We start from the raw sequence: 144,179 nt of genomic DNA, 5'->3' as shown, positions 1-144,179 counted from the left end.
GTTGCCAGTCTGATGAAGACACCGGTACAGTTAAAATCAACATTCCTAATGAACTTGTTCAAAGAGATGTCGTATTCTTTTGAACATGATACCAACCAAATAGAATAAGCACTACTTTTCATGAACACATCCATCTATGTCACGTTTCAAAAATCTTAAAAGGTCTCAAGTATTATTGAACAACACTTTACAGGTGATACCCCAATACATAAGCATTCCAATTTCCAAGATATTACTATTTTGATTGTCCCTCGTACTTGACTACAACATATTATAAAGCGTAGTATTTTTACTGAGCTAACCATATTTGTCTAGCGATGGCGCTATTATCGAGTGAAAGAATTGTTAAAACATCATTCTCTTCATCTCTGAATTAATCAACCGCTTTGGAGTGTAAATGCATTCTGTTTTGAGTACATAAGTGTATATTCCAAAGTTCCTGTCCATTAGTGTTGAATAATATTTTTGGTTATTTAGTTTTAGAAATTAAACTGGCGTTGTAATATGCTACAATTATAAAAACACCGATGACGATTTAAATTGAGTGTGCAGAGTAGTGTTATTTCGATTCAGGTTTTTGATTTCAATTTGATTCAAATTCAATTCACTTGCCACTAACCTTATTTAGATTCAATTCCAATCCAATTCTCTCTCCCGATCTTTTATTGATTAGATTCAAATTCAATATTTTGTTTCAGATCATTTAGATTCAATTCCAATTTAATGCATCCAAATAAAATCTATTTTGATTCGATTCTCCCAGCATTTCAATTCAATTCAATTCAATTCAATTCAATTCAATTCAATTCAATTCAATTCAATTCAATTCAATTCAATTCGATTCAATCCAATTCCAATTAATTACTTATTTCTAATTGACAGTGGCGGTGGTAGCATTAAAATTTAGGGGGGGGGGCATATTTTGTTATGGTCTTATGGGGACATTTGTGCGTGAAGTGTGTGAAAAATATTCAATTCCAGATGGATTTAGCCTAAAATTAAGAAGTTGGCTACTTTACAATTTGTGCAATTTTACACTAATTTTGCAATTTTACACTATTTTGCCCAAATCCCGGTGTGTTTTTTTTCTGAATAAAAAGAGCACAGGGCAATAATTACATTAATATTTGTTCTATTACTAGGGATAATTGTCCTCCCTTAGAAAATTTAAAGGGGACTTGGCTTCTGCCGCATATTAATGTAAAAGATAATGCAGTGGAGACTGGAGGGTTGCATCTAAGGAGGACTACAGATCCATTCATTAACCAACTTTAAGGTTCTTTATCAGCATGGAAAAAAGGTTTATTGTATCAGTAACATTCCCTTTTAAGTCCAAAAGAAACTTGTTGCATGTTTACAACAAGATTCATTAAAATGCTAAAAAATATGAACAATATTTTTACATAATTATGTTAACTTTAATACCTTTCACTCAGCCCATGTGAACAATTAAGCGACAATTAATCAACCATTGTGATGTTGATAAACTTTGATTTTTTGTGGTTGAGACACATTTTTATTGTGTTCAAAGTAAAGATTATATAAGTTTAATTGTGTACAAAATCAAATATTGTTAATTTCAATCATGAAGAATGTTAATGAGCGACCCTGTAAAAATGTGACAGTTTTTTTTTGGAGCTTGGCAGTAACGGGGCAGATTTAATGACGTTTTCAAGTTGCAAGTTGCAACTATGAAGCTTACTGAAAATATTGATTCCAATACAATTCTTTCTCTTGCAGCCAGAATTTTAAATTGATTCCGATTCGATTCGAGTCTCTGTTTCTCAAAATCATTTTGATGCAACTCCAATTCAAGTTTTAGACACTCAAAGTTATTTTGATTCAATTCCAATTCAATTTGAATAAACTAAAATAATTTCAATTCAATTATAATTCAATGAATCGAAATGCAAAAAAATGACCAAAATCAATTTAAATTCAATGCACCAAAATAACACTAGTGCAGAGTGTGTATTTTTAGGGCCTAGTTATTTTATAATAATAATGATAATTAGATTAGATTATTATTTTTATTATTATTATTATTATTATTATTATTATTATTATTATTATTATTATTATTATTATTATTATTATTATTATTATTATTATTATTGATGTTGTCGAGGTTTTTCCGCCGTTCTTGTTTGCAACTTATACGTTTACTTAAAATAATTAAAATTATCTTCCGCAAACTTAGTAGAAGTTAAATAAGCTTATCAATTGCCTTTTAAATGTCCGCAAAATTTATTAATTAATTACCCAACCGTTCTGATAGACAATCAAACCCACATAACATCAAGTAACATAACAGACGCTTCATTAAACTTTTCTTCTGCTTGTACTCGCACATAACTGACGTTCAAGAACAAATCATATCCATTTACCCTTTGGTGAACGAAAACTTTAATCAAGCATGAAAAAGGGACAGCTCAAGGGAAATTAGAAATCATAATGAAAACAAACAAACTGTCGAGTTCCAATTGTTAACATAAAATAAGGAGCATTGAGAGGATAATTATAAGCAAAACATAAGTTTTACATATAAATAATAAACTGTAACAAATGAACAAAAACACTGTAATTCTGATGTTTTTGGACATTACGGACTATGCCAATCTCAATGGAATAGCTATTCACAGTTGGCGTTGGTTATATACATGTATTACTTTCCAGTGAAGTGAAGTGAAGTAAGGTTAACATCATGTGTTATATTTTTTTCAAACTCTTAACGTAAATTATTGACTAATAAAGATATGGCGATTTCAAAGCGCAGTAGATACATCGTTGAAAATGCACAGGATGTTAAAGACAGTCAAGTACAATGAACCTACGAAGGAACGTCTAATTATTATTATGATCCTTTTTGATTGTAACAAATCATTATAATAAAGTTACAGCCATGTGTTAAAAACTGACTTCATTTATACGCGATGTACACACATAGAGATTGTGGATTGAAATGCGTGTGAAACTTTTCGTATAAATAATGACCTTGCGATTTTACATTTTGGACACCAACGTCGTATAAAACACACGTGTTACGTAGACATATACGTAGCTGATTTTATGACATGTCGAAGTTCATGTAACGCGCTTAATTTTCAGTACGAAAAAGTTTCATTTTGAAAGTAAAGCCAGTCCTTAATGTAGTGGTCCTTAATCTACTAAAATATATGTTTTTGGGCAACTGTAATATTTTGGGAGCACAAAAATACAATTAAGTTTAAGCAGCATGTTAACGTTGGTTTTTCGTCAAAATCAAAAGCATGCTGTTTGAATTAGCCAGAGACTCGGCAACCAAGGCGCTAACCATTAATGTTTCAATCACTATGCCCGGGACTATGCCCTCTATCGACCAGATTTGATGTTAAAGTTTTGCTCCAGCCGCCTTGTTCTCCTTCGTGACAAATAAGCACAATCCAGTTTGGAACCGAGACTAGCAATATTTAACACCGTTTTCATACCACGTGACATGTGACATCGCAATCTCTAATTGAATAACAAACACGTATATTATGACTCAGAATTGATGTGAAGATCCACTCGCCAGTTATCTGATTACTAGAAATTAAACCAAATACATGGCCAATGGATCTTCCATCTGAGACGGGGAAAGACTCAACAGAAACAAACGGAGAGCAAAATATAACTTCACAAATGAACTTTAATTTCTCACCAACAAAGTGATCACAATAATATAATAGATGAGTGAAACATTCTTAGTTCATTCTCCGGCTATGGCTGGCTGACAACTGCCACGAATAATAGGCCGGGGTAATTGACGACACGAAACCGCGGAGCGATATATATTTAAATTAGCTATGGAAAGCAAATAGCGTCATAACACACGCCCTGCCTTTCTTGAATTGGCGCCTGACAATTCTAATTTAATAATATAACTTTAAAATAGCAATTTGAATTGATCAACCTATGATTTAAAAATATATATATCTTTCTAACACAAACTTCAACATCAGACATAACATTTCATCAAGTAACTGCATGACTAATAATTAACTGCATCTTTTTAATCTGAAACATGTAACTCCAAAACACGATTGGATAGGGAGAAAATTATTTTTAAAAACAACATCTTTTAAAACTCTGAAGCTCGTACAGCAGACAAGGAAAAGGGGAAAAGGGAATGACAAACTAACACAATTCTGAAAGACATCGACCAAGACCTTGCACAATCCCCAAACTGGGCATTTACAATGTCAAGTTCCATGTGTTTCAGAAAGTGCGAAGATCTTACTCTACACCTTAAACTACACCTTAAAATTAACCCTAGAGTTCATAATCTTGAATCGCTGAATCCATGGCCAGTAGATCCACCGCCGTCGACTTGAACCCATTCGCTGTACTTGACGCTGATCTTGACGTTGAACTTGACACTTGCGTGATGAACTCGACACTCAATTTGTCGGTGTGATTCAGATCATGTTTTCCATAAAATTTTAAACATGACGTAATAAAAATTGCTTTTTGCAATTAGACGATAACTGATGACGGATGTCAATATAAATAACAGCCGAATTAATTTCTTCATATAATTGCAGTTTTCAATGCACCAACATTGTGAAATAAGACGCAGTTCCTCCCGTAGATACAGTACTTGACGAAAACGACGAAACAATTCCACACGACGAAATTGCACTTAGACATTCAGATCTGAAGACAAATAGCTGGATTTTATTTGATTCAGAATATAACGGGCTTACATGAAAATCGTATGCAAAGTTCCTAGGAAAAGGTTTTAAAGTTGCGCACCATACTTTGCATAGAATGATGTCATGTATCAGGTCACAGTTAATAACCCGTATAATATTTCTTTATTTCTGAATCAAATCTTATTCTGGAACAACACAAATATTGTACTGACGAAAATTCACAATCATTTCAGAATCACACATATTGCATACCAACTGGAACAAAATTCTTCTGTGTCAAGTTCAAATCCAAATGCACCTATTGTTCAGATGATTGACCACGAAAATGACCGAAGAACTCCATAATCCATTCAGCACGACTCGGAATTCTCTGAAATATAAACTCAAGCAAAATACACAGTATAAGTATAACACATACATACTATCTAATTTAGCATATTTCTTAATTCCATAATCATAAGAATACCGTATACCATATACAATATAACATGATTTATACAGTATAACATCATAACATATCACACGCTGCCTTTCTTAAATTCTTCACAAATTTTGAAAAATTAACACAGCCAAAATTCCATAAACACGCAATTTTCAATTCAAAAATTCATAATTGAAATTACAATCTGCTTTATTTTCCACATAATTTGGAAAATGAATACATCCAAAATTCCATAAACACACAATTTTCAAAAATTCATAAATTACAATCTGCTCTATGCACAACATTAGTATTACAAAATTTAATTGCAACACATTCATCTGCTTTTGCCAGATATCTTCACAGGATTACTTTTCAAAAAGTCCAAAGCAGCTGGGTTTAAATTATCAGCAGGCTCCCAAGTATTTCTAGAACTTGGGAAATCACGCCACTTGATAAGATACTGAAGCTTGTTGTCCCTGTACCTACCACGTAAAATCTTCTCTACTTCATACTCACTACTTGTGGTAACAGGAGTCAAAGGTAGACCCGGTATAAAAGATATGCGCTTATCCAATTCCTGGGATGCCATAAGTGGGGCAAACGAGTCATCTGGACAATCAGCATCTACAACATCTTCTAGAGGATCCCTTTGCACAAAATCTTTGGGCATGACATGATTTTCTGGTCTGGCATATCGATCATAGGCAAACTTCATTCGATTAACATGCACTGGGGCTGACATCAACTTATTGTTTGTCAGATTTCGAACACGGAAATTCACGGGCCCCGTTTGCTCTACGAGTAAGTATGGTCCTGACCAAAATTTCATGAGCTTCTTTGACAAGCCTGGTTGAGTGGCTGGAATATATAACCAAATTGTATCACCCACCTGAAACTGTACATCACTTGCATGTTCATCATAACGGTCTTTCATGCTAGCTTGATTAAGTTCAAGATGTTGCTTAGATATTGCACGGAACACTTCTAATTGAGATACCAAATGATGGATATGTTCTCTCACTGTCTTCTCTGGGTATTCACTCTTAGCCATCAATGTCACATCCAGGGGTAGTCTTGCTTCCCTGCCATATAATAAAAAGAAAGGGCTAAATCCTACAGAATTGTCTGCTGGTGTAGACCTATATGCAAATTGAATGGCTGGAATATACTCATCCCAGTTTGTCTGATACTCATTAGCATAGTGTGACAAGGTATCTAAGATAACAGAGTTAAAACGTTCCTGAATAGCATTACACTGTGGATGATAACTACTTGTATTCAACTTTGATGTACGCATAATTCTACACACTTCAAGCACCAGTTTACTGAGGAAATTTGTACCTCGATCACTAAGCAAATATTGCGGACAACCATGTTGACATATAATATGATCAAAGAATGCTCTAGCTACAGTAGCTGCATCCATAGTCTTAATTGGAACTAAGATAGGCCATCTGGTACAGTGATCTGTAAAACACAATACATACCGATTACCATTGGTTGTAATAGGTAGAGGACCCAAGATATCCACACTTACACGTTCAAATGCACTGGGGACCTTCATGGTCATCATGGGAGCTCTAACTTTGTGTCTATGTGTTTCTCTCTGAGCACAAGATATACACGATCTTACCCAATTGTCAACATCTCTATACATACGTTTCCAGAAATATCTTTGGCGGATTTTGTGATATGTTCTCTGAAAACCAAAATGAGCTGCTAAAACATTATCATGACAGTTGTTAAGTATGATATCAATCATGGTTACAGGTACATAAAATTGCACAGTATTTCTTTCTGGCATATGACGTTTGGCGGGTGTGTGCCATATATGATACAAAATACCTTCATGGACATAGTATTGATCTGACTGCAATAAAATATCACGTGCTTGTCTTTGATTATCAGGCAATATGTCTTCATCCAAAAATCTTATCATGGGACCAGCAAAAGGATCAGCTAATTGAGCATCTTTGAAATGGTCCACATTAACATCAGTTGGTAAAGAAGGAACTTTTTGAATATCTACATACTTTTTGTCTCCATCCAGTCGTCTATTCCTCTGAAATCTAAGATTTCGAACAGTATTCACTTCTGGATCTGGCTTTGTCTCTGAAGCAGGAGAGTCATTGATGACATCATCAGTCATTGTCTCCAAGCCACATTCTGTCCAGTTTGAATCTGTTGCTGAGGAAGTAGGGGAGTCAACATGATATGAGTTACATGAGTTACAAGATTCTGACACTTGAGTTGGTATTCTACTTAGTGCATCTGCATTACCATTCTTACATCCTCTTTTATGGACTACTTCATAAGTATATGATTGTAACTTCAGTACCCATCTTGCGAGGCGACCTGTTGTACGCTTTTGACCAAACAACCATTTCAATGCACAGTGATCAGTCTGAATTATGAACTTTACAGTATGTTGAAGGTATGGGGAATATTTCTTAATCCCTTCAACCACAGCCAAAGCTTCAAGTTCAGTAGTTGTATACGTCTTTTCGGAATCATGCAAAGCTCTACCTCCATAACAAATTACCTTCTCTTCACCATCTTGTACCTGTGCTAAAATGAAACCAAGACCTCTTATACTGGCGTCAGTTTGCAACATAAATTGAGTACCATCAAAACGAGGGTAGGCAAGAATTGGAGGTTCTACTAGCTTTTGTTTCAGGATTTCAAACGCTTCTGCACACTCTTTTGACCAAATAAATTGAACATCTTTCCGAGTGAGATATGTTAAAGGTGCGGCTATTTTACTGTAATCTCTAATGTACTTCCTATAATAGCCTACAAAACCTAGAAATGATCTTACTTCCGATACCTTCGTTGGAACTGGATACTCTTGGACTACTTTGGTTTTCTCTGGATCAGTAGCTATCCCATCTTTACTTACAATGTGTCCTAAATAACGTACCTGTTCTTGAGCAAAAGTACACTTTTTAGGCTTGAGCTTCAAATTGGCTTCTCTCAACCTCTGAAATACTTGTCTCAAATGATCTACATGTTCATTAAAAGAATTGGAAAACACTATTACATCATCAAGATATATTAATACAAATTTCCAATTTAAACCTCTGAACACTTCTTGCATAACTCTTTGAAACGTGGCTGGAGAATTTGTACACCCCATTGGCATTACATTAAACTCATACAAACCATCTTGTGTAATGAAAGCACTCTTTTGTTTTGAGCTTTCTTCAAGTCCAATTTGGTAATAACCTGACGCTAAATCTAGCGTGGAAAAATAATTTGGTGTTCCTGCGCCTAAGCTATCTAATGCATCATCTATGTGAGGTAGAGGAAAATTATTCTTTTCCACAATTTGGTTACATAATCTCATATCACAACAGAATCTTAGTGTACCATCAGGTTTAGGAATCATTACAACAGGAAAACTCCAACTACTGGTGGATTCTCTGATTAAACCATCTTCTAACATCTGATTGACCTGTTTACGTATTTCAGCTTGCACATGAGGAGGTTGTCTATAAGGACGACATTTGATTGGCGGATGATTACCAGTTCTTATGACATGCTCAATTTTCGTATATCTTCCTCTAGGACTATCTTTGGTTTGAAAAACGTCTACATACTCAGATATAAGATCAGATAACATATCAGAATCGGTTTCAGTTAAATGAGAATCATTGAAATTGACCTGAGAAAGAACTTCACGTACCTTAGGATCTGGCGAATTCTGTGCCTTTACATGGACTGATGCTACAGGTACTTCATCTACTACAGAGTCATCTATATCGGTAAAATGAATGATTTCACTGTTATTTACAAGTGTAAATGTACCAAGTTTTGTTCTAGGATACAACACAATTGGTTCATTGCTAGTGTTTAACACAAGTAATTGAGTACTACAACTAGATTTGTTAGCAATAGGTTGAACACTTGATACTGTATTGGCAATCAATACTCCTAAAGCAGTGACTCTCCGTCCTCCCTGACATAATCCTATTGTGCCTTTTGGAAGATTATTTGATAACCTCGCACGCACCACTGATTGTGAATGAGGCGGAATTTCTTGCCTTTCAATTACACGTAAATTACTCCTCTTAAACAATCGCAATTTCTGTGTGTTAAAATCTAATCTGGCCTTATGCTGTTTTAGGAACCTCTTTCCCAGCATGATTTCCTGACTAAGATTTCGAGCAATATACATTGGCACGAGAAATTTTGAACCTTCAATAAACAACGGAACAACAACAAAACCACTGATTTGCAACACAGATTTGTTTGCGGTACGGGCTTTTGTTAATCGCGGTTTTGACACTACAATTTGGTGTGACAATTCCAAAGAATGCCAGTACTCATGATCGATTAGATTCATTGTACAACCAGTGTCAATTAAACAGTCAATGTTTTGGCTACCAATAGTGACAGAAATATAAACTTCTTCATCAAAATCTGTTTCAACGTTATCACTATCGCATTCAGACGCGGCAAAATTTGAATCAAATTTTCCATTGCGCGGAACTTGGGCTGAATTACACGGAGAATTACTGCTCTTGTTTACATTACAATCATTCGAAATAAATTTCTGTACAGTTTGTGCATGTTTTACCTGTTCATCAGTTGGATAACAACAGTTACTACGACCCCGATTATACACATCTTCCTTTTCAGGACACTGTCTGTAGCTATGACCTAGTGTATTACATCTGTAACATTTCATATTACGGTCATTAACCTCTCTACACGTATACGGACTCTGATCAATACAGCTATTACTGTTTACAGGTGCACGACATCGATCATTTACATTTTGTTCAATAGATTCAATGTACCTCTCATTGGACAATATCCTTTCATTGACCTCGCCAAAACAATTGTTTGTACGTCCTACGTTTTCGTGTACTACTTTCACTGTATTCACTATTGCCCTACTACTTGTATCCACTAATTTCACTATTTCATGACTGAGTCGGAGAAGATCATTATATTCTGTACTATGGATTACCTTCTCTGGCTGCTCTGAGTCAGCAATTGGTATGCCTCGGTGCATGCCTAGGGCAACTTGTATGCCTATAGGAGCCATAATCACATTTACTTTTCGCCATTAATATACATTGTATCAATACAAGAATATCACGCTGCAATATTATTCACAAAATGGCCGAAAACAGAAAACACGCAACAAAATTCTTCGCGCCATAATTCAACTTTGGCGGGAAATCACTAGAAGCGTATTTCACTTAATCTATCAAAAATATCACATAATATATATACAATGAATCAATCCAATATTGCTATAAATAATAATACCAAATTAACTTACCTGGGGGTTGGTTTTTCCCACCAGGGGCAGCTGACAGCCAGTCACAGCTTGCTTGGTACCGGAAAAGATCGGATTCTGCACCATTTATTATGACTCAGAATTGATGTGAAGATCCACTCGCCAGTTATCTGATTACTAGAAATTAAACCAAATACATGGCCAATGGATCTTCCATCTGAGACGGGGAAAGACTCAACAGAAACAAACGGAGAGCAAAATATAACTTCACAAATGAACTTTAATTTCTCACCAACAAAGTGATCACAATAATATAATAGATGAGTGAAACATTCTTAGTTCATTCTCCGGCTATGGCTGGCTGACAACTGCCACGAATAATAGGCCGGGGTAATTGACGACACGAAACCGCGGAGCGATATATATTTAAATTAGCTATGGAAAGCAAATAGCGTCATAACACGTATATACGTAACATTGAAACATTTCAAAAAGCTATAATACGCTTGCATTATCCTCACAACGACAATCTTCGATAGAAATGAATGGATAATTGAAAACATATTATTTCATTCAATAATAAATACCATCAAGGTTTTTTATGTCACTAACACACAAAAATCGAAAATCAATTATTTTACTCGATAAATAACTTTGTCAGAAATTCAAAAATCGCAACAGGGAATTTTAAATGAGGAAACTGACAAAAACAAACAAAACCGAAATGGTTCAAATGTTGTTTGATTATCTTTTCTCTCTTTAAAGAGACTAGTCAATCATATGAATACTTTAATGATTATTGTACACCAGTTGACAGCTATTGTAATCGAAATATACTCTTGTTCCATTGTAGATACTTTCATCCTTACTTAAATCTATATTATCACAAAACTATGATAATATCTTAATCTTAGCATAGTTTCTCAGTATCTTATGATACGCAGATAAATATCGTGCTCTTGGAGGGGCTTAATCCGAATGAGATGTCTTCCCTTGAGGAACTATGCTTCATTCATGAAGCGCGGTATAATATGTCAATGTCACGGCTGATATAGCGCAGTCAATCAGCGTTACGGGGATGTGACAGGTATTCATGCATTTCGTACAGTAAAACTATTTAACCTGCGGTAATTAAATGTATTGTATTTACCTCGTGAAAAAAGGGTAACTGAATTCCATTGTACTTATTCAACCTGTAGTTTTGCAATTAAGTAGATTTTCGTAAGCTCATGTCACGTTATTCTTTTTTCTTTATTCCTTAAGGAATCGGATAGCAACGTTTGAACAGTATTTTTGTAGGACCTGAGAGCACATCAATCATATCGAATTGAAATTCGTGATATTAAGGGGTACTACACTGTCAAATTTTGTGCCTATTTTTTCATTTTTCTCAAAAATTATAGCGTATTGGTGACAAGTAAGATATGTATATTATAGGGGCAAGGACTACAACTACTGCACTGGAAATTTTATTTCGGCACAGACAGCAGTTGTGGAGTTGCAGTCAAAAATGAGGGAAAACCAGTATTTTATCAATAAATCAATAACTACTTGCCTTGAGTTGCTGAATTTTCAAAGCAATAGTTGTAGTCCTTGCCACCATCGTCACCAATGCACAATAATTTTTGAGCAAAATACAAAAATAGGCACAAAATTGGCCAGGGGTGTTGTACTTCCTTAATACAAGTTTTATGGCAAATTATTAAAAATTAATATTTGTTTAAGGGTTGGGGTATGCACGTTTGGACAGTATTTATTTTGGGACATCAGAGCATTATCAGACATATCGAATTGCATTCTGAATACGAAGAATGTCATTCTGATATCAAATAATTTTGATTTTTGAAATTCGCAATTTAATACACATTTTATGGCAAATCATTAAAAATTGATATTTTTGATATTTTACAGTACTTGAAGTAAACTTTATAAATCTGATGATTTATACTTAAAGTGTATGTAGGTGGGATGAAAAGCCGACGATCAATTGAAAATTTTGACCTTTCGTATTGAAGATATGGATTTTTTCACCCCAAAAAATCCATATCTTCAATATGAAAGGTCAAAATTTTCAATTGACCGTCGGCTTTTCCTCCCTGCTACATACACTTTAAGAATATATCATTAGATTTATATAATTTACTTCGAGGACTGTTATATATCAAAATTTGAAAATATCAAATTTTTATAATTTGTCATAAAATTTGTATTATATTGTGATTTTCAAAAAATGAAAATTATTTGATATCAGAAAGACATGCTTCGTATTCAGAATGCAATTCGATAGGTCTGAGGTACTCTCATGTCCTACAAAAATACTGTCGAAACGCAATAAACGCTCATTTTAGATCCCTTAAGACTAATTGATAATTTCTTCGGAAATATACTGATTTGGAACGCCTAATTTCAATATGTTAATGAGAAAAATGTGAACTTCTACCTGAAACCAAAATCTGCAATTTAATGGGGGTAAAGTGGGGGAATGGGGCTGTCAATCAAGTTACCTTTAAAGTGTATGTAAAAAAACCGCAGTGATTTATTGTGCGCTACAAGCCTCAGCACAATTTACAGGTTGTCGCTGACCACTACGGCCTATTCCATAAACCATTTAACAACAACACAGGGACGCCAAGTGCTACTTCAAGAGCATCAAGTTCATGTCATTAGATTAACTTTGAGGAATGTTAAATTTAAAAATATCAATCTTTAATAATCTACCGAGCTCTTAAATAGAATTAAGAGGGTTGTGCGTGGTCTAATTGCAATTGCAAAATTATGTGCTTGCTTTGTCGTATAACAGTCGGTTGCATAACAACCGAGACCAATAAAACAATTCCACCGGTTTGAAGAAGATACAGAGTCGTCGAGTCAAAAGCTGAAGTAAGTGAGCAATTGAAGTTGTGTTTATATATAGATTTAAACTATACTAATAGTTTTAATAACGTTTTGCATAATACAATCTCCGGTTGCTATCAGTGTAGCATCATGTCGTGATCAAGAGTTAAATCTTTCTATATATGGATTACCAATACAGATGAACTTTCATGCTAATATTATTATTAGCACTGGTGAGTGCAGTTGAAAGTTTTAATCTTTTTACTTCTTGTTTACTACCTGCACGTATGAACTTACACAACTGTATTATTATTATTATTATTATTATTATTATTATTATTATTATTATTATTATTATTATTATTATTATTATTATTATTATTATTATTATTATTATTATTATTATTATTATTATTATTATTATTATTATTATTGACAGACATGTTGTTTCATAAACCAGACTTCAGCGAGTCGAAAGAAGAATACACTCTCCTTTTAGGAAGAGATGTGCAGTTTGTTGCAACTGAAATTTAATTGCTGGAATAGTAGCACTTTATTAACTATGTAAATCTACTGGCTCACATGGGTATCTCTTTTTAAACCACATTTACAACCAACACATTATAGAGAGAGCCTACAAACTTTATTCATGAAAGTTGCCAAGAGAGAGAATCTATCCCTTATATACCACAATGGTAACTGGCATTTCCCCAGCTAGCTATTAACAGCTTAGGAATTTTCCTATTGGTGCAAAATTAGATATGATTATATTTTTATTAATCAATTGGTAATTTTTGTGTGACAAAGCCAATAAATTTTTACTTACTTAATATTTCATCCATTTCGTCGAAGGCCTTCATCAGATCTGATCTACTTTCTCGGGAAAGTGTATGAGATGCTCACATCTGATGGAAGTCCTCCAACGAGATGAATCTATTCACTAGATTTGCTTTTTTGATCAACTTGATAGCTTGAGAGGGGATTCCCAAAGTGTCATTGGAAAGGGGGTTCCCCATATCTCATATCTTTCATGAAATAGCTATAAATTGAAAGCAAAGTTAAATAAACAAGTTAAACTCCTCAGGGCACATCACAATAAATGTTTACATATAAGGGTTGACATAATAAAATATGATTATGGGCTGGATACATCAGGTTTGGGAAAAGCACAACTTTATTTAGAAGTGTTGTAGGATAAGCATTAGTTAGTAAATTTCTAAATTACATAATCACATACCTGTCTGAAACAGGTTTATAACTGCCATAAATTTAAAAGACGTTTTATGACAATTTACAAGTAAGAATTCTGACATTTAACCCTTACTTAAAAGTGTCAATGTTCGTCCGATTAATTATGTACTATTAATAACCATATATTTTCAGATATTGATATATATATACGTTAAATGTTGCACTACCATCGCAATATACTGTTTATTTATTTGCAAACTATTATTCTAACTGAAATAGCGCCATCACCTGATTTCTCTTGCAATTCCAAAATTGAGCTGGAAAGTTCAATGTTTCATGTTCTATTAAGCCTCGGGTTCAATATTATTTTAGAAGGATTGCTCCTTCCCATTTGATCATAAATGAAGAAGCCATATAATGTCTGATTAAATCGTTTTCAATCAATCAATCGTTTGCTTGATACAAATATATCGGGATATCATTTTTGATGAATATCCGGTGATGGATTTTTTATCTTCTTAATAACACTGATTTTTAGTTTGTATTAAATGTGATCGATGTTATTTTTTGATATAACATTCTTGTCTTTAATCAGTGGAAATTAAAATGTATCAAATCCAAAAATATCATGTAAAGAGATGTTTTCAGTAGAGAAAAATGGAGGATGGCGCGCTTCTGTCTCTCTCTGCAAGATTTTTCTCTCGGTATGTGATCTTTCTCTGGCTTATAAAGGATTTTATGTTTTTTTCTTCAAGAAGTAAAGCACACCTAGGGTACCAGCTTTTAGTAAGAACCTGCTAATATTAAAGCCTTAATTTTATCAATCTTTCTTTCTTTCTGTCTTTCTGTCTTTCTTTCTTTCTTTCTTTCTTTCTTTCTTTCTTTCTTTTTTATGTATTTTCTTTCTTTCTTTCTTTCTTTCTTTCTTTCTTTCTTTCTGTCTTTCTTTCTTTCTTTCTTTCTTTCTTTTTTATGTTTTTTCTTTCTTTCTTTCTTCTTTCTTTCTTTCTTTCTTTCTTTCTGTCTTTCTGTCTTTCTTTCTTTCTTTCTTTCTTTCTTTCTTTCTTTCTTTCTTTCTTTCTTTCTTTCTTTCTTTTTATGTATTTTCTTTCTTTCTTTCTTTCTTTCTTTCTTTCTTTCTTTCTTTCTTTCTTTCTTTCTTTCTTTCTTTCTTTCTTTCTTTCTTTCTTTCTTTCTTTCTTTCTTTCTTTCTTTCTTTCTTTCTTTCTTTCTTTCTTTCTTTCTTTCTTTCTTTTTTATGTATTTTCTTTGCATGATATATTCTACTCTCTTTGGAGAGTTTTCTCTATGTTTGAAATTGTAATTTGAGAAAGCCTATACCTATGACCTATATTGATCCAAATCGACAAACTTGTTTAGGGATTAAATTAGCACCGTCTTATTTATTTAGTTTTAAACCATTACGCAAATTATATACAATATTAATATCATATTTTGATGTGTGATGTCAAGTATCTAATACTAATACTTCAGTTCTCGTGCTAAATTCTCAAGCACTTTTATTTAAATATTACATCGTAAGTATGCAATTGAAATGGCATCCTCCTTGGATTCTAAAACCAATTATGTTTCCTTTGTTTAGATGTAAGCTAGTACTTAATATTCTAAGTACGTTTACCGTAACTCGCAGGCTTTGTGACAATATTTGTTTTCCTTTTCCGAAGGCAGAAAAGTAATATAAAATAAATAGCGAAAATATGTCATAAATATTGTTGACATGAGTTTAAAAATACAAAATACTAATTTGAATATGATTTTAACCTCTTATACCAAAACCTCCAATGAATAGTAATACGTGTGTCTTGTTAAAATAAATAAAAGACGGACAAACAAGTTCGTTATTTCCATCACATTTTAATTACTTATTTGCTGTAACATTGGTCAAGCAACATTTGGTTACATTAAATACATTTTATGAGTTTCATACCATCAATTTGTCTATTGTATAGGACACACGTTGGGGCGGAAATATTATAAATACATTTAGAAGAGCATCGAATACATCTACTTTACACGATATGGAACCTTTGAGCAGAGAAAAACACTGTCGTTTACATGAAGTTCTGTGGAATTCTACGGAATTGTATGCCCATTGAGGACGCTATAACCACCATTTTCAGTAGCACACAGTCGGTTTAGGACACGCAACACTTGACGTATGAAGCTGATTACAAGGTTGACAGCTCGTTCAAAATAGACGGTTAGCCGTTACAAATTAAAAAACTACATACTTACGGTGGAGTACAACTTTGCCGCACCTCAACGGTTTTAAGGTCCATTCATACCACGCCGCAGTTGCGTTGCGATGCACCGCAATTGCAGCGTAGTATTTACGGACCTTTAGAATAACTCTTTTAGAATTGTTTGTGAAGATTAGGCTATGTCTTATTCCAATGGCGACGTCAAAAAAGGCGATATCGCATACGCCGCCACCGAGTAACATAAAGCAAATTTCTTTAAAATGTCACTTGGTTCTTTCATCTGAAATTTCACAGTATGTTGTATGAACATTTAGAAAGAAATAATCTGACCTGCTCTTCTGCGAAAATAAAATTTCTCATATCCAGTTACGAAATTCTTACTATAAATCTATAATCATGACATGATTAATCTAACCCTAAAACTTGAGGATAATCTGGAATTTTGCCAAATTAGTACTTATGCAGCCGGTCCTTGTGTGAGTGGTCGGATTTCGTCAGGTGTGTCTCTGACTTCATTGTTACGCTGCACAGCAAACATGATTCGACCTTTGCAGTACTTAAACCTGGTTAACAGGAAATTACTCCAGCAAAATCAATTGATAAAGTCTAGCCCATCCTCCACATTGAATGGTGGACTGCACTCATGCCCAAATATGGCACTTGCCAATCGATAAGCACCCACTTGAAATTCCCTGACTCGCTCCACTGACCAAAGTTATGGACAGATATGGGAATTGTGTTTGCTGTTATCTGTCATTTACATATCAGGGAGGTACAAACATTTGCAGATGCCCCACCTACTCAGTTTTTAGCTTACATGTAATGTATACATTATTCATGATTGACAGCAAGTACAAAAAATATCCGTCAAGTGGTTTACCTTTAATGTCCTTCGGAAGACAGTGGTCCACAAGTGAGTGATAGTCAGTAAAAGTTGTATTCGATTTACACAGGGAATTTTGCAGGGCATGCCGTGCCCTTCCTTACTAAAACACCAAAGTGCAAATATTTCCAAACATCTAAATTAGCCAAAAATTTAGGACATGTTACAAAACTATATTTTCTAGAATTTTATAGAGTACAAAAACATTGGCCGGTTATTTTTCACACAGTGACGTTAACTAGGCAAGGCCCTATACCCCTAAACATACACTGTTTGTAGATGTCACACGTCAATGGTGAGAGCACTGTGTATTGTGTATAAGAAAATAAACAGTAACTGCAGTATGAGCTGAAGTCAGAGACACACTCGACCACTCACATAAGTTTAGTTGGAAGAAGGGGCTATCGTGCACCTTCGGAAATCAACTTCTAATCGACGTCTCTAGATCAGAAAAAGCTATGTTAAAAAAATCAAAAAGTATCCCTGGGGTATACAGGGGCCAAACATCATACAGCAGGGTTGAAAGTTCAAAATTGCTCAGATTGTGTCAAACACCAAGCCAAAATATTGCTCTGGTCATATCGATTCAGAAAAAAGTATATTTTGATCTACAGACGTCGATTAGAAGTTGAGGGACCGACTCCAACAGTGCTTTGGAAACGCACAATAACGAAAATATATACATGAACAATATAGCATTATTTCGAACAAGTTTACATTATGTGGTATCTAATTTTATTCAGGTGCAGAAGATGAAAAGAGTAATTACCATATTACCACCTGCTTCAATAGTTGTTCTTTCTTCAACTAACTAATTTTCTATTGTTTAACATAATACAACTTAAATTGAGGAAAAATATGTATTCTTCCGCGCTTATGATACACCATTAGATATTCATATTTCTTTATTACCGGTGTATAGAACCAGTTCTGCTTTTGTTGGTAAATTTTTAAATAGTTTGAAACTAGCAATGAAACATAATTTGCAAATCGGTAGGTAATCTTGCAAGCTAATAAGAAAATTCATTCAGTTTCATGAAATGTAACTGCTCTTTGACGAAATGACTCATTGTCTATCGATACATCGTCAATAATGTACATATTCCAAGCTTCGAAGTATCATATCGTTATGAATTCGGCAGACGGCCGAATCCGGATTCGTCTTTTGGTAAATTCATTCTACGCATGCATTACTTTTGAATTTGAGAACAAGGGATCAATGCTGTACATGATAAAGGGCAGCATGTCAATTTTTTTAACGGAGATCAGATGATAAGTATTCAAAAGAGGGCGACATACAGGGTTAGCTAACGGTGACTCACAGTACGGTCAAAGACGATAACCGTTAAAAAATCGATATGCCGCCCTCTATAGGTAAAGCATTGATCCCTTGTTCTCTAATTCAAAAGTAATGCATGCCAAAAATGCCGAATTCATAACGATATGTATGTATCAATAACCAGCATACGATTCCCTGAAATACAGAACCTGAATTGAAGATATGAAACTGGCGTCATTGTAATTTGGTCTCGTGTTGATGTCAACTACCTGTGATATACGCTAAAACAACTTGCATCGAAATAATTGACAATTGCTAACCTATGACACTGTACTTTACAAATACAGGGTTCATTGTCGGAAACTATAAATTTTATGTTATTTTAGTGCCTGAATCAAACTTGACCGAATACCTGGCAGTTACAAGAGCACTTTGTGGAAACTATATTCCATAATTAATGTCAAGTCTGTACAAAGTATGTACAAAGGCTTACATCTTTCAAGACCATTGTGACCAGATGGGAATTTCTAGAATTATAACCCAGCAAACACAAAACGTTTTCGACATCATTCGCCAAAGGTTAGAAAATGTTGCCAGAAGACGTTTAAATGCCGCGTTTTTATAACATTCAAAAAATATTTTGATAACTTTTTTACATAATGTTTTTAAGTACAAAAAATGTTTGCAAAAATATTTTACAATAACATTTGGCAAACATTTGTGTAGTGTGTTTTTACACATAAAATTCATGACCTTTATATAACCCGACATTTAATGTTATCACAACGTTTTCATCACAACCAAAAACCAAAAAAAACCTGTTGAAAACGTTTTGTGCTTGCTGGCTGAGAAGCTAAATAGCGATATAGGCATGTGCTGCATTTTATAGTTATATCATTACTTATTTACATATCTTCATAATTATTGTTACATCAAAAATACATTACGTTGCGGAATCCTACTCCGGTCCACATGATGCCCATCCATCCACCGGATCGGAATTCGTGGAATATCACTCTTATTCTGGCTTTGTCTATTCCCAGCAGGAGCGTTATGATGTAAAAATGCTAGCAAATCATCATCATTTGACATTCATTGGTGGATGAAAATGGATCATGGAAGAGGAATAAGAAACATTTGTTGACTTCCTCCGCGTTTATGCATTTCTTATGTCTCTTGATAAAATCACGTCCATTTCAGACTGTTATCATGGTTCACGGGATGTCGTACCTCTTCTCTGTCATATATTTGTCATATTTGACACTTGTTGTTAGCCCTTGGCTATAAGATGCAACGTTTTCCCAACGCATCACACGTCTCAATTCTTGAAAAGAAGTTCTTCGTTTTCGAACTTAACATTTCACATTGTCAACAATTCACCCCACCATGTTCACGGGTTGCTCACGTCTTGAACCCTTACAAAGCTGGTCTTTTCCATTGCTCTATCTTGTTTATTTTGAAATGAAAAGAAACTCAACCTTTGGTTTCTTGATTTGCGCCAGCCTTTCGCCCAACGTTTTAGGTATAGGATGGGAAAGTTCATTAATTATAATTAGTTATAGTAGTAATATTACAATTAAAAAATACCTAAAAGCACAAGAGCTCGCATATTAATTGTGTGTTATTAATTTTCAGTGGAATGAAGCATTTTTCTTGCATTTTCGTGATTGTTAATGAGGGTTTTTTATTTAACATAACATACACTCGTAGAACATAATTTTCTATTATTTACAGCTACGGTTGGCCACTCTACTTTAGATTTCTAGCGGATATACATTTACATCATATGAACTCTTATGATAGAGCACAAACAATTAATCGCTGAAATAACAGTTAATATGTAGGTAAAGCGGGGTATTAAGTACCATGGGGTATTAAGTACCAATCAATAAACAAGTAATTATTATGCATATTAGGGAATCCTGACCATTATTTTAAATATGCCTTGCAAGAGTGGTTTATAATAGCTACTCATTAAAAATGATCAGTGCTTATGTAACACTCATGTTAGTTGCTCCTCGCAGTTTGACCCAAACATCATCTTGGCAGACATCTTCAAAGTACATGCTGAACTTTTTAGTATCTCGGACTAGATAAAGTACGTCATTTAACATACTTTTTTTCCACATGAGGTATAGATCAACAACTTTTGATAGTTTCATCTGATAGAGTACACATTGGCAAGCATATATCAAGATTTATTTGTCTCATTAAATGATTTGAAGAGAAAAAATGTCATGTTGAAAGTGGACTTCCGACTGATGTCACCACTTTTGGTAGACCTCTTAGTAAATTACAGATTATGGTGTGCTTGTTTGAAGATTGCACTAAGACCACAATTGTATAATGAATTACATTAATATTGCTTATTAGTATTGTAAAAATAGATAATTAACAGAAAATATACCCTATATGTACTTTTAAAGAAAATTGTGCAATTTTGTGATTTTTGCGATATCTGGTGGTCCCTAATGCCCCATACTACGTTTTCAGTGAAATATCAGTGATTTCCCATGTATGAATCGGTTGTCCAACAACAAATTTTAAAGTTTGTGCTTGTTTTATGTCATAATGGGTTTGTTGTAAGGTAAATTACCCAACTATGACATTTTAGGGTCAAATCATAGCCATATAATGAAGTTAGAAGTGGTCCTTAATGCCCCGTTTGTAGAATATGCTGCTGTACTCCAGAATAAGCAGCAGCTGAACAAGAAGTCAAAACCAACCAACAAAAATAACAAGAACCCTAAAACCAAGCCAGTAAAAGAAGACAAAGAAACAAAAGGTGGACAATGAAAATGATCCTGACAAAATATCTCCTAATTGTGGACTGGAGGCCGGGACTGGAGGACATGGTCATGTTGGTTGTGGTTGACTCCAGTGCATGTTTTGTAAACTTTTCTGGCATTTTGCATTTGGAGAAGTTGTGGGCTCGGAAGAGGACTGGAAAGGCCAGGACTGCATGTGTCAGTTGTTCCTCACATAAAATAAACACCACGCTGATATAAGACTTTGAAAAAGAAACTCTTCAGAACAATTAAAGGTCTCAAAATGGTCAACAAACATGACACTAGTTGGTGGTACCTAATGCCCCACCATCTGGGCAATAAGGACCACTTGACGTCACTGTAAATAAATGCATGGTGCTTGAAAATGAATGCATTTTTGGCAGATTTTTTTCCTGCTGTACATAGCTGAATAACAGGTCTGTCAATTGAAACCATTAAAAACAGAAACAAGTATTAAATAAATGTCAGGTGTGATGAAAACTAAAAATGGGGTTCCCTAATGCCCCACTTTACCCTACATGAATGCAAAGACCATACATACAATAAAAATGTATATCCCCCTCTCGAAATCTAGTGTATTGTGTATGTACTTGTTCAATGAGCATTTTGTGTCCATGGAGATAAAAAATTAGAGAAGGCCAGCAAGGGCGCTCTTAAAGTCTCATATAAGATATAAAAACAAAGTCCCAACAAAGCCCATTTTGTGAGCATAGCTACTACAAATATCAGGTTTGTTTGCTTTTTTGGTCAAAAAAGGTCCAAATTTGTGGAAGAAGGTCTATCTTTCACAACATCGAAAGTTCACTATTTCAAAATCAACACCCTAATAAATCCTGTATACGGTCCTGAAATATAGGCTTGAAATGCTACTTGAGCAAGTACAAATATGAGGGCTATTGCCAAAACAAAAAAATATCCTATACATTAGTAGTTATTTAACAAATAAGCGTACTTGAATAAGGTATTTGGTCAGTTAACATACTTAATATGGCTTTAACATGACGTGTCAGCAATATATTTCCGATATACACTGTATACATTTATATACATAAATTACACAAAATAATACATTGAACAGTAATCCTTTATCAAATATCTTATACAATTTACTAGTTCAAGAAGTAGAACCCTTTTAACTTTTATTAAACAGCTCTATCGCCATTTAAGGTTGATTTCTTTATGATATAATCGTCGTTTCGAGTTTCGTGATATGTCATGTTTGTGTCTTTAAAAGTTGTCATAATTTGTCAATATTATCGTCGTCATTGTCGTTATATGTTTTTTGTCAATATTAAAATCAAGCCAATCAATCAAGTCAATATCAAATCAAGCTAGTCTGATATCATTTTCTTCAGCAGTCGTTATATCATTGCTTGTCATTGTCTTTTAGTCACTACTGTTGTTATTTGCTAGTGTCATTGATGTGGCTATTTCTGCTGATGCTATATAGTGTAATTGCATTTTAATTGGTTATTAGTGATGTTGTTTCTGTTGTTCTTGTCAAGATGTTGGAGCCAGACAATCAATGTGCAACGTTCGAGTGAAATGGCGTACTCTTGTGAAGACCACAGCAGCGCTAAAGAGCGCCATCTGACACATAGAGAGAGATTGTTAATTTATAGCTGTTTGTATCGCACTAGACCCGGGCACTAAACTGCGGTAAATATATCAGACTTTGAAGGTTAAAAAAAGGGTTGTCACGGTTTGTAGGGGGGTGAAATGGTGGTCACCAATTTTTAGATTTGGCGCCCAATTTGGTCTTTTTTATTTTATTTCAGGTGCTATGAATGAAGATGGATCATTATATTAAATTAAAGCTTATAACAAGGACTTTCACATCGTGGTCACCAACTTTTGGATTTGGTGCCCAATTGGGCTCTTTTTTATTATATGTGCTATGAGTATATACTTATATCAATTAAAGCTTTTAGTTTTGGTATGTGAGCAGGGGAAGGGAAGGGAGCCACTGGCATAGATATTCGTGTTTGCCCAAACACAACTGTGTCATCTAGTGTTTTTACTGCTTTTGTTCTGTTCAATTGTTATTGTTGCTGGTGTTGTTGCTAAAGTTACTACATAAGTTAACAATCGGCTGGGCTCTCATCGATTACTCATAACTGTAGGTCTTAGTTTGGTTGGGTCGATATTGTCGTCTATAATGTCTGTGTCAAATGGTCGCAATAGGTATCCAAATTAACTGTCAAATCAATGTCGTGGTCAGAGTCTTTCTTTTGTCGTTTTGTCGAGGAAGTCGCCGTTCTATCGGGAAAATGTTGAGTGTTTTAGTCGAGAGTTATACAGAACGGAAAAGAACTAATATAACAGATACTACTGTATATCCTAAAACAGACAAAATTAAAACAAGCAGCCATTACATGTACCCGTTAGCTCGGATTTAAGACCGCATAAATTGGATGAGAATTAAAACGAACGGTGATCTAAGGCCCAAAGAAGTAACGAAATCAAAAGTTGCACGGAAAATACGGCGCTAATTCTGAATGTGCTAATCAATGGAAAGCAAGGCGCTAGTTCTCTTGCTTGAGAACGCGTTGTTTACAAATCAATGGGACATGCAATAGATTAAACTGCAACTTTTGAACTTACATCTTCATTATGGTTTTGGATCATCGTGTCTTTATTTATTGAACGATTTTGACGATAGAGGTGTTAAAGTCGAGCTAAAAGATGCAGCTAATAGCTGCTTCTTCTAATTATGACATACGTGTGTTTGTTAAGGATATACAGAGGCTAAAAGCAACTGGTAACTTAATTGGGTTTAGGTCTGTACTTTAGGGAATTGAGTCCTTGTTACATCATAACATGGTCACTCGATCAATGTGGTCCAGAGTTTTAAATGTGTACGAGCTCTTCACAGGTAATATGTCACATAATATTCACAAATACAAAAACAATATTTTTTATTATTTCGTGTTATATTATGCAACATCAGCAAACAGGATCAAGCGCATTCACGACGAAATAAATTTAAAAACTGACTTAGACCATTGTACTTTTTTGACATTTGTTTCAATATAATACACACTTATAGGAAATTCACATTACATTATATTTTTTAATTCCACGGCTGGATAACACACCTGGATAATACATTGTATTTACATCAACTGGTCAACGACTTATTTTCTTTCTTCTTCTTCTTCTTCTTCTTTTTTTCTTTTCTTTTCTTTCCTTTTTTTTTTTTTTTTTTTTTTTTTTTATTTTTTTATTACTTTTCCCCAACAATTTATAACAAAGTCTGTGAAAGTTCATGCTGTTCAGTATTATCGTGATTATGGTGATTGGTTTCACCACTTTTTGGAGTGGTTGTCCGGACTGGTTGATATTTCCTTTTATCGTGTGTTTTTGACCTTCGACATAAAATTGCATTAATTAGTTCTCGGCGATGCGTTGAACTCATGAAGAACACTACCCATGGGTTAACACATGAATTTCCAACACCCATGAAGAAATGGAATTGTTGAAATAAGAAGACCATATGGTAAATTCTTTCTAATTCAACTGGATCATTTAATGCAGTCTCAAAATTATTGAACTGAAACCATATATTGTAAGCGTAATATGGTAGCCAGAGCAAACCAAAAAGAACGGTAATGACAAGAACAATGATTGCAAGCCGACGACGAGCCATAAATTGGCGCGCACCTGGCTGGTTTTCGTGTTTGAAATTATTTTCGCTTTGAAGGAGTACCCGCGCCATATTGACATAAAAGCAGGATATAGCCGCAAGTGGAAGCACGTAGAGGGCAAGAAATTGTGACATTGTGTAAGCTTTAGCCACTGGTGTGAAGTGTGGTAAATAAACGCAGATCGGGTCACAGCCCGGTACCTGTGTATCTGCTAAAATCATAATTGGAGTAGAAAACATGACTGAAACCAGCCATATTACGCCCACAATGGCAAGAGTTTTGAGCATATTATGTTCAGACGAGCGCACTCTTGGTTTTGTAATTGCCTGGTGGCGTTCCAGCGACACAGCGAATAAGGACAGTACGCATACGCCTTGTGCTGCAACCTGCCCGGATTGACTTAACTTACACACAATTGCTCCAAATTGCCAACTTGGGTGAATATCATGTTCGATGTGAAATGGAGTTGATATCAATAGGTACAATAAATCCCCGACTGTTAGATTAACCACCATTATATTGGCAACTGTCCTCAGGTGTTTTGTTGAAACTACAACGAGTAGGAGACCGACATTACCCACAGTTCCAATGAACGTGAACACCCCAAGCAGTATGGTACTCCAGTATTCATAGTCACTTCGACTGTCGTCGCTGGTGACGTTTTCACAATTGGAAGTGTTGAGTGACATTCTTACTCAAGCATTATACACTTTTATCTACTTGTGTATGAATCTGTGAGAAAAACAAAAGAAAATCAAAAGGATATAATTATTATTATCTTGGTTTTGATTAAGCATTGCATTATAACATAAATTAACGGATTTAGTGAAAATGACCGCCGAGAGAAAATACACTTAAGTGACAACTTTTCTGCATGCAAGTACCAATACCCTTGCATGACCGTGATGTACACAGTGAACTGAGTATGGTAGAATTTTCCATCATACCTGTAGAGGAAATATAACATTGAACAAATAAAATAATGTTGATTGAATTAAATTACATCACTGGTATTTAATATCATTATTTTAATAATGAGCTTTGATCACAAAGAATCGTCATTGGTTGTCTTTTAAGTATAGTTATAGTGTCTAGGAGTTTCAAAAATCCCTTTAGCTTGGCCCCTTTCATCAAAATAATAGTTAATGAAATATTGAAAACCTGCACCCTTCATATGTAAATAATAAAAGATTATTGTGAGTTATGAAAGTGTAAAATTGTTATACAAAGACGCGTCTTTGACACAAACTAGTCACTATTGTATATTTTTATTATCTAAGAGTCAATGAACTATTCTTTGATCAAAGCTGATTTTTAAAGTTGCGGTAGTCCTTAACAAATTTACTGGATTCAAATATTTTAGAAAAAAGAGAAGCACTGTGAAATGTAGAAAGAACCTTTAAGCAACAATAATCGGATTAACCCCTTAAATATCGATAGACTCAATAATATGATCAAACCTAAAATGAGGCCAAGATTGACACTTTTCCTGATTAATCTAATGCAGTGAAAACAGATGACTTAAATTAACACACCTGTTTTCTGTTACATTTAACTCATTTTACAACAAAAGTACGTTACAGCTTTTTAAATCTACTCTTATCTTTAAACCATTGTTTTCCTGATGTTAAATGTGGAAACAAATTAGAGGTTAGAACATCGATCATTCCACAATGCTCCAGTAGCTTTTCAGTATCAAAATAGCCCTATAACATAATTTGCATACCTATTCCGGTAATCCTCTCCACCGGAAATAAGTACTTCAAAGTCGATGTGATTTATAACAAATCACATCGTGTCTTTTGTTTAAGTTACTGGCGTTTACATCTTGTTCTGCACCTCAGACGCTTGGTTTGTTTCAAGAAAAATATATGCCTATAGTGCGTAATACAATACAGGATACGCATGTCTGGTTTCTCAAATATTCATCAATGTACAACTATAAAAAAGCCATCAAAGTAATCTCTACATACTGTGGTTAATACTGTCATACAACCAAAATAACAAACAATATTATTACACACTTATATCCAATTGTACCGATTAAGGGTCATGTTTTGTTTTATGTTTGTAGTTACGTTTCATGTCGTTTGTAGTTTGCTATTTGCACGTTTTCTTCGACTCCAATGCCCTATTAAATCATGACCTTGCAAAAGTCACATTCCCCGTAGTCAATAATAACTAACTTATAGTAACCGGAAAATGGAGATCGCAAAACATATTTCAATTGGCAGTTTGGTGCTACAGGGAACTAAGTTAACAACACTGTCGAGCGTACTTTATGTTTTCGTAGGTTCTACTCCTACAGCAAACGTAAATATCAGAAAGTGGATATCGGACCAGCAAAATTATTTGTGCCACTTCAACCCTTACATATACCCTCTATTTTCATGCTTGTGTCACCAGAGGGCGGTATCGTCAATAGTTCAAAGATAACATTCCACTAATATTGTATCATAGTTACAACTTAATATTTTAACTTTAGAAGTCAGTCTTGGATCTGTATCAAGAAACCAGTTAAAACAAGAGTCGCTTATTTTTAGGGAAACGGATTATCTTGACATTGAGTTATGTACAGCGATCCATTTGTTAAAACATATGTAAGTAAAGTTGACTTGCCCTTACCGACCGATCCAAAAATCTGAAGGGTCGCTTTTTTTTTTTAAATGTCAGATTTTGATATTTTGGTTTATAATTTCAAAATATGTTTTATTTATGTTTAACTGCGAATAAACAAATATTGACTTGATTTCTGCGTTTGTGTTTCATATCAACCCTGTGGCTACATTGAAAATATCCTTTATTTTATATTTTGAAATGATATTAGTAATCACAAAAAAAAAAATCTGCAAGTGATGATCTGAATATCTACGGCGTTATAAAGAGTTGCATTATTACCCATTATGTTGTATTTTGCAGATATAAAAGAGAAAAGAAAAGAAAACATTTCTAAGAAAAATCAAATAATTGTAATAAGTTACTGAGCAGTGGTGAGTCCTCGCAGCAAACAAAATGTTGAATTAAAGACGAAGGCTACCAAATCTAATAAAGTACATTTCATACAACTACCTTAGCAAAAAAAGCATCAAGGTCAATGAAGGTACAGAGCTTGAAGGGGAACAAGACTTTCAGTACCTTGCAGACTGGATGAGAATTCAACAACAATATCGCAACACGCAAGGCAGTAGCATGGAGGGCATGCAGTACACTGTCATGTATATGGGGAATTGTGTTTTTTCAAAACTTTCATACACAAATGTTGGCGTACAGTAGCACCAATATTGATGATTTTCAAATTCAAAATGGCCGCCAAGAATTCAAAATGGCCACCGAAATCAATTTATTTCCTTCAATCATACAATGAGCCTATATCAAGCTGGTAAAATAGGAGATTGGACATGTGCCATGAATATTAAAATAATAACACACACAAATCCGATACTAAATGCACCCACCCCTTGTGCAAGTTGACCTATATACTGTTTATCACATTTAAATGATGACTTCATTTTGCATATTATAACATTTTAAAATGCCATAGAAAATGTTTCTTGGCCCATATGTGTATCCTTTAAACCAGAGCAGTTGGTGGTGCTAGTTTGGGCTGCAGGCTGTATCAATACATCCATAAGCCCATGGCAGCAGGGGAGGGGGTTCTTCAAATATTTTGAACGGAGATGTGCCACACAGATTTTCGGATGCTGACTTTTCTATACCTTCTTTTTTGCTGTTTCTGCAACCCATCAGGATACCAATTTTTCACAAAATGCACCCAAATTTGCCCTAATTTAAGGGCACTTTTTGTCCTGATGATGTGCCCATTTGGTTGCATTGGTCTCCACTGAAAACTCACCCATCGATATATCAATATTGCTAAAAAAATATACCGCCAAACCATGGCAACTTCCTGTACATGTACACCTTCAAACAGGAAAAAAAATTAGGGGTATTGAGAACTGCAGGGTAAAGGGTACCGAGTGATCCCACAAATGGGTTATGGGTCCTGGGGGATGGACTTATATAGGGTTTCTAGGGATGGAGTTAGGGATACCAGGGGTGGGATAAAGAGTACCGGAGACAACATTAGGTATATCAAGGATGGGGTTAGAAATACCAAGGACATGTTTAGGGGTGACCATGAAAGAAGTTAGGTGTACCAATAACAGGGTTCCACGAAGGTCCCAGGGACAACAGTTTATGGGTCCAGGTGAAGGGATTAGGGGTTCCAGGGATGTGATTAGGGGTATCGACAATGGGGCTTGGGGTATCAAGGAACAGGGTTAGGGATTCCGGAGACGAGGGTTAGGGGTTCCAGGAATGGGGAGAGCCCCATGGTCAGTGTTAGGGGATCTAGGGATATGGTAAGGGGACTGGGGATAGAGTTAAGTGCCTCAGGGTTTGGATAATGGGTACCAGGGACAGAGGATGGGACTAGTGGTACTGAGGACTGTGCAGGGTAAAGGGTACAACGGGTAATGGGTCCCGGTGATGAATTGGGTTAGGGTTTCAGGGATGACCAGTCATGGGTTCCAGGAATGGGGTTAGAGGACACGTGGTCATGTTTGAGGCCCCAGGGATAGGATGAGGTACTGGGGATTGAGTTAGGGTTCCCAGGGTTGGGGTACTGGGTACCATGCAGGAACGGGGTAAGGGGTAACGGGCATAAGGGGAACCGTATGTGGGGTTACAGGTGCCGAAGATCAAGATGGGATTAGGGGTCTGTCTAGTCTCGGGGACAGACTTTTTAGGTTTTAGGAATGGAGTTAAAGGTCCTGTAGTAGGTTTAAGGTTAGGATAGGGTTAGGGGTACTGGGGATGGAGTGGGTTTGGGGGTTCCAGGTTTGGCGTTAGGAGTCCCAGGGATGACATTAGGAGTAATGACGACTGTGCAAGGGTACTGGAGTAAGAGACGTACAGGGTACTAAGGATGTGGTTAGCAGTGGCGTAGGGTCATAGCGGCAGGGGGGGTGCCAAGGATGGGGTTATGGGCTAGCTGGCCCGAGTACATATCAGGTTATGGGCCACTGGGTCCATGGATGGGTCTAGGAGTCCCAGGGATGGGTAGGGGTACTGGCCAGGGATGGGGATAGATGTACCAAAAAATACACGGTTATGAGAACCGAAGAGGATATGGGTAGGAGCATTCGGGTACTAGTACGGGGATACATGTTATGGGGTAGGCCTACATGAACAGGTATCAGAGTACGATGTACATTTAGCAGGGTACATGGTTATGAGGTACCGAGTTAAGGGTATTGGGTACAGATTAGGATTACGGGTTAGGGTATGGGTATGCGCTGGCCCAGAGTACATCAAACTTGGCGGGAACATAATTATCATTATCATATCCTGAGGAGACGGATGAAGACATTTAAGGTGGAATAAGGTTACAGATCTTAAATTCGGGAACTATTTAATAACAAAATGTCATCGTAGAAAGTGAATTCATAATTATAGGTGAGCATTTGAATGTGGGTGTGGGGTGGTGTGGTGTGTATTTGCAGTGTATTATGGAGTTTGTGTATGTGTTGGTATATTAATTAATATGTTACTTGCTTAAACTTATATTTTACAAAGCTCATTATAATGTTTGGAGGAAATAAGTTGAATTTGGCGGCCATTTTGAATTTTTGGAGGCCATTTTGAATTTTTGGAGGCCATTTTGAATATCAAAGTCGTCGATGTTAGTGCATACGTCATAAGTAATATCCTAAGCTTAAAACAAATGCTACTGTACCAATAAATTCACAATAGGAAGGGTCAGTTTGAACAATATTGGGAATGTATTGCCGAAATGGGCGCCGTTTTGAAAAATAAGATGGCCACCAACTGCTGCATCTGGAATTTTGTAGACATGTAGGCCCCTATAAATATGTTACTTCGGACCTAAACAACATATTAGGATAGTTAGGATAGGTGGCACATTGTCATCAAAAAAAAAGGCCACGGATTTAGTTTGCCAAGGCAACTTTCCGCCCCCAAACACCCATCAAAAATGAAAAAAAATCCGCCCAAAAAACATCCAAAAATTTAAACATTTGAACACATTTCTTCAATATTTGAGGTAGTTCATATTAAAGTGTATTTAAAGTTTGGAATGATAATATAAAAGCCTTTAAATGCAATATATGACTTAAATAAGTTGATTTTTATTCCATAATATATGCCAAATACTGAAAATGCTCACCTATAATTATGAATTCACTTTCTACGATGACATTTTGTTATTAAATAGTTCCTGAATTTAAGATCTGTAACCTTATTCCACCTTAAATGTCTTCATCCGTCTCCTCAGGATATGATAATGATAATTATGTTCCCGCCAAGTTTGATGTACTCTGGGCCAGCGCATACCCATACCCTAACCCGTAATCCTAATCTGTACCCAATACCCTTAACTCGGTACCTCATAACCATGTACCCTGCTAAATGTACATCGTACTCTGATACCTGTTCATGTAGGCCTACCCCATAACATGTATCCCCGTACTAGTACCCGAATGCTCCTACCCATATCCTCTTCGGTTCTCATAACCGTGTATTTTTGGTACATCTATCCCCATCCCTGGCCAGTACCCCTACCCATCCCTGGGACTCCTAGACCCATCCATGGACCCAGTGGCCCATAACCTGATATGTACTCGGGCCAGCTAGCCCGTAACCCCATCCTTGGCACCCCCCCTGCCGCTATGACCCTACGCCACTGCTAACCACATCCTTAGTACCCTGTACGTCTCTTACTCCAGTACCCTTGCACAGTCGTCATTACTCCTAATGTCATCCCTGGGACCCCCAAAACCCACTCCATCCCCAGTACCCCTAACCCTATCCTAACCTTAAACCTACTACAGGACCTTTAACTCCATTCCTAAAACCTAAAAAGTCTGTCCCCGAGACTAGACAGACCCCTAATCCCATCTTGATCTTCGGCACCTGTAACCCCATATACGGTTCCCCTTATGCCCGTTACCCCTTATCCCGTTCCTGCATGGTACCCAGTACCCCAACCCTGGGAACCCTAACTCAATCCCCAGTACCTCATCCTATCCCTGGGGCCTCAAACATGACCACGTGTCCTCTAACCCCATTCCTGGAACCCATGACTGGTCATCCCTGAAACCCTAACCCAATTCATCACCGGGACCCATTACCCGTTGTACCCTTTACCCTGCACAGTCCTCAGTACCACTAGTCCCATCCTCTGTCCCTGGTACCCATTATCCAAACCCTGAGGCACTTAACTCTATCCCCAGTCCCCTTACCATATCCCTAGATCCCCTAACACTGACCATGGGGCTCTCCCCATTCCTGGAACCCCTAACCCTCGTCTCCGGAATCCCTAACCCTGTTCCTTGATACCCCAAGCCCCATTGTCGATACCCCTAATCACATCCCTGGAACCCCTAATCCCTTCACCTGGACCCATAAACTGTTGTCCCTGGGACCTTCGGGGAACCCTGTTATTGGTACACCTAACTTCTTTCATGGTCACCCCTAAACATGTCCTTGGTATTTCTAACCCCATCCTTGATATACCTAATGTTGTCTCCGGTACTCTTTATCCCACCCCTGGTATCCCTAACTCCATCACTAGAAACCCTATATAAGTCCATCCCCCAGGACCCATAACCCATTTGTGGGATCACTCGGTACCCTTTACCCTGCAGTTCTCAATACCCCTAATTTTTTTTCCTGTTTGAAGGTGTACATGTACAGGAAGTTGCCATGGTTTGGCGGTATATTTTTTTTTTAGCAATATTGATATATCGATGGGTGAGTTTTCAGTGGAGACCAATGCAACCAAATGGGCACATCATCAGGACAAAAAGTGCCCTTAAATTAGGGCAAATTTGGGTGCATTTTGTGAAAAAATTGGTATCCTAATGGGTTGCAGAAACAGCAAAAAGAAGGTATAGAAAAGTCAGCATCCGAAAATCTGTGTGGCACATCTCCGTTCAAAATATTTGAAGAACCCCCTCCCCTGCTGCCATGGGCTTATGGATGTATTGATACAGCCTGCAGCCCAAACTACTGCTCTGGTTTAAAGGATACACATATGGGCCAAGAAACATTTTCTATGGCATTTTAAAATGTTATAATATGCAAAATGAAGTCATCATTTAAATGTGATAAACAGTATATAGGTCAACTTGCACAAGGGGTGGGTGCATTTAGTATCGGATTTGTGTGTGTTATTATTTTAATATTCATGGCACATGTCCAATCTCCTATTTTACCAGCTTGATATAGGCTCATTGTATGATTGAAGGAAATAAATTGATTTCGGTGGCCATTTTGAATTCTTGGCGGCCATTTTGAATTTGAAAATCATCAATATTGGTGCTACTGTATGCCAACATGATAAAACTAATACAACAAGCCTAAAACAAATGCTACTGTGCCAATAAAACCATTGCTACTGGTGCCAATAAACCACATTGGGAAGGGGCAGTTTGAAAAATATTGGAAATATTTTGCAAAATGGGCACCAGTTTGAAAAACAAGATGGCCGCCCTCTGCTGCATCTGTATTTTTGTAAACATGTATATATGTTACCTGTGACCCACACAACATGCTAGGATAGGTGGCACATTGTCATTATTAAACGGCCACAGGTCTTATAAACTGGGTAGTAGGGCCTACGCTCGAGTTTTTGTATCAAAAAGTACATGCATTAGCTATAAGTGACGTAAGGCTACCATAGCAACAGATGAATACAATTGTTGACTATATCGCTCTGCACTGTACAAAGTTTATGTGGTACCTATGCATTGAACCATAGATGTCAAAGAACAGGGAAAGACCTGGACCGTAACTCTATAGAATATTCATATCATGCAGCATGCTGATCACTCGCACCTGTAAGATTAGTATTTTTGGAAAAGAGCGGTATTATATCCAATCTATGAATGCAGACATACACAGGTGATGAGTGCAACCTGCTTGTAATGCAGGGCGATAGAGTCAAAAATTGTATATATCTAATTACTATGGTAGTTAATCCAATTATGACGTCACTTCTACGGCGAATAGTGACAAACTTGTTATCTTTTCACATTTGAAAACACTCTATATATATACATTATAAATTGCACCCAAAAAACACCCAAAAACACCTACAATCACCCAATTTGATAAAAGTGTCTGTCCAAATTTCTTCTGGGATAACATTTGACTATTAATTTTTATTTAAAAAGTATTCAGCACACATTAGTTCATATTATACAGCAAATAAAATGGAAATTGGGCTGAAAACATATATTATGATAGTTGCCAAAAACCGCCAAAAAAACACCCAAGAACAGTTTAAAAAAATGACACCCATGATATTTTGATTCTACATAAAATTCTGCTTAAGAAAAACCTTGGTGGCAAGATTGTGTATGAAAAAATTGAAAGCAAAAAATAAATGACATTTCCCCATATACTAATAGCTCTGCCGCGTTACATCACTAGACTCCAAGACATAGAAAAGGAACCCTGGGAGATTTGCCATGACCTATGTTGATTTTCTCAGGCAAGATACTGGCCTTGAAGCTACAAGCCTTAGGACAGCAATGCTGGACAGAACGCTGTCTAAATCTATTATAATTCCATGATTCCACTCGTTTTAAGTAAGTGATTAGGGCCTAATTGAAAATTAAACAAGGATTAACACTTTTCTTAATTAATATACTCGAATGAAAACATATAATTTAAATCTCTTTTCTTTTACATTTCACTAATTTCACAACAAAATTACGTAACAGTATTCTTAATCCATCTCAATCTTTTCCTCATCGTGAATCGGATGTTAAATGAGGAAACAAATGAGATCGATTTAATGTTGTGAAGCTTAGAACATCAATCATTCCACAAAGTCTATTCGGTGTTTAAAGCTATAGCATTACATACTTATCCCGACGATCATCTGCACCGGAAAGAAGTACTTTAAATTCGATGTGATTTATAGCATATCACATGTCTTTACCTGAAGTTTCTCGCGTTGAACATTTTTCCGGGCCTCAGACGCTTGTTTTGTTTGTTTGTTATACACAGTGCGTAATGTATTAAGAGATGAAATTAATGGTTTCGTAAATATCCAGAAGTTTTCAACATCAATTTACCACTATAAATTATTAAAGTAATATACAAATACAAATAACAATAAATCATGAAATATTTATATCCAATTATACCAATTCTCGCTATTCGCAATAAGGGCGCCGCCAGCGGTTTGCGATGTAATATAACGGTATAACGGTATTACACGCAAATCGATAGAGAAAAATTAATTGTTCACATTTCAAATCACATTATTAAGTATTATTGAGTATCGATTCGTGTGTAACACCTTTATTTTGACAAACTAAAAAATATTGTCACGTGTTCCTATGTAATAGCATGGTAATATTCGTATTGCGCGGACTTGGATGTCGACCTTTTCCCATGATACATCACGATTACATCGCAAACCGCTGGCGGCGCCCTTACAAAAATGTATTGCGAATAGCGAGAATTGTTTTGCTTTCCAGTGTTTTATGTTTATCGCGTTACGTTTAATGTCATTGATAGTTTGCGAATAGCTATTCGCACATTTTCTGTGACTCCACGCCCCATAACCTTGCAAAAGTCATCTACCCTATAGTCCACTACTAAGTTATAGTAACCGGGAAAAGGAAGGTCGCAAAACACATTTCAACTGATAGCTTGGCGCTACAGAGAACCAAGTTAACAGTATTTGCTGTATTTTGGATGTTACGTTTTCTTATGTTATACTACCGTAGTAAACATAAATACGAGAGATCGCATATCATGGACGAGAAAAATCATGAATTCTCGGATTAGTTCCACTTAAGTCTTTATGTTGTATTTTCATGTTAGCTGTTCGTGTAACTTTAGGACGGAATCGTTAATAGTATTCCATCCTAATGGATCGATAACATTGCGGTACAACGTGATATTTTAACTTTAGAAACCAGTCTTGGATCTTTATCAACACGTTTATATTCAAAATACAATGTATGGATGTTACAGCCTGTCTAAAAAAATGTGCAAGTGAAAAGCGCCATCTTTGGCAATTGGATAATACTATTGTGACATGATGCTTACATCAACGTCAAGGGAGCAGTCCTAGCTTTCAAATACCGTTTGTTTCATTTTTTTAAGTTTCGGCAATCCAGAGATCTGCTTCACTAAACACAAATGTATGAAAACCCTTTTGTGCCGACTTTTGGAAAATTGTACAGAATTTTATATCCAAATACCACACCTATACAGTACAGTTAATAAAAGAACATTCATTTGTAGGATTCGAAATGATTATGTAACATTTGCCACCTTAAAATTGCAAACGTATACAAGTATATGATTTGCAATATTTCATTGACATGATTTTAATTTTACAACAAAGTGTGCAATATTTGTTTGTCTTTTAACATGTCTTGAGTGATAAAGAGAACAGTACTTACCATCATTGATATTTACAGCAGAGTGTGAAATATTTTTAAAATCTTTTAATGGGTTTTAAGTGGAAAAAGAGATCCATTATACCTGCATCATGATAAAACCGCAAAGCAATTTTATATTGTTGTGTAATCGATGCATTCTTTTGATTTGACGAAGAAACTGTTGATAAACTTGATACTATCATTATTTACATGTACATCCCTCTTCCCTAGTAAAGGTGGCACAATATTGTGATTTTACACTTTCGTCGTTAACTAAACATATCTCGGGATTGAAACAAGCAACTTGAACAGAATAAACAGCATTTAAAAGCTAAAACTGCGCCCTTGACGTTGAAGTAAACATCAGGTCACAACAGTATTTTCTAACTGCCAAAGAGGGCGCTTTTTACTTGCACAATATTTTGTAGACAGGCTGTATGGCTTCTTAAGAAAAAAAAGTAACTTTTGGTCCATTGGTTAAATTAATCGTTGAAGTTACTGTTGTTTCATCCTAACAAAATTATTATTAACATCATTATTATTATTATTATTATTATTATTATTATTATTATTATTATTATTATTATTATTATTATTATTATTATTATATTACAACGTGTAAAGTGTGACTAAAGCTTATATTCAGTCATCCACATATATAATGCATTTAAAGTGATTGTGACCTAGTTCGTGTGTAATCATGGTGCTCCTGTTGAACTGCAGATTAAGGTAATATTTTGGCACCTTGCTGCCCCAGCCAATTTGCAAATTGCTTGAGATTGAAAGTACTTTGCATTAGTAGGAGTCTTAAAGTTGCCAATATCATTATAAAATTATATTTATTTTCAAAAAGAGAAATTACTAGTTTAGTATATTGGATCATCGACATGATGAAACTTGACATTTAATCTGATAAAGAACAAGAGAGCGAAGGATGGACGGACTGAAACTGAAAGTTTGTTTAAAGCAAATCCTTTCTTGATTGCCAGTCTCTTTGAAATATCATCAGGAAATGAACGATTAGACTAATAAACGAAATGTGAGTGTTGCACTAATTATTAGCTGTTCACCTTCGTGTGTCTTTATCAATATGATATCTTCATCATCATCATCGTCGCCACTGTCACCACCAACAACAACACCAGCAACTCGTAACTTTGACTAGCCAGCAAGTCAATTGGATGAAATGTGCTGGGCAGGTATCAGACATACAAATGGCAACTGGCAAAAATTAAGTCAATTCCAGTTTTCAAATTACATTACATTACATTATATATCACATTTAAAAAAGGCGCAGAGATTTATAGTGCGCTACGCACAGGCACAACGATTAGACGTTGATCCACAAGCCTCATCACACTTTACAAGTTGTCGCTGACTACTACGGGCCCACATCATTCCATAAACCATTTAACCACAAATCAGGGACTTTGCTGCTACAAGAGCGCACATCCTAGACATTCCACAAACAACCATCGCAACCAGGATCAGCTCCCCAAGTTTCGTACGGGTTACAACTCACTTTTCCACAAGAGCATACTAGGCACCGCCAAGGTTCGAACCCGCAACCTCTCGCACCATAGTCAGACGCCTTAACGATTGAGCTAACTTGACTGCATTACATTGCATTACATTACATTACACATCACATTACATTACATTCATTACATTACATTACATTACATTACATTACATTACATTACATTACATTACATTACATTACATCACATTTATATCACATTACATTACATTCATTATATTTCGAACGTGTTTATTTTTTATTATTTGCGGGGCTCGTGCATAGAAAGCATTAACATCTTACTACTTGTGCATTGTTTTATGCAATTTCACTCTCAACAAGTGATACACAATTATCAACCTAAAGTCTGCACAAAAAGTAACTCAGCTGTTATAAATACGCCTATAGATTCAGAACTAATAATTGTGTTCACAATATTTCAACATTGCGAGAAGGATGATTTATTTACACGCATTTTGATATCCCATTCGTCAAATGTCGTTCAATATTAACAACACAGTAGTGCTTTTACAGAAAAATACCCGAATTTTAAAGTTGCAGTTTACAGCGATCAATGGTTATAATGCCAGCACTGTAAACACGTAAAGCCCGCCATTATCTTCGCGCTTACTTCAAATCAATACAAATAACTGCAACTTTTAAATTGGGGTACTTTTCTTTCAAAACACTGCTGTATTGTCAATATTGTAAAAAAATTGGACAAATGGGGTATCAAAACGTGCGTAACTAAATCATCCTTCTTTTTATGTTGAAATATTGTGAAAACAATTATTAGTTCTGAATCTATAGGCGTATTTATAACAGCTGAGTTACTTTTTGTGCAGACTTTATAATTGTATATTACATTACCTATTTCGCTAATCAACAAACAGCTCAAATAAGACCATAATGACCATAATATTGTACACTTATCTGTAAATTAAGGTTTTTATTCAAACCTCTTTACGCACTACTGCGTTTTTCCTTGTGCTCATAATACTGGATAGCGCACGTTATAAGAGTGACCTATATATTCACGACAAAATGGTGGATTAGATAAAGCCATAAAAATAATCTGAGAAAATATCACCATCGTCTAAAACACCTAAGGAAATGGTATTTTCAATCTCACAGTTATCAATAGTTGTCTCAAATATCGTTTTATTATTTAAAGAAATAAGAGTCGTTGAACACAACTCGGCAACGATTTAATTGTTAATAGTAATTGAAAAGCTCAGTAAACACGAGATGATATGAACATAAAAAAGCTCAGTAAACACGAGATGATATGGACATAAAAACAAAACACCCTTTGTCCTCCTTTTTTGGTTTATACAGATATGGCCCTATAGTTAGGATTAAGACACTGTATGTGTCTTAATTCAGTAAAATCAGTCCTGTAGGCTACCTTTAAAATTACTTTGGCTGTAAGCATCGCAGAGATAAGCCAGTAATTCTGTAGGTGTGACTTCATGGTGCCCCATTTACGATACTTGAATTTCAAAACAAAATGTCTTTACCGCAAAACCTGCGATTTCCTTAACCAGTTAGAATACAAAACAGTATTATTTGATATAAACAGTTTAGCAACTTGTGAAGGGAGTGACGAATCAGGCAATTGCTATACAAACAAGTGAGATACAACATAAATACTACAAAACTACAGTAAATTGGAGATGTTGAGGAGAGATATGTCTTTGCACGATTGTTTGCGTCACCTTACACCAACATGTCCATGTCTGAAAAGTCAGCTTTTCTAAGGTGAAAAATGAGATTGACACCTTTGTCATGACAGTTGCTGCTCAACCGCCCTTTCCTAGTTCTGGGGCAGAATCACCAATACCGGCATGACGTTTACCTGGATTGTTCAAATTAAAATGTGTGCACATCCTTAATAAAAACTGCATTCACTCCATAAATTTGACAGAAAGCAAGGACAATTATTATATAAGTTCTAATTAATACAGATTTTTATTTTATTTTATGTAAACAAAGTCAAATCACGGAGTAAGCCCATAACACTAATAAATAAGTACAAATGGATCAGCAAGTGGCACTTATTATCTGGGCGTAAATCTGACGATCTTTAGAGAACAGGAATGGTTCCCTTAGAAGTAGTGGCGGTTATAGGGTAAAGTGTACTATGTGCTTTTGAATAATAGTATACTTTATTGTTGTTAATTTATTATAAAAATAAACATTAGTGTATGCTCATTATCATGATTATGAAATAAACGGGCCTATTTGAAAGCAGATAAGTTCAGCTAGCATACGCTCTTTTGTTATGTCTCTGTATGAGGTAAAAACACCTGTCTAAAAATTACTTTTTGTAAGGAAAAATCCTTTATCAATGATAAAGTTTTGTATATATATATTTACATGGTGTTCATTATGCTTCAGTCATTCCTAATAGGTCTGTCACACTACGACGGACTGGATCAACGTACATCACCGAATACAAAAATATTTTATTCGGTGAAAAAATCACCAGTCCGGCAGAAGATTCGGTGGGATTTTGGGTCCGATTCCCGTTCGTCTCTCCATGCGTTGTGACCGCTAATAATCCTGCAGGCGTCTTATATCCGATCGTTCAACGTCCGACAAATGACCGGATTTGGGAGTCCGATTCCCGTTCGTTTTTCTATGCGTTGTGGCCGCTAATAATCCTGCAGGCGTCTTATATTAGATCGTTCAACGTCCGACTAATGACCGGATTTGGGGGTCAACGTCCGACAAATTTCTGGATTTGGGGGTCCGATTCCCGTTCGTCTCTCTATGCGTTGTGGCCGCTAATAATCCTGCAGGCGTTTTATATTCAATCATTCAACGTCCGACAAATGACCGGCGAATCCGTGGCATGTGGCACCAACAGGGACGTCCACCCTATCAGAAAAGTGGGGGAGGAGAGGGTGTTTGAGAGGGTTTTTGACCCCTTAGAGGCAGTGACGTAGCAAGCACTTTTTCAGAGGGTGAACAAAGTGGGGAAAGACAACTTTTAAGGGGAAAACTTTGACGAAAATGGTCAAATATTGGCTAATAAGTACAAAAGGGCTACAAATCTGATATATCAGGGCAACCAGCGTCCGGGGGCAATAGAGGTGAGAAACCTTTGGACAATGAAGGCCCAATTGAAGCCATTTTGTCATTTTTTGGATCAATTTTAGCACTATTATTGGGTACTCTTTTAGTTTGAAACAGCCGCAAATTGGTGAAACGAAAGCGTAATTGAAGCCATTGAAAAGTTTTCACCATTATTGTATAATATAAACAATTGTTTTAAAAATAACACGTGGATGTCCATAGCAGAAGCAAAAAGGAAGACTTGTCCATTTTTCAAAATGAAGGTCCAATTGAAGCCATTTGCATGGGGACTGTAGGGCCTGTTTACATTATTAGGCCTAGGCATATTGTGTAAAAATTTAGTTTTAAAAATGGAAAATTTGGACAATTGTTTTTGGTGCATCATTTTTCACTATTATTGCCTTAAAAAAAAAACAAAGAAGGCCCGAACTGAATTTGCAAAATTTAAAATGTTACACTGATCCACTGACACTTAGATATAAGACTTCAGACTCGTAATTTCAGGTAAAGCATGCATGGATTGATATGTTAAAGTCAGTAATAGACCTAAGTCCGTCTTAAATACTGACTTTGATGACAAAATGTTACGGGCCCTACATATCGACGGACCGGCAGTAATTTTCACAGGCTTTTGGGCCAAGGAACCACATTTAAGCACTGCCTATAATAATCACAGGCCTATACTTAGGCTTACTATATACTATCCTGGGCCTACTCAATAACGTACAATTTAACCTTTTCCATGTTTTCTCTTCTTTTTCTTTCTTGTCAATCACTAAAACTGGTAGGAATTTGATATTGCGTCCTCTACCCTTCAGAAAGTGCCCCTCCCTCAATACTACTTACGTGCATAGGCCTACTAAATTACGTGCAATTTAACTTTTTCTCTTCTCTTCTCTCTTCAATTTTTCTCACTTTATTTTTTTTTCTCTCCTTTCCCCTTTTTTCTACTTGTCAGTCACTAAAGTACTGGGGGAAATAGGATATTGCATCACACACCCTTCAGAAAGTCCCCCCCCCCCCCATGATCGATGCACATGTTCGCCATAGGCCTACATCCGGTACAAGCGCCTGCGAAACCTTGCAAACACCTGCGGTATATAAACGAAAGAATAACGAACAAACCCAAGGTATATATACAGAACCGTACGAACACACATCGGACAACTTCCGAACATGTGTATTCGGCACACTCCGTTGCGAGTTTTGTGCATGCACAAAACTTGAAACGTATTGTCGACGGACTAAACAAACATCACCTAACACGAAACGCATTTGGCGGATAATAGCAGGACATATGAAGAACATAAAACGAACATTGACGAACGCTAACGGATTTGCTAAAATCGTCGGCTGTATTCCATAGTGGCGTATAGTGATTTTTGGTCATTTTTTTGAAAATTGGCACATATGTTTTTAATGATGTTCTCTTTCATTTTTTCTAAGTCTCATCAGTCATAATTAGCTAATTAATTAGTAATTAATTAATTAAATGTGGCGTATAGTTACAAAGTGAAATTTTTGTATTCGATAGTGGCGTATCGAGAATACGCCAATTTTTATACACATTTTATAATTATGAAATATCGGCAAAATGAAAAACATCGTATGTCATAGTGGCGTACGCGTATCGGACCTATACGCCACTATGGAATACGAACGACGAAAAGTAACGCCATAGGGATTACACGGCGACCGAGGTGGCGTACGGTTAACGTAAGGTTAGGGTATTGCGTTTTGTTCGTTTTCCATAGTGACGTATAGTTTCATTGTCAGTTTGCCAGCAATAGTATGTATTTATTTCTTTTGAAAAATATATAACAATAAAATCTATTTTGTTTACTACGGAAATTTCACATCATTTACAAAATACAATGAATGTCTGATTTACACAACTCGATTTTAAATTGGCATTTCTTCAAACCCGATTTTCTCGAAAAGTTGTTTATTCGCGGCGCCCCCACTATACGCCACTATGGAATACGGACGACGAAATACCATCCGTTTCTTATACGGAAGACCGATCCGGTGTAGTGTGACACTAACACGGTCTGGGTCAACGTACATCACCGAATGCAAAAATATGCTATCCGGTGGTGAAGGCCTCACAGAAACGTATTTGCAACGAACACGGGCCGAGTGCAACGAACAAAGAACGAACATGAACGAAAGGAGAGCGAACAAACTCCGGCAATATGCAGCACCATACGAACACACATCGGATAAATACCGAACATGTGTATTCGGTACACTTTGTTTCAAGTTTTGTGCATGCACAAAACTTGCCGACGAACCTAACGAACATCACCTAACACGAAACGCATTTGGCGGATGATAGCAGGATATAAAAAGAACATAAAACGATCATTGACGAACAACAACGGATTTACTAAAATACCATCCGTTTCTTGTACGGAAGACCTATTCGGTGTAGTGTGACAGACCTATAACGTAGGCAATTCAAAGTAGAATACAGTATCTTACAAACCAGGCTAAATGTTGATAAGATCGTTTTGATAAGATATCCATTAACTTAATCTGGAAAATGCGACGCATTTGTATTAAATTCAGTAAATTAATTCCTGTAGGCTGTCTTATAAATTGAAGAAATGTTAATATAAGCCAATAAGCATGTGTGATGGATGTTATCCCAAATATCATCTATAATATGGATTTACTGCGAAATGTTTTCGTACATACTTGTCTCTTAATATATTCCTGGTAAATTGAATTTCTATAACATTCACCAATTTCTGATGAAGAGCCACAACAGTCGACAAACTAAGATAGATTACGAGGAATGAGAAAGAGTGCAATGGGTCATGATCTCGAATGGGGTTGCAAACTCAAAAACATTGGTTGTCGGAACACTTCAGGTATAAAGATTAATAATAATTGTTAGGAAGTAGACAAGATAAAATAAAACGGAAGATAAGTAGGGGATATGATCTCTAAAACGCTATGTAGCTCTAGTCTTGTAAAAACCACACTTTATTTTTTATTTTTGTGGATGGAATAAATCCGGGTGTATGGCAGACGATCAAACTTTGAGTAAAGGGTTTGATTGCGTGAAAACTTGGTATTAAGGTTAGCAACTATTTGAAACTGTTGCTATTTGGTAGTTCACAACATCTTGCGAATGGTAGTGAGCTTCGGCAAAAATTGCATTGATCATTTCATAGCGTGAGTGTAGAAGATTTCAAATATCACAGATATACTTGTCCTGTGGTTCTTGAGTTATGTTGTAAAGAGGCTCAAATAATAACACTTTTGTAAAACGTACATAACTCATTAACAACAATAAATCAAGCAAGTTTTCAAAGTATATGAATTGTAGAATGAACTTTTGCAAATCATCAAAGTGTTATTGTTCAATAATATATTGATTTAGACAACGAAAATCGATTTTATTGGCTGCTTCGACCATCAGTACCTCGTCTACCCTTAAATTTATATTTTTAGCGACACATTAATTCCTTTCATATATAACAATAAAACAGTAAAGGATGTTTAGTATAGCACACCCAACCCTTAGGAGAACATTATTATTAGATATCTGAACTTGTATAATTTATTTAGACAATATAATGTGTAACTTCTTTTACAATTCTGTTGCTCTTCTTTTCGACTGTTCGCCTATCCTATTTCCCAAAAGAAATCAGATGTTACATATGGTAAATTTTGATGATACTAATGGTTTCTATCATATTTTACAAAATTATTGAAATCAAGCAAATCATTGTTATTTAAGTCTCATTACGATTAGAAACCTTGTACATTTGGGAGTATATCTAAGATGAAGAAGAAGACAAGCACCAAGAGAACATATAATGAACCGATGATGGTGCTATAATTTTAAATTGCAGCGTAAGTATTCCAAAACCAACCACAAACTTAGGCAACATCATGCAGATTCTATCGCGAGGGGTTTGACAATATTTCGGTGTCGTGTTCTGGTGATGCTTTAGTAGATGGGGAATAACCTTTGGAGAAAATTGTGAACTTCACACTTCCTTTTCGATTACAAGCATGATTAAGAAGAATATCAGGTGTAAACAAAATTATGTTAAGAACAAATTGTCATCGTTTTCGGATACAGGAAATTGACGCATTATTTCCCATTCCTACCCCAATGAAAGTCGCTTGGATTCTCGCGATTTAATGTGGCTTCAGCACTGTTAGTTTAAAATTTATTTTGGTCTTCAGATGGCACTAAGACTCCTGCATGACATAAATCCTTATGAAAAAGCAAGGGGACTATGAGTCCGCGGGACACATGTAAAAGGTATTTGATAACTGTTGTAATCGTCTAACTTTTAAATATGATCCTTTTGACAAGTTTTAAACGACGCTGCATAGCCATTAAAATTATATAGCTTACCTTTTTACCCAGGCACCAAAATGGGTTCTTTGTTACTCGTATGCACTAACAAAAGCCGTTTTTTTTTAATTGTCCGCCACGATGCTTAAAATATCAATTATCACGTATAGACTAATTAATGCTGAAAACGAGCACAGTGTAATGATAATCATACTAATGTCGTCTATCAACTAGAGACTAATATTACAAATTACTTGCTACTTGGAATATTTGGGTAGATTTAATATTGGTGGTGTTACGTCTTTTTGGACATAATGATAGTTTGTAAGGAATTACAATGTGTTTAAAGGATGTAAGACACATGTTACGTAAATAAGCATGGACAGTATTATCCCAACTTATAACAGTTGACTTATAACTCTTTTCAGTTTAGTGCCAAGAACATGAAGAAAGTGCCATTAAAAGTGAAGATTGACACTTATGGATTACGAAGAGCCAGGGATTGGAAATGTAATCCATTGCATTTTATTTTAAATGCAGTAATAATAATAAGTTTATCCATACACTGCGTAGCATAATGGTAAACTACGTATTATTTGATTAAAATTACAATTTATATTGTATTATAAATACATAACACAGAGCGCTAACAAAATAATCTTTACATTTAAGACACTTTGAAACAACAACGAAAGTATAAAACAATACTTGACAACCATTCCCTGGTGTATACATTGGAAAACTCAATAAAGATGAGATAATATGGAAATAAAAACCAAACACCCCCTGCCCTCCTTTTTAATGAATGTTTATGATACTGAGAAATGGCCTGTAGTTAGGAGTAAGACAACATTTATGTAGTAATGCGACACTATTTGTATTCTATATGCATGGCTCCTTTATTCCTAAATTACTTTTAATTTTATTGCATACGTATCGTCTGGATATCAATGTGCTGTTTTGAATTCGTGGTGACCCATATACGATGCTTGAATTAAACACATTAGTATGTTAAATATAACTTCAGAGGTTAAGAAAAGAGTGTTGAATCCAGCAATTGATTTAAGACAAAATAATAAATAAAGTATACCAAAACAAAGCTTCTAAATATCATTGTTAACATTAATGATGAAGTCTTCAGATCTGAAGATAAAACATATGAACATGAGTTAAATATTGGATTTGTAAAACATAATTTATCTCTAGTATGATATCTAACAATCCTGATGAACTTATTCAAGAAGCTTTACCGGAGTTAAGTAAGCTGGGTTTTATTCGGAGTCCTACTTTAGCATATATGTATCACTTGCTATTTCATTGTGTAGCAAAAATAGCAGTTTATGTCATTTGTTAGAGTTAAGTAGAGTTTCAAAATGTGTTATCATGTAGGAAACATCGCCCTTTTCAAGACTGAAGCGATCCCGTGATCTGATTGTAGGGCTGTTGTTACGAGGGCTATATACAGCGGGACATGGTGGCTGACAAAATTTGATCTCGCCATCTCTCGGTATCTCGACCGCAATGTCTCGTATCGGTTTGCTTAGGCGTGTTCGCAATATCCTTCCGCAACACACACTAAATTTGCTTTTTAAATCGCTTATTGTCCCTCATTTCAACTATTGTGACGTTGTATGAGAGATTTAATGCAAGACTTATCTATCCTAACTTGACAAACATCAAAAAACGTGGTAAGATAAATCTAGGTCTTCATACCGACGCTTTGATTCACACCCCTTGATGGCAAAAGGTTTTAAATGATCGCCGCTATATTCATTTGAATGTCATTGTTTTCAAAAGTCTAACATGCAGTCTTCCTTCCACTGATATAGTTTCCCCAGGCAAAATAAGAAAGATAAAAAATAAAATAAATGTCATTGGCTCTAACAGATAATGCAAAACCTGAAATCTGGAGTTAGAATTCGTCTTTTCTGAAAAATAAAAAATAAAATAAATGTCATTGGCTCTAACGGATAATGGAAAATCCGGAATCTGGCTTTAGAATTCGTCTTTTTCTGTAGTCTGGGACGTTACTGAGATTTTTTTCCAAAAATATTGTGATGGATTTAACCACTGACACACGCAAATTGAGATGCATATGTTGTCATCCAAACCAAAAGAGAAACATTGCAACCGCACGCTACATTTTTATAAACACCTCAGGATAAAAATATTATTCATTTCCATTGCATTTAACAATTATCTCTTAAATGGTCTTTCAATTGAATATAGTAGAGATCTATGAAAATAATATCGACACGCGTCAATTACCGAGTACCACAATCAATACAGATATATGAGAATATAAAAACAACACCCTTTGTCCTCCTTTTTTAATATTTAATGGTTTTGATATTTTATGTTTTTAGGATTTGGACCCAATTTGTGCTCCAATTTAGTATAATCATATCTAAAGGGGTTCTTTAAAAGCATTCCCGAAACAAGGCAATAAGTAGTTTGATTTAGTGATGCCAACCGTAGTATTTCCTTGACAAGTGTGAATACAAATATATATATATATCCTTAATAGGATAATTTCTAATGAGTGCTGAATATAGACGAAAAGTATAATGTTTTGGGAAAAAACAGGTTAAACGATTGGTAAAAATCAAAGGCATAGAAAATACGCGTGGAATAACTTTGTTTCGAGGAGAAAAGAAACTAGATAAAATATTCTAAGAAACGAATGGAAATTCATAATAATACTAATGTTGTCTTCATCTATTTTGTTTAAAGAATTATATGGAAACGTAAAAACAGCACCCTTCATATTTTTATGTTATTAATATGTTATGTTACAGGATTTTGACCCTATATGTACACAATGTTGGTGTAGTCATATCTAATGGGTTTCTTTAAAAAGAATCTTGTCAAGAAGCATTCTTTTGACAGGACAATAAATAGTTTTGATTTCTATTGATGCCAACCGTAATATTTACTTGACAAGTGTGAATACAAAAGAGGATATATAACATGATAAGGTTTGGCGTTGACAGTTTTAATTTATTAGTTTTTGTTATTTGAAAAGAAACAAGTTAAACGATGCGCAAAAATATAAAGAACCTCTTTAGAGCATAGAAAATATAGGCTAATACGCGTGGAATATTGTTTACTATTCTCCCCATGAGAAAAGAAACTAGACAAACTAGAAATGACTGAAAATCTAGGATGGGACTAATGTTTGCTTCATCTGATTTATTTTTTAAAGAATTAAAAACAAACAGCATTGTTTGACTTATATATCGATATGGAGACCTACTTTAGGGAGTACGCCTCGACGAAGCAGAAGATAAACACCATTAAGAAATCATTAATGAACAGTAAATGACAATTCTAAATGCAGTATGAGAGCTCTAAACCAACCGTAAACTTAGGTAAGAGCATGCAGACTCTACCTCCAGGGTTTTCGAAATAATGTGGTGTCATTGTCTGCTGATCCTTAGTGGATGGTGAATAACCTCATGAGGAAATTATCAACGTCAAATCTCTTGGAGAGTAATATCATCTTTGAGAAATATACGTCAAAAACAAAATTGCTTCGTTTTGGCGTTTTTCATAACTCTATTTATACGCTGTATAAAGAAATAGAGTGTATTTAAAATCTACTCCACTTATGGTCGCAATAATATTCGTCATTTTAATGCGCCTTCAGCATTGTGTAAAAGTTTTGTTCTTATCTTTCTTTTGACCTTCAGTTCATGACCATGGAGTATAATTCATTCTCAAATCTCGGAAACGTACTTAACTGCAGAAGTAAATTCCATGGGGCACATACTCAGTTATCCCCTGATATTGTATTAAAACTGCTTTTTTTCTGCTAATATACCTTTTCAATTTTCAGAGTTTAAATACTAAAATGGGTCCCTAGGGCCCCTATTACATCAACGGAAGTCGCGTTTTTGATTGTTGTTCATTGTCTGCCACGATGCTTGCAATATCAAGTATCAATCTAAGACTATCTAAAACTAGTGTACCAGTGACTTATAAAGTGGTATTACGCCATATTTTTATGTGATAAACCTGTATCATTTACCGAATCAAGGAAACATTTTGTAAATAGGTAATACCTGCATTTTTGAGCAGAATTATTAGCATGGGTATGAACTGGAAACTCAGGGTATCTTTTGCTTGCAGTGTCGGTGTTAAGTTTTCTCCTTGTCTTTCCTTTTTTGTAGAGTAGATTTGATTTTTTGCATAAATTTGTATGGCTGGAAGATCCTCTCACGATGCCCAGGACATGGTTTAAGAAAAACCAGGGTTTACCTTATCAACTGTAAGGAGTCGAACCCGTACCCGAATAAAACAACCTGCACCCTTTGCCCTCTCGTCCAGGACATAAAATTATCTTACCTGTCTTCATGAATGAATAATATTACTGTATTTTACATTAATCATTTATGCATTATTAATAAACACGAAATTGCGAGATTTACGTGACACGTGATACGGGAACGCCAACCGCATGCTACATTAGTCGAAAATCAGTTAGTATGCCCTCTAGAGGGTGAAATCTATTGTGAATTGGTCAATCGTGGAATTCCCGTAAAAAATTACGTTCCAAAATGATAAAAAAGGCATTACATAATGCAGACAAATGTTATGTTTGTCGTGTTATGAAGTTAATCAAAGTATCCAAATAGAACAAGTAGAGTCTGACTTGTAATAAAGTCCATTTTGGGGGTTACAATTTGACCTAGTATAGACAAGAAGACATTTGAATTCGAACGGGCAGATTGCCTGTTCATTTGTGTAAAGTGTTTTGCTTATGGATACTATTCAGCAAACACCAAAATGTTTTTAAAACATGATAATCCATGTGTTTTTGGTTTTAGGGAGCGATCGTTACTTATGACAGAGGGGGGAATGGGAAAATGTAGGGGGAACACGACATTTTTTTGGGGTCTTTAGTGGGGAACCTGAAATTTTTAGTTGAACCAGGAGGGGGGATTGTTAAATTTTAAATGGAGAAAATTGGGAAAATAAGGGGGAACGCGAAAATTTCGAGCAGACGCGAGGGGGGAACGCGAAATTTGTTGTCGATATTTTTTCCAAAACGCCCATTCCCCCCCCCCTGCCGATCGGTCCCTTAGTTTTAACCCTTTAATAACATATCAATGTCGATTTATATAAAAAGCAATTGATGGAATAAAACACTCAATGTGGTCCTTTATCAACAAGTAGGGATTGGGTCAAGGATACAAGTACTGGTGGAGGAAAGTGGGTTCGATGAGAGAAGACGATAATCTATTCTCATCTTCTCAATGGGTGCTTCCTCTATCTTTAGATATATTTGTCTCAGCATAGCGCCATCATGAGCTTATTGCAGTTGCGTTTAGATGTAGTCTCGGGTCAGACTGTTTGTGGCTATCACGAACATACTAGGATCGACGAGCGTTAGGACGGACACAAACTGGCTGTGCAGGAGACTAGTTTGGATGTGAACGCCATTATGGCGGCACAGTAGCCGTAAATACTTGATTACATTCGCTCATACAACATACAAACGCACCGGAAGTTTTTCACTAAAAGTTGAGAGAATCACACGTGCAAAGAATAACCTACACTCGATTCCATACAAATAGAGCATTATTTTCTTGGGTTTAAAATATTATTCTGTATTACCAAATGAAACCTCATCCTTTAATTTGAAATAACTGTCAATAAAAGTCCTATTTTTAACATTTCAAACAACACTTTTGCACGTTTTCTTACAATTGCAGTCAACCAATTTTAAATATCTTAATCTTACAACGGTACTTGTGTTTGCTCAATATTCGAGTGCATAAACTGATGTGTTTGTCTACTATGTAAATTAGACTTTTGTTATCAGTTAGTTCCAACCTAAGTGATCGGGATTGAGCGACGTTTTATTTGTTTTATATATCTTTTAATCCACCCAAATTAGTATTCTACTTCTGGAATAGAGAGTAGCTACTATCGTTTTTATTTTGGTAGACTAAATATCTGTGACAACGTGACGTCGAGGTCACTGTGTATCCGTAATAGACAAGACAATATGATACAAGATACATAAAATAGTTATGGTAAAGACACACTAATAAAGACATTTATGTACCCTACTATGGTAAACTTATCCATGTGTGGTGCCTTTAATGTGATTGAAAGTACTATCGTGATAAGCCACAGTGTCAGGATTGCGATCTCATTTTGTAAAACGTATTGATTTAGGATTTGGAAGTCTGATGCATTATTTCTAACCAATCAAAAGATGGAATTAACACCCAAAAATAGTCTAAACTGATCTATTTCTCACCTCAACAAATGAGAGTTTCACACTTCCCCGGGCAAATCTTAGCTTTGGGACTTGTTAATAGAATATTGAAAGAGGGAAATCAGAAAACAGGAGTGTATCGTTGCGTAGTTGTGTACGAGAAAAGCCCATTGTCTGTGTGTTATGTCAACCCCATTGATAATGAGAAACATTTTTGGTTGATAGACATTGTAGAGTAGAATTAAATGTGTGATCATACTATCGAGTTATTGCTAACGGTGATGCTGTTAGGAATTCTTATAAATAATATCTTTCTTCGATCAGAAAGATTTGAGATTTACAATATCTTTTTACGGATGTTCCTCTTCCCTTAGGATGTCTAGAAATTGATACCGTTGAATTTGAGAGTCTGATTAATTGTAATTGCCACTTTTTGTTTCTCAAACGCTTCCTTTCCGCCGCAGCACCGCTTCAACATTTTACTTGTAAGCTCAAATCGCTAATCAATCTATACGTAAGAACTTAGTTATATATATATATATATATATAATTTCACTATCTGCATCGGTGAGTTTTGATTTTTTTTTCTTAATGTTGAATTCCTGTTTTCAGCTCAGCTTGTTGTTTTATTGTAGATTTAGAACATTGTTATATCATTCTGTGACTCTATTGAAATGATATATCAATAATCAGATGAAAAAAATAGTTTCAATATCTTTGGAGGATATTTATTGAGATTTAATCTTAACTTACAGAGCGCTTGGAATCTATGGTAATATTTTTAATGCAATCTTTATTAGTATATTATTGTATATTCCCTTGTATCTATGTACTTGGACTATTTGGTCTGTAAATTCACATTATATAGCATTAAACATTAGGTACTCGTAGAATCAATTCTTACTTTACTAAGATTTTCATGTATACCCTAGTATGATTTGTTTTCCACTTAATCTGGGAAAAGAAAACTGAAACATAGTTGTGTTTCTATATTCTTAAGTACGATCTTATGAACTTGGTTAATATTTTTCATTTTTCACCTGATTTTTGGCATATTTGTAATACACATGTTTCAACCTATATCTAAATGGAATTGGCCAAATTTGTTGACTTTGAATGTCAACAGAGGAAAGTTCGACATAAAGTCATTTTTTATAATGACTTTATGTCATCCAATAGAAAGCGTTTAAATGTCGAGTTATATAAAGGGTATAAAAACGTTTTAATAACATTCCAAAAACATTCTTGAACACTTGATACAAAACATTCTAAACAGAATGTTATTTTAGGGTTGAAAAAATATTTTGCAAAAAATGTTTGCCCAAAATATTTTCAATAACGTTTTAAAAACGTTTTCATGACCTTTATATAACCCGACATTTTAATGGTATTAAAAGGTTTTGAAAAACAAACAAACATTTTAAGAACATTCCTGTGTTTGCTGGGTTCAAATATTTTAACATAATGTTATTTAACTATTGACAAAATATTTGGCAAAAATGTTTGCAAAACTAGTTTACAATAACATTTTTGAAAACACAAAAAATATTGTTGTAGTGAAAGTTTTCATAAAAAACGTTTTAAAACGTTATCATGACCTTTATATAACCCGACATTTTAATGTTATTAAAACGTTTTTACCTAAACCAAAAGCCAAAATATAACTTATTTAAAACGTTTTTAAAACGTTTTTGTGTTTGCTGGGTTGATCTTTAACTGATTCCAAGAAACGACATGAGAATCGAGAACCATCGACATCCGGCTAGCGACCCGTCAGGTCTGTGAAATCATCCCGGTAAGCGAAATAAAAGAAGTTCAAGGGGCGGAGGGGCGCGTTTAAAAAACGGGACAGCATAGTCGAAGGCCTTAGTAAAATTAATAAAAATATTTCATCACAAGCTTCGAGTGTTTAAAGCCAGCTTGTGGTTAAAAAAAAAGATCATATAGAACATAGGACTCCACCTTCCCATTGGCTGATTTATCCCTACGAAGGTAATCTACATAAATATAAAATTATGATTTATGAAAATTATTATACTTAGTTCTCTGGGTTAATAGGATGAACACATTTTAATCTTTCCCCAGAGTAGGCCAGTGCACATACACGTTGAAAAAAAACCAACAGTTCACCCGGCCGGATTCGAACTGGCGACCTTCGTATTACTAGCACGACGCTTTAACCAACTGAGCTAAAGAGGCACGTTGGAGAAGAGCGGAAGATATACATCTATAGGTATAGGTTCGAATGGTGTTCGTCACATTCCTAGCGGAAGGCATCAGAACTGCATATTTATAACAAATGCACGAAGTCACATAAGTATGAAAATTATTATACTTAGTTATCTGGGTTAATAGGATGAACAAATTTTAAATCTTTCCCCAGAGTTGGTCAGTGCACATAAACGTTGAACGTTTATGTGCACTGGCCTACTCTGGGGAAAGATTAAAATTTGTTCAAATTATGATTTAGTGTCTCATTTGAGAACAATGATGACCTCACTTTTCATAAAATAGCGAGTGTTTATGAAATACGCCTGTAACAAAATTGCAACACTTTTTTCATTGTTCTCTACATTTGAGACGAATGACAAAAATCTACACTACTGAAAGTCCCAATCATCTTTTTGTGCCTTTAACATTTTAAAACTGTAATATGTTATGTTTGGGTTTCAGTACATTTTCACGTGGTTCTCAATTTTCTCCTAGTTTAATATTTATTCTTAAAAATCGAAGACATAAGAAAATGAACTTCGAGTATCCTAAAGCTAGCACCAATCCAGATCTGCCTTAGTCTGTACATAGAAAGTTCAAGCTTTGCTTTCATTGCAAATATAACTCACTTGGAATTGCGCACCTCAAACTTATGACATTTCTTTACACAATATTGCTGTGAATACAATATTCATATCAAATGTCCAAAAAGAATTAAACTCGCTTCTTAAAAACGGCCTCGTTTACTCGCCTTTCATTTATTGATTAACGTTTTATAATCTTTAACAGTTAATCAATACTAGCATTAAGACTAATGTCTTCTTCTCCTTCTTCTTCATCATCTGTCTTTAAATAAATACATATGTCGACACTTAACTTTGAAAACCTTAACAACATGTTTTTACAGTTTCTTGGAAGTGTTGATCTAATTGGTACATCAGTTTGCAAGGACAAAGTATGAACTCAATGGCGGTCATCGGTGTTAAACCAATAACTGGAATAGTAAAGATTATTTTGGCCTACTTCGTTTACCTTCTCCATATCAAAAGAGCTCATGGCTGTAATTATTATATGAATCCATGAAACGTAGAATTTGTGTCTGGTAAATTTGGTTAATACAGATTAGCGCAAAAGCAATAGCCCAACAACAACGCCTTTGCATACTGTGTTAGATGTAAATTCCTCAATTTGAAAGATCTTGAACAGAGACACTGGACTGGAACTAGATCCACTTTGGGACAACCTTCTTAAACCCAAACACCACCAGGGGGACGAGGACAACACCTTTGACGTCATCCTTTCTTAGTGTGACGTCATCCAAGGTTGTCAAGCCATAAATCATCAGAGCCATGACATCCGGCTGAGGATGCAGTTGGTACTGTGAAAGCGGTCCCGGTAAGCAATCAAATTTGAAGTACTGTTGAATTCAAATATTCTTCTAATTTGACTATTTAGTTGATATAAGAACAGGACCCATATAAAGAAAATACCTGCTTAACTGTTTTCAAATAATTAGTAAATTTACAGATTGTCAAAAAAGGTTGTTTGTCAAAACTTTGAATTCGCCATTTTACATGATATTAGAAGCGTCCAACGTTTAAGATCTAAAATTCTTAAGAAAGCTAAATATGTAGAATTTAGAATTGAAAAAAAAAATACTGCCATAGCAATGCTATAATTCATCAGACCGGTAATCTTATTGAAACTGTAATATATAACCAAGAAAGGATTTAATAGTAGGCATGTCCACTAAACATTGAAGTACTTTTAAATTGATTCAGACCTAACTTATTGGCTGGGAATTGATGAAAGAAACATTTTGGCGTTTAAATAATCTTAATCGGACGTTTCATTCCAGAGATATGGCCTTTTGAGTGTTACGGTTTTATATAGGGCTGCTAGAACATGTTAAAAAGTTAAAGTCCAAAAAGGATTACTAACAGAAAGTGCAATTTTAAGGTACTTTTTCTTAATGTTGAACATTATATTTGCTTATAACAACATGAAAATAAGATCATCCTGAAAATTTAATCGATTTTGTTGACATACAACAAAAAAATATAAGACCTCAAAACCCATGGTTTGTTTGGTGAAACCGCAAGCATGATCATAGATGGCCGCCATGGAAAATATCTCCATAGAGGAGATGAACAATAAGTGCATTATTTCAAATGAATGGCGGTAGTCTTAAACGTTGTTCAATCTTTTACGGTCAGCACATTTTATCTTCAAAAATTATTATATTTCATCATGGCATAAGTTTGGTAATATTAATCACTACCAATTTTGAGAAATTTGCTCCAACTCAAAGGTTATCTTTAATACATTGAGCAATACACTGTGTGTGCATGCATAGATTTTAAATGGTGCATGGTAGCCATGATGGATAGCATATGAAATGGACATGGTAGTGAGAAGTGCATGATTTGAGATGGGCCGCGGTAGGCTTAAACATTCTTAAATTTCTTAACATCCTGTACATTTTGTCTTCAAAAATAGTTACATTTTATGACTATGTAAGTTTGCTTGTCTGATTCACTCCAAATTCGGAAATAATTGCGTTTGAACACCTCATGCACGGAATGGTGTCACTTCAACTTGTTGTAGTTCTCATCTCATTAAATTTTTCATTAAAAAAAGTTGATCTCTGCATGGAGGAAGGTCCTCTCTATTTACTGACCAATCAGGAAAAAGTTTGGTTAATGTTTTCCGGTGGAATCAGGAATTTCTTGAAACACCCTGATATAGGCCTACATTTGGATCAAAAACAAGTATGTACGCCATTTAACAGGCCTGGGATTTCTTGTATCGATCAGTTTCTCCATAGACAATACGTGTGTGAGTGCACGCACACAGTAAATGAAAAATCGTTCTAGTGGAAACTGTATGGACAGTGGGCATCCCTATTAATAGCATGAAGCCAGTGAGTAGTCATAAGGAATATTATGTTAACATGCAAATTACAGTATTTCCTACAAAATATTTCTGGGCACGGTTGCCAATGAATCTATACAGAAAATCATTAGAAATTAATGGTCCGATAGCCAACAGATCGCGCGTCAGAAAATAATGTTTTCGGTGGTATTGTATGAACTGACAAATATGAAAACTAAAGCTATCAGCATTTTGACTCAATACGAACAGGATCAACAATACAATTAAAGGGATGAATACCGTATCCTAACTTAAACGTACCTTAATGCCATAGAGTGTGTTGACACTACTGTCTCAATACACTACATGATGTGGTAGGATATTTACAATCTATACAGACATACGATCTGCGTCATGCATTCTTGAAGGAAATTAACTGGTTCTGATATCTATTGAAAATAAGCATTGAAATATCCGTTGATTTAAAATTCGATGTAAGCCTTAAAATTAGAACTTCTGGTCAAAATAATTACACGATGGGCACAGGTACTTTGGTTTCCAATGTTATTGCACAGGACTCTTAACATGATATATATATATGTATGTATATATTTCCACCAAAATGATTAGGACCATTTGCTGCTTTTGAGTGACCCTGACTGATTGAACTAAACATGGGAATGAAAAAAATGATAAAAATATACTGACTGCAATAATACGTAAAAATGAAGGTCATTGCTCATTACTTGAATGTAAAAAATGTGCGCATCCTGATAACTGTACAATAACTTGCTTAGGAACATTACATCTCGCCACATTCTCTAATTGTAGTTTGATTTAATCATAGATGCAATGAAAAATAACGTTTTATTTGCTTGTCGAATGAAAACTGACTGGGCAATTTCATTTTTTTACCAATGTGTTTCATTGCCAATGGACAAGTCCAATAGCAATGATGCATTGATTTTTTGATCACTTAATAGTCTTAGTTCCTTCAAGTCAGACCGAAGAAAATAACCTCCCACCACCCCCAAAATAATACTGAAATGTTGCGTTATACAAGCTGAATTAGTGACATAGTATATTCATTGTCGTACTCTGTATGAATTACAACGCAATGGTTCAGTCGCCCAGATCATAATAAATAATCTACGTTAAGTCATTTTAGCTTCAGGTAGTAGAATTCACTTATGTCCTATTGTAAAGCAGCGAAGTACTAAATCTGTATCCGGCGGTAACTTTTGATATCAAATTGTTGTGTCAAATGAAGTCAATGCTGCGTCAAGTGATCATGTTCATTATCATTGCCAATAATTTTTATGTATGCATTCGATTAACATAACAAATTAAGCCATATAATGCAAATTAGTCCAAAGCTACTTTTCACGTTGCAGTTCGGATATTTTAGTAAGCGTTTGTATAATTAATTTTTTCAATTTTTCATACCAAAGTTTAAGACTTGGACAGTATACGCTCACATGGGGCTACGACTTGTGCCATTTTCAACGTTGCGACCAAGCAACCGCGACATTATTACTTACATATTATTTATATAATACGTTATATAAACACCTCTCACAAATAAAGTCCCCACTCGCTTGACTGTTCTATCATAAAGGAGTAAAACATTTATCATTAACATGAACGCGTGGAGACGTATATTTTAGTTGCTATATGAAAGTAAAAAGAAATCTGAATGATATATAAATTAATAATCGAATGAAAATCATTTGGTTCAAAAAGTTGTAACGTGATCATGCAAAATACTCTCCAAATGAAAAGCAATAGGCAAGTCCAGTACTGCCCTCTCAGCCAATAGACACTTGCATTTCTCGAAAATAGCAGTGATGCATTAATTTCTTTGATCACTTTATACCACTAATTATCTATATATTACACAGTATCAATGAGAACATGGCTAATTTCTTATATTCAGAACTCTCACAGTTAAACGCCACAAATATCAGCTGAAACAAGATGATATAGATGCCAAATGAACAGGGCGAATATTTACTAAAAATCGATGCCATGCGGATGAAATTTGGTAATATTACAACAATTATGTCATATAATGAGAGAACTATACCATTTCGAAGCATCAAAAATAAAATTGTACGTTTTGGCCAATTTTAGTGATTCTAAAGCAGTCGATTCAGACACAAACAAATAGTTCCTCGTCGTATTGCCATGCATCGCGCGCCCAGGCCTATAATAAGAGTAAAAAGAATAAAGGAGGCGATCCTGTATATAAACAGTGATCGGAGTACCCATCTCTCTTTCATTCATCCATTCATTCATTCATTCATTCATTCATTCATTCATTCATTCATTCATTCATTCATTCATTCATTCATTCATTCATTTCCACAATTCACATAAAAATACAAAATACGCACTAAAATATCATTACATCAAAAATACCATCAAAGAATCATGGAGGATCTAGGAGATGGCCGAAAGGCCAGTAAGATCAGAGGTAGACATCCCCTTTAACAGAAAAGTTACCAAACAGAAAACACAACAGCAAAAAATTTAAATTTAAAACAACAAACAAACAAACAAGAAACAAGAAAACTACATGAATGCTCTTTCATTTGTGATTGGGCCAGACTCCTTCATGTAATGTTGCTATAGGGGGATCGCTACTCCTCATCCACAGCGAGTCTGTTACCTTACTCAAGGCCACAACACGATGGCGTCACCGGGGCTTGAACTCACAACCTTCCGATTATGAGTAGGAGCCCGTTCCACTCGGACACCGCGATCCCATGTAATAAGTGATGTATAACCTTAATTGTCTCAGTTCCTTCAAATCAGACTGAAGAAATGAAATCTTCCCACAACTCCCAAACAAATACTAAAATTTTGCGTTGTACAAGCTGAATCATTGACATAGTATTCGTTGTCTTACTCTGTATGAATCGCAACGCAATGGCTCAGTCATTCAGATCATAGTAAATAGTCTACATCAAGTCACTTTAGCTTCCGGTGGTTGGATTCACCCAGGTCATAAAAAATACTATTATGAATAAACGCTCCTATTTCAAGGCAATTAAGTTATATGTCTGTTTTTATCATTTCTGTGTCTGGCGGTAACTTTTGATATTAAATTGTCAGCACTTACTAAAACTAAGTAAGTCAAGGCTGCAATATTTTGTAATGGTTATATAAAATTGCAGTGTTTGAAGCTGTGTATTTCAAGGCAGCATCATTTATTAATTGTGATATTAAATTGTTATCAAGGCTACGAGAGACAAGATTAAATCTAGTCAACCAGATAAACATACCTTGGAGCAACCAACGTTGCGACCAGAACCACTGACCTTCAGCTGGGTCCACTTGTCGTCATCGGGAGTCAAGGTGTTTAACATCACAACCCAGCTGAAGGTCAGTGGATCACAATAGCTTGGTCATTCAGATCATAGTAAACAGTCTACGTCAAGTCACTTTAGCTTCCGGTGGCAGGATTCACTCAGGTCATAATAAATACTATTATGAATAAACGGTCCAATTTCGAGGCAATCAAGTTATATGTCTGTTTTTCAATGTTTTTGTCATTTCTGTGTCTGGCGGTAACTTTTGATATTAAATTGTCGTGTCTTCAACTAAATAAGTCAAGGCTGAAATATCTCGTAATGGTGATATTAAATTGTAGTGTTTGAAGCTGTTTATTTCATGGCAGCATCATATATGAATGAAAAGTCTTAAGAAAAGTATACCAAGGCTACATTATTCAGTAATAGTGACATTTAAGTTATTGTTGTGTTTTAAGCAAAGTATATTAATGTTGCATTATTTAGTAATGGTGATACTAAATTGCTGTGTCTGAAGCAAAGATTATACTATAGCAGCGATGTATAAAGGAAACTGGTAGTAAGCTAAACCTGCGCTAATTAAAATAATGGTTAATGTATGATTGGGCTATTCCAGAAAATAAATGCTCATCCCCATTTTCATGCTCATTTTCAGGAACAGCCCATTATGTTGGTTAGGATTAGGATTGCTACTCTGAGACAGGTACGTACATGTACATAAAAGTTTCGAAAACTTCTAAATCATGTCTAAGAAAACAATTAAAAACTACATTACAAACACTCTATATCTGTTTAACAAATATACGGCCTAAGCTTTTGTCCGATATTGATTTTGAACATGTGAGCTTTGGTATCGTGATTTCTGCATAATTTTAGCTGTCGAGTATGGAGAAACGAACGAAATTAATGAGAATATAAAACATATCGCTATTGATATGTAAATCGTTACATAAAGCATCGTAAAAAAATTGTGTTGAAGAGTTTATGTAAAATGAGATCAACTAGAAGATTGCTTTAGACAAATCGGGTAATTAAAAGTATCCAAAAGCTATCCATGAAATACTAACAATATTACGAAAACATAGCCACCGTGGTGTACGTCATCTATTTCGTCATCAATCATTTTTATTAAAGATAAAATGATTTTCAAGTGCCTTGGGTGGCATAAATTAAGCAAAGTCACATTAAAGATTACTATGCCAAACGATCATGTTCATTAAATTGCCAATAACTTTATTTATTCATTCGATTGATAAAGTCATATAATACAAATCAATCTACTTCTTCGCGTTGGATTTCGGGTATTTTAGTAAGCGTTTGTATTATTAATGTTTTCAATTTGTCATACCAAATAAAGGCCCGATTCGTTCGACTGGTCTATCATAAAGGAGCAAGAACATGAACGCACGGGAATATATTTTAGTAGCTATCTGATACGCATTAGTAAAAAATAAAACAAAATAAAAAAACAAAACAAATCTGAATGATAGATATGGAATTTTATTTGCTCAAAAAAGTTTAACCTCTATTATTAATACGTTTTAAATGGCTATTAATTATGCATAATGCTCTCCGAAATGTTAAGACCATGGCAAAAGCTGGTGAGACAACTTTGGCAGTGTAATTGTACATGGTGTAATCTTATTTGAATTTGCAATTTTTCAGATCGCATAACATCCAATTAAATTTTTTCAAAAGGTCAATGATTTGCTATGTATACATAACATTTTCAAATTCACAAACGCTGTTGGACTGCTTTTATATTAATCATACTCATATCCTTTATATAACACGATCTAAGGTTGATGTTTTGCCTGGCTTATTGGAACCTTCCATAAACAATCTGCCCTGCTTCGTAATTGTTAACGTTGTATATTCAAAATTTCAAGCTGCAAGATGTGGAATGTGTAGGTAAATTTACGTTCAAGAGATGCAAGGATTGTAAGATCCCGACAGCACGGATCCGCTTATTCAGAGAGCAATATGTTTACTAACATCATCCAACCTGATTTTCTTTTTGTCTTAATGACACCAACTCTTAGTTAATTTAATAGTAAGTACAATCTATATTCTATATATGATATCCTATCAAAAGAGATATATTTTGGTATTTATAGTATGGTACTTGCTCAAAGAGCCAAATAAGACGTTTCCCCTTATTCTATATCACCATTTGGAAAGTCCACGTAGATGCCAATCGAACCAAACGAGTAATGACATGATATAACCTAATGGAATCTAATAATTGTCAGCGGTATCGTGGGCGAAGTAGAAAGAAGAAAGCAGAAAGGTAAATCAAATGAAGACAATTAAGCAACGGTCAGACAGCAATACAAAAAGAATTGCTATCGGCCAGTAATGCGTATTCCAACTCCCAATTGGCCGCCAAAAGCTCAACCAATGTCTGATATTATGAATTATGCCCACGCGGGTAAGAAATAATGTTTTACTAAGTATATCAAATTCGTTTCAAAATTTGATTGTGATGTTTTATCATACAATTCGACGTAATATCTCGTTTCATTTTGGAATGTAAAAACTTATAGATAGAGTAATTTAATATCAAAAAGCACAACCTATATTTATTGGCAGTATTCCTATTTTTTCGATTATTTTCAGCAGATTTCTTTTTGACATGGGTGGGATGGGGCTGGGAAATAAATCTTTAAACATAGTAAAAAAAGCACCTTTTGGGGATATATTGAAGTCATACGGATAAAATGTGATGCAAAAGTGGAATAAATTTGCGCAAAGCGCGCCGCAATTTGCACTTTTGAGACTAAAATGGCCAAATATGAGGTTAATTTGGTCAGAAATACACATACATGCGTCAACATTGGGGGATGGGGATGAGTGTATGGACCATCCCCTTGGAAAATATTTGGGAGGTTTATCCCCTCATCCCCCGGGATCTACACCTATTATGGTTATTTTAAAAAATGGAAATTTTCTCAGCAACAAAAAAAAGTTAAAATATAAAAGATTATAAGAATTATATAATTCATACTGTTATTGATTTACCGTACGTTCCCGCATATGTCTTATTATTATTCTCTTGCATTCTGGATATTCAGAATCAACGAAAACTTTTAACATTACTTAAGATAAGTCAGGGAATTTAATATTTTTGTCTACTCCACTTACATTACATAACGGATTATATTACTGACTTGATAAACAAAATATTTTAGTGAGTTCGTACATTTCCAAAACCAACATAATTATAATTTGTATTGCTACTAACCTGATAGCGATTTTAAACCATCCCACAGAGTACCAACTTCTATCAATTCCTCACAATCCAAAAAATGTGTATGTCCACAAACAGCCGGTGGTAAACAGCAGCAGTCTTGGATGTTTTACGAATGCCTATCTCATAATACGCAGCAGTGTCGTGACTTGGGAATAGCAATATGTTTGTCTCTTAGCCTGCTTCTAAGATTAGTATGGGAGTCGCCTAGCCACGTGCATGGGCGTATATCGATAGAATTACTATGGATTGATGTTATACGCGAGGAATATATACATAAAATGAGAACAAAAAATACATCCGTGTTCATAACAAGTAGAAACAATAATGTTATAAAAGAGGACCAAACTGTTTAGAGGATACACTTTTTAATGGCAACAGAGGACAAAAAATAACACAACACGCGCTTCTTTCACGCTACTTCCTCCCTCGCAATACTAGAAAATATAAAGTCCCTATTTGAAGGGCGTATGGCGAACGTCCAAGGTACTACGTTGGTAAGCAAAAAATGGGGCGAGGTGTGCTTTAATATGCAGTTCCATTACTTTAAAGGACTTCCACATGGCACAAAGATTTCTTAAGTTTCGAGGGTATGCAGACGGGTCCGCGAAACATAAGTGGTAAAATAAACTCATAAAAAATCGTAAACGGGGTCCTATACACTACTACCCCCTCTAAAGATAACGTTATGGTCATAAAAACAAGTCAATAAACATGATGAAAATACAATATATTGAGTAATCCCCGTGGTAATGCCAGGGTAAACAATATGGAAAAATTGTGTTATTTTCATCAATTATTTGATTTTCAATTGAATAAAGTGTATAATAAAATGCAGTTGATTGTATGAGAACCGGATTGATCAATCGGTCAATCGAGGGTTATTCAAAAAGGTCTGCCTCCACCCTAATATCTCAGCTTCTGCAAATAAAAGCCCTTTTATTTCTGTCGTTATCATAATCTAAGGTATTATCTAGGTTGTAAGAATTGTTTTTATTTTATTTGTTTTAGGTGCAATAAATATGAAATAAGGATTTGGTGTCAATGAAATGGGAAAAGTTCGTACATATATCTACAGAGAAGACAAAGTTAATAGTAAAACAAATTGAAGTGACGTGACCAGATAAACAATTTGATCACTTCATATGGCTTAAATGATGAAGATACATATTGAACATTATATAAAATGTCAAAACAAAAATTGCTTAACTCCAACAAAAAATGCTGCTTTTTATCAAAGAAGTGCTTTTAATTCAAATAAAGTGAATGTGAATGACAGCATATATTCTTGCCAGTGCACATTTGGTATTTTATTATTATTATTTTATCAAGTTTAGTAAGCCCAATCGACCAGCAGCATGATATAATTGAAGACCGAATTAAAAAACACTATTCGTCTGACGGCAAAGGCTTGGAATTGGTTGCTGATATGGGCAGTACCAGTGCCGTCGGTTCATCTTAGGCCGTCGGTAGACGATAGGCCTTTGCTATAAAAATTGGGGGTTAACAATAGGCAATTTTGTGTGTACAAGTTGAAGAAACAAAGAACATGTCGCTGAAATACTTTAAATCTTGGATATGACGCTTCCTTTTTTGCAGTTAAAGTTAGCACATTGAAGGATATTGATATATAAAGGTAAAAAGACCGTACTGGCCACATTGACCCCATATGATATTTGACCCATATGACCTCTGTTTGATGAGCTTTGACCTCGGATTTGATTACTTAATTAACTAATGAATCAATGGATGAATGAATGAATGACTGACTGAACGACTGAACGAATGATCGAATGAAAGAATGAATAAATGAACGAATGAATGAATGAATGAATGAATGATTGATTGAATGAATGAATGAATGAATGAATGAATGAATGAATGAATGAATGAATGAATGAATGAATGAATGAATGAATGAATTAATTAATTGATTGATTTATTTAATCATTCAAATGGTTATGATAAATCAAGGTGCATTCAGGAAGGGAAATATTTTATTTATGTACTTGATGATTGACCTTATAATCCACTGTAACATAATGCATAGTAAAGGTGGCCAAGTTTGATCCCGTTGACCTAGTTGGAGCTAAATATCTCCTCACATTTTGAGATGATATCATCTTTAATGAATTGTACCATTTCTGATTACACCGCTTTTTGAGCCTGATTGTTTTTTACTGTTTCAACCAAATATAGTTTATAACACTCCTCGTACATTTCTTGATCTCCTGTATGAATTTGGCGACAATTGAATAAAAAATAACAGAGCCTTTTACACACAAACACGCACCCCCACAGCCCTACCTACACACCCCCCTCCACACACACCTACAACAATAGCTCAGGGAATTTATATAACAACTCATTTGCAATTGCGCACTAAATACAATATTCATATCAAATTAAAAAGGACCTCGTTTATTTTATTATAAGTGTAATAAAATCAAAAATGTTTATGAATTGCTTAAAGGTGAAGGATAAATCATTGAAATTTTTGTTTCATTTGATTGGATTTTTAAGTTTTTCCAGTATAAACATTGGCAACTGGAATTCCAGTCGTTTTCAGTAAGCAAACCTAGAAATCCAGACATTTCTTTGATTGAAAAGTCACTCCTATAAATCTATAGGGGTGTGCATTTATTTTCTGGAATAGCCCAATAGTATGGTACAAAAGATCAGAACGGCGGGTACTTGTTACACAGTATTACTAGTATGCAGAGAGAAGCAGAGACAAAATATCATATAAATGTTATTGTAATGATGTTTTTTTAATTAAAGAAAACCACACGTATTGGTAATGTGGTATTGAAGAAACGTGACAGCCAAGTGTTTACTGGAACGTAAACCAGCTGTAGTGTAATTGGTAGAGCTTTACAAAATTGCGTGTTTTCTTTCAAAAACACAACAATACAATGGAAACGTGATGTGCATATAATACAGGATCGTGACCAGGTTCAAAATTCCCGCATTTAGAGTCTTGTTCTGCACAAACTTCACACCAAACCACTTAATAAAAGCAGCATTACATTCCTGAACTAAATCCACTTACACCTAAGACAGGTCTAGACTGACAACATGTCTTCAAAACATATTTTGATTTAAGTCTTTATCTTGAAACATTTTTTATACTTGTATCGCGTTTTCATTTTCGTACCTTGTATTGGAATCTGAAGAATAATGCGAAATCTTATACATTGGTAATATCAGGAACCATGACAGTAGTCATAAGCCATATATGTCATAATGCAAATTATAGTAATTCCTATATAATATTCCTATTCTGGGCACGGTTGTCAATAAGCCCATGCAGAAAATCATTAAAAATTGATGGACCAATAGCCAATGGATTGCACGTCTTATAAAAATGTCTTCGATTGTAATGAATGAATTGACGAATTTGGAAACTAAAACTATCACTTAAGGGATAATTACTTTATCCCCACTTAAACGTTACTGGCAGTATGATTCAATACTACAAGGTGCTAACACTACTGTCTCAAAACACTATATGGTGTGGTAGGATATTAACAATCTATTAAGTACAGAAATATGATCTGCGTCAAGCATTCGTGAAGGAAATTAACTGGTTCTGATATCCATTAACAATAGGAATTGAAATATCCGTTGATTTAAAAACTAGATGTAAACCATAAAATTAGATCGTTTAGTTATGCAACTTACATGGTGGCCACGGGTACTTCGGTTCCAATGCATTAGATTATCAGCGTGCCATTTTGCTATTGTGTACTTTCACAGATAGGTCGATTAAAATTCAAAAATTCAATCATTTGCTGCTATAGCGTGTCTCTGACTGTGATTCAATCAGAATTGATTGCATACTTGCATGAAAAATCGTTGCCCGTTCTGGTAACTGCGCAATGAATTGCTTAGCAACATTGTATATTTCGATATTTCCTAATTATACAGGGTGTCCCCCAAAAAGAGAACCCTCATTGCGCCCTATTTTTCTCCTATTTTCGAAAAGTTGAACAAATATATTTCCCAATGTAAAGAAGCCTTTAATTGTTAGCTTTAATAAACAGAAACAAATATTTCAATTGCCTCACAACTTTTGGAGATATACTCTTTTTAAGAAATGTACCCGTTTTTCACTCTGTTCACGGAGGATTATTAGCTACTTCATAGCTTGAAAAGGTGTGCACGTACCATGCATACATAGCTTGCGACTGGCATATTCGATAACACGCACAGAGTATACGCAAGGCGAACGTTAAAATTGACCGCTTTATACGGTGGTCATGCGGTTCATGCATCGTGACTAAATTTCACCGCGAAAAAGTATCATTTTCAAAATAAAGTCATGATAATGCGTGGTATTTAATCTGCAGAAATACATACAAAAACGGCATGTTAGTCCTATTTTTAAATCAAAATCAGGCTGATTTATACGTGTTAATATAGTATAGAGACCGCTAGGAAACCTGCATAGGCGGCATGCTGTGACCAACTGTTGCAATTGGTCATAAGCATTCGGGGTCACAAGAGGGCCGAACACCATATCGTAGTTCAAAATCGTTGGTCGAATATGTACAACCTCATGTGATACATACATACGTACGTCATAAACGCACGTATGAACACAGGTAGGACGTACAGAACATCGCAATCTCTATATTGTTATCTAGAAATACAGTTTTATTTGCTGGTCGAAGAAAACGAAAAGCAGTTCCAAGTCATTGTTTTAAGCTTGAAAGCTTTTGTTTTCCAAAAGATCTGCAGTGCTGTCCGTTCGGCTAACAGACACTTGCGTTGTGTTGATAAAAGCTGCGACGTGTTGATTTGATTTGTTTGGTGAAATTTTGAGTTGTAGAAGTTTAAATATTTTTTAATTATCGCACTCTGTATGAATAGCAACGCAATGATCAATGTGAAATTGCAGTATCTCGAGGCTGCATTATATAGTACACCTTCTTGCACATTTCCGTCCTTGTAATATTAATTGCTACGCAACGCAACAAACATTAATGTTTTTTTTTCCCGTCGTGAATCTGAATATTAATCACAAACACATTCAGTAGAAGTGCCACTCTTTCTTCAGCAAATGTACTATAGCAGCGATAGAAGGAGTCCGGTTGTAAGCAACATCTGCCCTACTTAAAATATTGGTTATGGTAAAATTATGTTGGTAGAGTTGCTACTCTGAGACAGATACATCAAATCAAAAGTTTGACCTCAAAAAGCGTGAAAAACATGTTAAAGAAAGATTTAAAATTAAATTAAACATTCTAATTACACTACGCTGCAATAATTTCAAGAATCAACACCATAAACTTCCAACCACCATTGTTGACAAATTGAGCTTTAGTATCATGAAAATATACGATTTCTGCATAATGTCAGTTGTCGAATTGGACTTGGAGAAACGAAATAAACTCAACCCAGAAAGTATCGAAACAATTATAGATGGTCAGATATATCATTTGGTCGAGTTATGGGCACTTGAGTGGCTTCAAGTCCGATTTTGAAAGTTGCACTTACCTCCTATTCAGAGCCAAATGCGTTGCACTGTGACCAATAAATTATCATTGCTTTTCAGACAGTGATAGACAGTGATGGAGGGCACACCAAGTATTGGGATGTCAGCAGATCATGAGAGAAGTCAGAGATAAGTAAAGGGTAGCAAGTATTGAAGTTGGAAGTCGAAGGAGTAAAATAAAGTAAAGTTCATGGTTAAGTAAACGGCACATCGGTGTCCTTTCTTTTGATTGTGTGTGTGTGTGTGGGGGGGACGCATTTGGCTTGAATATGATCTATTTGCATCTTTCAAAATCCGACTTGAAGCCACTCAAGCGCCCATAATTCGACCAAATGATATCGTAGAGCAACAAAAGAGGTATCAAAATGCGCAGGAGAGAGCTGCACTTTATATACATTAAATAAGTTTTTGCTATATATTTCAGTTCCCGATATATCTGACCATCTATAATCGTTTCGATACTTTCTGGGTTGAGTTTCTACATGTCGGCGTGTACCCGATACGAGTAATAACACAACTGCGCCACACGCACATGTTTATTAATATTGCCAATAACTATTATTTATTTATTCGATTGACTTAACAAATTGATCCATATAATACAAATTAATCCATTATCTGTTTGTATTATTCATGTTTTCCATTTTTCATACCAAGACATGTTGAAGACACACTCTCACACGGAACCACGACTTGTGTAATCTTGAACATAACGACCAAGCAACCGCGTTATTATAACTTCCCCCCAAAAGTTTATATATTAGCATATAATATAATGACAGATCATACTTGAGTAAAAATAATAACATTGATATGAACGCTTGGAAACGTATATTTTAGTTACGCATTAGTTAAAAAATCAAAATCAAAGACAAATTATCAATTGAATTTATTGTTTATGATGTATACCGGTATTTGAAATTAGTATTAATCATGCATAATGCACTCAAATTGAAAAGACCGCGGTCAGAGCTGATTAGACACCTTTGGCCATGTAATTTTACACCGTGGCCGTGTAAATTGTTTTGAGTTTGTAGGTTTTCAGATCGTGTCATATCACATGTCTATATAAAATAAGAACGTCGAATAAAAATTTTGAAAAAGTCAATGACTTACTAACGCTGTTGGACTGCTTTTAACCTTGTTATGACACGGTCTAAGGTAAATGTTTTACCCGGCTGATTGGCACCTTCCGTAACCAATAGCCCACCACTACGTAAGTTTCAACAATAATTTAATAAACTTCACATAAATCATAATAAATGTTTGCATATTATGATCCAGCACATGCCAATGCACTAAAATTTGGTCTAAAATGCTAAATGGTTGTATGTTCTAAATTAAATGCAACACGCATTAATTTAAACATGGTATTCTTGTCGTGCCTGGCTTTTACTTTCCATCGGTATATTGATCTACTTGTTAAGCCAAGAAAGAAGTATGTCTCAGAACTTGAGAAGGTTGTTTCCAGAAAATAATATTCAAATATTGAAACTTCAAGATGTACAATTTGTACGAAAATTTAGATTCCATAGCTGCTAGGAATCCCCTGAGTATGTATCCACTTACGATTAGGGCATACTGTCATCATTCAATCTGATTTTGTTAAAACTTTATAACACCAACTAAATTCAACGATTTTTGTTTTTTGACATTTTAATTTTACTTCTGATCCTTTGTTGGCACAAGATATCCTATTCCAAGAGACATACTTTAGCTCGGATATGTTACTTGCTCAAAGAATATAGTGGGAAGTTTCCACGAGGAAAGTCCATGTACAATAATATCGAACTAAACTCCTTTAAGTAATATCATATTATAACCTCTTCAAAATCCAATAAATATCAGCAGTGTCGTGAGTGAAGTAGTATGAACAAAACCAAAAGGTAAATCATATGACGACAATTAAGTGACGGTCAGACGGCAGTACGAAAGGAATTGCTATCGGCCAGTAATGCGTATATTCCAACTCCCAATTGGCCGTCAAAAGCTCAACCATATTTCCATGCTGTTTGATATTATGCCCATTCGGTTAAGAAATAGGTTTTTAATAAGTATTTATTTACAATACAAATCGGCGTAATATCTCGTTTCATTTGGAATGTAACAACATAATATGAATGAGTAATTCAATACAAAAAACAGACCATGTTAATTGACAGTATTCTATTCTCTCCCGTTATTTTAATAGTGGGGTTTTTAGCACCAAACTTAAAACTTGCATAAATATGCATACTAAAATGTTTTACTCTGCTTGAGATTTGTCATATTTGGGGTTGCAAAGATTACTTCAAATTAAAGCGCTTGAAACATTTTTCAAATACCAAGAAAAATTCAAATATCGAAGATAAATACATTATACAGCCATAATTTTATTGATTTACCGTACATTACCGCATATGCCTTATTATTTTTTCTTTTCAGTAAGTTACATTCTTAGTATTGGGAATTTAACGAAAACTTTTAACACTTTTTCTCAAATAGGTCCGGACATTTATTATCTTCGCTATACTTACTTGACAAATATTTTATTGAGTTAGCACATTTATAAAGACAACATATAATTGTTTGTTGCTACTTACCTGTTGGCGATTTTACACTATTCCATAGAGTACAAATTTCGATCAAGTCCTCATAAAGTCAATCCAAAAATGTATGTCGAAAAACAGCCGGTGGTAAACAATCGCTAACAAAAACCTGCAGCAGTCGTTGATGTTTTACGAATAGTAATAATACGCAGCAGTGTCGTGACTAGGGACTAGCAATATGTTTGTCTCTTTCCATGCTTCTAAGATTAGCATGGGAGTCACCTAGCCACGTGCATGGGCGTATATCAATAGAATTATATGGAATGATGTTACACGAGGAATACATAAAATGCAAACATGCTCATAACAAGTAGTACGATTAATATGTCATAAAGGAGGACCTAGGTGCATAAGGGACCAACGTTCCAGTGGACTGAACTTAACATAAAAGCGCTTTTTACGCTACTTTAAACTGTCCCCTCGGAATACTAGAAAAAAGCCCCCTGTTTGAAGGGTGTTTGACGAACTACTTTTTGATTGGAATTCATACTATCAAATCCATTTTGGTGACATACCTGGTTACATTTTCAGCTTGCTTATTCTTCTTTCCTGAACTTGTTGCCGTTATTTTGGCTAGAAGCTGGTCGAAAATATATGGTACGAACTTGTTCCCTTCATCTCTGTTCATGGTATTTTGTCCTCATCGCCTGATCAAAATTGCCACTATAATATGTCCTTTGTGCCTTGGTCAGAGATGTGGGGAACTAATTCTTACCAAAAATTTACGACCAGCTTTTAGCGCCCCCAACAGCAGCAACTTCAGAAAAGAAGAAGAATTAAGGTGTCCAGTCTGATGAAGTGTTGCGTAGCAGCATGAAACTGTAACAAGTTATGTCACCAAAAATGGATTTGATAGTATGAGTTATCATAGTCATTGTTATTGACAATCCAGATAAACCTAATACAAAATCCACACTACTACGTTTAGTGAGCAATTTCTTGGGTGAGGATGCGCATAACAATACATCGACACAAAGATGACTTACGTTTCGAGGACGGGTCTTCTGAAAACATGACATCGTAAGGACGTTTTATGTAATTTATATTGGTGATTTTGCGAGACCCTGGCATGACATCATTAAGGCGCCTTTTCGGCATTTTTTTAGCTCCACGGAAATATTCGTATTGCATATTCGTGAGGCGTGTGTAAATGATATCGATCTTTTTTTCTGCCTCCGCAGGAGGTAGTTTGCTTTGAAATTGACACCTAAAATGCCGCACATTGCGCGGCATGTAGGCCGATTATACAAATTTATATTCTGACAAGTACTCTAATTTCCGCCCAATATTGAGAGCCCAATATATATCCTCCACCTCTCTGCGCCATACATAAATTCGCCTATCGCCATTTCCGAATGTTCAAAAAGGTAATCACGCTTCCTCAGCATGTGCAATAAATTAGCATTAAAATGAATCTTATTCTATAGGGATTCTAGAAACACATAGCACGTGGCGCCAATGGCGTGGGTCTATCAAGTTAATGACTTATGCATTAGAATATTTTCAAACTCATATGTTGTATAATTGAAGACCGAATTAAAAAAGACTAGCTTGCGTATGCCGTCCTGTAAACCAGACCAAAAATGCCATACTGCGCAGGTCAGCAACCAATCACGGCGCGCCTTTGTCATGACGTCAGACGCAAACTAACTTTTTAATTCGGTCTTTAATTATAGGTTGTAGCCTCAGCGCTCATCAGCAGCCACACCACCTCAATGCCTTCGGTGTGATCAGCAGCTTTATCGTTGAAGACAAGTTGGAAAACCGTTATGCTGTGGCAATGGGAATACACATCAAACAAGGTTTAATTTCATGATTACATGAAACCTGATTATTAATGCAAAAACTTTGGCTGGAGAAGTTGAAGCTGACGTTCATGGCGACACTTTGGATGTGATAATTTGACATCATGGATTGTTTTGTGCAAAATTGGAGGTATTTTTGTGCCGCGGCGAGTCAGCAGACCGACTGGCATGCATGCTAGGCTCGACTAGGCCACAATCATGACCCGATGCATTTGAACTGCAATGTATGGTATGATACGCCTAGCCGCGCCTATGGCCGGCTTCATTGGTGCCCGGGCATTGCTGTTCAAATACATGTACTAAAGTATTGCAATTTTATTGCGTTGATATAATTCGGAATAATTCGTTTTAAAGTATTTGCTTCCCCAATTCCCATGCGTGGTTGTGTTTTATGTTCTACTGAGTACTGTTGCAATATTTTTGCATGCATACCCATGACCGGTTCAAGACTTTGACTGAGAAATTTGCTTTTTGTTTGTTAAGATAAAAATAAAAAAATAAAATGCAAGAATCATCTTTCCCCACACAATACTTCTTACAAACAAGGTGTTGATATTGGCCCTTTCGATGCAAGACAAAGCACAAATGAAGTAAACAAAACAAAACAATGTTTTTGATTTTTTATTCAATTACACATACAAAAGAGTAATGGCCTATAAAAAGACCCCCCTAAATATAATAATATTAATATTATTTTAGTCCTGAATACAAAATATAATAAACAAGCATAAAAAAATCTGATACGAAAATGTGTTACTCTGAAACGTTACAATCGTAATTTTCGATGCAAGACAAAGCACAAATGAAGGAAACAAAACAAAACAATAATGTTTTTGATTTTTTATTCAATTACACATACAAAAGAGTAATGGCCTATAAAAAGACCCCCCTAAATATGATAATATTAATATTATTTTAGTCCTGAATACAAAATATAATAAACAAGCATAAAAAAAATCTGATACGAAAATTTGTTACTCTGAAACGTTACAATCGTAATTTTCAGTCAAGAAATCCACGAGAAATGACTCTTGATACAACTTAGGCATATATGCATTTAAAAAACAGAAACGGCTGCCTGCATCTGGAACTCTTCATATCTGAAAGTTTGGTTTGAAGGTCTTATTTCATACATCAGAATTATCTGCAAGATTGCAAGAGGCTTTAGGTGACCGTGGCCCTATTGGCTAATGCACAAATTTAGATTTTCTTTCTATTTAAATAATATGTTAAAGCTTATGCCCTGTAGATTACATTCGGTTCTTGAGATATGGCCTGTCAAAATGGTGCGAACCCAAAACAAAAAATTGGCAACAACTTTCTTTTTATTTTCTATATTTTTGACAAGTCCAGTTGCCAGATGATTTTCTAATTACATGTATGAATAATGCAAAGTAAAGATTTCAGATACAATTAAAAGAGCTATAGTAGGCCTACTGAGGCATGATACATGGGTAGAACACACACTGTAGACCTACTACAGAATTACGGTTGCGTTTTGGCAAATTTCAATTTGCATAATTAATTTGGGCCACTTATTAGAAAAGTTGATTAGGGCCCTAATTAATTATGCAAATGGAAATTTGCATGGAAAAAGGCATTCATGGGTTTTATATCTTATTTTGCAGCCGATCTGAACATTCTACTTTGTACAATTCTTGCATATATAATTAGAAAATAAGGCCTACCTGACATCATTGCATAACAAAAATAAAAGAGATTTGTTGCCAACTTCTTGGTTTCGCGCCATTTTGACAGGCCATATATTTTGGTAACCGAATATCCGATTAAAATAAAATTTTCAGTCGTGTAATCAGGAGAGAATGGACTCACATATTTCAATCAGACAAAAATCTATATCCAATAGCGTTACCTTAAAGCTAGCATTATAAGTGTCTCCTTAACTAATACAAAAGGTGCCCACTGGTATCTTGGAGGCATTGTCTTTTTTAAAGACATTTCTTGTTTGTTGATAATAATAAATGAGGATGAAAAAAGCAAACCTGAGGTCCTGGGTTCGATTCCCAGGCGGGATCACTTTTTCTACATGTCTCCTTTTTTTATTTGCGAGGGTGAACCTGGTGAAAAAGTATGTTTATTAATTAATTCCCGTCGAGCATGCCACTGTTTTTCCATGTTATGAAAAAAGCAGATAAAAAATCAATGCATATCCTTGCTTTAGACATTTAAAGAAAATAATAAATTTAAAGAACGACAAAATTGTGTGTTATTTTCGTCCTTGCATTACATGTGATCGATGATTTGCTTTTAGAATATATTTGTGTGTAGGAAAATGTATTACTGTCTTGTGTATTCAATTAACTTTCAAACGCCAAATCACATCCCATGCACATAAGGCAATAGAAACAAATTAGTTCGATCTTTCGATCGACCATCGATGCTTGGTCGATCCTTATTTATGAAATCAATTAATTCATCATTATTAATTGTGATAGCATTTAAATATTTGCCTCAGTATATTGATATTGAAAAATGTAAATTTAGCATTAATTCTGATTAATTAACTGTTAGTTCATTAATAGCAAGCATCGAAGCAGCATAGACGTTCGATCCAACGATTTGTTTCTGGTGCCTAATATTAAAGATATCAGCAGTGTACTTCATTGCAAAGTGCTATAAAATATATATTCTCTTTTCTGAGAATTTTTCTACCCAATAATATACGAACACATGATAATTTTGACGTGCGCATTCAAGAGTTTCGTTTAGCAAACTTAATCACTATTTTTTTTGACTCGGGAAACAAATTTACACATTTGTTACACTTGGTTACTCAATAAACATAGATTTTACCATCATTTTGTTTGTAAAAATGTATCAGACACTCACCAATAACGACTAACAATAATTCTTTTGAAGCCGTCCGCACTTGGCGGCTTATTTACACATTTGAGCAAAAGAAAGAACTGCCGGAAGCGAATTCTTCAACGTTACTAAACAAATGCATTTAGAATTACAATAACAAATAGGGGCTGGGTAATCTTATTTGTGCAAATATGGATTATATGAAAATAATTCCAATAATGTCAATATGTGATCGTGAACATAACATTAAAGTTTTACATACTTTTTTTTATTTCACAGAAATATTTGAACAAAAATCGAATTGAGCTCTTTTGAGCAGTCAATTTCAAAGTGATAAATTGTTTTGCACTGTTCAAGAACCTTTAGCATGTGTCAGGTTTTGTTTATTAGAAAATAAATCTAATCGGACGCTGTAAAGCATTATAATACAATAAGAAAATCATTGGTCAAGCTGTAAATACAATATGGACTAGGATACAAGTAATTTAAATAACTTGTAGGCAAGATAATTAAAAAATTTTCTTGTTACATCAATCGGAAAAAAATATAAAAAAATTGATATAAGATATCAAAATTCACTGTTACAAATAAAATTCAATCATCCATTTAATTACAAAATTGAAATTTTAGAAAAAAATCAAAAGAAATAAAACGATTGAAAATATAGCTGCAAGCATTATTTTAATGTCCATTATATTTGGTTACAACTTCCTGCTCAGATATTGTATTGAGTTGAAAACAAGGTGTCGTAGATGTGTGAAATCAGACACCGACGACTTTTGCCTCTAAGATTGCAGGGTTTCTTTTAGCTGTTATCAACATATCTCTGTGCAATATTTGTGTATCGGGCAGAATTAGGTTGTATTGTATATTTGAAAGAAAAAAACTTCACATGTTATTTTATTTGATCTAAATAGAACATATCCCTGTTTTATAAACGTCTCTCTCGCTTTTTGCACATTATGAAACTTTTCATATGTTGTTTTCTAGGTCAAAAGTAGTTTCAAAATAGAGTATGCAACATCTCCTTTACACAATTTACAAGATTTACTGTTTGTTTGATATATTTATTGGTTTATGTAATATTTTCAATGTTATTAAGATAGGAATAATAATTTTAAAAAATAACGAATGGTAAATACTTGTTATTCTGTATTATGTCACGGTTATACATCAGCGTGCAAGTGTCTAAAATATATGAAGTGGTCCTTAAAGCCATATTATAACTTTCCCATAAGAAATTAATTGTATTTTGTTTTTGTATAAAATGTTACCTTTTATCAATCGCTATGTACGAGTACTGTGTTATGCGCATCGTGTACGCGTTCAACTAATATTTCGATCGTAATAATATACCGTCTTTTTCAAATCTCTGATTTTGACAAAACTACATCACCTCAAGTCTTGACTTTTGCAGGGTATTTTAGTTTACTAAAGTACATAACAATCGTGTAAAAACCCTAATTTTGAGGGCGTCCTCCTCAGCAAATGTTATAATATAGCTTTAATTTGACACATACGGACCACCGATGATCACATAAAGATATAATACTAAATCCGAGTCCATTGGTCAAAAGTGTTACATAACCACAATCGGCATCTTTTTTCATTCACTGTGCACAACCTTTGAAATGTAGGTGATAAACCAAAATAGTTTATATCGTTGACAAAAAGTCTGCTCTGTCTTCTGGTCAGGTTGGTTTAGTAACAGGTACAACCTCCCCATTGAATTGGCTGACATTCTGAATTGCTCTCAGCGAAGCAGTGACAAGTTTTAAATTGTATTTTGTCGCCATGTAACAGCTACTTAGGTTTGTCTGAAGCATATATTTATCATTTACGCGGACTTTTGTGTCATCAAATTCGAGACTCAATATCTGTATTGTTACTTTGGGGGCATTTACTTTCAAGGATATATTAAAATTAAAGAAAGACAAAATATGGGGTTTTTCCAATAGCATCCTCTTGAAATCATCGATTTACCCCAAAGTTTACGAACATTTTGTTGTCAACGGACACATATCACCCACACCCCCCCATACACAACTGACTAACGTCTTAGATGGTGTGGGGGTGTGTGGGTGTGTGTAACAGTTAGTTATCTGAGGATAACAATAATTTTCCAGTTATATGTTTATAGCCTATATCTTTCTACTATCGTTCTTTAATATCATTTTTGACGTTTTTCTTTTTCTTTTCTGTGGGGATTCTTGCTTGCCATTTGTCATTCGTTTCCGTTTCCAAATGTTTTGCTTTTTGCGGGGCTTTTTGTTCCTGCTTGAAGTATCTGTCAAGCTAAAAAGGCAGCAAAATAATTGCATTTCCCCTGCTTTTTACAACCCATGGGTAGATAACACAACAGGGACGATGCGTCAATACTAGTGTTATCCATTATAAGATTTGCATTAACTCTACAATTGTTGCAGACAGACGTGAAACCCAATTGGATCATGTTAAAATAATATTTTGACATCTGGTTTATCCTTTCCATCTTGTTTTTAATTTGGTCAATGGCATTAAACCAGAATAAGACAAATTTGATTTCAACTTGCTAGTTGATTGACATCTAAGAAAATGTTTCGTTCAACATGTTTGTTATATTTTTTAAAAATTAGTATTGTTTCTTTATTTTAGCCAGGAGCAGTTGTACAGCTTTGTATGTAGGTAATGCATAAAGGATCTCGCTATTTAAGCGTTAGTGCCTGACACTTTTAATAATCAAACTATTTCAAAACAAAATTTCTTCGTAACTTTATGTGTGTAGTTCTACTTGGTGTAAAATAATTACTCAGCAATCGTTCTAATCCAGATATATTCCAATCAATAATAATTGTCTGGCCAGTAGACGAAGTTGGAAACTGATCAACAAAATCACTGATAGAAAGGCATGCAGTACAGGTCAGCTGAAGGAAACACACAAAGTGAAAGGGTCACCAATTGGTACAACCACTTCAAAGGCCTTCTTAGAAGCCCTTCTGACATTGATGACGAGGAAGAAGAAATAACACCAATCTTAGACGAGCTTGATATTAAAGTGGGGGCCATTTGATAAAGAAGAATATGAAGCAGTTAAAGCATCTTTGGTTGAGGGAAAGAGCTGTGGGAGAGGAAAACACCCAGAAGTGCTAAAGATATGCGACCTAGATGGCATTGTGTTAGGGTTCTGCAATGACGCACTTCTCAAAGGAAAGAAACCTGATCAATGATCCATACTTAATATTGTTCATATCGCCAAAACAGGAGATCTTAGTTCAGGAAGCAACTATCGTGGTATCAGTCTGACCTCCATCGTAGCCAAAACCTACAACAGAATGATACTTAATAGAATCCAACCAATAAGTGTCAAGTATCTGAGAACAAATCAGAATGGATTTAGAGTTGGCAGTACGACTGTTGGGCACATCCTAGCACTACGTAGGCTGATTGAAGAGTTGAAGGCACACAACCTGCGATATTAACAGTCATCAACTACACGAAAGCTTTCAACACCATCCATAGAGGCAAGATCTTGAAGATACTCCATGCCTATAGTATTCCGGAACTCATTGTTGAAGCTATTGGCAAAATGTACAAAAACACAAAAGCCAAAGTTATATCACCAGATGGCGAGACAGAATTGTTTGAAATCTTAGCAGGAGTACTTCAAGGGGATACCCTTGCCCCAATTTTGTGGGTGATTGTCCTAAACTTTGCACTGAGAATAGCTATCGATGGAAATGAAGAGGAGCTAGGGTTACATCTGGAACAGAGGCGAAGCATGAGAGTTGGACCAGTGGTGGTGACAGACTTTGAATTTGCTGATGGCTTTGTACTTTGTCTGAGGAAATACATCAAGTGCAAGAACTACTTCATAGAGTTGAGCTGCTAAAGGGTCCTGAAGATGGATGGAAGTAAAACAAAGTATATGTCCTACAATAATAGGAAAGAAAGCGTCGCAACAAATGAGGGTGTATCTTATAAATTTATCAATAAAAAATTGAGATACTATGATGAAAGCATTATTTTCCATTAAAGCTTAAAAGAAAATCACATGAAAACAATTAGTACTCGCAAAACAAACACCATCGCACATGGAATTAAAAAAGGCTTTTGCTATTATAATAAGTAATAATTCATAAGTAAGTAATTAATCGACTGTCTAAGTTTCAAAAACAGAACTTGTTTCTGTATTTCGTTAAATGATTGACAGGGTGGTGTGAATTTGTGAAAGTAGTATTACAAATATCTCCCTCGTGTGTCTCAGTCTGTAAAAAGAGCCCTTGGCACTAATATCCATTGTGACGCAGGTATTGTTTAGACGATGCCATCAATTTGAAATAAATGCTTGTGGTAATAATAAAACAAAATGACGGAAATACTAGTTGATATTAGTTTAACAAAAATAGTGACTGGTTCAAAGGAGGTACCTCTTTGAAGCACATAGACGAGCAAAACATTAGAGAGTCTACAAACTCTCTTCATGAAATCTGCCATGATAAAACTATTGATTTTATCTTTTATACCAAAGTAGTAAAACTGGAAATTCCCCATTAATTCATGCTGCCACCTTCAACATATTACATCCATGGGGACTTTCTACGGTCCAAAAATGGATATGATTTTATTTGTTTTTCTGATCAAAGCAGGGTTCCCCCGTTAAAGTCTTTATACACAAACTCTTGAATGATTACTTGAAAAGGGGTTCAAAAATCTCATGAAATAGCTTCGAATTGTAGACAAAGATTAATACTCAATTTGATTTACTAAGGACACATCACAATACGGAAAACAAGTTTCCGTGTGGTATAAGTAGTTTTATTATATACTGTTACATTTTCAGTTAGTTCCCCCATTTGACTGTTTACAGTCGGGTTAAGACATGTAATCACAATAAGAATAATATTTTTTACAATTGCATAGCAAAGGTTTATGTCTCATGGTCGGCAATTCTTCTCAAGAATAAGCAGATTAAAATCCGTTTCGTATACGTTATTTATCTTTCGGTGTATTTTGGTTGAGTTAAAAGCAATTTGTTGGGTAATAAACTTCGGTTTATGGGCTCTTAACAGCTACACAGTTCGTGTATGGTATTTCTAACACATGTTAGTTGGCAAACCTGAAAACAAAATCAGTACGACACCCCTTAAAATGATATTAAATATTCTAGGGTGACTTTTACTAACATTTATTTACAACGCATTGTCCATAAATCCGTCATTTACGTCAAAACTCTAGCATATAAATTCTGGAAGAGTTATGGCGCGTTTTACGTTACGTCGTAAATGTTAGTGAAATACAACCTATTACCACGATCGCACTAATAAACAATGATAGTTCATGGTTAAATTTTAATGTCAAATATATCTCACGCTTTATATTGTACTTACAATAGAATGCTGCAAAGGTAATATTTATTTGGTTCCCGTTATAAGTTTGATAATATAGCATACGGTTCAATGTCATTTTGGCAAATTAGTTGTTATGCATTTTGATGTAAAATTTAATTGGCTTTGGCCGCAGACATTTTAGGTCCATGACGGTGGCGTTGGTCTTTTATTTTAATAGAATGTTTAGTGTTCATAGTTTTTTTTTTTCAACAATTTTGTTTTTTATTCCCTGTACCTAGTGTTTATAGTTAATCATGACATTAGTTTATAGTGCTATAGTGTTTTCTAATCAGAAAATTATAAAAACATTTCATAGCAGATTACCGTATTGCAAGTAATACACTATAGAGATAGAGCAGATCGAGATATTCAGGGACATATATAAATATTACTGATGAAGATAGAGATCCCTATAAGAGACACACTTCACATGGGAAACTGCTTTCTTTTTGTCTTTCTTTTTTTTTTTTAAAGAAAGATGCACTATAACTTTGTATTGTCAAATAGCATCTCGAAGCAAGTTTGGACCACGTTCTATCACATTAACATCATTCTGGGGTAGGTTCCAAGAGGAGATATTAACTATTTACTTGTCTTTTTCATAAAGTCCATATATTACGTTTTTCTTGGCGATATCTTAGCAGGTCATGTACGCATGCTCAATAAACTATGACATTTTAACCATGAGTTGTTGGTAAAACCGCACATAATTCAGTCTCTAAATTCTGATACTCTTCCCTTTCCTGGTATATATATCTGCAAGAATATTTTGCCGATGAATCAATATATTCAAATAAATAAGAAACAAAACAGATAAAAACGTGACAAGTTCTGAACGTTGCATAATCTTGCATATCCTTGTTTACATTTTATTTTGAATAAAACCCCAGAAAAATTACTCTAATTATCTTTTTAATCATACATAATTAGTACATTTGTTAACATTACAAATAAACATTACAAAAATAATTTGAATAAATTTGGACGGTTAATAAGAGAAGTGATCAATTCAGTAAACATTTTGGACAACTATATTTCAAACACAAACTTAACATGTGATATTCAATAAATAGTGTATGTTATTTTGATTAAGCTATGGAAAAGGGTAAAAGGTTTTATTGCTAACGATTCGTTTACGTCGAGTAGGTTCCCTCTATCACCATTTTTAAAGGTTTACACTTGATCGCGTTGCTTTACTACGTAACAAAATTTCCATGTTGTAAAAACCTACTCACTCAGAAAACGAAAACCATGTTACGATCTGTTTTTTGCTACATGCAACGCACACAAGCTCAAATTACTCTTGCAACATCCATTAAAGATATGTGATTTGTACTTGGCAGCGTTTGGAATGAAAGTAATTTTCGAGAAACCAGGTAAAATGGGCTTTTTAATTATCAATAAAGCTTTACTCTTTCCTCTTAAAATAGGTCACATTGACCTTTTACATGAAGAATTCAAGAACCTACCTTATCTTGTATTTGTTACTACGTCATTCGGCTTACTTGTCATTAAAGAAATTCAATCAGAAAAAATACATTCGCCATCTAGTATTTATTTTTCTCTTGGCTATAACATAATGCTTTCATCAACCAAAGGCGCCGAAAATCTATAAGTTGCATACTTGTTGATCGACGCAATCGTTAATTGAGAGCAGTTGACTCCTCTCCTTTCTGTTTGTTTTGGCTTTGTTCTAATAATAGCATTTATCAGTTTTCTATTTCATTCCATTTCTTTCTATCTCTCTTCAAGAAATTCCTTTTTTGCTTTGTGTTCTTTTCTATTGGTCTCCATTCGTGACATTGTTATCTCATTTTGTCTGTCGTTTCCGTTTCCACAAATTGTGGTAATATCTGTCAATTTTTTATGTAAAAAAATTAATTACATTTCCCCTAATTTTTCAAACCTTTTTTTACACAGCACAACAGCCTTGCTACGGCGCGTCTTTCTAATTGTATTATAAAGAATCGCATTAACTTCACAATTATTGTTGCAGACAGACGTTGAAAGAAATGTGATAATATTACAATAATATTTCAACGTCTGATTCATCCTACCATTTCCAGTTTTGTTTTTAATTTGGTAAATCCAGAAGAAGATCTAACAAATGTTATTCTAACTCGCTAGTTGATTGACATGTAAGAAAATGCTCCGCTGAAAATTGGATTTGGAGTATTGTTTCCCAAATGAGTATTGGTTTCTTTATTGTAGCCCAAAGCAGTTGTGCCGGTAATGCATCAATGATCTCTCTATTTAAGGGGCCAGGGCCTAGAGCTTCTAATATAAGGAAAATAGAAAGTAAAACTTCCTTTCTAACTTTTCGTATATATGTTTACTTCGTCATGTTCGTGTAGCAAGAATGCATTCCAATAATCCATGTAGTTTTGTAATCTGGTTATTCAATAATTGGCTGCCTAAAAATAATAACTATACTAATCAGTAATTGTCTCGCCAGAGCCCAATCAACAATTGTACCAATCAGTAATTTGAAGACCAGAACAAAATAAGCCCAATCGGCATTGGATGTTTGCAATGCATTGTGGGGTATTTTTTGCAGTTTTGGGACACTTTGCCCTTTGACCTATTGGGCTTACAAAATATAATCTAAAATGTTTTACAAGAATGAAAACAAACCCAAAAAATATTATTACTGAATAAATTAATTATTTAAATATTTTTAATTACAGCAATTTCCCCGATATGTCAAAGGTCAAAGTGTTCCAAAAACTGCTCTCAAAAGCAGGAAGTTATAATGGCGATTGGGCTTATACTGTCAAATAATAACATTCAATAACTGGCTGACCAGAACACAAGCAGTATAAAACATGGATTTAAGCAGCATGAATAATATTGTGGTGAAACATCATATATACAAGTAACAAACAATAAAGCACCCATGAATAGTTAACCAATCTCAATTGATAAGACAGTAGACTCCGGGGATTGTATGTGTGGTGATGCATGTTCGAGCCTCAGCAGTTCAAGTGCTTTAACAAACCAACCAACCAATCGAAAGTTCCTATATTTTAGCTTTTCAGAACCTTAAAGGAAGTGTCCGGCAATCACAACATTACGTCTCATATGTTAGAAAAATAATTATCAAGCACGAATCACGTGGTTTTATTTAAAACAAACTCATATTAACCATAAAAACGAAAAAACCAGCCATCTTTCGGACTCATTGCACCTGATGGGCGAGAGTGACAACCTTGAAATTGGTATTAAAAGATGCGCTGTGACAATCTGCATAATGTCAAATCAATATAAATTTCATAATTTGCTTAAAAATAGCCGTGATAACTTTATTTCGTTCAGTACCGTTTCGTTCCATTCCGTTCCGCTGAATACAATGAGCCGAATTTTAGTGATTAAAATCAGGTTTTAGATTTTTGACCAACTTCATACGAAATCCCAGTTTCTTATCTTACACAACCGATCATTTTTCAACTGTCTCGTCAACAGACCAAATCTTCAATTCCCTCGACTGAAAAAAGTGTGTCGTTACTGTATATTCTGCGTTTATTATTGTGACAACTCATAAAAGTCATATGCACATGATCAGTATGGTTCGACTATAATTAAAACCTTACTTATAAATATGCACGTGATCACCTCCGCGCTGCCATAAAAGCCTTGTAGACAGGGAGTGTGGAAGTAACCTTCGACACAGCATGTTATCTTCCTGTACATTTGAATGCGAAGGCGGTAAACGACACCAAATTTTGCAGCAAATTGTTCAATTTTGTTTAACTTTGTGATATTATTGTAAACGTTTCCGTTGATAAATATTTTTCCATCTGCGAATACTTTCAAAATGTTGTTTTTGATAACATATTACAAATTTGGAATCACCCATGTTTAACAAATTTGCTATTCAATTAATACTTAAATTTGATGATATTTATCTAAAGAGTTCATATCCTTTTCTGTGGCATGAGGATTTGGTTACGTGTTTTATATGCGACCAAACTTATATTTATAAATATAGTTGAAGGTAGCTGATGATTTCAAGTAATACAATAGAGATAGACAGAAATATTATTGATATCTCTAAGACACATTTATGAGAAGTTACACTTATGAAAGAGGCACTAAGAATTGGGTCAAGAAGGAAGTGAGACACTGGTCGTTTTCCGGTTCGTTCTGAAATAATCAATTGTTAACTTTTGCCAGCAGCCCAACGTCAAACCAAGTGTCATTTGTTTACACTGCAATAATATTATACTTTTACTACCATAGTACTGTGACCATTCTGCGCTATTGTCCCTTGCAATATATTTTACGAACTATAGTGCAGACAACATTTACAAAATCACAAGCCTGGGCATGTATATTTCTTGGGTCACTATGATTAATTTCAGAATAGATTTCAAACATATGGACCTAGTTTAGTTCGGTCACCCATTTTTGGGACCTGAGAACACATCAGACGCACCAAATTGGATCCTCATTATAGGAATATACAAGGAATGTCCTTCTGATATTAAATAATTTCTTGGAATTCGGGATATTATGCAAATTGTATGGTAAATTATAAAAATTTGATATTTTTTACATTAAAACAGTCCTCGAAGTAAAATTTATAAATCTACTAATATGTAAAAGTGTATGTAGCTGGGATGAAAACCCGATCATCATATGAAAATTTTGACCTTTTGTATTGAAGATAAATTATACATTTTAGGTCTTTTGAGAAACTTCATGTATATCTTCAATACGAAGGTATACACTATTTGCTACCTTATTTAGTCGAATGTAGACAATGATATTGACACGTACTTGGTGTCCACGTAATGACCCATGTGTAGTTGAACGACTTTTAATAAGGACAGTATGTCCGCGATGATACGTGCAATGGATGAACGGTATATGAAGCCATCCGAAGTTGGCTGGAATTAAAATAAATCACAGACATCTTCGATCGGTAGATACTCAGCTCGAAGAAGCAATGTTTCCATCTATAGTTCCGAGAGACCTGTTTGTTTGCTTCATTAATTTTTTTGTTTGGTTGATTCTTTTTCACCCAAATCACAGCGCAACAGCTTTAAGTAAGTTACTTACGTCATTGATGGAAAAAAATAATTTAACGGTTTCTTTCTCAGGGCATGCACTTTTCAATGTCACACGGTACCAATTAACAAGACGTTTTAGTAGTCTCCTCTGCCATCATGTTGATTCAACTCACGCGACCCACAACAACCGTGTGGCAATGGTATCCCAAAGAACTCCTTTGATTGGCTGTAAAGCCCGTTTTGAGAACACACAGGTCAAAGGTATAGATCCAAAAGACCCAATACATTCATAGCAAAACCCGTGGACTGGAGTACCTACCGAACTCGTGAATCGGAAACGGCGCTGGTACAAATGTGCAAGTGGAAAGCGGAAAGTGCTATATTTGGCAATTAGAAAATAGTGTTGTCACATGATGCTTGCAACAACGTCAAGGGAGCAGTCCTAGCTTTCAAATACCGTTTGTTTCATTCTTTTTGGTTTCGGCAATTCAGAGATCTGCTTCACTAAACACAAATGTATGGAAACTTTGTGCCACTTTTTGGAAAATTGAATAGAATGCTATATCCAAAAACCTGTACTATACAGTACAGTTAATAAAAGAACATTCATTTGTAGGATAAGAAAGATTATGTAACAATCGCCCAGTAAAATTTCGTTGCAATATTTCGTTGACATGAGTTTAATTTTACATCAGAGTGTGCAATATCTGATTGTCTTTTACATGTCTTAAGTGACAAAGATGACAGTATATACCATACTTATCATTTCACGAACTCTTGATAAACTTGATGCTATCATTGATTTACATGTACAGCGCTCTTCTCTAGTAAAAGTGGCACAATTGTGATTTTATCCCTTCGTTGTTAACTAAACATATCTCGAGATTTGAACAAAGCAAATAGAACAAACGGCATTTAAAAGCTAAAACTGCGTCCTTGACGTTAGTGTAAGCCTCATGTCACAACATTATTATTGCCAATGAGGGCGCTTTTCACTTGCACAATTTTTTGAGAGAGACTTTATACGTTAAAATTGGCATCGGTTTGTATGGAGAGCGAGTGAAATCAAACCTGCGGCGGAAGAGACTAGACGTTTGGACGACGTTTTGTGTAGAGCGTGAATATTTTTTTTATTAGAGAAACAATCAAACAAAACACAAACAAAAGCATAATATTCAATATAACACACAAAAACACCGAGTACATACAGTTCAGCTAGAAACTTATTTTTTAAAGTAACTTAGAATTTTAAGCTTCTATAAAGAACCATTGTTTCATCTGATAAACGTGACTTGGATTTAGTTACCAGTAATCAAATAGAACAAGAATGTGTAGAATGCACACCAATGCTCGTCTCATCACCTGTCACGAGTACTTTTTAGCAAAGAAACATGGGAATTCTATCAACAATGTACATGTACTCTATGAGAGAATGTGTTGTATGTTCTAAATGTTTTATTTATGCTGATCTTCCAATCAAGGCCCACGAGAGAGATTTGTAGGATTATTCAGGAAATGTTTACATTACGACACTTGCGTTTGTCTAATGCTTTATAAATGTCGATCTTAGTATCATGGCCTACGACAGATAATTGTAAGGTTATCGTAATAACGTTTACTTAACCCTTTTTTGATATTCAGTCTGTGGTGTCCTCCTAGAACAATTCATGTATCAAATATCCACAGCACGTCTCAAACACATTCCTCGTCTAACTCACACATTTGCATTTGCGCGTTGAATTCTTTCCGGCTTTAAACTAAGTTTCGTTGAATAACAAACCGTAATGTAATTCATTACGTTTTTTGTGCTAACATGTTTTGCTCTTGTCAAAGCCGTAGGTGATTTAAATACGCGTCTACAATGATATTGTTTTGGCTGGTTTGTGTATAGCAGGGCGTGGTAAAACTGTCGTCCCCTTTATGCATCTATGTGATAAAAGAGGAACATTTTCAGCGTAAATGTGAATAATTAGCATAATTAGCACTCCAATACGTTGGTACACGTGCAAGGCGAGTGCAAGTCCCGATGGAAACAGGACGTTTTACCATGGCACTGACATCCAGTTTTCCCCAGTACATGTTCACACCGGGCATTCATACTACATGTAATTAATCTTAATTAACACTAACGCTCATTATCAGTCTTGACAAGATACCGTAGCTAATGCTTTTTTTTTTTTTTTTTGGTATATCATGCAAATTTTCACACTTTTATGATTTATTTTTGCTTTATTTTAAACTAATTCTTCAGCGGGGAGGTGATCTCATATTTTTTTAAATATTTATCGTTTCATGATTGATCGTTAGGCTTTTTATTAATTTCGCCCCTTATGCATTTCCTTATTTTTTTTCTTTAAGTTTATACTATTATAGCGCCATCTATAGTTGGTATATTTTTGCAGGCGAACTGGTATTGGGGTGAAACGTCTCGAATTCAACCCGATTTCATTCTCTGACTACCTCCCCGTATATTGAAATTTCAATAAAGTGGTAGCCACCAACAGGCTGTTTGGTTAAAATTTCTTCGGAAATGCATCGATTTGAAGCGTCAAATTACAGAATGGTAATGAGAAAAATATGATCCAGTTTGCAAAAACTCATCAACGATGAGAAAAATGGGGTTGATAATGCTGTTGATCGGGTTGCAGACATTTAATATGTCATTAGGTCAAATTTGTTACACAATACAATATGCGTTAAGAAATTTCCTCCTTTCTTATCCTCCACAATAGTCCACATCATCATCATCACACCACCACCACCACCACCACCACCACCACCCAGCACCACATATCAAATATTCAAATTCATCTTCGGCAAAATCGTATTAATCTTGTGTTCTCTATAATTTTAGAGTAAGATCCTTTAATTGATATTTAATGGCATCATCCGTAGTGACTGTATGATTTACAACCAGAAGGAATCATCATCATCATCATCATCTAGTCACCATCATCAACATCTACACCACCCCATAGCACAACAACTACCAACCACCACGACTACCACCAACACCAACACCACCAATAACAATAAGTTCAAAACTTCTTCTGCAAAATCGTATTCGCCTTATACTTATTCTCTATTTTTAATAAGATTTTGACTTTTGAAAGAATTAATCATACCATAATGAATGTATCATTTCCAACCAGTACGAATATCTTAGATCAACACCGTGAAATAGCATTTGTTTTCCAGACATGGGATTTCCATTGCCAGAAGCATTTTAGTACATTATCAGGAAGAAGCAAATTGTTTACATCTTGCAAATAATATTTGCCGGTAAAATCCAAGGTCTCTTCAATTCTCATACATTTTCACAAATTAAAATGCCATATGGTCTTGTTAAGTTGTTTTTGTTATTTGTGTGTGTGAGCATGCCGAGGTGTGGGTGGGGTGCTGGTATATTGTGTCGTGCATGTTCTAAGAAAAAATGTCTATCATTAATTGAATCCACCACAACACTGTAAAGTTGACAGTATTGGACAGCAAATAGACAGACAAATACTTTCCCAGCAAACACAAAACGTTTTCGACATCATTCACAAAAGGTTATAAAAGGTTGTCAGAAAACGTTTAAATGTCGGGTTATATAAAGGGTACATTAATAGTATAAAACGTTTTCATAACCTTAAAAAACATTTTGTGATAATCTACTGCTCAGTAAACAAAAATGTTGTACAGAAAACGTTTAAATGTCGGGTTATATAAAGGGTATAAAAAACGTTTTAATAACATTCCAAAAACATTCTTGAAAACTTGATACAAAACATTCTAAACAGAATGTTATTTTGGGGTTGAAAAAATATTTTAATATATTTTAAAAACGTTTTCATGACCTTTATATAACCCGACATTTAAATGTTATTAAAAGATTTTGAAGAAAAAACATTTTAAGAACATTTCTGTGTTTGCTGGGTTCAAATACACGGGCGACCTCATTCAATAAGTATTGACACAATATTTGGCAAAAATATTTGCAAAGGTTATTTACAATAACATTTTTTGAAAACATTTAAAAATATTGTTGTCGTGTGTTTTCATACAAAACGTTTTAAAACGTTATTATGACCTTTATATAACCCGACATTTTAATGTTATTAAAACGTTTTTACCTAAACCAAAAGCCAAAATATAACTTATTTAAAACGTTTTTAAAACGTTTTTGTGTTTGCTGGGTTGTTTATAGAACTTGATTTGAAATGAAAAGTTTACCTGAAGGCTAAACTATAAAATGCTCAACATTAAGGGTACACAAGATATTGTTGGTCGAAGTAGCCAAAAATCGATTTTCATTGTTTAATTCAATATATTATTGAACAATAACGCTTTGAAAAATTGCTTGATTTATTGTTGTTAATGAGTTAAGTACGTTATACAAAAGTGTTGTTGTTTCAGCCCTCTTTACAACATAACTCAAGAACTACAGGACCTACAAAAGTATATCTGTGATATTTGAATTCTTCTACACACCCGCTTTGAAATGATCAATGCAATTTTTGCCAAAACTCACTACCATTCACAAGATGCTGTGAACTGCAAAATTGCAACAGTTTAAAATAGTTGCTAACCTTAAAGTCATTTAACCCTAGAACTACTAAGGGGTGAAGGGTGGGGTACCGTCATTAAAAAAAACCCGTGCGTGCTTACGCCCAAATGACCTTAGCTAATCTTAGATCCATCCTTTGCGCTCATTTTAGTGACAACATTTTACACCAGCATCTTACCCAGGGGTTAGACCGGTTATCAAAACTGACCAATAGAGGGGGAGGGGGTGGGGGTTGGTGAGGCCCACCATTGTTTTCATTTCATTCATGTATTGAATTTTTACTTGTTAGTAGTCATTTCCTTCATATCAATTTGTAAGCGCTCTTTTAGCAAAGTCATAGTTCATTGAATTTACAACCGTATGGCAAAACAGGCGAAAATAGTAACTTTTGCACAATTGTGGAAAGAAAATTGGCCATTGCTCATTCTAATGACGTTTAGTATATGGACAACTATGAGTGTGCTTTTTCATTTAATGATATACAATTTGAAAAATATGGTAAGTAACACTTAAGGTTTTGACTTTTAAAACATACATTTTGGTCAAAAAATGTGCTTGGATAGGTAGTTTTCAACAGATTTACCACATATGTTTGTAGAATTTTTAGCCGAAAATCAATTTTGCCTGTACTATTGTACATAGCCAGAATTTCCCAAATTTGCATGGAGGCGCTGACATTATGATGTCATAGCGACATTATGTAGGAAATTCTTGTACTTAAACTTATACTTATTTTGTACTTGTTCCCATAGCTATACAATGGTACCAAATACGGTAGAACGGTATATGGCGTTTAAGGAAAATTAAGAGGGGGTTGCAATCTCCCTTCGTAATCCGTATTACAAAATATTCTAGGGTTACGAGGCGTTTGTATTTTACAATCAAAATACAAAATTAGAAATTGCTAAACGTTAAAGTAAAACGTTTTACAAGGCTGTCAATAAATAGCTACATACAGTTTTAACAATTAATAATTACTTTGGAGTCTTTTCAAATTTAATTTAATTTTGTTATTATATCTGTTACTCTATATTGTACCATATATTTTAAGTTTATTTTTACAGTGCAGTCTCAATCCATCTTGCCCATCATTTACATTAAACTAGCTTGTCAAGTGCATATCATCACAGCTTATCTTAAATCAGATCCTATCGGTAAATCGGTAAATTGCTATATGAATGAATTGCGTCATTCCCTCGGCGTAGTTCTTCTCCTTCAGATCGTGAGCTAATCGTATGTAACGTCAGCACACCTCCTTAATTCGTATTGTTGACACACAGGATTGTAAACTTGGAGCCTACTTATACCAACATATTTTGACCTTTCCTATATGTGGTTTACTGTAGTCATACCGCGAATCTTGTTCTTCCTCAAATAAAATTTAGAGTGAGTGAATTTAAAATCCATAAGATTTTTTTATTTTATTAAACATGGTCAGAGTGGTTCTTTTTAAAAAGCCGTTTTAAGTGAAATAATTTAGTACAGAAATTTAATCGAATATAATTTCCGCATACAAAAATATGCTGCTATACATTGGTTCGCATCAAGTTCGGCAGTGACGTAGGTGCGTATTTCGATGGTTGCAGTATCAAATCGCGCACCTAAAGTTAATCACGCAGAGCGTACACGCACGTGTACAATGGCGGTTTTCGGCACGCTTTCAGCGCAACCGCGAAAAAGCATTTAAGTCACTTTCGAACTTGAGATGAACTAAAGAAATAGTGTACGTTTCTCCTACTCCGCCGGCCTGACTTGCACACAAAATTCCCATCACAGCATACTACTATGATTGACATTTAGCTACCGAATTATGAATTACAACTAAAATGAGAGGAGGAGAAAGACCAAGGAAGAGACAACAAATTGTGTATCAGTGTAGACTTCCCTTATCCCGGACTTTGCTAAATATAATATCAACACACATGCAACAAAATAATGGAATTATAAAGCTTAAGCTGTAAACAGCTCTGCCAACCAAACTCTCTGTATGTATATACAATTCTACTGCTAATGTAGACGTCTATATTCTGAAACATAACACACAATAAATAATTTAACGCAGGGTCAGTATTTATCATTTAGTGAGAACATAATAAGGAAACAATTAATGGAGAAAATCAGTGAATATTAAAAATTGCTAAGCACTGAATGTATAAAAATAGTTAGCTGTATTTGCGGCTACTCTTGCCAACACAATAACGAAAGGTAAACGATTGTGTCCTCAGAAAGCAATCTTCTCCTGACCAGAGTTCTATGAACCATACAACTTCAATCATATCATTTGTAATGCATTAACGTTACCAGTATTGGAATTAGGATTTGTGGGAAGAATTGCCTATTTACTGTAATGTTTATGTATATAAACATGAACTGTTTAAACTATGATGTTATTATGGATGTACTTTCATCGGACGCTCTTATAGCTCGTATCCTCGCATTCTACGCGCATCGGAATTCATATCGCGTCAGTAAATGCGGTGATTACGGGCTGAATCAGACACATGCGTTGCCCAACAGTGTAGATAAATTGTATCCATTATTGTCCATGTATTTTGGATTTCGCTACACAATCAGTGATAAGGACAGACTTCTGATATGGCTATATTCATGACATGATCAACAAGAACTCAACTTCCACGAACTCTTCAAATGGTTCGAATACTTGAAACTTTTTTCAATGTTGAATACTTAAATTGCGTCAATATTTATTGTCAGAATCTAACTTTATTTCTTTAAATTGCAGTTTATTTACGGACTTTCCACTTCCATTTTCCTTACCTGACCTGTCCCTAGCATATACCTATTTATGTTTGGGGTTTTAAGCCTTTATTCTCATTGTGTCCATATAGTTAAATAAAATTCTACTTAATTCTTTCTTTTATTGAATATCGTTTACGTCGAAGTGGTTTTGGAATATGTAAATCCTGTCAATCGTGTTTGCGCTTGTCATGCTGTATGATATGTTTCTATTATCATCATCATTAGCATACGTCTTCAAACCATTCGCTCTTTAATTTCTCTGGTACCTTTACCCACCCACACTTGTTTCACTTGACCTAATTGTCTGAAGTTTTATTTGTCATGATTGTGCTTGAAATTAATGTTGATGGTACTTAGTATGGAATCTTTATTCTCATTTAGTCGATATCGTTGAACAATACTGATGATAAAAGTCTACTTAATTCCAAACACTGTGTCTCTTTCTTTTATTGAGTACTGCGTGAATTATAATTACTTGAAACATAATGTTGTCACTAAATTAAAGACTAAACTAAATGTCTTCGATCAGAAACATCACACGTTGCGATTCAATTGAATGTGTTCTTTTGAAATATTTTAATTTAAGATATATGGAATAACTAATTACTTTCTCTCTCTCATGAAAGAATTGTTGTTAAGAAAACATTAACAACACTAACTTAAATAGGAAATTGGCAGTCCAGGTACAATATTGATCAATACTTACGAGGAAATATAATTATCTTGCAGCTTGTAAAAATCAGTTATTGAATCCTTATTTATTCCAATACAAAAATGTGTGTACACGTCGTATTTAGTATAATTAGAGTACATATACTTTATTATTTTATCATTTCAATTTGGCAAAATTCAAGCTTGTTAGTTTAGTAGACATTTTCACATTTTTGTTTTGTTTTAAAGGAATCCTGCTTGTGTACCAGATTTAAGACCATGCCACTGGCATATATGAAGATATACCAGTGATAACAAATTACATGTCGCTTGTAGTTAAATCAAATTATCTTGTTAACTCTTAGGTCATTACCCATGTTTCACGCTAGTAAACGGGTAACAGGATTGTTGAAGTTGGGTTATCAAAACATCAGCAACTGTCAAGTTTGAAGTTACCCAATCGAATCGTTCTGATGAGCCTATTTTGTATTATAACAACTTCAATAGTGAGTCATAGACATGAGTTTATAATTACATTATTTTGTCTGGTTATTCTTTTCTCTTTTTGTTACATAACTCAACATTTGCGATGTGCTTCAACGAATATAAATTGCAAATGTAAGGATTACCAAAGATTAAAGCAATTATTTTGTTTTGTAAATTTGCTCCAAATCAACCTTCATTATATAAAAAGATACCACAAAGTTAAGATATTACTATAGAAAGGTCGTGTTCTTTTCTTAAATTAAAACACAGTAGAATTTTGTGTGTATGTAATATTATGTTCCCGTTGGATGGTGGATCAAAAAGTAGTAGCGCATCCCTCATGGCGGTATACAACTTCTATTACGGCCCAATGCATTAGGAAACGAATTTGGAGAAAACCTTCTGTTAATAAAATACTATGCTGAGCCACCAGCCTGGGTGGCTCACGCTCCAGTAATTTCAGATGATTGAGCTCAGTAATACATCAAAGAATGTCTTCCAATTCTTGAAAACAAATAGATAATCAGCTTATCGGATTAAAAGTTTAGAGGGAAGGTTTTGCTGCTCAGCGAGTGTTTGTAATTATCAGAAGGTTTTCTCATTCTCTAATGGTGAAACACGGTTAATAATTATTCTTGTTATACAGTTTATATTTATTTTGCACTGTTTGTCAAGATGTCTTCGTTGTTAGTCTATTTATTTGAGCTTGGTGTCGTACTAGTGGATATGTCAGGCCAATTCTTGAGTACGCTCATGTGGTGTGGCATTCTGGTATCTCTGCTAAACAGAGCAATGAAATAGAAGCCATTCAAAAACGTGCATGCAGAACAATCCTGGGTCGGCACTATTTATCATATAGTGATGCGCTTAAAGTTTGCAAGTTTGACACCCTTTCTGATGGGAGGGAGGAGCACTGTTTTAGGTTCGCCGAAGGGCTTGCCAAAAATAATCGCACTAGTTCTCTCATCCCTCCTACAAGAAAGGAGTGTCATGGCCGTTCTTTGCGTAACAGTAATAAATTTTCTCAGTTTAGGACCAGGACTAATCGCTTCAAAAATAGTCCTCTTCCTTTTTTGTTGTTGATATTCTTAATAAATAATGTTTGCTTTTACTTTGCCACCCAGAGTTGTTCTGCATGCAATGTACTATTCTATTCTATGCTAATCTATTCATGTTATTTTATAATGTTAAAAAGTGCAATATTCATAATAATATTACTGTGACTTTTATATGCAATTTTCTAAAATAATGTTAATTCAAATTGCATATTTTGTGTGTGTTTCTTATCATGTGCAATTTCTTGCTTTAATATTTAATTCTGATTGTTTTTATATGTGTATTTTTATATTGTAATTTATTGTATGTAATTTGGCCCTCGGGCCAAAATAATATCAATCAATCAATCAATATATTTTTGTTTGAGAGAATTATAAATGTTCATGTTTTAGAAATATCAATGGTAATCAGGCAATTGACGCTCGAGTTCAACTCATCACTTCGGCATTGACCTGGGAGTCAACATGGTCAGATGTGTCAACATGCAATTAAGAACATATTTGGAATGGCTCACGAAGATGGTGCCCATCATGTATAGGTGTATACGCCATAATAGTCTTTCGTTTAATTTAATATGTCATTCTTCAAGTTGCTCAAACCATTTTAAAATATTTACTTCGTAACCTAGTTTTCTTAAATGACAGTTTGAACAAATGGGCACATGAATGATATTACGTTTGCAATCGCGAATATCAGGAGTAATATATCATCGGCTTAAAAACGTTTTAGAACGTGTTCCCTAAAATGTTCTGATGAATCATTAATGCAAAAATGTCTTTTAAAGTTTTAAATTTGTATTATATCTCACGCACAAAAAAACAACAAGCACAATCAGCTAACAATACAAAAAAACAACTAATCTTTAGTCTTTTAGTCTTAAGTATGTTAAGTACATCCCCCTGATATTCTACAAAGCAAAATGAAAATAAAGCATTGACGATATTTCTTTTATTATTTGCCACTTCGGCAAAACCACACAACATGAAAGGGCGCTTTTAAACACACTTTCAGAATATTAAATCAATCAATGATACTCTTTGATTTCAAATTGCTCGATTAAATACGATTGATGAGCTACTCACTGGTTTTATTTATTACTGGTTTATTTCATTCGCATCTCCTTCAATTTATTGCCTCTATACCTTATTTCTGACCGATTTTATACTTGAGAAAATATTACGTTGTAGTAGCAATAGCGCAAGTTTAATTACAATTCTCTTGTTACTGATGATTACGATGATTACGGGCTGAATCAGACTTATGCGTCGACCAACAGGGTAGATAAATTGTATCCATTATTGTCCATGTATTTTGGATTTCGCTACACAATCAGTGATAAAGACAGAATTCTGATATGCATGACATGACCAACAAGAACTCAACTTCCACGGACTCTTCAAATGGTTCGAATACTTAAAATTTTTGGCAATGTTATATACTTAAATTGCGTCAATATTTATTGTCAGAATCTAACTTTATATCCTTAAATTGCAGCTTATTTACGGACTTTCCACTTCCATTTTTCCTTACCTAACCTGTCCCTAGCATATACCTATTTATGTTTGGGGTTTTAAGCCTTTATTCTCATTGTGTCCATATCGTTGAAAAATGATAATAAAAGTCTACTTAATTCTTTCTTTTATTGAATATTCTCGAAGTGGTTTTGGAATATGTAAATCCTGTCAATCGTGTTTGCGCTTGTCATGCTGTATGATATGTTTCTATTATCATCTTCATTATCATACGTCTTCAAACCATTCGCTCTTTAATTTCTCTGGTACCTTTACCCACCCACACTTGTTTCACTTGACCTAATTGTCTGAAGTTTTATTTGTCATGATTGTGCTTGAAATTAATGTTGATGGTACTTAGTATGGAATCTTTATTCTCATTTAGTCGATATCGTTGAACAATAATGATGATAAAAGTCTACTTAATTCCAAACACTGTGTCTCTTTCTTTTATTTAGTACTGCATGAATTATAATTACTTGAAACATAATGTTGCCACTATATTAATAAATGTCTTCGATCAGAAACATCACACGTTGCGATTCAATTGAATGTGTTCTTTTGAAATATTTTAATTTGAGATATGTGGAATAACTAATTACTTTCTCTCTCTCATGAAAGAATTGTTGTTAAGAAAACATTAACAACACTAACTTAAATAGGAAATTGGCAGTCCAGGTACAATATTGATCAATACTTACGAGGAAATATAATTATCTTGCAGCTTGTAAAAATCAGTTATTGAATCCTTATTTATTCCAAATACAAAAATGTATGTACACTTCGTATTTAGTATAATTAGAGTACATATACTTTATTATTTTATCATTTCAATTTGGCAAAATTCAAGCTTGTTAGTTTAGTAGACATTTTCACATTTTTGTTTTGTTTTAAAGGAATCCTGCTTGTGTACCAGATTTAAGACCATGCCACTGGCATATATGAAGATATACCAGTGATAACAAATTACATGTCGCTTGTAGTTAAATCAAATTATCTTGTTAACTCTTAGGTCATTATCCATGTTTCACGCTAGTAAACGGGTAACAGGATTGTTGAAGTTGGGTTATCAAAACATCAGCAACTGTCAAGTTTGAAGTTACCCAATCTAATCGTTCTGATGAGCCTATTTTGTATTATAACAATAGTGAGTCATAAACATGAGTTTATAATTACATTATTTTGTCTGCTTATTCTTTTCTCTTTTTGTTACATAACTCAACATTTGCGATGTGCTTCAACGAATATAAATTGCAAATGTAAGGATTACCAAAGATTAAAGCAATTATTTTGTTTTGTAAATTTGCTCCAAATCAACCTTCATTATATAAAAAGATACCACAAAGTTACGATATTACTATAGACAATTCATGTTCTTTTCTTAAATTAAAACACAGTAGAATTTTGTGTGTATGTAATATTATGTTCCCGTTGGATGGTGGATCAAAAAGTAGTAGCGCTTCCCTCATGGCGGTATACAACTTCTATTACGGCCCAATGCATTAGGAAACGAATTTGGAGAAAACCTTTTCTTAATAAAATACTATGCTGAGCCACCAGCCTGGGTGGCTCACGCTCCAGTAATTTCAGATGATTGAGCTCAGTAATACATCAAAGAATGTCTTCCAATTCATGAACACAAATAGATAATCAGCTTATCGGATTAAAAGCTTAGAGGGAAGGTTTTGCTGCTCAGCGAGTGTTTGTAATTATCAGAAGGTTTTCTCATTCTCTAATGGTGAAACACGGTTAATAATTATTCTTGTTATACAGTTTATATTTATTTTGCACTATTTGCCAAGATGTCTTCGTTGTTAGTTTATTTATTTGAGCTTGGTGTCGTACTAGTGGATATGTCAGGCCAATTCTTGAGTACGCTCATGTGGTGTGGCATTCTGGTATCTCTGCTAAACAGAGCAATGAAATAGAAGCCATTCAAAAACGTGCATGCAGAACAATCCTGGGTCGGCACTATTTATCATATAGTGATGCGCTTAAAGTTTGCAAGTTTGACACCCTTTCTGATGGGAGGGAGGAGCACTGTCTTAGGTTCGCCGAAGGGCTTGCCAAAAATAATCGCACTAGTTCTCTCATCCCTCCTACAAGAAAGGAGTGTCATGGCCGTTCTTTGCGTAACAGTAATACATTTTCTCAGTTTAGGACCAGGACTAATCGCTTCAAAAATAGTCCTCTTCCTTTTTTTTTGTTGATATTCTTAATAAATAATTTTTGCTTTTACTTTGCCACCCAGAGTTGTTCTGCATGCAATGTACTATTCTATTCTATGCTAATCTATTTATGTCATTTTATAATGTTAAAAAGTGCAATATTCATAATGATTTTACTGTGACTTTTATATGCAATTTTCTAAAATAATGTTAATTCAAATTGCATATTTTGTGTGTGTTTCTTATCATGTGCAATTTCTTGCTTTAATATTTAATTCTGATTGTTTTTATATGTGTATTTTTATATTGTAATTTATTGTATGTAATTTGGCCCTCGGGCCACGAATTTGCAATAAAAATAATATCAATCAATCAATCAATATATTTTTGTTTGAGGGAATTATAAATGTTCATGTTTTAGAAATATCAATGGTAATCAGGCAATTGACGCTCGAGTTCAACTCATCACTTCGGCATTGACCTGGGAGTCAACATGGTCAGATGTGTCAACATGCAATTAAGAACATATTTGAATGGCTCACGAAGATGGTGCCCATCATGTATAGGTGTATACGCCATAATAGTCTTTCGTTTAATTTAATATGTCATTCTTCAAGTTGCTCAAACCATTTTAAAATGTTTACTTCGTAACCTAGTTTTCTTAAATGACAGTTTGAACAAATGGGCACATGAATGATATTACGTTTGCAATCGCGAATATCAGGAGTAATATATCATCGGCTTAAAAAACGTTTTAGAACGTGTTCCCTAAAATGTTCTGATGAATCATTAATGCAAAAATGTCTTTTAAAGTTTTAAATTTGTTATATATCTCACGCACAAAAAAAAACCAAGAACAATCAGCTAACAATACAAAAAAAAAACTAATCTTTAGTCTTTTAGTCTTAAGTATGTTAAGTACATCCCCGTGATCTTCTACAAAGCAAAATGAAAATAAAGCATTGACGATATTTCTTTTATTATTTGCCACTTCGGCAAAACCACACAACATGAAAGGTCGCTTTTAAACACACTTTCAGAATATTAAATCAATCAATGATACTCTTTGATTTCAAATTGCTCGATTAAATACGATTGATGAGCTACTCACTGGTTTTATTTATTACTGGTTTATTTCATTCGCATCTCCTTCAATTTATTGCCTCTATACCTTATTTCTGACCGATTTTATACTTGAGAAAATATTACGTTGTAGTAGCAATAGCGCAAGTTTAATTACAATTCTCTTGTTACTGTAACGCATATGCAAAGATGATTGGAAGCAGAACGTACACGTATAATTGAAGACAGAATTAAAAAGACTAGTTTGCGTCTGACGTCAGAGTTTCAACTTTGCGAAAAATAACGACTAGAACCAGAACCAGAGCACCTGATGAGTATTTCGTCGATATTTTACCTGTCGTGATATGTTTACGCACACTTTGAAACATGTGTCACATGTCTTAATCTGTTACAAGGAAAGCGCCTTACTCTTGATCAGGGGATCTGTTTCCATTTTAACGATAGTTTACCTCAAAGCTATCAGGTGTCATTATTCTCACAATTTTCCTTGAACGTGAGGTTTAGGTTTTGTTCATTACGCCTTACGTAATTTAACAGTGCTTAGATATAACATGGCATTGGTTATTTTTTTATTAATAATTTTGCCGTTTTACAGGGAAAATCAGAAGCTATGTTACATTCCCAAAATCTTGGGTTGACATTGAGATTTTTTCTTCAAGTTGACACATACAAAACGAATGTAGACTCTGCAATGCATGCATATTCCGAGGAAATTAAGTATTTAGTGCGAACGAAATGAGAGCACAAATGGAGAAAACCAGAAGACATTTACAAATGCTAACTTAATATTAAAAGTAACAGCAACACGATCCCAGAGTTCTAATTAGAACACAACAAAACAAACCATGCTCGAATCGTTACATTTGCCGAGCATTAATATTATGTATCGCTTCCAGCTTTGAAAGTACTTGAAACACACTGTTGTCACATCATGCTTTGCAATTCAATTAAATGTGTTCTTTTTAAATATTTCAATTTAAGACATGTGGAATAACTAATTAATTTCTTTCATGAGGTTATGAAAGAAATAATTGTTTAGAAAAATCATCTACAACAGTAACTTAAGAGCGAATTGACAGTTCAGGCTCAATTTAGATTAATGTATACGAGGAAAATCATAGCATGCAGCTTATAAATCAGTTTTTTTTTTAATATTTTTATTTCATTTTTTGATTGAATATGTTCACTACGTTCAAGTTCAGCATGGATTTTTACTATACCGATGAACGTGAACTTCCATTTAGTATACACATTTGATCTTGACAGCATGTACTTGCTATCCTCAGTGGTATAGCACTTGTTTTTTTGTTATCGTCAATAGTGGGCCCAAAGCGTCTTCATTTTAATGATATAATTATATATTCGAGTGAATGTTCATACGTGCTGGTAGTTACATACACAGTTTGAACAGTCATTCAACTATTTAAGACTAACCTCACTATTTCTACGTGAAGACACATGTCCTGTCCTCATCAGGAGAACTCCAGAGATGTTGTGAAGGAGTTGACCTCATGATTGACCTGAGATGACCGTAGATAGATCGTATCAATGAAGTGTAAAGTGTCGGGATCTCAATACCCTGCGCACGGTTAAGTTGTGGTGTATGGCTTCCATCACTAGGCGTTGGCACTCTATGTCTTCTCTTCTATCTATAGAATGGGCTTTTGTACTATATTTTGTGACAGCTGAGGGGGCCCTGCTGGAAGCAGTAGATTTTAAACGTTGTCCAGGATGACGGCCAATTTGTCCAATATAAAATGTTGGTTAGATAGTATAGTTGATAATGATCTGGTACACACAACCTGCTTGTTCTCCACCTGGGTAGACTCTTTAGTGAAACAAGTAGCTTCCTCAAGGTGTTGTGGGGTTCAAAGGATGTTGATAATGTTATTGTCACTAAAATAACCCAGGCCAAAATCACCTGCTACCGAGTTCACTCAACACCAAGCACGCAAAAAACTGCTTGATATATAGAACAATTTATGATTATTTATTGATTAGGTCAGTATGGCTGTCAATCAAATTACAAAATAAGAATTAAACTTATAATTACTAGACGGATTTCCTTTTACTGTGGTTACTTATCTAAGCCTGAGATCTTGATGGCTGACTTTCCGATGAGATTCCATTCATGGTCTCATTGTTAGTGCTAGTGTTTTCCAAAATAATGGTCTTCTATGTTGACCGTAAGGCTTAAAGCTCCTCTGTTGGAGATCACTCGCGCAAGATATCTGCTCTACTTGACAGTCAGATAACACACTATGTTAGTCCAGCAAAATACCACAGTTCGTTGATGGAGATATTTTAGTCAGTCACTTCTTTGAATCGTCAAGACAATCAAGCACTTATGACTTTCACTGCCGCCTTTCGCGTATTTTCCAGGAACCGCGAACCGAAGTTTGAGGACTTCATACAATTATGGTCACTTTTATACCGCTATTGGCTAACATAAATTTCACAGAGTTTCTTGTTATAACTCTAATATGCTTCCTTTTGTTTAACAATTCTCCATGCCTTATATATAATTTGTTCCAATTTTATGATTATCCTCACTATTTATGGCATATTACAGCATATTACACCATTAAAAAAATAGCTCATTACCTCAACACAAACCAATCATAATTATTCACCTACATTATTATTATTATTATTATTATTATTATTATTATTATTATTATTATTATTATTATTATTATTATTATTATTATTATTATTATGGTTACTGTAATAGCGCCACCACTTCATCCTGAGACAATCATGATCATTCTAGTGATTTACATTATGTATGATTGTTTACTAGCATTTTCCATTTAATTTCTAGAACATTCCATGTACAATAGAGATAAATATCAGAATAATTGAAATTAATGTCTAATGACAAAACTTTTAATGAATATTATTGAACATTTTTTGGGCGGGGGGGGGGCACATAACAGTATCCCGTATGTCTTAAAAATACGTTGCAGTTTCTTGGATACTCCATCAATGAAAGGTAGGGTGATGAAATGGTACGACCACCTCTTGGGTCTATTTATGAGAGAATACTGTCTTTATTAAGCAGTCCTGTATTCACTATTTATAAATAGCAATATATAAATTCCTGATAGAGAGAAATGGTGGTTGCCATTATGGCTGGGCGCCAGTATATCTGGAGAGTTGACCTCTAGCACAGTGGGTGGTCTCCCTGTACTTTTCAATGGTAAGACAGTTGACTTCAGCAACTAGTCGCTCTAAATTTGGTGTGTTTTACCAAATAAAAAACATTATAAAATGAATGGTGCTCGGTAAATTTTAAAACGCTTTCGATAACTTTTCTCTAAAATCAGTTTCACATAAAATATGTAAGTTACAGGATCCCCCAATCTTCAGATTCTTGGCACATATCATTGTGAAAATTCATGAACACCGACATCTCAAGTTGTTTTCCTATTCATTTGTATGGAGTGAATGCTTATCTAGATACTCTTTGGTGATACGATATTGTGTAATGGCTGCGCCCATGTACCCCATGGTGATATATAAATAGCTATATATAAATAGTGAATACAGGACTGTTAAGACCAACGGTCTGACTCCCTTCTTCTGGAGTTCTGGACCCATATAATACTTATATCATTTTGGTGAATGCCACGTCAGCAGAATTATTGTTATGAAACTTGCTTACTGCCATGTCAAAAGAAGTATTATTATGAAAAATTAAAAGTACGAGTATAATATCTCATGTCCTGTGTTATTCATCATGTTGCTCAAAGCATATAAAAAAATTCTGAAACAACAATGTTTGACTAAATGAATAGGAACATTACTCTGTATCAAAAGTAGTATATCTATCTATCTAGGCTATGTCAATCCACTGTTGGATGTAGCCCTCCTCATGATCACTCCATACCTTTCTATCTAATGCTACTCTCGCCCATGTTGTACCAATATATGATGTTATATCATCTCTCCACCTCCTCTTCTGTCTACATCTTCTTATTTTTCCCATTCTTGGTTGCCATTCTAACAATCTCTTTGTCCATCTGTTATCATTTCTTCTGGCAACATGTCCAGCCCATCTCCATTTTGATTGTTTGATTTTTCTCAAAATGGCTGCAACACCGGTCAGCTGTCTGATGGTTGAGCACCTTACTTTGTCTCGCAGTGAGATGTTTAACATTTGCCGTTCCATTGCTCTTTGAGCGGATTGTAGTTTAGTTTAAGTAGTATATAAAAGTAGTATATGCAATCAACTTAAAAAAATGTAAGAACATTTTTGCTTTAATATTTGATATAGTTGTAAATGCACTTGCTTCAAGAAACACTCAAGCAAAATCCGCCCAAAAGACACTAGGCGCCGCTTAATCAAGTACAGTCCTTGCAACCAGACTTTTCAACCACCTGATCTTCTACAAAACAAAGCATTAACGATATTTCTTCTATACTTTCACTTCGCCAAACCACACGACATTAAAAAGTAAGCACGCTTTCCAAATATTAACTCAATTCCTGGTAAGTCTGGATTTCAAATTGCTGGATTACATACGATTGATGAGCTATATCTCTGGTATTATTTATTACTGACTTACTTCATTCTCATCTGTTTTAATTTATTGCCTCTATACCATATTTCTAACCGATTTTATTGTGACTGGACTGTACATGAGTATTTTGAAATATCATACACCTTGTTACTGTAGTGGTATACTTGAACATGAATGGAGACGGAACATAAATGTTAAGTAACACTTAGTTTCAACCTTTAAAAAAAATAATGGCGAGAACAAACGTACCTGATGAGCATTTCATTTAAGTAAAGACAGTTTACCTATCATAATATATATATTATTCCGAAGGCACTACCATTTTGGAGGTGACGCGTATATAGGGCTGTTACGACCCCCTTTTCAGCATCGCTGTCTCCCAAAGACCACTTTTTTTCAATTTGAACGTCAACTTGGATTTAGCACTGATTTTGACAAAGCCATTTAGAACTTGAAATTCAATGTTCGAAGCTTCTTTTTGGCTCTCACTCAAAGACCCCATGTTAAAAAATGTCATTTTCTCACCCAATGTTTCCCTAATTTAGGTCCAAACGGTCCGTCTCTCAGCAAATGACCCCATATTTTGCACAATTTGCTCTCACCTAATGCCAAAAATCATGATATCACCCAATGACCCCATATTCATTTATGTTGCTCTCACCGAATGTCCCTTACTGTGAAAGTATTAGCCCTACACCTGTATCCATTTCATATTGAACTGTCCCCCGGGATTTAATCATAATTTGTGGCATATGTCACTTAATGGCTGAAGCTACTGACTAAGGAAGTTTAACTTTGAAGTTGTACTCTCACCATTTTCATGAACAATTGAGCAAAAACATTTAAACAAGGCTGAACGAAATCAAATAACATGTGGAGAAAACCAGAAGCTAAGCACTGTATGTATAACAAAGCAATGTGTTTTCGTCACTTCTCCATAACACGATAACGAAATGTCATAGAAAGCAATCTTCTTCAGACCACAGTTGTAATTAGAGCGCAACAAAACAAACCATACATCAACATGCTTGAATCATTACAGTTGTAGAGCATTAACGCTTCCAGCTTTGAAACTACTTTAAACATGCTGTTGTCACTAAATTAACAAATGCATTCGATCAGAAACACCAGGCATTGCAATTCAATTAAATGTGTTCTTTTAAAATGTTTCAATTTGAGACATGTGGAATGACTAATTACCTTCTCTCACGGGTCTTATGAAATATTTGTTGTTATACAACACTAACTTAAATGGGAAATTGACAGTCCAGGTTCAACATAGATACATGTATATGCTTATAGGAAAGTTAATAAGCATGCAGCTTATATCTCAGTTATTGGAGCATGTTTAAAGAAAATATTTAGTAAACCAGAACCTGTAATGTTTGCAGCTTTTAATCTTTCATGTATATTTAACGCTAGACTACTGAGCCATATTTTGTAACACGTTTTTAAACACGGACTACGAAGGGGGTGGGAGGTTGTTGCAACCCGCCTAATTTTCAATTATAAACGTTCTATACCGTTATATTTGGTACCAATGTATAGCTATTGGTCTCCTCAATCCAGTGATATAGTACAAGCATTCCCTCACATAATGTAGCTGTGGCGTCAGAATAAGAGCGCACCCATGCAAATTTGGGAAATTCTGGCTATGTACAGAAGTATAGGCAAAATTGATTTTCAGCTAAAACTCTACGAACATTCGATTTTCACAAAATGTTCTCCTAAATATAAAAGGAAATGACTATTTCAACCTAACTAACAAGTAAACAGTCAGTACCTCTTGGAATAATTTTACAAGAGCGAAATAAAATTTCATGGATTTTACTGTAGAAACCAATGGTGGGCCTCACCAACCCCCCTCTATGGTCATTTTTGATGGCCGGTCCAACCCCAGGGTAAGGTATTGGGGTGTACATTTTATCACTGAAATGAGCGCAAAGGATGGATCTACCATTAGCTTAGGTCATTTGGGCGTAAACACACACTTTTTTATGACGGATAAAAAATCTTAGAAGGGGTTGGTACAACCCCTCTTCTTAGTTCTAGTGTTAATATACCAATATATGTAAACTTCCATTCAATACAAATAAATAAGGCTATTTTACCATTTAATTTAAGCATATTCCAAACTGCTGATAGGCCTAGTAAATTAATATTCTCAGAGGAAATACAAGCGTGATTGTTTTTGTTTGAATGGAATCCTGTTTGTGTACCAGATTTAAGACCATGCCACCGGCATATATGAAGATATACCAGTGATAACAAATTACACATGCCACTTGTAGTTAAATCAAATTATCTTGTTAACTCATAGCTCATATAACCCATGTTTCACGCTCATAAACGGGTTACAGGATTTAAAAAAATCAGCGACTGTAACGTTTAAAGCTGTCCTATCCAATCGTTTTGATGGGTCTATTTTGGATTACAACAGCTTACATAGCCGACCACGAGCATGCTTTTCATAATTTTGTAAGAGGTTTACTCTGTGTAGCATGTTCTGTGTTTTCATGTGACCGACATTTTTTAATTTGTGATTCGAATGTGTAACGCAGCCAGAGTTAGGGTAATAATTTAAAAATGTAAGGATTTCAAAGACTACAAACAAGCTTGTTTTTCTTCTTTTTTATGGAAAATGCTGCTAATTTATGACATAAGGGCATATATGATTTTTTATGTCTTGTGTTATAGTCGGAAAGAACTTGCTTGTGAGTGTAAAGTCAGGTATGATTAACATTTTTGCTTTAACATGGATATCTGAGGTGTATAGAATAAGAAAATCGCGGATGCCCAATGGGCACCCTTGAGCATTCCAAGAAATCCGGGGTCAAAGTTAGTACAGGGGTCAGAACTCAAAATTCAGAAAATATATAATATAGTTTGACCTACCTACGACTAATCAGTCATGAGTTTAATATTGGCAAACAAAATTTTGGTAGAAATTTCAGCTCCAGGGGGTAAAATTACCCAATTTTGCTCAAAATGGTCTCAAAATGTTTGTCTTGTTATAATAATTCAGAATCGAATTAGGTTGCACTACATATTACGATGTTTCGTTACTATGGTAACACAGCAAAGAGTTACTGCCCATGTAGTCCAATTGATGTTGAGGTATCTTTCCGCGTTATTTAGGTAACGAAATATCGCACAGAGTAAAAAAAAACTTTGTGAATTATTATAACAAGAAAAACATTTTTGAGATCTTTTTTTAAAATAAAAATGGGATACATTTTCTGTGTTTGACCCATGTTGAGCCCAAATTTCAACCGTACACCTTTTTGCTAATAACTCCACACTGATTGGTCGTAGGTAGGTAAAACTATATTTGCTGAATCATTGTGACCTGAGGAATATTTTGGAAAAGGTTTTATCCAATTAAATCGGAGCATTTGACCCCTGTTTAATCTTTGTACTCGTAGGGCTGGGCACCTGTCATGTTTGACCTCTCAACATTGTTAGGCATCAACTTTAAACAAGAACGTGTTAGTCATACGCAACTTTACACTGAAGGAGAGAGAACAAAAGGCATCTAACTCGACTATTATTCATTATAATATTTTAAATATTGTATCCCGTAACCTAGTTTTCTGCCAGCCGATTTCAACAAATGACTGCGAACAATATTATACGTTTTTAATCGAAAATATCAATGTATAAACAGTTTAAAAGGGTTTTTTAATGGTCTTCTGGATCAATTATCCATAAAATCTTTTAAAAAACAAAAACAAATAAGTTTCAAATGTGTTTAAGTAGGAGAAGTAAATAACATAATCCATTATCTTGTTTGAATCGTGAAACACTCAAGTACATTAGCGTCAATATGTCTTGAAATGTGGGGGGTGACATTCGGCCTGAATTTTCCACAAGTGACTGAAAAGAACAAAAATGGACTATTTTGCCAAAAGGAGGTGGAGGGACACGTCCTTCTGTCCTCCCCAGGATCGACACACATGCTCAAGCGCAACCATCACAAGAGACGCCACTCATTCAATTATTACTTGCAACTCGCCTTTTGTCTTCAACATGTTTAATAATATAAATGCACCTGATCGTCTGCAGAAGTAAAGCAATGACGATCTTTCCTCTATTCTCACCACTTCGGCAAACCTTGCAACATTAAAGAGAGCTATTAAGCACACTTGCCGAATATTAACTCAATCAAGGGTACTTCTTGATTTCAAATTGCTCGATTTAATACGATTTATGAGCTATTCACTGCTATCGGGTGGCATATTTATTTTTATATCCTTTGAATTATTGTCTCTATACCTTATTTCTGACCGATTTTATACTTGACATAAGATTATGTTACTGCACATGAAGCGACAGAGCATGTATAGCCTAATTATCATTCCCTTGTTACTGTATCGTCATAAAAACATGATTAGAGACAGATATAAAGGGATAATTAATAATAATGGAAAAATAAAAATAATAAGATAATTGTTAAGGAGAGTAACGTTGGTACATTGTGTTGCAAATATTTGTAACAAAAACATTAGTGACAGAAAGAAATTTTAATGATCTTGGTAGGGTGGTTTAATTATTTTGATAATTTTTCTGCCATTTGATTAAATCATTTAAAAAAAATTGAAATTGGTCTCAAACGCTGAATAACTTTCTTTAATAGTAAGAATTCAAATCTAAAGTCCAACTGATATTTGTTGATGCTTATATTATACATTCGTGAGGTAAGATTTATTGCTTATATATTGGAAGTGATAATAAGATGGCGTGGCAGGTAAATGGTATTTTATTTTTAGAATCTTTAATTCAATTATTGATTTAAAAACGTGTAATGTATGAAACTCACAAAAATGTACAATTATCTACAATCCTACTGATGCGTCTGTTTACAGATGTAATGTATGAGTTTTAGAAAAATGCAATATAACTCGCAGTTTCAACCTTGAGGAAAATAAGGATGAAATCACATAATAAGTACATCAATGACATCGCGAATTATGTCCCTATCGTGATTTTAATCATACTTTGAGCTGAGGCATATGTGTCACATGTCTTAATCTGTTGCAGGAAAAACTCCTTTTTCTTGATCAGATTATTTGTTTCACATTTTAACTGAAGTTTACCTTGAAGCTATCAGGTGTCATTATTCTCACAATTTTCCTTGAACTTGACATTTAGATTTTGTGACTTTAAACGTAATGATACAAATGTTATTATCAACGCTTATGAATATTACACCCGATTTGCCATAATATGTAGTTCAGTTATATTGTGATTGGATACAACTACTCACCCGATACACACATCAGGTGCGTTTGTTCTCGCCGATACATACATTATCTCAAAAGACAATATTGCTCAAAGACAATATTGTTCAAGGTTGCGCCGCAGGCTTATAAAGAAACAATGTTGCTCCAAAAACAATAGCAAACAAGCTTAAACTATAAATTAGCCCCCGATAGAGGACAGGGCCTGAAGAATGAGGGAAATTATGGGGTAAAGAGTAAAAAAATGTAAAAGTAGACCTATGAAATGGGTGACGAGCTGTCCGTAAATATAAGGGCGCACACCACTAAATAATCGCCCCATTGAAATACCTGTAGAAACACCAGTTTTCTTTGCTCGTTTTGAGGCCTTTTCGGCGCTCTTTGAGAAATTTAATGATAACCAGTCGATTGCAAATCGATGAAAGTTTAACATATGTTTCAATGTATGGGTAGTCTTCAGTCTCGTTTTCCCGGTAGGAGCCACTAAACAGCACCCTCACTGTTTTTGACATACTCTCAAGACTGAAAACCTGTTTCTGCCCATTTTTTAATACGCGGACCTATTTTCTCGATGATTGTAAAAATGCTTTCATTTAAAGCAATATTATAACATGTTCAAACAAAATAGATTAGCATTTCTTTGCCATAAAATGTTAGCTTTTACTGTCAGATATATCCCTTTTATTTTTGAGCCGAACAACTACGGCAAAGCAAAGAAAATTGAATTTACTACCAGCGCACATGTCGCCAATACGTACCACTCCTTCGGTCATGTTGTGGTACGACCCTTAAATTTGTTGTGTATATTACCGTCCCGCACGCCGTGACGTACTGTGTGTTATGAACATCGTGTATGCGTTCGACTAATAATTCCATCGTAATAATAAAGCGCTGAATCAGCCTTTAATTCAAAATCACGGATTTTGACAAAACTACAGCACTTAGAGTCTTGATTTTTTCAGAGTATATTGGTTTAATAAAGTACAATTTAATCGTATAAAAAAGGGAATTTTAAAAATTCAGTGAGGGCGTCTTCCTCAGCAAATGTTATAATATGGCTTTAAGCTACAATTCGCTACTCTTTCTCATTATTAGTCCAAAGAGCAGCCCAGCAACTCAGTAGGGTTGCACAAATGGCGCATTGATTAAGTGGTGTGCTCCCATAACCGATTTTTTCGTTATCAGCTCGTCATCCTTAAGGTTACTCTTGCTTTCTTGCTCTGCGGGGCCCTTATATTGGGGTCCCACTTGGAGTGTTTAGTCGTTGTATGGGAATCGCCGGCCTCGGGCCTGCCGGGCCTGCAGCCTTGATGTTTTTGATTGATACTGTGTCCCAGCATCAACAAACAACAATGTATAACCTTAAGGGTGACGGGCTGTCTCTAAAAATACTAGTTTTTATAATTCTATAGTGTTATATTACCTCAAATATTTCTTCACTACGTTAAAAATACGTATTAAAGTGAATTATGACCAACAGAGGGCGCTATTACTGTACTTAAGTACGTGGTATTTTGACAACGGGATACACCGTGACCATACGTATGCTGTAATACAGAATACCCATCCCAGCACAGCATCTACCGTGCCAATACGGCCGTATTGGCACGGCCGTATTGACACAATGTGTTACGCATAATAAGGGGGATTTCTTTGGACCCCCATATTTTTCACTATTTTGACAATTATGGGCATTTTCTTTGCTGTTTGTTGGATTCAAATAATTATTTACATGCTTTGGGGTCCCCAGGATGTATTTAAGCAATTTTTACATACATTTTATGTTTTGATGCAAGTTTAAGAGCTAGTTTAGGATGCGAGGGCGCTGTTCAGCCTAATAGCTGTTACGTATTCTCCCTACTGAAATTTTGAAATCAAAGTTACTGATCAATAACAGCATCTGTCCAAATTTGAACTCTTACGCTAGTTTCACTTGTGCGTAGTACCCATTTGAAAATGTGTAGAGACGCTTCCATTAAATTACATGTGATACAAAGTTCGTTGACCCCTGTATATTGCTATAGGCAGGTTACCCCTATATTAAAAATTAGCGTCACAGCCACACCAAATGTGATAAAAGGCTGAAAATGATTGATGATGATTGATGCTTATCTCTAGTATGATTAACTTAAATAACAAAAATTGTTGCTAAAGGGGTCATTAAAAGGTAAAGCGCCCTCACGGCCTAATTCTACCCAAAACCGCAAATTTGAAGGATACCAACATTTTCATTTGACACCAAGGACATAAATGACCGTCCTAGACCTAAAACTATGTAAGTAGATACCAAAAATGCATTACATAATCCTTAATGTGATAAAATTCCCTTCCCTAGAAAATAAAGGTCAAACCTGCCCCCCCCCCCCTTGTGTGTCGTTATTTGACCGGCACTGTCTCAATTTTTGGCCGATTTTAATAAAATTGGTGTCAAATTACTCAGAGCAACACGCTGCATCAAATACGCTGGTAGTCTAAGCTGTTTTAAGGAAGATGCACTTCCCATTTTTTTAGGTTGTAGGTTAAAACTTTTAGATAATATTGACTGGATTTGATACATATTTATCTATCTCTTGCAATATATTCTTGTAAAAACATACTTTGGGAGATTGATTGATTAATTGATAGTTTCGTTGTATCGGTCAAAAGACTGATATAAATAAGACTGATATAAATAATAAAACTATAAACGTGACGCGATCAAGCAAAATTTAAGATATAGCCAAACAAAGCGAATATTTCCTTTTGTTTCCTCTTGTTTTGGAAACACTTTAATTGAATGTATTCAAAAAACATCTTATGCAAAGTTACTATTAACTCCTATTGTATCTGGTTTATATGACCACATTGGATATTTATATTTTATATTACTTATTTGTGTTGTGCATTTTCTTATTTACTATTGTTAACTGTTATTTTCTTTTTAATGTATTTAGGTTAATTCATATCAAGATATGACAGCTTACTGTTACTTCATTGAAGTGACAGTCTGCTGCCATGTCAAATGATGAATTAACCAATCAAGGGATCACAGATTTTCAGGCCTCTCCTTGGCCTTTCCTGTGATTCCTTCACTCTCACTTATATTATGATTTTGTATGTATTCTAGCTTTTTGTAATTTGATGAGTGAAAAATAATAAATGAATGAATGAATGAATGAATGAATACAAAAGCCACCCAAGTCCATACGTTGGCCAAATTGAGTTAAGCATGGGAAAGTGTTGCTATACATAGGCCTGTCATATGTTTGAAAGAACAACTCAAATTCACCCTCTGTGTCTATTGAGCGTGTGAAAAATAGCATGTATGAAAGAATCAACCCAAGTCCATGATTTGAGTCTTGTAACACATTGATTGAAATCCAGTATGTATAAAAGTCCACTTGTAACATCTTCATTGCTGGAGAGTGACTTTTGAAAAAATCTATCAAGACAACCTATTCCGAGGCGCAAACATTGAACAATTAAAAATTAACAAACAATTATAAAAACAGTCACATATAGAAGTCAATTGTCATAAGCAATCTTAAACAGATGAGTTTTTAAAGTCTTTTTGAAAATATCAAGTGAATCACAAATACGCAGATTTAAAGGAAGCAAGTTCCAAAGTGCAGGTGCACAAGCATAGAAGGCCCGGTCGCCAAATGATGAAGTCCGTGGAACTGAAAGTAGACGCTTATCCGATGATCTAAGGTTACGTGATGGAATATATAAATTGATAAGTTCACTGATATAAGAAGGTGCCATGTCATGCAGCGCTTTCCAGGTGAGAAGAAGTAGTTTGAAATGTATGCGATACCGAATTATGAAACTTGATACCATGGAGCTCATGAAAAATTAAAAGTTCGAGTATAATATCTCATGTCTTGTGTTATTCATCATGTTGCTCAAAGCATGTAAAAAAATTTTATCTCGTAACTTAGTTGTCTGAAACAACAATTTTTGACCAAATGAATAAGAACATTACTATGTATCAAAAGTAGTATATGCAATCAACTTAAAAAAATTTAAGAAAATTTTTGCTTTAATGTTCCTCTAAATCATTAATGCAAAAATATTTGATATAGTTGTAAATGCACTTGTTTCAAGAAACACTCAAGCAAAATCCGCCCAAAAGACACTAGGCGCCGCTTAATCAAGCACAGTCCTTGCAACCAGACTTTTGTCTGATTAATAAATGTTCGAAAAAAACACCTGATATTCTACAAAACAAAGCATTAACGACATTTCTTCTATGCTTTCACTTCGCCAAACCACACGACATTAAATAGTAAGCACGCTTTCCAAATATTAACTCAATCCCTGGTAGTTCTGGATTTCAAATTGCTGGATTAAATACGATTGATCTCTGGCATTATATTACTGACTTACTTCGTTTTCATCTGCTTTAATTTATTGCCTCTATACCATTATTTCTAACCGATTTTATTGTGACTGGACTGTACATGAGTATTTTGAAATATCATACCCTTGTTACTGTAGTGGTATACTTGAACATGAATGGAGACGGAACGTAAATGTTAAGTAACACTCAGTTTCAACCTTTTTAAAAATAACAGCGAGAACAAACGCACCCGATGAGCATTTCATTTAATTCAAGACAGTTTACCTATCATAATGCATATATTCCGAAGGCACTACCATTTTGGGGGTGGCGCGTATATAGGGCTGTTGCGACCCCCTTTTCAGCATTGCTGTCGCCCAAAGACCCCATATTTTTTCCACCCAAGGGCACTTTTTTTTCGATTTAGCACTGATTTTGACAAAGCCATTTAGAACTTGAAATTCAATGTTCGAAGCATCTTTTTGGCTCTCACTCAAAGACCCCATGTTAAAAAATGTCATTTTCTCACCCAATGTTTCCCTAATTTAGGTCCAAACGGTCCGTCTCTCAGCAAATGACCCCATATTTTGCACAATTTGCTCTTACCTAATGCCAAAAATCATGATATCACCCAATGACCCCATATTTATTTACGTTGCTTCACCGAATGTCCCTTACTGTGAAAGTGTCAGCCCTACACCTGTATTCATTTCATATTGAACTGTCCCCCGGGATTTAATCATAATTTGTGGCATATGTCACTTAATGGCTGAAGCTACTGACTAAGGGAGTTTAACTTTGAAGTTGTACTCTCACCATTTTCATGAACAATTGAGCAAAAACATTTAAACAAGGCTGAACGAAATCAAATAACATGTGGAGAAAACCAGAAGCTAAGCACTGTATGTATAACAAAGCAATGTGTTTTCGTCACTTCTCCATAACACGATAACGAAATGTCATAGAAAGCAATCTTCTTCAGACCACAGTTGTAATTAGAGCGCAACAAAACAAACCATACATCAACATGCTTGAATCATTACAGTTGTAGAGCATTAACGCTTCCAGCTTTGAAACTACTTTAAACATGCTGTTGTCACTAAATTAACAAATGCATTCGATCAGAAACACCAGGCATTGCAATTCAATTAAATGTGTTCTTTTAAAATGTTTCAATTTGAGACATGTGGAATGACTAATTACCTTCTCTCACGGGTCTTATGAAATAATTGTTGTTATACAACACTAACTTAAATGGGAAATTGACAGTCCAGGTTCAACATAGATACATGTATATGCTTATAGGAAAGTTAATTAGCATGCAGCTTATATCTCAGTTATTGGAGCATGTTTAAAGAAAATATTTAGTAAACTAGAACCTGTAATGTTTGCAGCTTTTAATCTTTCATGTATATTTAACGCTAGACTACTGAGCCATATTTTGTAACACGTTTTTAAACACGGACTACGAACGGGGTGGGAGGTTGTTGCAACCCGCCTAATTTTCAATTATAAACGTCCTATACCGTTATATTTGGTACCAACGTATAGCTATTGGTCTCCTCAATCCAGTGATATAGTACAAGCATTCCCTCACATAATGTAGCTGTGGCGTCAGAATAAGAGCGCACCCATGCAAATTTGGGAAATTCTGGCTATGTACAGAAGTATAGGCAAAATTGATTTTCAGCTAAAACTCTACGAACATTCGATTTTCACAAAATGTTCTCCTAAATATAAAAGGAAATGACTATTTCAACCTAACTAACAAGTAAACAGTCAGTACCTCTTGGAATAATTTTACAAGAGCGAAATAAAATTTCATGGATTTTACTGTAGAAACCAATGGTGGGCCTCACCAACCCCCCTCTATGGTCATTTTTGATGGCCGGTCCAACCCCAGGGTAAGGTATTGGGGTGTACATTTTATCACTGAAATGAGCGCAAAGGATGGATCTACCATTAGCTTAGGTCATTTGGGCGTAAACACACACTTTTTTATGACGGATAAAAAATCTTAGAAGGGGTTGGTACAACCCCTCTTCTTAGTTCTAGTGTTAATATACCAATATATGTAAACTTACATTCAGTACAAATAAATATTGCTATTTTACCATTTAATTTAAGCATATTCCAAACAGCTGGTAGGCCTAGTAAATTAATATTCTCACAGGAAATACAATCGTGATTGTTTTTGTTTGAATGGAATCCTGTTTGTGTACCAGATTTAAGACCATGCCACCGGCATATATGAAGATATACCAGTGATAACAAACTGCATGCCACTTGTAGTTAAATCAAATTATCTTGTTAACTCATAGCTCATATAACCCATGTTTCACGCTCATAAACGGGTTACAGGATTTAAAAAAAAATCAAAACATCAGCGACTGTAACGTTTAAAGCTGTCCTATCCAATCGTTTTGATGGGTCTATTTTGGATTACAACAGCTTACAAGCCGACCACGAGCATGCTTTTCATAATTTTGTAAGAGGTTTACTCTGTGTAGTATGTTCTGTGTTTTCACGTGACCGACATTTTTTAATTTGAGATTCGAATGTGTAACGCAGCCAGAGTTAGGGTAATAATTAAAAAATGGAAGGATTTCAAAGACTACAAACAAGCTTTTCTTTCTTCTTTTTTATGGGAAATGCTGTTAATTTATGACATAAGGGCGTATATTTTTATGTCTTGTGTTATAGTCGGAAAGAACTTGCTTGTGAGTGTAAAGTCAGGTATGATTAACATTTTTGCTTTAATATGGATATCTGAGGTGCATATAATAAGAAAATAGCGGTTGCCCAATGGGCACCCTTGAGCATTCCATAACAGGGGTCAGAACTCAAAATTCAGAAAATATATAATTATAGTTTCATCTACCTACTACTAATCAGTCATGAGTTATTGGCAAAAAAATCAAAGGTCGAAATTTCAGCTCCTAGGAGTCAAAAAGTAAAATTACCCAATTGTGCTCACAATGGTCTCAAAATGTTTGTCTTGTTATAATAATTCAGAAACGAATTAGTTTGCACTACTATGGTAACACAGCAAAAAGAGTTACTGCCCATGTAGTCCAATTGATGTTGAGGTATCTTTCCGCGTTATTTAGGTAACGAAATATCGCACAGAGTAAAACAAAACTTTGTGAATTATTATAACAAGAAAAACATTTTGAGATCTTTTTTTATTTTTTTATAAAAATGGGATACATTTTCTGTGTTTGACCCATGTTGAGCCCAAATTTCAACCGTACACCTTTTTGCTAATAACTCCACACTGATTAGTCGTAAGTAGGTAAAACTATATTTGCTGAATCATTGTGACCTGAGGAATATTTTGGAAAAGGTTTTAACCAATTAAATCGGAGCATTTGACCCCTGTTTAATCTTTGTCCTCGTATTTCTTTTATTGCTCAAGGGTGCCCACTGTTTGACCTCTCAAAATGTTAGGCATCAACTTTAAACAAGAACTTGTTAGTCATACGCAACTTTACACTGAAGGAGAGAGAACAAAAAGCTTCTACTCGACTATTATTCATTATAACATTTGAAATATTGTATCCCGTAACCTAGTTTTCTGCCAGCCGTATTCAACAAATGACTGCGAACACTATTATACGTTTTCAATCAAAAATATCAATGTATAAACAGTTTAAAAGGGTTTTTAAATGGTCTTCTGAATCAATTATCCACAAAATCTTTTAAAAAACAAATACGTTTCGAATTTGTTTAAGTAGAAGAAGTAAATAACATAATCCATTATCTTGTTTGAATCGTGAAACACTCAAGTACATTAGCGTAAATTCGTCTTGAAATGTGGGGGTGACATTCGGCCTGAATTGTCCACAGGTGACTGAAAAGAACAAAAATTTAACATTTTGGCAAAAGGTGTGGGAGGGACACGTGACACGTCCCCCTGTCCGCCCATGTTTAATAATATAAATGCACCTGATCGTCTGCAGAATAAAGCAATGACGATCTTTCCTCTATTCTTACCACTTCGGCAAACCTTGCAACATTAAAGAGAGCTATTAAGCACACTTGTCGAATATTAACTTAATCAAGGGTACTTCTTGATTTCAAATTGCTCGATTTAATACGATTGATGAGCTATTCATTGGTATCGCGTGGCATATTTATTTTTAGATCTTCTTATTATTGTCTCTATACCTTATTTCTGACCGATTTTATACTTGACATAAGATTATGTTACTGCACATGAAGCGACAGAGCATGTATATTAAGTATCATTCCCTTGTTACTGTATCGTCATAAAAATATGATTGGAGACAGATATAAAGGGATAATTAATAATAATGGATAATTAATAAGATAATTGTTACAAGTTAAGGGGAGCAACATTGTGTTGTAAATATTTGTAACAAAAACATTAGTGACAGAAAGAAATTTTAATGATCTTGGTAGGATGATTTGATTATTTTGATAATTTTTCTGCCATTTGATTAAATCATTAAAAAAAATTGAAATTGTTCTCAAATGCTCAATAACTTTCTTTAATAGTAAGAATTCAAATCTAAAGTCCAACTGATATTTGTTGATGCTTATATTATACATTCTTCAGCTAAGATTTATTGCTTATATATTGGAAGTGATAATAAGATGGCGTGGCAGGTAAATGGTATTTTATTTTTAGAATCTTTAATTCAATTATTGATTTAAAAACGTGTAATGTATGAAACTCACAAAAATCTACACGCATCTGCAATCCTACTAATGCGTCTGTTTACAGGTGCAATGTATGAGTTTTATAAAAATGCAATAACTCTCAGTTCAACCTTGAAGAAAATAAGGACGAAATCACCTGATATGAGTACTTCAATGACATCGCGAATTGTTTCCCTATCGTGATTTTAATCATACTTTGAGCTGAGGCATATGTGTCACATATCTTAATCTTATTATTTGTTTCACATTTTAACTGAAGTTTACCTCGAAGCTATCGGGTTCCATTATTCTCACAATTTTCCTTGACATTTAGATTTTGTGACTTTAAACGTAATGATACAAATTTTTATTATCAACGCTTATGAATATTACACCTGATTTGCCATAATATGTAGTGCAGTTATGTTGTGATTGGATACAGCTACTAGTATTAGTCATAGTACAGCCCCAAAAAGGGCGATGTTTCAAAAAGCTTAGGGTACCAGCTGAATTGAAGCAGCTCATCCTCCTGAGCATATTGACACCTTTTAAAAAAATCAGTTGAAAAATGAGACAAACTACGCATTTCTTGGGACCCCCTATTTTTGACAATTATGGGCATTATTTTTTGCTGTTTGTTGGATTCTAATAATTATTTACATGATTTGGGGTCCCCAGGATGTATTTATGCAATTTTTACACAAATTTTATGTTTTGATGCAAGTTTTTAAAGAGCTAATTTAGGATGCGAGGGCGCTGTTCAGCCTAATAGCTGTTACGTATCCTCCCTACTGAAATGTTCTTATGCCATTTCTTATTATCAAATCAAAGTTACTGATAAATAACAGCATCTGTCCAAATTTGAACTCATACGCTTATTTCACTTGTGCGTAGTACCCATTTGAAAATGTGTAGAGACGCTTCCATTGAATTACATTTGATACAAAGTTCGTTGACCCCTGTATATTGCTATGGGCAGGTTACCTCTATATTAAAAATTAACGTCACAGCCACACCAAATGTGATAAAAGGCTGAACATTTCAGAATATGGATGATTATCTCTAGTATGATTAACTTAACTAACAAAAAGTGTTGCGAAAGGGGTCAGTAAAATGTAAAGCGCCCTCACGGCCTAATACCAACAATTTTCATTTGACACAAAGTGCATAAATGACCTTCCTAGACCTAAAACGATGTAAGTAGATACCAGAAATGCATTACATAATCCTTAATGTGATAAAATTACCCCCCCCCCCTTGTGTGTCGTTATTTGGCCGGCACTGTCTCAATTTTTGGCCGATTTCAATTAAATTGGTGTCAAATTACTCAGAACAACAAGCTGCATCAAATACGCTGGTACCCTAAGCTGTTTGCAACATCACCATTATACAGCCTATCACTACTAGTATAGAAGTACATGTATAATGCGAGGGAAAGAAGAAAACGAAAGGAAGATGCACTTCCTTTTTTTTAGGTTGTATGTTAAGAATTTTAGATAATATTGACTGGCTTTGATACATATATATTTATCTATCTCTTGCAATATATTCTTGTGAAAACATACTTTGGGAGATTTATTTATTTATTGATTGATTGGTTGATTGATTTATTGATTGATTGATTGATTCATTGATTCATTGATTCATTGATTCATTGATTAATGCATTTATTGATTCATTGATTCATTGATTGATTCATTCTTTCATTCAACAATTCATTCATTCATTCATTCAACAATTCATTCATTCATTCATTCATTCATTCATTCATTCATTCATTTATTTTGAACTCCTACCCAGGAAAACTTGGAGCTTACTTCATTTTATTTATTGCATTCGATACTACAATGTAGCACATTATTTATTGTAAATGTGTATTGCTCCATTGCACAGGTTCAAATATGAGTCTATTCCTGCAATCCCTCGTATCTCAGTGACGGGTGAACAGATTGGGATGAGTTTTGCAACATTTTGAAACAGACACTTAATATAGAAGTGAATGTACATGAATTATTGGCAATACTTGCATGTTCTGAAATAATCGATATATCCCTCAAAACACGCTGTATCCAAAATGTCTCTACCACTGCATAGAGAGAGGTCGAATACGCATTCAACTATGTGTAAACCATAGCACACATTCTTGATTTGGGGCTTCTGTGTAGAAATTACTGGTTGTCCTAAGGCTATGTAGACATATACTTCTAGTGCCCGTTTCTATTCATCGTTATGTATTCTTCTCCCGTGCATTATTTTCGCGAACTACTTCGCGTGCAGGTTTATATAAACCTACACGCTAAACAATACATTATCTAAAACCCGCACGCTAAACAATAGATTTTAGATAATACGTGCACGCTCAAATACTAGAAATACTACTTTCGCATTACTATATAACTTATATAACTATGTTCGATATATATACCACCAAAAAAGTACGAATATACATTCTGTGGTGTTAAAATAGTTACAGGGTATGCTATTTTTTCATGCGCACTTTGTAAATCATAGGTTACAAACTGTTCTATTTTGCAACTATCATTGCCATAAATTATGATTAATGAACTCAAATAAATCAAACATCAAATGAGAATAATCGAGCTTCTATTAATTAAAAAAGGACTAAAAACAGGTGGACCATAATTATACAAGATGACACCATTACAAAATATTCAGCATTTTACAAATGAATTACATGTAGGCCTATATCTAAGATAACATAAACACGCCCGGGAAACACACACTAGCGTATAATATCATGATCATTCTTTATAATGCTGAACAAATTGAAACATTTCACTGTCGTGTGTTTTATTACATTATTAGTAGATATAAATATTAGTAGATTTTAAAGTTCAAAATGTAGAACTAGAAAGTCCAGTTGATATTGATATATGTGATGCGATCAAGCAAAATCAGTCGGAACTCGGAAATATTAAATATTTATTTTCTTATACGATAGTAAAAAACATTTACAAAGCTACATTTGGCAGGAAACCCCATTGAAATTGAGCGACCAGTTCTAAAGATATGAGCAATTAAAGAGTTTCCAAAACAATAGGAAACAAAAGCAAATATTACCTTTGTTTAGCTATATCTCAAAATCAATATTTCCGAGTTCCGACTGATTTTGCTTGATCGCATCACATATAAGTTTATTCTCTCATCTCCATTCACCGTAGTACTACATGTAGTGGGACGTCAAAATCGATTGTTCCCAGGTCAACTGCTTCAGTGCTCTCTGTGTTCGGAACCACGATATTAAATGATCACAACATAAAGTCAATTGGTTACAAACCATGCGTGAATAAGTTACTAAAGTATGACGTATGGCGCAATCGATACCATTGATAGCTAACTTATACAGTGTGATTGATTTTCTTGACCAGTTACTAGTCAATGCTACCTGGTCAATGACCTGACGGTGTTTTTAAAATACAAGATATTTTTACCTAATATTCAAACCAATATAATGAATGCAGCAATTAATATTGCCTATTGTTTTAATACACTCAAAGTATATGACGGATAATGTACTCGTGCAAATGCATTCGTCAAGATAATCGCACTTGCCATGGAGTTATTGCATTTAGCTCTCGAGCCTATCGGCTCTCGATTATCTTGACTAATGCATTGCACTCAGTTCATTATCCTTATCCTAACTTGCTATATAAGTTATAAATAGTCATCCCTGTAATATTTAGCTAAAAATCGAGGATTTTAAAGCAAAAATAACAATATTGGCCTATACAGGGGAAAGAAGAATTACGCATCGCACACTAGCACATTTAAACATGAATTTACAAATGGAAACATAACATGCATAGGCAGATATACCAGAGAAAAAACTCCGGACATACCTGCCTGTGCGGGGACTTGAACCCCAGACCTCTCGCTGCTCGGGCGAGCGCTCTACCACTGAGCTACACAGACTGTCCCTAATAAACAGGACTCAAGTCTGGTACTTATGGATAAGAGCAGTAAAGGGTGAACTGCAGTACAAACAACACATTTACATACCAGTGTACGAGATCAATTAATGATGCTTACCCGTCAGCTTATATTTTGCGTATGATTTTTTGTGATTTTCCAATTTCACGGGCGCGCACTCACATTATTAAACCACAGCAATATCATGTGGGGAATGTTTGTACTTTTTTGGTATCACTGGATAGAAAATACCTACAGCTATACGTTTTTTTTTTTTTTTTTTTTATTTTTTATTTCACATAGCCAAAACGGCTTTTTTTTCCCTGTGCTCAATGGGAGAAAAACATGTATACAGAAAATGAAAAACTACACAGAATTACATAATGCAGGAGAACATTGATAAAAAACATTACATGATGTTTGAAAAGAGCGCAATCCATTACAGCTTTTTAAAAAGAATGGTGAAAGTTAACAACACATCTGTTCTAAAACATGCCATTTATCAATAAATTTGTGCATTGTATTATTAGTAATAGCAATTCGTTTCTCAAGCTTGTAATGAAATTTAATCAATTGCAGAAAAGACACAAAAGATGGCTTTTGGTTTTAAATCTACTGTCGTAAATAACCTTTTGATTAAAATGACACATATATTCAGTAAAGTCTCAGAACCAAAACCAAAAATAATATGCTTATAGTTTAAATCAATGTTTCCATCAATATTGTCTATATACCATGATCTAAAATCATCCCACATTTTCTTCGCATATTTACAATCCCAAAACAAATGGTTCAAAGATTCAGGAGAGTTATTACAAAAGGTACACATTTCACTGTTCACAAGGTTCATCTTATACAGTCTACTATTTGTCATTAGACAATTAAGATTAATCTTATATTGAAAATCCTGGTTCTTATATCATAAGTTGACTTGAAAGGCATAAGATAAATAACACTCCATTCATCGTCATTAATATTAAACTCATTCTTATACTTTTTCTGTGATGTTGGAGGCTCTTGTATTCTCTGTACAAAAATACGATTGATACATTGAGATGTCATTTTACTAATATTGATTTCTTTATCTTCATGATACAACACGAAACCTTTAGGAGTACAAAGATCCCTGTCAAAACCCTGTTTCAAAAACTTGTTTCCATGAGGAAGGAATTGCATCAATAATGCTCCTCCATTGCAAAAAATACTTCTTAAAAATCCCCCTATCACTCCAGACCTTGAATGGAACAATCGTACCATCAGTGTAAAATAAGTCGCTTACTAACTTCATACCATGGATCAAAAAATGCTGAAAATAGATGGACTGGCGATTCACAAGGATGCGACGATTGTTCCAAATACATTGCTGGTGTGGGTCGACATTATCAGGATTTGTTAAATTAATATACGAAATCAACATATCTTTATGAAAGGATGGAATATGCCATTTCATTATTTGCTTTGGGGAGATATTGCAATAAAAGATTAAATCATTACCATATGGGATGATAAATTCATTCAAAATAATTTTCCAAGGTGCTGAAGTGGTATTGTATTTACTAACCCACTTAATTTTCTGAGCAGCAAAAATAGATTTTACATCAACCATTTTCAGCCCTCCTTGGTCAATTTCACCAATAATTGTGTTTCTCTTAACAAAACCTTTACCTCCATTCCAAAGAAAATTATAAATAATAGTGTCAATTTGCTGAATCACATGGTCAGGGATATGAATGACTGATGCCAAATAAATAAATTTTGATAATGCAAATGTTTTGATCAAGAGGATTTTACCAGAAAGGGTTAAGTTTCTAGTTTTCCAAATATTTAACAGAGTCTTTATATGCTTGATTTTTGGAACAAAGTTCAGATTCCCAGCAGCATCATTATCATAAGAAAAATACACACCCAATGCCTTAACAGGATTATTTGGCCACTCAACATTCAATGGTTTTTCTTTGCAATTTCTCTTAGAACCAAGCCATAATGCTTGAGATTTACTTACATTTAATTTCAATCCAGAGACCTTAGAGAAAAGATCTAAAACATTTAAAAGATTATTTGCTGACTGAACGTCATTTAAAACACATGTAGTGTCATCTGCATACTGAATTAACTTAAGTTCAAAGTTATTCACAATTATACCCGAAATAGATGTGTCTTCACGTATTGAACATGACAATAATTCAATCGCCAAAATAAACAAGTAAGAGCTCAATGGGTCGCCCTGCCGCACGCCGCGCCCCACCGAAAAGTAATGTGATGTAAGCCCATTATTAAGAATACAACTACTAATATTAGTGTAAAGGGCTTTGACATACTTGACAAAACTTGGACCAAAATTCATTCGATTTAAAGCTTGAAAAATAAAGTTCCACTCTAACGAATCGAACGCTTTTTCAAAATCTAAGAACAAAAGAAGACCTGAAATATTTTTTAATTTAGTATACTCCATAATATCATTAATAGAACGAACTGAGTCACCAATGTATCTACCTTTAACAAATCCACTTTGGTCAGTATGAATCAAATTATGAATAACCTTTTCAACTCTCATCGCTAGGGCTTTAGAGGCGATTTTGTAGTCTACATTAAGTAAGGATATGGGTCTCCAATTCTTTAACTTGCATCTGTCTTTACCTTCTTTCTCAATCAACGTAATCACAGCTTGCCTCTGAGAAGATGACATTTCTCCTTTATTCAAACCTTTATTTAATACATGCACCAAAAAAGTATCAATTTTATACCAGAATTGCAAGTACCATTCACATGATAAACCATCATTACCCGGACTTTTATTCTTTGACATTTTACTAAGTACATTAAAACACTCAACTTTTGTGAGGTTACCTTCACACTTTATCATGTCCATGTCAGTTAAAGTTGGTATGGTATTACCTTGCAAAAAGGTATTATTTCTGGAAGAAGTTATATCAACCTTCGATTCATAAATATTTTTATAGTACTCACTTTGTGCATTCAAAATAGACATAGGTTTAATAATTTCTGTACCATCATCAGAAACAATTTTTTACACTGCTTTTTTCTGCAATTCCTTTTTCAAGGCCCAAAAAATACTTATTGCTTTTCTCACCTTTTTCTGCCCAACGAATTCTTGAGCGAACAATTATACCATCAATAATTTTTGTATCAAGCTCCTCCAAAACAGATTTAACCGAATTAATCTCATTTAAAGTATCTTGAGAAGGATCATTAGCCAAAGACTTCTCCAATGAATTAAGTTTACTGCTAAGCTCCTTAATTCTGTCTCTACGAAAAACACACTTTTTCTTGGCATACTTCATTGTTTCATTTCTAACCTTATATTTGATCCATTCCCATTTAACTTGAGGATCAGATAAAGAAACATCATTTAACCAAACATCAAGATTCTTGTTCATGTCATTCACATAATCATCCTCATTAAGATATGAATTATTGAATTTCCAGTGACCAGGACCCCGTACAGGGTCTTTTTGAAGTTGTACATTCAAAGTGATACCAGAGTGGTCAGTTCTTAAACCTGGAACAATATCTGCTTTTGTCACATACTCAATTAAATTATTGCTTATAAGAAAATAATCAAGTCTACATTGAATAAGGGATTAGGTTGTCTCCATGTAAATCTACGAATATTAGGATGTAAATATCTCCATATATCTAAAACATCAAAATTATCCATAATATCAGAGATTTTTTCAACAACATTCTCTTTAATTCTTTCATGACCACCTTTTTTATCAAGCATAGCATTCAAAATACAATTAAAATCTCCTGCAATAATAATCCTTTCATTGCTACCGAAATTACTTTCATCAAACATATCATTTAATTTTGAATAAAAATTAATCTGCATGTTTTCAATATTCGGGGCATAAATATTGACCAAAGTAAAAGTTAATTCATCTTTAACAAAATTAATCTTCATCTCTACAGCTATACGTTGGTTTCAAATATATTAGTATATGACATGCAATATAGAAAATTCGGGGTTTCCCGCTATACAATACTATAGATCAACATGATTTAAACAGCTAAGTATACGATTCGTCTCTCTGCCGAATTCATTTATCGCACTTAGGCGCGATTCGTCCAAATCAAAATTTCAAAGATAACCTGAAACATAATCATAAGCATACACAAACTCAATTTGCTCAAAATGTTCGATTTGTCACTCTGCCGAATTCATAACGATATGTTTATGTCATTATCTTCAATCGAGGGTACTTGTACAAAACACCACAAAAAAAAGAACGACCCAATTTTAACTTTTACTTTCAAAAATATATCACTGCCATGTTGGCATTATAGAATTATAAATCTTAGTTATTTTTTTCTCTTGTACTAATGTGTTCAGAGAATCATACTCGTTAGAAACTCTAATTACGTGTCGCTAGGGTATCAGGGTATCAGGATGTCAACATTCAATTGGGAACAGATTTGGTATGCCTTACTAATATGTTAATAGGTTTTTACGAGTATTGACATTCGTCGAATTTCTAATTACCGATCCAAATTCGTCCATGACGAGGAAAGTATCAAATTCGAATTTATCATTAATGTCTATGCTTTTTCTCATGCATTGTGTATTACGTATTGTATTTCTGTAAGCATAAAGAATCGTTTAACCCCGAAACCCAGTTTTTTGAAATGTCGATTTCAACAAATGAATGGGAACGATATTGTTTGTAGGATTACGCTTTCAATTGAAGATATAAACAGTAATGTATAACCAAGTTTAAAAACCCTTCACAAATGTTTTGGCTAAATGTTCTTCTGAATCATTAATGTTAAAATCTTTATAAAAAAAATGTAAGTTTATAATCTTTTTCAGTTAAAGACGTAAATCATATAACCCATTATCTTGTTTGATTCGTGAAACATACAAGCACAGCGACCTCAAAAGACTCACATGAAAATTGCGTTTTAAGACGCCGCTTATTCAATTATTCCTCGCAACCGACTTTTGTCATTAATGAAAAATTCACCTGATCTTTCTACAAAACAAAATAGAGCATTAACGACGTTTCTTCTATACTTACTTCTTTGATCGGCAAACCTTTCAACATTAAAGGGAGCTATTAAGCATCCAAACGCAATCAATGCTACTTCTGGATTTCAAATTGCCCGATTAAATACGATTTATGAGGTATTCATTGGTATCGCGTGGCTTATTTCATTCGCATCCCCTTCAGTTTATTGCCTCCATACCTTATTTCTGACCGATTTTATACTTGAGATAAGATTAGGTTACTGTAGCGCGATAGAGCATGTTTAAATACATTCCCTTGCCATTGTAACGTCATACAGAAACATGAAGGGAGATAGAACATAAGGATTAATATTGTTACAAATTATACACATACTTGAAGTCAGTTATTTAAAAATTGTTTAAACTCTCAGTTCAACCTCGGGGAGTAAATGAAGACAAAAAACACCTGATGAGTACATTTATTTTATTGACTTTGTGGTATGTCTTACCGTGACTTATGTAAGTAGACTTTTGGGCATAATTATGTCACAAGATTTAATATGTTCAATCATGCTAACATGCCTTGTTCTTGATCAGGGGATTTGTTTCCCATTTTAACGGGCATTTACCTCGAAGCTATCAGGTGTCATTATTCTCACCGATTTATGAAATTGTGATTAAGATTTTGTTAATTACTTGAACTCTACGCTTGAATTGAATTTAATTGTCCATTATCGACATGGTAGTGAACATTCATGCGGGAGTCTCAGAAAAACGTGAGATACGCAAAAACGCGTTATGCCTGTGTCACGTACAGCTACTTTACTTTCATTACAAAGACCGTTTTACTAAATCCTGATTAACACGTGATCAAACACCTTCTAGACTCGAAACAGCAAAACGGAATATCAAACACTACAATAGTTAGTACCCTCTAAGTTTTGAACTAATCATCCGTGAACCTTTGGAATCCGCCTATCACCTTTAAATGTCATTGGTAGCGAAAAAAGAAAAGTCCCGTATGTGCTGATTGTACAACATATTCGCTGTAAAATCGAAGTTAATATCCGAATAATGTTAAAATGATCTTCATATTTTAGTGTATTCATGAGTGCTTACTGTTTCGATACATTGAACATAAGTGGTTTACTTTGGTAGAATAAATCTTGTGTGTACTTTTCAGTGGCATTAAACGTAATACTATTATTATCACGAATGCATCATGCTATTAATGTATTGTGACTGATTTGCACAAATACATTAATGTGATAGAACCGTTCTTAATGCTTGAACTCATCATATCATTGTATTTATCAAAACATATCAGTATTACTCCTGATGGGATATGAGGCAGAAACTTGACGGAGTTATGCATTACAACATTGCTTCTGACGACTGTAAAAATCGTACGTTATCGATAACATTTGACATTTTAATAGCATGGAATTACATATTTTTGTGTGAACCTGTTAAATGCAGCGAGGACGACAAGTCTAACTTTTTGTGTAGTGCAAGAATTGGTTTAGAGTAGTCGTAAAATCAGTCCAGCAACTAAGTTATGCAATTATGCGAAACATATGATGATACTTAATTATTCACAGAAACGAATTAAAAGTGTGTTTTTTTATATCAATTTCGATCGTTAAACACACTTACCTGTAAGAAACATTTTGCTTTCTTTAAATAGTTAATTTATTATTCATTGTGAAAAATGATTTTGTACATTCATGCATTAAAATCATTTATTGAATATTTATTGGGAGATTTCGGTAAGTACAATTAAACTAAGTTTAAATTGATTCAATTTTGTTCAGAATAGCAAACACACGAAATCACATATTTCCTGTTTTTTGCTGATTTTGGTATATTCTGAGCACATGATATTCAAAGTAATATAATATTCACTTACAAAGTACTTCATTTGTTCTATTATCATAAATATTAAAATCCGTTTACAAAACATGAATCATAAAAACGAAGGTATGCTTACCGTTTCCTTGTTCTCTTAACACTATCTATCATTGGATCGCTTAAACACGTCTTATCCTACTATCCAGCGCCAGATATGTTTCTTCACGGTTGTATCTTAGCGAATGCATGAGCACGTGTGAAGAGCACAACTCACTGACTATATCCAAACAAGAATGCTTTACCGACCTGTGTCAACTGATTAGAGTAGATTCAGCTAAACCCTTGACCCTTATAACTATGAATGGTACACCCTTCAAGATAAAAAAAAAGGTTCGTGGTTATAGAGAAATAGGACAGACTATGCTATAAAAAGGAATCCGTGTTACTAGTCTTGTTCAAGTTTCCATAGCAAAAGTAAACCCTTTAATGGTATCTATGTGTTTCTATATTATTGTTGTTTGAGACCAGCGTTTCTCTATGGATAGAGATAGTTCAATCGTCTCGGGGATTGATGAATGTGCAATTGCTTTTAAATTCTATTAGGTAGACCAACTCCGTCTACCTAATTAGCAAAAATACGACGTAGGAAATAAATAGATAATAATAAAAAGGTGGCAGAACTAAAAGCATTGCCTCGTAGTTAATATACGAATGTACATAATTGATGAGAAGTACGACTAAATCGAATGTATAAATGGAGCAGAACTTGTGTCTGTGTTCATATCTAACAAGTGGCTGACGAACCAAGAAAAAACCCAAGAAAGTGCAACGATGGATAGAGTAGGTTTGATGCAAATATACAAATAAAGCCTCCAGTTGAATGTTACGTAACTTGATATGTTTTGGATGAGTAAGTGAGGCGAAATGAGATGGAAACAAAGCAGGCGCAAATTACGAAATACGCAAATGACCTGTTGAAGTTAAATCCATGAAAAGCATAAAGCATGCGCTGAAAGGATGATAAAATGGAGACAATTTTAGATGATATTGAGACGGGGATATAATAAGAAATAATTGTTGAAATAAAACATTTAAGATATTTTAGTGCATGAAACACAAACATCTTGCGATTAGTGTTATTTACATTAATTTCGGTAGACTCACCAAAATGTCTATAAAATACTTATGAGTAACGTATTATTTTATGACATGATTAAAAACGCCACCTAAATTACATTACTTTACCACTTATAAACTCTGAACTACTGTCCCTTCTGTAGACAGACACGGTTCAATGGTCTCAAAATGCATTACCGACCTGTGTCAACTGATTAAAGTAGATTCAGCTATTAACCCTTGACCCTTATAACTCTTAGTGGTACACCCTTCAAGATAAGAAAAGGTTCGTGGTTGTCGAGAAATAGGACAGACTATGCTATAAAAAGGAATCCGTGTTACTAGTCTTGTTCAAGTTTCCATAGCAAAAGTAAACCCTTTAATGGTATCTATGTGTTTCTATATTATTGCTGTTTGAGACCAGCGTTTCTCTATGGATAGAGATAGTTCAATCGTCTCGGGATTGATTAATGTGCAATTGCTTTTAAATTCTATTAGGTAGACCAACTCCGTCTACCTAATTAGCAAAAATACGACGTAGGAAATAAATAGATAATAATAACAAAGTGGTAGAACTAAAAGCATTGCCTCGTAGTTAATATTCGAATATACATAATTGATGAGTCGAAGTACGACTAAATCGAATGTATAAATGGAGCAGAACTTGTGTCTGTGTTCATATCTAACAAGTGGCTGACGAACCAAGAAAAAACCAAGAAAGTGCAACGATGGATAGAGTAGGTTCAAGGCAAATGTACAAATAAAGCCTCCAGTTGAATGTTACGTAACTTGATATGTTTTGGAGAAGTAAGTGAGGCGAAATGAGATGGAAACAAAGCAGGCACAAATTACGAAATACGCAAATGAGATCTTGAAGTTAAATCCATGAAAAGCATAAAGCATGCACTGAAAGGATGATAAAATAGAGAAAATTTGTAGATGATATTGAGACGGGAAAATAAGAAATAATTGTTGAAGTACAATATCTAAAACATGTTGGTGCATGATACACTAACATTTTGTGATTAGTGTTATTTACATTGATATCGTATGACTTACCAACATTACATTACTTTACCAAAATGTCTTTCACCTGGGAACCAATGGAGAACAGTGCCGGTGCATTGATTGGTCACCCCAGGTTAAAAATAAATAAATAAATAAATAAATAAATAAATAAATAAATAAATAAATAAATAAATAAATAAATAAATAAATAAATAAATAAATAAATAAATAAATAAATAAATAAATACTTACGAGTAACGTATTATTTTATGACAATATTTAAAACGCCACCTAAATTATCCTACTTTACTACTTATAAATATTATTACCACTGTCCCTTCTGTTCACAGACACGGGTTAATGGTCAGAAATTGCATTTCCGACCTGTGCCAACTGATTAGAGTACATTCAGCTAAACCCTTGACCCTTATAACTCTGAATGGTACACCCTTCAAGATAAGAAAAGGTTCGTGATTATAGAGAACTTGGACACACCATGCTATGAAAAATAATCCGTGTTACTAGTCTTGTTCAAGTTTCCATAGCAAAAGTAAACCATTTAATGGTATCTATGTGTTTCTATATTATTGCTGTTTGAGACCAGCGTTTCTCTATGGATAAAGATAGTTCAATCGTCTCGAGGATTAATTAATGTAAAAGTGCTTTTAAATTCTATATATTAGGTATAGCCCAACATCGTCTTCCTAAAATACCATGTAGGAAATAAACAGATACTAACAAAAAGTGGTAGAACAAAAAGTATTGCCTCTGCCTCGTAGTTAATATACAAATGTACATAATTGATGAGAAGTACGATTAAATCGAATGTATAAATGGAGCAGAACGTGTGTCTCACAAGTGGCTGACGAACCAAGAAAAAGAGCAAGAAAGTGCAGTTGAATGTTACGTAACTTGATATGTTTTGGAGGAGTAAGTGAGGAGAAACGATGGAAACAAAGCAGGCGCATATTACAATATACACAAATAAGCTCTTGAAGGTAAATCCATGTAGAGCATAAAGCATGCACACTCAAAGATTGATAAAATGGAGAAAATTTGGAGATGATATTGAGACGGGATAATAATAGAAAATAATTGTTGAAGTAAAAAATTTAAAACATTTTGGTGCATGAAACATTAACAGATTCGTGTTATTAACATTAATATCAGGGGACATTTCAACTTACCAAAATGTCTATAAAATACTTATACAGCCTGTCTCAAAAAAATTGTGCAAGAAAAAAGCGCCATCTTTGGCAATTAGAAAATACCGTTGTGACAAGATGCTTACATCATAGCTTTGTCATAGCTCTCCAATACCGTTTGTTCTGTTCAATTTGCTTTTTTAATCTCGAGATATGTTTAGTTAACAACGAAAGGGTAAAATCACAATTGTGCTACTTTTACTAGGGAAGAGGGCTGTACATGTAAATCAATGATAGCTGATGTTGATGCGTCGAATGCACTCCCCCCTTCTGGGCTCGTGCATTAGACGCATCAACATCAGCGCGTGTGCATTATTTTGTCTAATTTCATTAATTTGTAAAATTTCATGAACTTGTCTAAGTTCATTAAAGGGGGTAACCCTATCGGTTTAGGATATGGATTCTCTTCAAACTTACATACAATGTCAAATATTGTCCCCTTTATCAATCTATATCGGGAACAATTTCAGCATAAATGTGAATAATTAGCATATTAGCAAGCCAATACACTGGTACGCGTGAATTGCATTCTGGTCAGGCATCCCGAAACAACGGCCGAGCGCATGTCCCGGTGGAAACAGGAAGTGTTCGCCTTGGCACTGAAAACCGGCTCGCCCTGTACACTTTTATACCCTCTATTCATACTGATTAATCTTAAAAAAACATTACATATCACTGCGCTCATTATCATTCTTGACAAGATAGCCCATGCTGTATTTACTTCGCTTAATTATTTCTTTATTTTTAGCTATATGATGCACATTTTCACATATTTATGATTTTTCTTTGTTTTATTTTTTAACTAATTTTTTAATGGGGGAGGTGCTCTCATAATTTTTTCATATTCCTCGTATCATGCTTGACAATATAGGTCATGTTTCCTTATTTATTTCGCCTCTTATGTATTTCTTTATTTTTGTTTTTTGTTTTATATCATTATAGCGCCATCTATAGTTTGACATTAGGGGGCCTATTTGATGTATTTTTGCGGACGAATTGGTACTGGGGTGAAGTCTTCCGAATCTATTCCGATTTCATTCTATGACTACCTATAAGTGTGCAATATTTGTTTACGTTTGTCTTATAACATGTCTTGAGTGGCAAAGAGAACAGTATTTACCATGATGAAATCATTGACATGCACATGTATTTTTAAATTTTACAGCAGATGGTGAAATATTTATTTATCTTTTGATTGGTCGTGGAAGAAGAGAATCATTATACCGGTATCATGATAAAAACAGTAAAAACTATTTGGTATTGTTGTGTAATCGATGCATTCTTTGATTTCAGTCACGAGGAACTCTTGATAAACTTGATGCTATCATTGATTTACATGTACAGCCCTCTTCTCTAGTAAAAGTGGCACAATTGTGATTTTACCCTTTCGTTGTTTTGATATGTTTACTTAAAAGTGCACTTGCACAATTTTGAGACAGGCGGTAAGTAGAGTATTATTTTATGACAATGTTAAAAACGCCACCTATATAAATTACTGTACATAGATACGGGTCAATGGTCATGAAGGGTCAGCAGAGGTTATCCACCAACACTATGCTTCTGCTGGCTTAAGTGTAGTACATAGGATGGTGAAAGAGGTCATTCAGAGGTCATCTGGTAGATGGTTGGGCATGATTTGTGTCTGTTAGATTCGAAGCAGATAGATAATTATTTTAAGTGCTTTCTGTTCACCGCGGTAAATAATTCCTGCTCGGGGTGCGCTCTTTCTCTGTCTTCTCTTCGTCTTTATATCGTTTGTTTGATTGTATTTGCCAACTTTTTAGGATATCACCCGCAACCATGGTGAGTAATGCACAAGTAGAGTTCATGATCTTTTGACAATATATAAAATATTTGTGTTTCATTTTATTTTTTATCTAAAAATAAAGGAACACTATTTAAATATAAGCTGAGAAAAACACCAAACTACATGTATAACATAAAGTAAAGTCAACTGGATTAAAACATTTTAAATGTTTGACATTTGCTTAAAAAGTTACCTTTTATTGAAAAGTTATTTTTCAGAGTCATCATTGAGCAGCGACGTAGCTTGCGACACCATCACGGCGTCTTCATTCAGCGTAGTGATGTTTTGTTTACAATCCTCCGGTCACATGACCACCCGATGGTGGTCAGGTGTCAGCATATCATTGTAGATGGCGAGCAGGTCATATCCGGCATCCCTGTTGAGCGTGGGCTTTTGTGTCTTTATCTCTATGGCTTCCCTGATCTTCCTGTTCCAAAAATGGTCTTCACACCTTCAATACTGATATCATGTTTATGATCAGCTTTGTAGTCACCGACTGCTGTTCGGGGGTTGCGGTTCTAGTGTGTTCTTTGAAACGGGTGTCGAGAGATCTACTTGTCTCACCAACATAAGTATTCTCACAGTCGGGGCAACTGATTTTAGATTACGCCACATTTGTTAGGTTTTGGGGTTTTGTCCCTTGGATGCACTAGGAAAGATCTGATGGTATTGACCGGTTTGTGGTAAATGTTGACCCCGTGGTCACGGAAAATATAGGATAGTTTCTCAGAAAGTCCTTTGATGTATGGCAGCGGGACATTGATTTTTCTCTCATACATATGACAGAGTCCAATATCAGTATCCATGCTGCTATTTTAAATGTTATTAAAGCGTTGACAAACTATTTGTGCAAAAACATTTGTCAAACATATTTTACAATAACATGTTGGCAACATTAATTTTATAAAATGTTGCTGTAGTGGTTTTTTTTAACGTTTTCATGACCTTCATAACCGACATGATATTAAAAAGTTTTGAATACAACAAAACGTGTTTATAACACATTTATAACGTTTAAAGAACATTTTTATGTTTCCTGGGGGTGTTCAATTCAAAGAACGATACTATTCGCTGTTAAAGTGACGTAATAATGGGATTTACGGCTATAGTAATAGATGAATACAATATTTAAATATGTGACCAGCTCCAACAAAACCCGGAACAAGTCACTAGGCATGTTTTTGAGTTATAGGCCTTAAAGATGACATTCCCATAAAAAAAAATCAAATTTTGTAATTCTTGATTTCATGGTATTTGACCTTGGGACTGAGTGGACTTTCAAATCCTTGAAAGTACTTATTAAAAAGAGTTTTTTTTAATCAATAATTGACAGTTGAACTATGATAATCTCCATTCAATCCTGCGTAAAGCTGGAAACTAATTAGCCAATCTCTCAGAATAGCATTTCGGCAAAAATAGCAAGGTATCATTTACAAAATTATCCATATCTTGAAAAGTATTGATGCTATGTATATAATTCTGGTATCATTTTGAAACTTATTGTCCCGTGCTTACATTTTGATTCAAATCATGAAATGTCAAAAATGCGACTTGTTCTTAGTTTTGTCAGAACGGGTCACATATATCGCCCTGTACTACAAGCAGGTTGCACTCATCACCTGTGTATGTCTGCAATCATAGATTGAATACAATACCGTTCTTTTCAATACTATTCTTACATGTGCGTTTGATCAGCATTTCTTTGACATCTATGATTCAATACATAGGTACCGCGTGAACGTTGTAGTACAGGGCGATCTATTAAAAAATTGTATTCATCTATTGCTGTGGTAAATTACGTCACTTCGACAGCGAATAGAGAGTAAGACGATTGCATGTATTCTAGCGCAATTTGAATTTCAAACGGTTGTTGGGTGTGAACACCACTTAACATGAATGGTTTCGTGCAATATTACTCAGTATTTTTAGTACGTAGGGCATGCATTTCATTGCTTTAAGTTTTAAAAACTATGTTATTTACATTTCACTTGATTTGGGTTATATTAATCCAAATAAGAGAGCAAAAGCCAGGATAAACAAAACGTAAAAGTAAGATCAAATGTATAAATCCACAACATGACTGTGTTAAAATCAAAATAACAATGTTTTGTTGATGGGATTTCATGTAACCCTAGTAATTTGAATTGCAAACATACTTAGGATGCCAAATTCGTGGAATATCACTCGGCGTGTCTTCATAGTACACGATGTATGCATTTCATTGCTTTAAATTTACGTTATAGAAGCAAATTTATGGAGGCGAAGTATATGCTTAGGTGAAGTACTTTCGTTCAAGTATCGAATGAATTAATCCATTAAGTGGCAGTCAAAATGTCCTGTTGCATCCCGTTTTTCCTTGCGGCAAAAATACTGCGACCGCATAGCTCCTACAATTCCTTAACGCACATAACTATTTGATTCAAGCAGTAACTGTAACTGTAGCAGTCAAGTTAGCTCAATCGTTAAGGCGTTCGACTATGGTGCGAGAGGTTGCGGGTACGAACCCTGGCGATGCCTAGTATGCTCTCGTGGAAAATTGACAAGGAACTTACTGCTAATTGTCTCGTTGTAACCCGTACGAAACTCGGGAGCTGATCCTGGTTGCGATGGTTATTTGTGGAATGTCTAGGGTGTGAGTTCTTGTAGCAGCAATGACCCTGATTTGTTGTTAAATTGTTTATGGAATGATGTGGGGCCGTAGTGGTCAGCGACAACCTGTAAAGTGTGCTGACGTCTAGGCGTTGTGCCTTTGCGTAGTGCACTATAAACCATTGCGCTTTTTTTTAGTACATGTAGTAGGGACTAAACATTTTGACCACTAAAGAAACCCATGAGTGTCCGGTTTAAACGTTTATGATCGTAAATGAACAGCCAGATATCAGTGTGCAATGTCTGCCCTTCAAGTTGCAATAAGGATTAATGTCAAATTGCAAACTCTTAGTTATATATTCAACCTTTTACTGTTAATAATGTTTTTTCACTGTGAGAAAATCGTGCTTGAAATTAACAAATGTAATCTGTGTTACAGACTAGTGGTATTGAGTCTAACGAAGAAACGGAGGTACGGAATTGCTTAAGATTTATTTTGGTTGTCACATTTAGCAAATAAAAAATTCCTTCAGATTCAAAACTCTTAATTTAAAAAAAACTATATTACAGTTGTTTCTTAAAGTGATGAATTCTTACTGACTAGTGACGGTAGAACTATTTTAAAGGTCCAACAATAACAAAATAATACCGAACTATGCTAACTTGTTTATTGTAAATTTCCACATATTTTCTATTGTGAGTTAATATCACGTTTTTTTATGTCAAGTCATCAGGGAGTACATTGTATTTTCCTTTAATATGTTTTATGTCCAGATTGTACTCTAGGTCATATAAACTCCACCTTAGCAGTCTTTGGTTTTTGTCCCTCATCTTGTTGATGTAGGTGGGAAATTGTAACATGTGGAGACAATCATAGGGTTTACCGTGGTACCTAAATACATATCAAAATGTAGCAAATACTAATAGTAATGCCAGACACTCCTTTTTGACCGTGGAGTAATTTCTCAGGTGCTTGTTAAACTTCCTTACAAAGTAACATATATGGTGATCAATTTGATCCTCACCATCTTGAATCACAACACCTCCACAGCCTATATCACTGGCATCAACAGTCAACTTGAACTACTTCTGAATATCAGGTGTAGTGAGTACAGGTGAACTCGTGTCTTGATTTGACTTTGTGAAAAGCATTTTCACACTGCTCTGACCAAATGCATTTTGCATTTTTTTTCGTCAGATCAGTAAGAAGACTTGTTATATCTAAAGAGTTCGGACAGAACTTTCTGTAGCAGCCAACCATACCTAGAAATCTCATGAGTGCCTTCTATAGTTTGTAGGTGTGGGGTATTGGTCAATTGCTTCAACTTCAGCTTTGACAGGTTTCACTTGACCTTGACCTACAACATATCCCGAGTAGGTATGTGAAGTATGTGACTGTGGCATGGCAAAACTCTCTTTTTACCAGATTGACTGTTAATTGTGCTTGACAATTGACAATTGGCAATTTCTTAAACGATTAATGGAGTTATTCCATCTGTTGTTTCCCAGATTGGCTGCAAATAGTCCAATCATCCACATACGCTTCACAGTCCCCTATGTCTGCCACGAATTGGTTTACCATTCTCCCGACCATTCTTTGACAAGTTGATATGATGTGAAAAAGGTGTACACATGTCAAACCAAAACAAACCCAAACAACATAGAGGTTACCCTTCTTTGTAACAAATAATTTTGATAGTAAATGTGTTGAAAAGCGGGAAAAGTGTCGATTTTGAAATTACGAATGTCATATGCGAAGTAGTATAAAAGTGTGGGACAATGAAAAAGTGCCGATTTTGAAAAAAACAAAAAACAAATTATAATATGTGAAGGTAGTATTTAAGAGCAAATATGTTGAAAAGTTTAAAAAAAGTGGCGTTTTTGAAAGTACAAATAGGCCTGTGATAATAATATGTGAAGTGGTATAAGAGTGTGGAAAATATGAAAAAGTGCCGATTTTGAAAAGGCGAATTCTAATATATGAGTGTAGTATATTATAGTAAATGTGTTGAAAAGCGTAAAAAATGTCGATTTTGAAATTACGAATGTAATGTGAAATAGTATAAAAATGTGGAAAACTTGAAAAAGTGCCAATTTTGAAAAAGCTAATTGTAATGTATGAATGTAGTATGTAATAGTAAATGTGTTGAAAAGCTGAAAAGTGTCGATTTTGAAATTGCGAATGTTATATGTGAAGTACTATAATTAAGAGTGTGGAAAACATGAAAAGTGCAGATTTTGAACAAGCGAATTATAATGTATGAATGTAGTATATTGTAGTTAATGTGTTGAAAAACGGGAAAAGTGTCGATTTGAGCTAATTGTAATGTATGAATGTAGTATCTAATACTAAATGTGTTGAAAATCTGAAAAAAGAGTCGATTTTGAAATTACGAAATGTAATGTATGAAGGTAGTATATCAGAGTAAATGTGTTGAAAAGTGTAGTTTTTTTAATCGTGTAAGTGGCAAAGTAGTATACTCAGATTGTTGAAAACATCAAAAGGCGATTTTTAAAGAGCGAATTGTACTTCGCTTATAGTATTAGTTGGAGAAAAAGTGTGGAACACTCCAAAAAAGACGATTTTGAAAGAGAAAACCGAGATTACTCAAACCATATTTGTTTGTAAAAAATCATTTTACGACATTTTTTTTTTATTTCAGCTGTTGATATCCATAACAAATCCTTTTCATGTTTAGTCAAAATAATTTCATGGCTGATTGTGTTTTGCTAGACGTCCTCATGTCAACTGCTTATTCCCATAAATATTCTCTTCCAATGTTTCAAATAATTTCCCTCACACTTCACAAGATATGTTTTAATTAAAATAAAAACCCGATTTTTTCTGTCCTATATAATGACATGTATCATGTTTTATAAACATTACTTGAGACTCGAGACGTTTCGGCAGTGGACAAAACGCTTAGTTCCTACCACTACCTGAAAATCAAATCAATGCGATTACAGCAAAGCGTGAGTTAAGTGGTCGCACAGTATTTTACGCCTCAAGGAAATATAACGGGATGCAACAGGACCTTTTCACTGCCACGGGTAAATCAACGTAATTGATTTATTCATACGATACCTGAACAAGAGTTCTTCACCTTAGCACACACCTCACCTCCGTTAATTTCTTCTATTACATGATTTTAAAGCATGCATACACTGTGAACTACAAATACCAAGCAATATATCCTAGAAGCCATTCTTATCAATCGGTTGGCACCCTAAAACCGTTTGCAATTCAAATTATGATAATGTTACATGCCGTCACAATGCTATCTTACATATTGGTATGTTGATTTGAACAGTCATGTTGTGGATTGGTATAAATCTTACTATTAAGAGACATTTTTTCTATCATTTAACTCTACTTTAAGCATTATACCATCGCTATCGCACGAGGCATCCCCATCCACAAATAAATAAATAAATTCAAACAAATGAAGATGAAGCACAGGTCGTAAAAGGCGTGCACCCGAGTAGGCGTTATATACCGCGGTGAGGCGAAAGCACTTTGAATCATTTTTCAAAGTCTGAATCAAGTCGAAAAGGTATGAGAAATTATGCCCAAAAATTATTTGAAATTTTTATCTCAAATCTTTGAGCATGCTAATTTGAAAATAGCTCATACATGTCATAGTATCAATTATAATAATAGTAATTATTGTAATGGTTTCCAGTAATCAATCTACACTTCAAATGTTGAAAGAATGCGTTGTCTATTTTTGTGTTTTATACCTTTAAACTGATTTGGGTTCAGGTAGGGTTTCCCATAAAACTGACAAATGCTAGTAACCCGGCTTAAATACAGGGAAATAATTAAAAACATTCAAAATACTAGTAAAACACTTGATCAAATGCTGGTTAGACAATAATTTATATTTTAGAAATGTGTTTTGTTCGTGTTTTTATGAACAGAGTTCCATTATTCTTTTATCAAATAATTTCAACACATTTTTGAAAAAATGCCACTCGGCCAAAAGCAGGTAAATTACATTTCTCGAATTTATAATCTTGTCTATAGTTACACAGTAAAAGTTCAAAACATTATTTTGCTACCAAATAAAGCTAAATAAAAACATCACATTTCTCCTCTATAACAAAAATGATTTTTCTGCTTTTTTGCTATAAACTATGCTAAAGTAAATTAGTAACTGTTTATATTTTTCCAGCATTTCCCAGTCTTTCACTTCAGTCACAATGGGTGGTAATTATATTGGTCCCAAATACCAGTATACAAATATTGACTGCTATGAGGGGCACAGTTAAAATTATAGGCCCGAGGTGATGTCAAAAGCATGACTATGCCCGAAGCAAAGCTGAGGGCATAGTCATGGTTTTGACATCACCGAGGGCCTATAATTTTAAACTGTGCCTGAATATTAAGCAGTCAATATTTGTTTTATACTCTCGAATAATATAGATTCTTCTCATTTGATTGGTTAAAAGATTTCCTGACTGACAAGGCCTACAAGCTTTTAACTGCATAGGCCTTTAGGCTTAAATGCACACAGCATGACAGTGCATGCAAGAGCAAGGGTGCAGAATTTGGACCGATATCTACCAATGTCATAATCTAAAACAACCCTACCGTTTCTGTGCTAACATCACACACTGCCGAGTCTCCAGGTCGTAGTAATTTGTCTAAAAAGTGACATTTGGCAGGTATAAATCCTTGACATGTAACATTTTGTAAACAATCACTGCACTCACTACGGCGGCCGGTGAAAGATCGTCGTCAAGCAAGGAGAGGTCAAATTCATTGCGAACTGTGACCGCGATAGTCTCAACACTCGTAATCAACGCCGGCCGTATAGTGGGTGCGCAATGTATACGAGCGATCTGTGTATTCGGGGTTGCGAATATCCAATTATTTTCCGGGCATAGAATCAACTGTGACCGGGGCACAGTTGTTGTATGACGTCATCTTGATAGAAAAAGGGGGCACAGCTATTTTAATGACTCCACTTTTAACCAATCAGATGAGAGGAATCTATATATGAATCTGTATATAATATTTGCTGACTCCTTAGAAATAGTCACTTCAATAGAAGATAATTTTATTGATTATTTATATGGTCGAACAATATTTTGATGAAAGTATTATTTACTGATATACGCTTGTTTGTTGCTAAATGTGGCAATTACACCTCATGCAATTCCATACTCCTGCTCCAATGCTTCATACCCTTGGTGATCTATTTTAATAGATTAAAATAACATCAAAACATAAGAAACAATCACCAGGACATACCCAAAAGGAAAATGATCATCTTGATTATTAATAGCAAAAATAAAGTAGGCCATTGCATCCTCGGAGATATAAATATCCGAGTTATTATTAAGCTTGTCCCAGGAAAGTATAATGTCGATTTCGCACTGCCACTAATCCTTTATCTATCTTGGGACGTAGGACATTGCACACTAATGTCTAGCAGTCCTTTTACGATTAAGCTTGCGAATACATTTGCATCATAAACTTTTGAACCTGAGACTCGAAGCGTATCTTTAGCGGACAAAACGTTTAGTCCTTACTAGTACTACTTGAAAATCAAATCAACGGCCATTGCGATTACGATACAGCGTGAGCTAAGTGGTTGCAGTAGTTTTTGCCTGAAGGGAATAGTAGGGACGCAACAGGACCTTTTCCTGCCACGAGTGAATAAACTTAATAGATTTATTCGTTCGATACCTTAACAAGAGTACTTCGCCTAAGCATTATACTACACCTCAATAAACTGCTTCTATTACCTGATTTTAAAGCAATGGAATGAATAGGCAGTGAATACCGAGTTATATTCCATGAAGCCACCCTTTGTCAAACGGTGTTGGTACACTAAAACCATTTGCAATTCAAATCTAGCCACGGTTACATTCTCATTGCTACATGTACGTCACTATAAATATCGTTCTTTAATTTAAACACAAAAATGTTGAGGATTTATACAATGTTTTTGCAGCGTATTGCTCTTTTATTTTGGGATGATATAACGCAAAGAAACTCCAAATGTGTCCCAATACAAATTAAACCATGGTCCTGTATGGTTAGAAGGAAATTACGTTTTGTGTATTCGACAACGCAGTAGTGGATGGTATCAGCACAAATCGAACGAAATGAAGATGAAATGAATACCACAAAAAAGAGCTCACCTCCAGCAGGAATCAT

General features: G+C 34.7%; 1 protein-coding gene and 1 non-coding gene across 3 annotated transcripts; both read right to left on the bottom strand.

Annotated features, from left to right (window-relative positions):
- Positions 1-24,788: 24,788 nt before the first annotated feature.
- Positions 24,789-130,533, bottom strand: LOC140143077 (bombesin receptor subtype-3-like). 2 transcript variants are annotated; one of them, XM_072165127.1, is made up of 2 exons: positions 130,425-130,533; positions 24,789-25,926 (listed from the first exon to the last, which is right to left on the bottom strand). In XM_072165127.1, exon 2 carries the CDS (start codon positions 25,881-25,883, stop codon positions 24,792-24,794), a length of 1,092 nt encoding a protein of 363 aa, XP_072021228.1. In that variant the 5' UTR covers positions 25,884-25,926; positions 130,425-130,533; the 3' UTR covers positions 24,789-24,791. The 2 variants fall into 2 exon arrangements, with proteins under 2 accessions (XP_072021228.1, XP_072021227.1); XM_072165126.1 differs by lacking the exon at positions 130,425-130,533 and adding an exon at positions 71,505-71,663.
- Trnal-gag (transfer RNA leucine (anticodon GAG)) lies at positions 123,397-123,468 on the bottom strand. The gene has a single exon. It is a non-coding gene; the product is annotated as a tRNA-Leu (tRNA).
- Positions 130,534-144,179: the final 13,646 nt, after the last annotated feature.

Source organism: Amphiura filiformis, chromosome 20 (genome assembly GCF_039555335.1).
Source record: "Amphiura filiformis chromosome 20, Afil_fr2py, whole genome shotgun sequence".
NCBI classification, from domain to species: domain Eukaryota; kingdom Metazoa; phylum Echinodermata; class Ophiuroidea; order Amphilepidida; family Amphiuridae; genus Amphiura; species Amphiura filiformis.
The sequence above is the reverse complement of the archived record's forward strand: the minus strand, read 5'-3'. Positions and strand labels throughout refer to the sequence as shown.

Coding starts and splice junctions, on each gene's coding strand:
- LOC140143077 (XM_072165127.1), bottom strand. CDS start 25,883: ATGTCACTCAACACTTCCAATTGTGAAAACGTCACCAGCGACGACAGT.